General features: G+C 41.5%; 1 protein-coding gene across 3 annotated transcripts; it reads left to right on the top strand.

The window, feature by feature from the left end:
- Positions 1-30901: 30901 nt before the first annotated feature.
- FAM53A (family with sequence similarity 53 member A) lies at positions 30902-99885 on the top strand. 3 transcript variants are annotated; one of them, XM_084518829.1, is made up of 5 exons: positions 30902-30974; positions 51836-52080; positions 59343-59397; positions 61649-62451; positions 98689-99885. In XM_084518829.1, the coding sequence occupies exons 2-5, from the start codon at positions 52003-52005 to the stop codon at positions 99010-99012; spliced, it is 1260 nt and encodes a 419-aa protein (XP_084374955.1). In that variant the 5' UTR covers positions 30902-30974; positions 51836-52002; the 3' UTR covers positions 99013-99885. The 3 variants fall into 3 exon arrangements, with proteins under 3 accessions (XP_084374955.1, XP_084374957.1, XP_084374956.1); XM_084518831.1 differs by having other exon boundaries at positions 30913-30974; positions 61652-62451; XM_084518830.1 differs by lacking the exon at positions 30902-30974 and adding an exon at positions 32145-32193.
- Positions 99886-106002: the final 6117 nt, after the last annotated feature.

Raw genomic sequence — 106002 nt, 5'->3', positions numbered from 1 at the left:
GGAATTTCATGGAAAATGTAAAACTGCCCAGTTGATATGGAAAAGCTCCATGAAAAATGTGAAATTCCAGCGTTTCCAGCAAGGTTTTGCTGACAGCTCATGCATGGCGAATAGCCTGAAAGACATGCATGCAATTAAGGGACCCATCTAGCCGGGCTGCAGAGAACAAGGCAGGCGGGGGGGGATGTGGCCTTTGCTAGGGCCAGCTGGTGTCTGCTCCTGGGCTCTCCGAGGGCACCAGACCATTGAGAGAAGTGGGGCGAAAGGGGGGAAAAAAAAAAAAAAAAGAAAACACAAGCTTCAGAGAAAATGAACCAAGTCTATCGGAGAAAATCCCGAAGCTCCTAGGTAACACTTTCCCTCCCCACGCCTCCCCCTTTCTGGTGGCTGTCAGATGCAGCTCGGAGCCTGACAGAAGTGGCTGGGTTTTGCAGCCCCGGTGGTAATGATGCAAATATCAAGGGTGCAGAGATAGCGGGGAACTTAGCCAGGGAGCCAGGTGCTAGGTTATGAAGATGAGAATGGTTTGGAAGGGAGGGTATTTAAACATCACTCTGTAATCATGTCAGGCGTGTAACACCAGCGCTTGCTGGAGATGCTAGGGGTTGAGGAGAGACTTTTGCTCTGTATCTGGGTTGCTTTGTGACATTTCTGAATGGTTTAGCCCTTTATTGAACATGTTATTGAACAGGGAGGCTAAAACCAAAAAGAGAACTGCAAAACTTCTCCTGCCCCACTCCCCCTCCCTGTTCCCATTGCCATACAGCAGTGTAACGCTGCAGGTAGCGGGTTTCTTGTAGTGCCACATGCTCCTTTATCTGCGAACCTGCAGCCTGCTGACACCAGCCTGGCCTGTAGCACTCTTGTTTTGTGCCCTTACTGATTGAACCTGTACTAGCAGGAGCAGGTTGAACACTTCAAGCTAGGGACTGCAGGTTGGCAGAACAAGAACAAAGCGCTGAAGGAAAGGGAACTGCCCTACAGCGCGTTTGTCCTTAAAACATCCCCGAAAGCCGTGTGCTGCCATCATTCCTCCTGAGACGGGGCAGGCAGGGAGGTGTGGTACAGGCATGCTGAAGCTACCAGGGGTCTCCTCTCTTGGACAAGTTGTTCAGCACAGTACCACACCAAATCACCCAGATATGAAGCGATTTGGTCCCTTAGCCAGCTCTATGGCCCCAGTTTCTGATGTTGCCTTTAGCTGGGGTGTCTGCTCTGCGCTCCCTGCACTGTGGAGGCTGAGATTCAGTGGTGCACCCATCATGCACAACGTAAGTGAATGCACGGGCACCTAAAGGAATTGGGAAAAGACAATACCCTGACTTATTTTCCTCATTTAGGGGCCTTTGTGCAGTTTTATCCCAAAGCAGGTAGGGTTCATTCTTAACTTTTTTCCTTGCAGTGTTTAGGAAATACCTGCTGTATGCAATGTTTGGGAGAGAAGGTGGGAAGATGAGGGCACAAGAAAGGGTGAAAATGCAGCATCTGTTGATGTTGTGTATGAACGCAGAGCAGAGGTCCACCGTGCAGAGGGGAGAGAAGACTTCAGGAGAGGCTGGCTGTGGAAACACGAGTCCTACGCTGCTTCTGAAGCATATTTAATTAAGGTCAGTAAAACCACGCGGCCTCTGCAATATCACAGCAAAATAGGCTCGGATAGTTGCCCTCTCACAGCTGCACCATCAAAGGAGGTACATTTAAATGTTTTGTTTGGACCCTTCCCCCTTCCCCCTCCCTCCCCAAATCCGCGAGCACTCACTCCCACGCACAGGGAATATATAAACCCCTCGGCAAGAGCGTGAGGGTCCTGTCGCGTGAGCTTTGCCATTGCAAAGAGAGGAGGTAAGAAGCTTTCGCTGTACTCCAGGACACTTTCATCTCCATCCGAACAAAACTGTTTACTCATTGACTTAACCGACTTTTTCCAGAAAGGCTTGGGCATCCTGTGTGCGGTGCTTTGTTTGCCGAGCTCTGTTTGCTTTACAAGCAGCACAGGGAAAATGGAAGCCAAGGGGACCCCTTGTAAGACCCCGCTGGCTAAGACTGCAGTTCGGCATTTATCCTCGTCCTCCTTTTTTCAGTCATTTACTTCCACCCCTTCTGTATTTTAGCTCCGCTGCTGTTTGTGGTCTTTTAACGAGGGGATCTTGTGTGACCTGAGCATGACAATCAGCGACGTGAGAGGGCAGGGTCCAAAGGAGCAGAGCACTTTGTAACACTAGGACAGAAATTACAAGACATAGCAGGTATTGCTAGTAAAAAATAATAATTGTACAGGGTACGTGACAGCTATTTAAGGACAAGATGCTGGCTGCTGGAGAGGTCCTTGGGGAAGAAAGCAAATCCAGACTTACAGCCCCTTCTCCTTTGACAGCAGTTTCTCAATTAATGCGTTTGCCTTATGTTGTGGCTAGTTTGCAAGTGATATAATGTGGCATGTTTGCTAGGTTTGTATATTGCCTAGCGGGGTGTAGCATGCCTGTATTAGTGTCACGTTCCTCACATTTTGGGAGGTGATTTTTTTTTTTTTTATCACTGTGGGTATGTAGGGCTCTGGTTCACTGTAGAATTGGCTGAAATTCTAGGTATTGTCCAGGACTTGAGTGTTTTCACATATAAAAGCCTTTACTTAGAGCAAGGTGGTGGTTTATATGAGTCAGCTGGGCCATTATCAGGGTTTGGCTGGGGATTAGTGCTTTTATCAGCTGAATGTTTCATATTGATAAACAACTCGGTGCTAGTGTGTAGTGTTCTCATTTTGCCCATGGAAGACAAGCAGGCTTCAAAGGGCAAAATTCATTATTCCTAAAGAAAAATACATCTCCGTAGTTCAATGCTATTAATATTGCTTAAATATGTGGGGAAAAGGCAGAATGTTACCAACCAGGGCCAACTAGTGAGAACAGACGTGCTTCCCTTCATCGTTTACACATGCCTGACTGGAATAGCTCCACACAAGGCTAGTCTGGAGTAAAGGTTCTTTCATTCTGTAGACAAAAATAATTGTTCTCAGATAAAGTCTCTTATATCCTGGGACAGAGCCTAGATTCTTCTACAAAAAAAGGCGGTTTTGCTGTTGCAAATAGCAACGGCCCCAAATAGATCCGTCGAGAACCAGTTGCACCAGCCAAGCCCTCTTGCCTTGATTAGTGGGCAGAATGTGGGTGAAACGATAAGGAGCGCATGGCAAACTGCAAGTAAAAACGATGCTTTGTTCTCTCATTCAGATTCTGTAATTCACTTTGCTTTCTGCATACACACTGCCGTCTTTTCAGGGGAAAAAAATATTCTCCTCCCCCTAAAATGCTGGTGGTCACTCGACCATGGTGAATGTACTTGAATCTTGAGATTTATGATCCCAATCCTGTTATCTGCAGTGTCAGGATGATTATCCCAGCAGCCCTATGGGATCAACCTAAAAATTGTTGGGCAAGAAAATTATTTGTCAGGAATTACGGCAAGAAGATGATTTGTTCTGAATGTGAAACAGACGTAGTTATTTGCAGCTGCTCTGGCTGTCCCCCCCTCTTTCCCATGCTGTCCAAACGAGATGAGATACAGGTTCTTGCTTCTTCTGTCAGCATTTGTAGCCTGTTTATATTCTCACTTGTTTTCTTTATTTCACATCTGTGAATGTGCAATAACTGCACCACATGTTAAAGATGATTTAAATCCATTTTATCTTCTGTGTCCAAGGGTTTGCTCTCTTGTATTCGGGTGGCTGTATTTAACGGAGCAAACATAAAATACCGAGAGGTCTGTTGTGTGTAGAAATCTGAAGAAAAGTGTCTCTTCACCTTCAAAAGCTAACTACAGCCTGAGCTCTAATCTCTTTAACAAAACAAAAGACAAGCCCATTAACAACGATGCTACCAGTTTCAGTATAATTTCTTAAACCTCCTGTCAACTTTCTGCAACACTTGAAAGCAAATAGAAACTGGTGAAGTATGAAAACCGTGACATTTCTCTGGCAATAGAAGGATGACTTTTATACTTTTAAAAATAAATTAATTAAAAGATTTATTCTCTAAGCACCCTCAGCTCTGTCTAGACATCATACTTAGAAAACAATTTCAGCACTTGCATTAACTTGAACAGGTAGCTAGTTCAGTGGACTTTGGTGGCTGAAAGATATTCCTATATGAATGCTTTATAGACAACTTGCTTGTTAGAAGGTCTGTTGCAGTAAATGTAATTCTCTCACTGACTTTAGATGGCTGCCAGATTTGGTGTTTGGGAAGGCCACAAGGCATAATTTGTGATCAGTAAGTATCTCAAATTGTATTATATCAGGTTTTCTGCCTCGTCTGATTTCTCATTTCTCATCTGTAGCCAGGTGTTAATTGGGCTGGGCTTCTTCTGTAAGAGTTGCTACACATGGTTTTGGAACACAGAGCCTTCACCAGGCTCCCAGCTGGTCCGTCTGGGTGGCCAGATGTGAATTCTTGCATCTACAATTGTATTTTCATTGTCCATAGCACCTTCCACAAACAGCTAGGGGCAAGATTAGGGTGTCTGTGAGGCATCTCGCAGCAATTTTTGGAAAGCTCTGAGATCTATGGGAACTCGTTCCCTCATCCTTTGCAGTTGTATTGGCAAAGAAATATCATCTTCTTTTCACATTGCAGGACCACTTAGGGCTGTGTTGTGCTGAAGGCTGCAGCAACTTGACAATTGTTGACATAGGGCACAACCCAACAGAATTTAAACTCTGTTAGCTGCTCATGCATTCTTGCACTTTATTGAAACTTGTATCTGTCTCTAATTTATAATGGTATTTGTTCTGTGGAGTGGCAGGGAAAAAGTGAGTCAAATTCAACAGCTGAAACAAGTTCTAGTTAATACCAGGCATCACATAAGACTGGAAAAGACCTCAAGACAATGCTCTTACCCAAAGTAGGCTCAGCTTCACCCATCACATTCCTGCACGCGTTGCCAGACCTCTTTCTATCTCCAGATGCATCACTGGGACTCTGAAACCTCCCTAGGGAATCATTTCCAGTGTGTCCATATTTTCACTATTACAAAACTCTTCCTGAATGTGCTTTACCTTCTTGCAGTAGTTCAAAGCAATTACTTCTCATCCGGTCCACTGTTGGCACGGAACAGAGGTTATCCATCGGAAACACCTTATCATTGTAAAAACCTTATCATTTAGGAGTCATACTAAGACCACTAAGATCTGACAGATTCACAAAACAGATGACATTGTGCATAAGTATTCAACCTATTTATTAACCCATTTCTGGTTCTTTGCCCCTTGGAATCTCTGTTCTTTTCATGCCACAGCAATGATTTAGGTTCATACAAGAGTATTAAGTTTTGCAATGCTGCTGTGATTTAATGGCCATTTGTGATGCACCAGCTCCTCCCTGGTGCAACTCATCTTCAGGGTAAAGGAGCTAACACCACAGGTGGGGAATGTGTGGAAAATTAGAGTGATTAGCATCTTTGGGAGCATGTGAAGAGATAAATCTCAACTGAGGTTATTGTTGGGTTTATAAAAAATAATAACAGAAGTGTCTCAGAAGAGTAACAGAAGAGTTACAGAGGAGCACTCATGAAGGCAGCTCTCTCCTGGCATTTGTTGTCCTGAGGTAAAGGGGATCAAAGGGGACAAGTTAATGTTCTGACCCTCCTAACTTCAAAATATTTGCTCAGCATTATGGTTCTTTTACACCTGACAAAATGGTGGCAAGGAAAGAACCAGAAAAAGTAGTAGTATTTGGATAAAAAAGACACCTTATTTTAAAGAAAAATAAAGAAAAATAGTTTTGATGGAGTTCAAAATTCAATTTCCCTGCCATTGCATCCCATAAAAGGAAGAATTCACATGACAGTTTCTAATGTCGGTCATTATATCAGTGTGTATTAACATTTACCATCCCCTTATTGTACTGAAATGTTGATGGATTTATTTTGTAAATAATATGCATCAGATTTTAAAGCAGCACATATAATTGATGTAGCTCATTAAAGTTTATGAAACATGACATTCCTTTACTGCAATGAAGCTTGTTGGACTGACAAACCTCCTGCACTGAGATCCTAAGCCAAGGGCCAGGCTGATTTCTGTTACTCTCAATGAGTAAACGAAATTCCACAAGTATTTGGAAGTTTAATTCAGATCAAAGTCTGTTTTTTGTTGTTGTTGTTGTTGTTGTTGTTGTTGTTGTTTTTTTTCTGGTGGGCTTTAGGGTAGGACAGCCTACCATATCCTGACCGAACAAGAAAGTGTTAAATGGTACTCAAACCAACCATGTGTCTGGACAAATTGCATCTGGCCTCTGCTACTCCAGCTTGTGTGAGACGTTTTGAAGCCTTAAAAAAGTTGTTTTGCTTGAAGATTGGTACTTCTTTGTTAATGAGCAAATTTTGAGGCTCTTCTAAGACCCTGACCCTTATAAAGGGGAAAATACTTAAAAGATGCATGAAGTTTTGTAGAAGGGTACGAACTGTTTAACTGCTGCCAAAAATGAGGACCCTGTTTTCTCCTACTCTTCCCCTTCTCCTTTTATCTCCAGCCAGCCACATGGCCCTCCTACTTATTTCGTACAATCTCTTGTAGTTGTCAGACCCCTTTGTAAACAAAATCAACTGCTAGATCAGTCACTTGATTTAGCTCAGTGAAAGTCACAAAAAGCCAGAGCAAGTGCAAGAACGGAAAGGGACCAAGAGGCTGGGAGTGCATGGGAGATGCACTGAAGATCTTCAGATAGGGTGGAGCTGTGCCCGAAGGCAGAAGTTCTCTTATGGCAAGAGCAAATTTAACAGCTTGTCATGGTGAGAGAAAAGCTTGCTTTTCTTCCTTCTGCTTCCAGCTGTGCGTTCCCTTCCTCTCCCTTGGGCCAGCTCTGGCACACATTGAATCAACTTGTTAAGCAGGCAGAAAAGCACACAGGGAATAAAAGAGAGCCTGTATCTCCGAGGGACCTGAATTAGCTCTACAAAGGGTCAGTGGGAAGGAGGGGTGCTGAGAAAGGTGGAGGTCAAATCCTTGGTCTGTCCGAGCTGAAGGTGCTGTGGTGATAGGGACAAACCTCAAGAGCCTAGGCACAGGCCAAGGGATGTGGTTCCTGTGGGGACTATCACTTAGCAAAAGGCATCCCAAAATGGGAGGCACACCTACATGGGGATACCTCAGCCTGGGCTCCAACCTGCCAGGGGAAAGTGGCCTGTGCCACGGGTAAAAACCATGCAATGAAAGCACAATAGGGATATCTGTTGATATGAGAGGACAGGTGAAATCAAGGGAGGACACATCATCACTTTCCTCTGACCAAAGATGTAAGGAGCTGGTTAAGAACATGAAAATAACATGTAATAAGTGCCATGCTTCTGCTGGATGCTAGAAAAGAAGGTAAGAACCGAAGTGCACTCTGAGATTTCTCTGGTATGCTCTCCTAGCTTCCAGCTATCTGTGGCTTAAAGGCTTCTTAAGTTGGAGATTATGCTTTTGTGTTTCATGGCCCTTGGCATATTTTCCTCCTGCAAACTTATTTAACCGTGTCTTTGAATCCGTGAAAACTTTGGCATGATAATTTGAGATCCTTGGATGAAAAGAACCATCATAATATAAAAGCATCTAGCAGAAAACACCAGGTTTTCTCTAGTGTAATGAAAATTTCTTGTAAACAGAAGCTCTACATCTTTTTCCTAAGTATACATACATATACACATATATATTTATTTTTTGAAGCAAGACCAACAAAAGGTAAAAATATTCAATTACTGGTAAAAACAGTTTACCTTTTGCAAAACCATCCTTCTTTTTTTCTCTTTTTCTCCTTAAATAATGAGAACCTCGTTATATTTACACCGCCCCTACACATGCTAAGGTTTTTGCCCACATTAACACCGATTCTGTTTCTCTTCCTGCCTTGAATACTCACTGTGATGGAAATTCAGGGCTCATGACCACTGCTAAAGGTCCCTACGTGGTGGTGCAGTGCTGTTCTGAACATATTTCTCCGAGGTAGCTTTCAAGTGCCAGAACCAGCCAGCAGCCACCTACACTCAGACTCCCAGTGCCTACAACTGTGGGGAAAGCCAACTGATATTATCAACATCAGGAAACATTTTCACAGACTTCCCCAGCTTAGATGGGGCCCCTGGAGTCAAGACATCTCAGCAGGGCCCGCTCAGCAGGTAGATGGCTGCCAAGGAGCTTTCACTGCAGGCCTCTACTTTCCCACTTGCGCTTTCCTGGTGGAAAACTTTCTGTGTTACTTTGTGATTGGCACCATTTTGCAGACATTCAAGTTTCCTAATTTTCTATTTGCCTTCTGGATGACTGAACACCTGGGTAGTCCCAAAGGACAGATAGCCCCAACATTAGATTAAGTTGCTCAGGGCCTTGCCTGGTTTAGTGTTGAATATTCTACCACCTCTTTGGCCCTGTGTTTAACCACTGTCATTATGAAGTATTTCTTCTTAATATCCTTTTGAATTTCATAGAGGCAGCCTAGATTTCTTATCTCTCATCCTTTTAGTAGGCTCCTGTGAGAAGAGCTTGGCTTCACGTTCCCTATAATCCTCATGAGATCTCAACAAGAGGTGATGTGTCCCTTTTCAGCCACTGAAAGGAGGGCAGTACTGTCAAATAGAAATGCTCCAGTGCCATCAGTGCCATCCCTCTCTTCATTCCTTTTGGGATTTTTTTATTTGAAAAGTGACTTTGTTCAGGATTTTGGAGTGGAATTCATTGTCCTTCCTTCCTGTTTTTGTTGTTATTTTAGGGTTTGGTGTTTTTTTTTTTTTTTTTTTTTTTTTTTTTTTTTTTTTTTTTGGTTCCTACTGATACTAGTTTTTTTCAGGTGAGCTATGCTCCACCTTGTTCAGCCCCCATGCCGTGGTGTGGAAACGCTGCTTTGATTTTATTACCACCTACAGGGACACTGGCCATGAATCAAAGGCCTGGAACAGAGCCCCTGGGTTGGGTAAGACATATGAGGCCTGACCAACACACAGCAGTGCAAGAGGCACACTCATGGCAGCCACGCGTATGTTGAAGGTTCCTGGCCATTTTTGGGGGGATCCAGAGCTAGCTGAATGGCAGAATCTGAGGCCAGGATCCAGGGTGCTGACAAAAATCCCTGGTGAACCTTGATGGGGTGGCATAAGAGGCTTCCTCCCCGTAGTGCGGAAGGCTCTTGCTCATCCAGCAGCACCAGCAGAAAGGCCACATGCCCATTTTCCAACCAACCTCCTGCCAAACCTGGTGCTGCAGCTCCCACCCTGCCTTGGCACCCTGTGTGAAGGCAGAGGCCTGGTCTGTGAACCCAAGGAGGATACATGCTCCCTGCCAGCCCTCCTGCAGCTGTGCAAGCCGCCACAGCAGCATGGAGCAGGCAGCAGCGTTTTCAGCCGTGCAGTTTTACTGCTAGGCCGTTAGATCTGCCTCTGGTGCTGTTGTGCCCAGAGTGGATTTATCCAAGTGCCTCAAAGAATCCTCTCTAAAGCGTTTAAATAGAGACAGATTGCTTCTCCTCTGCAAGGAAGGAAAGCAAAGTCTTGCACCAGAGACAGCTGGGCTGGAGTGGAACGTGTTCAAGTCATAACTTGGTCCCTGCAGGCGCATGAGAAGCAGGGCTCTGCCGAGTGAGAACTCCCTGGTGTGATTTGCATTGCTCTTTTCCATATGTTCAGTAAAACCAGAGCAAACCTGTCCATGGGCGCTCCTTGCCTTGCTTTAGTTTCTCACCAGATTAAAGCAAGCCGATAGGAGCCTGGTTTTAATACACTGCAGGAACGTCCATTCCTCCGCTTGCTCCGGGGTTGGTATTAGTTTAATGAATTGGTTTGAATTAACATCTAGTTGAATTGGTGCAGCTCGTTCATGTAGATGAGGCCCGAGGCTACTAGATAAACAAGAGATGAGGTGAGAGGACCTTTAAGCTCTTCACAGCCCAACGGAAGCCTGTAGGAATGAATTGAGATCTATTTTTGTCTTTACCTTTTAAAAGGAGCCGTAAAATAGCTAGAACAACTTGTAGCAGAAAGATAGGGCCAGGGAGTGGGTGGAGAAGAATGCTGGGAGGTTACAAGAGCAACTTCTGGAGCTCGTACCTGGCAGTGCCTCGTCCCGAAGCCAGAGCAGCTGCCAGCAAGCTGCACATGTGCAGCACATGAAGGGGTGAAAAGAGGAAGCACAGGGGAAGGCTGCAGGGCTCGATCCCAATCCCATTTAAAGAATTTAAAGTCGGTGGCAAAGCTCCACCGACTCAGATTGGCCCTTGGCCCTGAATTCATTAGTTCCAAGGGTTTGCTTGTGCAATTGTTAATCTGTGCTGATGAACAATAATTGCTACAGGAAGGGAGAAGTGAAGAGGAGGCAGCGGCAGCAACACAAAAGCTGTAGAATCCGTCCTGACCCTGCCTGGACTCGGCGCTTCACTTCATGGTTTCGCTGTGTGCATTGCTGGAGGGAAGCATCCTCCTTGTGCCAATGCCACATCAAAGTGCAATGTGTGGTGCAAGATTCCAGCGACCCAGGGCAGCAGGCAGTAACAGATGGAGTTGCCTGTGAACCGAGCAGAAATGCGGGCCTGCAGCTGGACAAAGGCTCACCTTCCTTTTGGAGATGTTTGGGGAAATGCAAAAGCCAATCAGCCATACAGAGGGATTTAGGAAACTAAAAACTAAAAACTTTCACTGTACAGAGAAAATGGACGTGACAGTCATATGTGGATTTTACATGCCAGTGCTTCCCCATCAGTCCCAATTACAGACAGGAAAACTGCAGCAAAACAGAAATGACTTGCCCCATGTCACACGGGAGGTCAGAGGCATAGCAGGAACGGTTTCCCTTGCTGCAGTTCTGCCTTCTATTTCGTAAGACAAAAGTGACCTTCTGCTTCAAGCAATAAGTAAATATTTAACTAATACAGATACTTTATTTAATACCACGATATAAATCAAAAACTATTTTAACTTGCACCACAGCGCTTTTTTTTTTTCCCCTGCCAGGTTTAAGCAGCATGGTTCTGGGGCAGCTGGAGCGCTGTTGTTTTTTTTTCCTCACCATTAATGTTGCAATGGGCCATTTACAATGGCTCTTTCCAATACATCTGTTTTCAGGAATCCAATCATCTGGGAAGCATTTCAGATAACATTTAAAGATAGTTGAAGAAACTGAAGATGAAACATCAGTCGTCCATAGCCCTGTTAAATAATATCAGGATATAAGGGTGGTTGTTTTTTTTTTTTTTTAGAATTCTTTTGAGCTCTAGCCAGTTCTGCAATTGAAACTCTTCTTAAAAAAGGAAATCAAACAAGGCTGGTTATGAATACTCTGGGGAGGTTAATGCTGTCTCGTTTTGCTGCTCTCAGTGGCTCACATCCTTAATTTAAAGGAGATATAAATCTCATGTTTGTAAATGAACAGACATCTCCTGTGGTTGGGTTACACTGATCACCCTCGGTGTCTCGTTGTCCTGAAGTACCTGCAGCTTGCGGCTGTGTGGGGATGATCCACCAGACCAAACTCAGGGTGGACTCTGGTCTCCAGTTCAACATCCATGCCAAGCCATGGCGATGTCCTGACAACTGAGCTGGCTGTCTGGTGGGTCCGCAGGCAGGAGATGCTCTCTCACACACATGCCTCCTCCTTCCAGGTTCTTGGGCAAGCCCTGTATTAATTATTCTCATCAACAGATAATGCATCATGCAGCATTAAGATACGGCTTGATGTTTAAGCCATGGCTTCCCTTTGCTCTTCAGGGAATATTTTCCCAATTTTATTGGCAAATGACAGTAATTTTTTGCCATCAGAGTCAAAATATGCAAAACCTTCCGATGCCTCTGTTGTTTAATATAAAACTGTGCTTCCTTTCCTGTTATGTCTCCTGAGCTCTTAGTCAGCTGTCCAAGAAACTGTTGAAACCATCAGTCTTCTGGCTGACCTATCCAAACTACAAACACTTTTTTTTTTCCCCTTTGTCTTGTGTAACATGAATTAAAACTGAAATAGAACACAATTAAGGCATTTGAAAAAAATTATGCCAAAGACCAGTGGTTGCAGAAACGTCCCTCCCTCTGCTCAGCCCAGAGATCTTTTTGACTTGAATTTAACCATGCTTTGCCTTTTCACAGTACCTCCTTCTCACGATGCACAAGGCCCTGTGCAGGTGTTTGTTTCAGGGCTGATTCTTCCTTTCTGAGTTAAAAGCAGAATTTGAGAGCAGAGAGTAAAGTTCCTTACAGACTTGAAGTTTCCCTGATCCAACAAGCCGGGAAAGGGGCTTTGCCTTCCCTAGGCTTGATCAGATTATTTGTTTGAAAATACTCTGCCTCTTGTGCTATGATCAGAGCTTCCCCAGTCATATACTGGTCCCTTTAGCTGGGGCAAATGAAGCCTGAATTAAATAATCTGAATTAAGGCACAGACTGGTAGTGGTGGTGGCTATCCCTGACAGTAGCTTACCAAGATACATGCTAAATCCCTTGGTGGCTCTAAATGAAATGTATTACTTGGTGTGATAATGAAATCCTGTGGCCTGTGGTGTGATAATGGCCCCATGAAATCCTGTGGCCTGTGCCACTCAGGAGGTAAAGCTGGGTGGTTTTGGTAGCCCCAAGTCCCTGAAAAGGCAGTGGGTGTCTTAAATGCAAGGTCCTCTTTCTATTGTCCTAGTATTTCATACCCATAGGTTTAAATTACACCATTATTTTCTAGCTCATATTTCCCCCCTTTCATATACTAACATTTATACAAATTTCAAGGGAAATGTAGAGGGAGCTGTGCACAAAGACCCCCAAATTCAGTGTTAATGGTTATTTTGTTTTTGTTTTTGTTTTTGGGGCATTGAATTCAACAGTCCAGTATGGAAGAAGTGTAAGTGAGCTTCCTAGGCAGTTTCCCTTATGGAGAAGAGCTGTTAAGAGAAGAGAAGCCCTGTAAAATTATTTATTGGTATCTACACCTTGCTTCTCTGCAGGCTTTGGGCACAGAACTGGGGCCCCACCAACTTTTGGCTGGAAGCATTTCCAGCACTGGTTCTGTATCTTCTCCCTAAATAAAGTGATGTCCATATTGTCCATCCCTGCTAACCATGTCTTCAATGCTGTTGCTCAAAGTTTCTGACTGTATGACTTGCTCTTTGCCCCAAGGGAAGGAATAGGAGCCGGGCTGTCATTACCATGGGTCAGCTGTAGCCTGGTAACGTGTTAATGGTCTTTGTGCATCTCTAGCTGTGGTGGGAGGTAGCACAGGAGAACAGCTGTATTCCACTTCCAAATCTCCGTCCCATATGTGGAAGAGCTGGTGAGCTCCAATCTCTTATGAAAGCCTGAGACTGCATAACTTTTAGGTCTATGCTAATCTTGGGTATCTGGTGTGCTTGCTTCTGCATATCTTCCCTCCTCCAGCCAGCCAGACTTCACATCTGGAGGTGGGTTGGGAAGATTACCAAAATGCAAAGGCTTAAGGTTGCTCTAAACCAGAAAATGAAGCAGGCTGTCCCTTACTGGCTTCCCGTTTTCTCTGAAAAATATCCCATCCAAAGCTTGTTGGAAATAGGCAATTACTTTCAGTCTCTAATGTTATTCCTTATCCAGCCTTTATTTCGAAATTGGAACAAAAACATCAGCATTACTTTCATTTGCACCAATAATCTTAGAAAGCAACAGAAACACTGGGCAACATCTGTTGTTTTTTCAAAGTATGTTTTCAGACTTCAGGTTCTTCAGAGTAGCCACCCAGAGCAAGTTTTTCTCATGTTCTCTCTCACTCTCATTAAAAGGCATTGAAAACATAATTAATATATAACTAATGAAATAAAAAGTACATTTAAACACTGACTCCTTATTAAATCTACAACTTTCTGGATTGCTCAGGAGAGATCTTCTGACTAAAGGAAATGTACCTTCACAGTATGTACCACAGAGATGGCAATTAATATTGGACAACTATATAGAAGTGTATAAGTGTATGTGAGTTTTGAAAAGTAAGTTTTTACTTAGAAATTACTTAAAATCTTTAAAATCACTCTTTTTTTTTTTTTTTTTTTTTCCTTTTTTCTTCTTGTGGGGGTTATACACAGAGTAAATATATGAAAGGCCAAGATATTAAGAGGAACCTGGAGCCAGAGTTCAACACTTCACCTACAAGTGATCGGGTTCAGCCTGGCCCTGATGACTGATGCGGCTCAAAATATCAGACATCTCTTATGGTTTGCAGAAGGGGTCACACATCACCTCACAGAACAGGGCTCTCATTCTGTCATTTTTGCCTGCTTCCAAACAAGCTTAGTGGTTTCGGGCCGGTTTGTGAGGAGGAAAAATGCACGGGGCAAAAAGCCCTGCTGCTGAGGGCAGTTCTAGTCTTAGGGCCAGCTTCCTTGCAAGGCCCTGAGGAGGCCCTGAAAGGAGAAATGGAGTCTGAGTAAATCCTACTGCTGCAACAGTGTACGATTGTGCTGTCCTGTAACCCTTCTGACAGCCAGGCTTGGAGGTTTGTTACTTCCATCAGTGAGGCCATGGGCTCTGTCCCAGTAAATGAAGTCACAGGAGAATCCTGTGCTGAAATATCAGCAGGGCTGTTTGTCTGCTGCCATGCTGCTTCATGCCTCTGGCAACCCTGGCACATCACTGCCTTCGCCCAGCAACTGGCAGGAGCTTCATGGGCTCTGCCTTCAGAAATCATATTCTTGCCATCGAGGGCCCAGCTCCATTCATTCTTTGGGATTCAGTCCTAAGGGAGGTGGGAAGCCTGACCACCCACATCCAGCTTAGCACTGAAGCTTCTCAGCTTTGTGACAACAAGTGATGCAATGTGCTTAGAGCTGAACTAGCAAAAACAGAGTGTTCCTGTCCCAGAGCAGTCCTGCAGTAGGGATAAAGCTGGTTCCTGATCTCTGCTGCAGGCATAACCTGGGAGAGGAACAGGGTAGGTCAGGGAGGATTTAGTAGGGTTGGAGCTTGGGTGAGTTCTCCAAGACCATGGCATTGCCTCCAGGCAGCCTGACATAAAACCAGGTCTCTCCTGGTATGGTGATGGCTACCTACTAGTGAACTGTCATATCTGGGGAGGATGGGTGAGGAAGGAATGAAATTTTCCATTTTTTTCCCTGCCTGAATCTAGCAACATTAAGAACGAAGCCAGAGGTATGCTCCTCTTCCTTTTGTTCTCCAGCGTGCTGCCTTCATCTTTGTGCACCACTTTCAAACCTCAGCTAATTCATCAGAGGGTCATCTGCCTCTCTTTGCAGTCAAATATTTCGGGGGACAGCATTGCCTTCAGTCAAATGACAGCTCACTTTCAAGGTCCTCTGCAGTAGCTGGAAAATGCAAATCAAAATGTCAGAACCTATTGTTCCTGTGGCATCTTGCTTTGCATTGAAGTTTGTGTTTTCGCAGCTCTTTTTCCTTTGCACACTTTTATATTTCCGTATTTAGTTACAGCTGAGGGGCAAAATCAATGCTGTGCCCAACCCCATGCAAAGGAAGCTGCTGTGACAAGAGAAAGGTTATGCTCCATCTCTGGGTGGATGTATCACTGGGTGGCTGAATATCCCTTCTCACACAGTAAAATACATGATGCATTAGTGTATTAATGAAGCTCTGTCATTCTGGAATACAACTATAAAATATTTTTCATTATTTCCCATTCATCCTAGACTATTTTTCTGGCATCATTTATTCCCTGCGGTCTTTTAACCTCCCTGTTCTCAGTGCCTAAACAAACAGAGACCAAACCTTGCGTCGTGTTTTTCAGTGTTGCAGAGTTGGGGTTCATTAAACTCATGGCAGAATTCATGACTTTGCCCCTGGTAAGTCCTAGGAAGTGGAAATGTTTGCTTCCTTCGTGACGTTTATGTTAAATAAAAAAGGAATAGGTGATGTTTTCTGGCACAAAGAAAAGTGGCTACATGTACACTATATGGCACTAGGATCCCTTCTGGACCCACATGGTGGCCTTGTAGGCCTAAGACATTGTACTTTGAGGTTCAAAGTGTTCAAACCAACACAAGAGCTGAGCTGCATCCCATCAAGGTGGTGCAACAACATGAAAACTGATGGCGTGCACATTTGGTGAGACCTGGAGCGCAGCACAAGAAAGGGCCAGACATCCCCGAGGATGCAAAGCCTGCTGAGATAACACTGGAGAGCCACAGAGGGAGCCAGAGCTGGCTCTGGATTGTCCATGCTGCCTTTCAGGAGTGCCTGCTGTCCCCCAGGTCATGCTTGCCATCTCTGGGAGGGTACTTACGAACACAGGCCACAGCTATATGAGGAATGATACTGATAATTCAGTGGGGTGCACAATGAACAGTCCAGAGTTTGTGTCCGATTCAGCTCTGGATCTATTAGCAGTGCAGACATTGCCACTGGGATCAGTGGTGGTTGAATTTTGAGGTTTCCTGCAGAGTGCTGAGGGGCACACCAACAGCAGAGAGCCAACCCCTGGGACCTAAAACTCCTTTCCAAAGGGCCTCTGAATGTCCCTCCTGCCTGGCATTGCAGCACATCGAATCTAGGTCCCAAACTAAACAGACCTAATATATCTTCCATATATATATATCTCTACATCCCTCTACATGTTCGCGTGGGCTGACGCATCGGATATTTTCTGTGTTGTGGCTTTAGTTTTTTTTTTCATCGCATGTAACGTTTTTGCTAGCGCCATGGAATGACCCGGAGCATGTAACGAAACTGCTTGTCTCAGGTATTATGACATTTCTGTGGTCAGCTTGTGTTCAAAGAAAGGTCTGGTAGGGGGGATTTTTTTCCAGGGCTGCTAAATATCTCCAGCTGCCCTAAAAATTGCTGGGGAACAGCAGATCTGAGGATTGGGTCTCAAGAAATTATGGTAAAGCATTCTGCTGTGCAAGGGAAGAAAAAGGGAGGGGATGGGAAAAGTGAGATAAGGTTTGTCATTTAAACCTAAACACAGAATAGCCTCACCTTATATCTTTAAATCTGCATCAATTATAATGCCTTGTTCACTTGCAAATTTCACTTTAAGATAAAGAATCATGCCTGGTTTGTTTGCCATTCCTACCGCCAAAGACAAGCTTCACTTACTCCCCTTTTATTTTCAATGACTAAGACCGAAAGAGCTAAATTACATTTCCTCCCCCCTATGGAAACCTGATGAACCAGTGTGAACCTGCACCTGAGAACCCCCGGGAACGCCGCAGATTTGGCCACACAGATCGGACAGTTGGATGCTTAATTGCGTTCTGGGCACAAAGCCTGCTTGAATGTGCGTCTTTTATTAAATGTGTGGGAGGCCAGCACAAAAATTAGACCCCATTAAGGTGCCAGAAGGAGAAAAGTGGTGCAAAGGCTTTGCAGTGCCTGTCTCCACTGGAGAGTATCAAACTCCCCGTGCCAGAAGCCCGCTGAAAAATGTACACCCTGCGTGTCAACCTGGAACTCATAAGGCAGATGTAAGGATTTGCTCCGGGTGCTGGTGGAGACCTGCACGAAGAGTTTATTTATGGTGCTGACAATAGGGCTGGTGCCAGGAGCACAACCCAACAGCGTGCTGCAGAGCTAAGGGAAGGAGCCCCACGAGGATGTCAGGGCAGCTGGGGTGTGTTGGGAGCATGATGCTCTGCAAGGCTAATGCTAACCCCAATAAAAGGGTCTGGCCACAGATGGGGGGTGAAAACATTGATCAAAACGGGGAAATGGGGAAGAACAAGGACAAACTGGTGTAAAGGGATGAGTCCAAGAAGAGAGAATTTTCATTAGATAAAAGGGTCGTGATTTTTCCCTTTGCTACAAGATTAAGTTTGAAGTGAGACATTCACTCCCGTTTTAACTTTCCCAGGCTTTGCAAAGTAGATGATTGGGAGCCTTTTTCTGGATGGGGGCCTCGCTGCTATTCCATGCATCTTTGCATGAATTGCTGCGGATGGTGAAATCTGTGCCTCGCTTGAAGAGCGACTCAGAGCTGGTTATATTTAGTTATTTTATAGTTATATTTTGTAGCCACAACCCAGCTGGAGCCCAATAGCTAGCATACAATATATCTTATGGTGTTCACTTGGGATTTGTAACTTAGGTCGGTCCTCGGCCTCTAAATCAGAACGTGAGTGAAATGCATTGAATGATCCCATTAATATAAATAGCGCCGCAGTTTAAAGCAGGGTTGTGTGAAAGGACTTTTGATACACTGGCTACTGTCGCCCGCGAGTCAGCAGGTGGCATTATAGAACAATCGGAAATCACCAAACCTTCGCTGCTTCCCACTTTGCAGCCCCAGACCTGAGCCTACAGGGGAATGAGCATGAAACCCGCCTGTTCAAAACGCACGCAAAGGCACAATGAGCAGTTGCCAATTAGGGCCGTGGCTATTGTCTGCTAAAGGTCAAGTGTTGGCCTCGCTGAAATCTTTCAACGCTGGCTCCGGCGAGATTGGAATCGAATTTATTTTATGCGGCTGAAGACTTGCTTGGCCCTGCATGGGGCACCGCCAGCTTTTCCCCTTCCCCCGTATTCCCCAGGCCTTCCGTACGTGCTGGGAAGCCTCGAGGAGGGAGCAACCTGGCGTTTGGGGTTTTAATCTGTTCCCACCTCCCTCCCTGTAGGTACTGTGGAAGAACTGAGCTGTTGGCAGGGAGGTAGAAAAGGAGGTGGTTTGGCAGCTTGGGGAAGGGGAGGGTGTTTGGGACTCAGTTTGTTTTACCGTCTCCCAAGAGATTTCCTTTATAACTCTGGTGGTACATGTTTTTACAGCTTACTACTTTTAGTATCTGTCACTTGAAAAGAATAGATGGTCTAGATACAGGGAAAAAAAAAAAAAAAAAAAAAAAGAAGAAAAAAAAAACACATGCAAGCAGCAACACGTAACCAGCAAAAAGAAAACTTTCCCATGAAATACCCTAGTGATACAGATGTTGCCGGGTGCTTAACAAATCACAGGTTAGGGAAAAAACTCGAGACCTTCTGGCTAGCTCCTGGATCCAGAGGCTGCAGATGAGAGCGTTCAGGCTTCCTCGGGTCTGACGCCAGACGATCCATCAGCCTAATGACCATGCCAAGGCTCTGTACCTTCCAGCAGCTGCAGCTGGCAAGGATCTCTTCCCAGACTCTGAACCAGAAATAAGAAGTCCACGCTTGTCTACAGCTCTGGTGCTGTAATTGCTGCTGCACGGCAGTGTTGCCCGGTGGGGCCCGGCGCTGACGCAAGGGTTTCGACTTGCACAAAGGCAGCCACTGGAGGTGAATCCCCTCCTGCAGCTCCCAGGAGGAGTTACTGATGTTGTTCCTTGTGCCCTGCCACTTGGGGCCAGCACTTATGGAAGGGGACGGTGACTTTGGTTCCCAGTTAGTGGCCGCAGTGTCCAAAAGGGCTGTGGGTTGCAGTGTCCCCTTGGGAGTGCAAGCTCGGCCTTTAAACCCCTGCGCAAGGGCTAAGTCTCACAATTAGGATGAGCTCAGGGTGGTCCTGGAGAGCACTCAGTGTCCCTTTTACTGCTGGTGACACCAGCCACAGGCTGGCACTGGGCATTACCCATGCACAGAGGCGCTACGTGACAGGGAGATGGGCACTGGAACAGAGCCGGCCCGCGGCCCAGCTTAAACCCACGCTTTCCACATGCTAATAACCCCCCGGTTCGAGCTACCTGTACTCTGTGTGTGTGGTCTCGAAAACTTACCTCTCTACTTGAGAAGAAGAAGAAAAAAAATAGTTATAATATTTGCCCATTTGTTGCCATGGTAACAAAGGAGTGTGGGACAAAAGAAAGATATTCCAGTTGCCCCGGGCCTGTGAACAAACAGAATCGGAGGAGAGAGGTGGTGAGAATGTGCTGTTAGCTGTAACCAGAGAAGGCAGCAGTCAGCCACCATTACTGGGCTGCAAAGTGTTCTTAAAGCCCTCTTTTATGTCGTGCCATCGCAAAATGACATCCCCCTGAAAGCTGGATGACAAAGAACACCGACAGCTGGACTTTCGGTGCGCCAGGCCAGACTTGGCCCATAAATTAAGCCAGCTGAAAATCTAGCCTCGCTCCCTCAAGGTATTCGTTTTCCTAACTTCATCGATAACCTGGCACGAGCAGATCTGAGGCGAAATGTTATCTCGGTGCTGCCAGGACTTGCCGGGAGGCTGGAGGGGGAAGGCAGCGCTGCTGACTCCCAGAGATAACAGGTGGAATGCAACAGTTGCCGCCTTTGTCTGCCCCAACTTCTGCTCAAAGCCCTGCGATGCTGCCTGAGCCTTCGCCATCCCAGCAGCTTTCTCGCTGGCCTGGACAAATGCAGGCAAAGGAAATCATTTCACAACTTCCAGCTGCTGATATCACTGATAAAAACGCATCCAAAACGCCATAGCGCCCTTCCCCTGCGCATGCACGGTGATAAGGGGGCTCTTTGCTGCTTCCTCGGTACAGAGTGCAGGCGCAGAAATTAATTGTAATTGTTGGTTCTCATTCTGTACATGCACAACATTTGGCGTGAAAAGTGTCTGCCTCATCTGTAAATCCCTCTTCAATTATGTGGAAGTGATGGGTTTAATTTAAACCATGGCTGCTCCTAGCTAGCTTAAAAAGAAAAGAAAATAAAAATAGAGGCACCCAAATCGGTCATAGTAGCTTGGTCCTGTTTATGTTACGTATGCGTTTTTGGATTTGCTGCTGTACAGACAGAAACGTGAAGCCCATTGCTAAAGAATCCCAGTCTGCAAGGTCTCAAGATGCTATTAGATCCATATGTACCTGGCTCTTCTGAAAGATCATTTTCCTTGCCTCAACCTATATTTTTCTGCTTGCAAGAGCCCAGAGGATGATGCAACCTTCAGATCAAGTCCAAGCTCACAGCTGTAAGGATGCCTCGGCACAGTATTTTTAGAGGCAGCATTTTTACAGCTCTTACTAGGCAAAATGGGTTTTGGAAGAATGGAAAAGGCGGTGGGTTAAAAATGTGTCCAAATTAAATGCGGCCTTACTGATGTACTTTTAAATACAAAGCTTGTCAATATAAAGATCACAGGATCTGGCTTAAAGTCGTCAGAGATGGAAAAATACTTATCAGATAAGGCTCCGCAAGGGCAGCATATAGTCCCTCCTCAGAGAGGACTGGCTCTCATCTTTCATTGTTCTTTCTTCCATTAACTTGATCTTTGATCTCAGTTCCTGTTAGAAATAACTGTAAACAGCGATGATGTTCTAGGCCATTAACCAGATGTACAAGTAAGCGAGATCCCTGCCACTAACGGACCATCTGAAAAAAAAGACATACACAAGAGCGATGCTTAAGAATAATAACAATATTTTCCAGGAAAGAAGGCACAGCATTTTCATTTCCTGCAGGATCCATCTGTCATGTCTGAAGCGAATCAGGCTGCTGGAAATGTGGTTCACAACAGCCCTTTCAGAGTCATGGCCCAAGCATCTACAGCCATGCTGACATTTTATTTCAACAAGTGTTCAGCTCACCTGTATTAATAACGGGGTACAAGTTCCACCAGCAAGTTCTAGACTGAAAAGAAACTTGAATAGCTGATATTCCAGAAGTGGACCCTATAACAGGGTGTCATCCTGACTCTCGTTTAGCCTCAATCTATACAGAGTTTGAATCTTTAAGCTTCCAGCTCCGTACAGGTGATATGCTGGGGAACTCCTGGAGCATTGCTCGTGCTGTGAAAGGCTACATTCTCAGACGGAGGTGCCCTGGAAGTCCTTCTCCAAAAAGATCAGGCTGAGCTCAGGCTGATGGTGATCATATACAACTGCAAAGTGCATCTTTTGGTTCATAAAGTCTTCTACTGATCTGACCTCTAAATAAACTGCCCCATAGGCAGTATTCTTCTCTGAGGCAGGAACATCAGAAAAAAGCCCACTTTTAGCTTTTATAGTTTAGCAATTTTGTACAGCATGATAGGCAATGTATAAAGACATGTACAACAATCAGGTCAAATACTTAAATTGTACGTATCCATAATTTATAGGCTCTTGCTAACACATTATTTAGCCCCATTCACAATCCTGAGCATTTAAAAATTGAATGCAAAGCCCAACACTGGAAAAATGATGCAGAGATCTGTTTCAAATGTACTCCTAAGTACTGCTAGAGTGCTTTTATGAATAACAGACTGTAGCACTTCCTATTGTTTTATTTTTGTCCTGTTTTAGAGACTTAAGAGTGATGTCATAACAGGGCAAAACTTGTCATGGACACACATTAAAAGCCAAACACCAAGAGAAGACCTTTGATAACAGATATTTAGATGCATACATGGGTAATTCAATAAGGGGAGAAAATGCTGAATTAGAGACATTTTTAGAGTTACTTACACGCATGTCTCAGAAATTCTACCTCTGTTCAGAGAGGCACATACTGAACTGCAATCAAATTACTATGTCCAGCTCTGCAATTTCAATCATTCATCCAATTTATAGGGGTCTTTTTGTCTTGAATTAGGCAAAATGTGAGCCCAACAGGAAATTAAGCAACCAAGCAAAATCAGGAAATTCACTCAAGTGGCTTAGGCAGTGGAATGCCAATGCTATCTTCAAACTAAAACTCCAAAGAGAAGAGGTTGAACTGTAGTCAGATTTATTTTCAAAGTGGCTAATGTGCTTTTAATTTGTACAAGGTTGGTAACCAGGAAAAGAAATGGGCAGAGCCTTACATTGCTGTTGTGAGGTTTGCTTTTTTCTTTTTTCACATAAGGCCTTAGCATACAGACAGATATACATATAAATGCACGTACATATAAATAAAGTTGGTTTTAAAATGCACCGCTTGTAAAAAAAAAATAATAAAAATATTAAAACATCTATCTTAATTACAAAGTTTGAAACACTTGTTATAAATAAAGTACCTGCTGGCTTCAGAACATTAAAAATGAACTGAAACAGGAAATGTACACTCTAAAATTGCACTTCTTCTTCCTCAAAGAACATATTTGATGATTGCTCTCTTGGGGGAAGGGAAATTCTTTCAGCTGTTTGGAGTGACCTCTCTGCAGTTTGGATCTGCAGATACATATGTGGATTTTTTTTTTCTTTGGCAAGCAAAAATCATTGGCTTACAGAAAATACCCCCTTTCCCCTTCAAGTCCCTAAAGCAATTTCTTGAACCCAGAGTACCATCAGTAATTTATCTACCCAAAGTACCTCAGAAGTCTAGTGATGGTCCAGACCCCTGTTATGCTGGGCACTGTACAGCCCTGGCCTGAAGAATTGCCAAAATATAGATGAGCCAAGAGGAGAGAAGCAGGCAGTCCCCAGAGTTTAGGGAAAAGACTATGTGGTAAGTGTCTTCAGCCTGGTAAGCAGGACCTTCACCCTTCACACCCTTTGTGGGCTTTGTCAAGCTTCTGTAGATCTCAGAGCAAAGCTGGAGACTGTGAGGGGATGTGAGAGGAGATAAATATAACCTCGTGGTTAGAGGGAGTTTCTTCACAGCCTGAAGACTGGCACAGAAGAAAGCCAAGAAGCGTGCACCAGTAGGTTAATAAGGAGACAGAGGTTCAATGGCTGGTCCTTATTATGGATTCTAGTGGCCCTCATTGCACATACTGATATATTGCAATTTGTATATTGATATATTGCAATTTGAAATCACATACATTTTTTGAGTTGTGATTGTACATATGTATTGCTGCTTAGTTAGCAATGCATTGTGCTGGCTATCGATTTAAGCTAAATCGTGAGATGCTTCATTAGCTTCAAGAGGAAAACCAGGGAACCTCTGTGGTTTCTAGGTTTGGGGCTGGAGGTTCTCGACTGGTTCCTCCTGAATCTGGTATCTGTACTGGAGTCTTCCTGCTCTGTCCTTTCTGTGTGTAAGGCTTTGTGCATGGCCTTCACCACTCTTGTAACAATCCCGGTTCAGTGTTAAAATAATGGCTATAACCAAATCTCCTGTCTTTAGCAAATAGTATCGGAGATGAGGGAGAAATTATTACTCCTCCATTTTCCTTCTCCCAATCCACAGCCACCAGTACGTGTCATCTGTGCCCATCCATGCATATTTGTACTCACAGTAACACATTTAAAACCAGTTGGAAAACTTCATCTGAATTTGGTAAAGACTTAGAGGCCTCATGATTAAGGTTGTACACAATTTATGGAAGTGGCCAACTGAATAGAAGATACCCTACAAGTGTTCCCACGGAAGACAAAGCTACTTCATCAATTCCCACAGTAATAGACACAGAGAACACAGAAAAAAATAAAAAGCTTATGAGGCTTTGCACCTACCCCAGCTACAGAAAAAGATTGTCAGGACTTGTATCTTAGTCAGCCTTGAAATACATCCAAAAGACACCAGGTTTCATTAAAACAGACACATTTATTAGGTCAAGTATTATCTCCTCCCTTCTTCAGAGGCATCCTAGATGGCTCAGAACTCGAAACACAGAACAGATTAAGTAGGTGCTTTGAAGTAACAGGGAAACCCCTCTGTCTACAGGACTGATGGATGTATCTTGGTCCCTCATACAGGGTTCATTGGGGGTCAGGATGAGATTTCCCTCCCAGCCAGGGGAGCAGTAAGATGAAGATTCATTTGTCTTTTTTTATCCCCTTCCTCTACAGCCAACGGCCTGGCTGACCTCCTGAATCATTCAGGCCATCGTAAAAGCCTCAGGCAAAGGTGATCACTCTTGTTTTCTGCTTGTGAAACACAGGTTGGTCTCCTGAGAATTAAAATGCTTCAGTTTAATTGAAACCTTTGGGTTTAATATATGGGTTTATTTGCTAAATGTAAAGGTCTGAGGTGAGTAGAGGTCACACAAGGTGATCATATGGTGCAGTTCATTGTGTCTGGGGCAAAAGCTGCTTTTGCTTTAGTAAGATATATAGAGGTGGAACAGGCTATGTGAGGCTTTGAATGGAAAGACAGAGAACATGTGTTTGATATAACAAAACCGAAGACAGTGGGGAGTTAGAAGAAGGTTGGTGTGGCTAAAGGATGTGGCTAGACAACCACTGCTGAAGCATTTTGAATGGATATGAATGAGGTAAGGTTGTATCAGTCAAGTAAAAAAGTCAGAGAAAAGTAAAAGTTCTATTTGAGTCACAATGAGCTCAATTTGACAGTTACGTATTTGGGATGGGATTTCTGAGAGACAGGCTACAATTTTAGTTTGAGCAGAGGAGGCAGGTCTGGGTCTATGAGTAGAAACATAGCATTTGAATTGTCATCTGCAAGGGAAATTATCTGGAAATATAAGATTAAAAGAAAGCCCTTCAATACAAGAATATACCTGATGATTAGCATTCACGAATCTATGTGAAGAATTCATGTTTAAAATCTTGCGTATATATCACTCTGCTCAGCTAAACGCAGGTGAAAATTTATCCCCAAATCTCTAGTTTGATTTAGTGATTAAAATAGTTCCTTCTTTATATAACCACAGTAAATTTAGAAATGAGATGAAGTACAATTAATGTTTTGCAACCACTTTGTTTTCCAGTGAGGTTTCATGTTTGGAAGATCTTTGTTTCCTGGAAACAGGTAAAAGGTATTAAGGCCTGACACAATGCCACTGCCCGCTGTACATCCTCTACCACTCCTCAGCAGATTTTGAAGTAGAATAAAAGAAAATCCTATCTATTAAAGTATACACAATTCTTACACTAAATAAGTAGTTATCCAGGGTGTTAACACAGGACCAAGACTTTGTTACTTGTTGCCTTATTTTCTGGATAAGTAAGAACAGAAGCAAGGTAAGTACCAGAACAGTGCTCACTACTATCTCCTTCAAAACAACACAAACAGACAAAAAATAATGACAAAAAATCAACTCATTAAAATAATAAAATAGATAAAATGGCTCATACAGGTATTCTGTATTAAGGATGGAGAAACATATCATGTGATAAGTTGTGCTTTCAGTAACAATGCTTATTAATCACATTTATGTGCTAGTGATCTGTGTTCCCTGTGCCTTGTGTTGGAAATCACTAGAGAAGTATGCAAGACCTTTGTAAGCCCTGTCTTGACAGAAAAAAATGGGAATTTGAGAACAAGCAACCCTTATAGCTACAGCAGGATGTGAGTAACTAATGCACCTTCACCATCTCTTGCTTTGTTCAAAGAGAGACAAGGTGGGAAAAAGTTCTGGGCTGAGAAAAGGCTCAATCAGGAAGTGAATAAGACATTTTGTAAAGCAGGCAAGTGCAGGGAAGGTCTAGGAAGGAAGTGTCATGTATTGGTGCTCTGCAAAAAGAACAAGGCACTTGGAAATTTATGTAGGAGGGACTAGAAACTTGAGTAGGCAGAAGATGCTTTGGCTGAACTCTTAGCAATTTAGAGTTCTCATGAGTGGGACTGTTCCTAGGGGACTGCAGTGAAAAGCAGAACAATGCTGTATTGGCTCAGTACTTGGAGCTCGATTTGCCCTTTTTGAAATTTTGTGGCTAATTCAGACCCTGAAAAATGGAGTATATCCTGGCCAGATGGCTCAATTTAAGAAGAAGCAGGCAACTGTGTAGCTGGAATAGCAGGTAAGGGAGGTGAAAGGCTGGGTGTAGGAAAAGTCAGCTGTGTACAGGGGGCACGGGATGGAGTCACCCTTCCATGAAATCCAATAAAACTTGATCTGGTCATGATTAACTCAACATTTTCAAAATCCTTTTAAGAGTTCACAAAGAACATAATGTCTAGCCAACTTGTAGTGGTATATGAGACCCCTGATTCTAATATCCCAGGATGTCAGCTCTCTGCTTGTTTCAGATTTTGATGCTGAACACTCCCTTGCTTCTCAATTCCAGCTTATTTATTTAGCATTCTTACTGCTTTATCTCATTCGTAACGAGCCCTTGAACATAAATAAGGAAAAGTTCCTTATAGAGAAAACTGACCTGTTTGAACAGTCTGAGCAAGGTTAGCATTAAAACCACCAACTGATATATATAATTAGTGGCAGAACTTCCTCTTGTGCCCAGAACCTGTACACTCAGCTGTGAAACTGCTAAACAAAGAGAATGGAGAAGTGTAAAAAGCATCTTTGATGAGCATCAGCCATGCTGAAACATCCCCTTCAATCACACAGGATATCATAGCACACCTCAATACCTTTTGCTGTGTCTCCTGTACCTGCTGTACGTCAGACTCTGAAGTCAGTCCACTTCTTGTCTTTGCTCCCTTGAATGAGAAGGTCATGGACTGAGGGATGGAATCCACATTGCCCACTTGCAACTGCAAAGTGACCCTAAAGCAAAGGGGATCAGTGAAGGATTTGGAATGTTTCTGACAGGTCTTCATAAATTTGCCTTGAAAACAGAGGCCCCTCTTCCATTATACATAGTTTATGTAGAAACAGATGAATGACTAACCATGACTACTACAGGAAGAGAAATACCACGACTTGAGTAAATTTGCCTAAGACTTGCAATCAATATCCCAACTCAATTGTGTTGCTTCATTGTAAAAGGACCGCTGTATGTAGTAAATATACAACTTTTGTCTTAGTAATGCTGTGCTAAGTAAAAATTGATTAGTGTACAAAGTACCTTTCAACCAATTTGAAATAGGGCGTTGGAAACGTTCATCTTAACCTTACGAGCAGCTCTGAACGTTAGTGTCAGAACATTTTTGTGCTATCTTTAAAACAATAACTAGATCAAAGAGTTGCTAGGCTCCTTATCTACAGCTAGTAACAAAAAATAAAAAGAGAAAAAGAAAAATAAAAGAACTGAGCCGCATAGTCTCCTCCATTTCCCTTCTTCATACTAGGTGGTAATTTGCCTAGGTAGGTAACAGTTTACTACCACACACAGCGCGTTAAGGTCTACTTATTTTCACAGGAGAGGTAAAACCAACGTGCCACACATGTGTATCTACCATATTCTGACCAAGGAAGGAACAACTTTTCTTTCCCAAATAGCCGTGCCTAGGAGCTAGGTGTCTTGAGATGGGATTTAAGAACTGCTAATTCCTTTATGTAAATGTTAGTCCTATTTGTATATGTAGGTCACGATGGACCAAATTCAACCTCTTATTTGTGTGTGTGCTGAAGACTTGTATACACATACTTACTCAAGTATTTTGGGTTCCCCAGAATGCTATCTTAGAACAATCATGCCATGCATCTGCTCCCCTAGATGAAAACTTTCTCTCAAGAGTCATTTTGATGGGCTCATTACACCTATATTGGCCAGTGATGTATTGTAATGACATTTTTGTGTCACTACCTCTTTAGGTGGTTTTGTTGTTGTTGTTGTGTGGTTGTGGTTTTTAAATTTAGAAACCTGTCTACATTCATGTCTCACTGCTTTGTTGGAAACAGATGGCCCTTCCTAGAGACCACAGTTGAGTGAACAGACATCAACCACTTTAACATGTGGTAGCATGTTTGTAATTAGATATTTTGAAGTGCTAGACAATTACTATCAAACCTTGTCATGAGGGAAATTTAGGTCTGTGTTTACCAAAATCTGAATTATAACCTGGATCCCTGCCAGAGCTTTACTCCTGGGTATAAAAGAAGACTGTGGTTTAATACCAAAAGACATTGATTAAAGCTGCCACCTGCCCTGTCTCAGATAAGATCCTTCACTCCTATGTCCCTGATAGTCCCCTAGTCTTTGTTGACCCTTGTAGTTGTATGTGATTTGCCCATGAGGTAAATTTTGAGATTCAGCAAACTGATCAGAGGAAATACCACCTCTGTATCATGACCAGCTTAGGGCTCAGCCTCCCACCTGTTTTAGGACTACAGGGTTGAACAGGGTTGAAAGCAGCTCCACCCCAAAAGAACAGAGTATAAGCCGTTGTCGGAATGGAAAAAAAATCTGATAAAGTTAGAGAAAAGAATGGAGGGTGATAAAAGGAATCAGGGGAGAAATTACAGGGGAGCATTACAGGAGAAGACCTAAGAGTTATCTGCTCCATAAGGTAATTTAATTACTGTGAGGTTCTTACATTGGTTGGAAGTCTCTAGCCTGTGGAAGTTCAGAGCTCACTGCTGGGGGAATGCAGCTGTAAACCCTTTCACATGCCTCCCCCATGGCCACAGGGATGGTTGTAAGTAAACTGTTGCAATCAAGAAGCAGTTGAGCTTCAGAAGTATGAAGTTCCCTCTAGTTTTACATTACTTACAGCAGAAATAGTGCAGGAGGCTGGAGGAAAGAAATTGTGGCTTAACTCTAGCAACTATGAAAATGTTTAAACATGTAGGTAAGGGAAAATCAACTTTACATCAAAATCTCTCACCTCAGCTGTTAAACCCCAGTGAAAAACTTGGTTATAATGGTTGTGAAAGATAAAATTATGACGATTTTTAAAAACTAAACTGTTAATTCTAAGTTTGGATAAGGATTTAGCAATGAAATACTTCAGGGATAATTTGTTTTCAATGGGGAATTCTGTGTACAAAACTGATTACAGAATGGAGCCAAATCCCTGCCAAAGATACGGATAGGATGATGAAACAGATGAACTACAATTTCCCATGTACCAGAATTGACAACAAGGCCAGAAGCAAAATGAGCACAACCAGAAAGTATTTTAAGAACCAGGACTGAACGATGGGAAAAAAATCTGTGTACCTTTAATCACTTGCAAGATCTTTCTAAAGAGAGATAGGCGTTGATCTTCCAGAGAACTAGTACACTAAATTAAGTATTCAGTGTATAATTTGTGAAAGGTATTCTGGTAAACTATCTGAAACTATTTCATCTTTAGGTCTATCAAAATAAATATGCACACATTTTCAAGAAAATGGGTACTGTAGGGGTTACATGTGGTGTTAAAAATGTATGATAGTGACAAAAAACAAGCAGAAAAATGGTAATAATGTTTGAAGTAAGATTAGTTTTAAGGTATTAGTCTTCTAGGGTTAAAATTTGAAAGCCTGGAAGACAGCCAGGCTGAAATAAGGGTGTCCCAGTTACAGAGTTTTGATCTGGACTCTGCTTTGCTAAACTCAAGATACTTGCTGCTGCATGGTCTTGTAATTTATCGAAATCTTACAGGATAACGAGGTGAACGGGGAAACTTCTGTGTTAAAGGAAAGGTGTGGAAGCCAAGTGTAACATGCAAAAACCCAAGGACAGGTTGTGGAAAGCTGAAATAACAGATGCTTGTTAAAGGGATGCAAAGAGCTTGTTAATGGTTACCACACGCCCGTAACGCAGCGGCGTTAGGCCTGTAGGCAGCAGTAAATCGGGGCTGGGTTCCTCACAGCGCTGGGGATTATGAGGCACCGCACCGAGCAGGCCCTGCCCTGACAAGTGCTGCCCAAACACATTCCGCTGCCTCGCTGCGCCTGACTCACGGCTGCTTCTGAAAAAAACTCCCACAGGAATATATATATATATATTTTGAGAATAACGTGATTTATTTTATTTTATTTTTTATTTTTAGCCTCCATTTTGAGAGGCGGCAGAACATGGCACGCCTCCCGACCCCCCGCGGGACGCGCACCTGAGGCGCCCCAGCGGGCTGCCCGCCTGAGGGGGGCAGGCAGAGGGCGGTGTAGCCCCACGTTACGCGGCACCACCGCCGGGAAGGACCCGAAATAAAAGCGGGGGGAGCCTCGCGGTGCCCGGCCCGCTCCCTCCGTGCCCGCCCAGCCCCGGCTGCGCCCCCCCGGGGCCACCTCAAGAGCCGCCCCCCCTGCCCAGAGTCCGGCCCCGCCGCCATGACGGGGCCGGCGGTGCCCGCCCCGCCCCTCGACATTGCGCATGCGCAGAACGCCCCGCCAGGCTTCGCTGCGCCACGCGCGCCCTCCTTGCGGCTCCATCCGGGGCCGCGATGACGTAATGGGTCTCCCCCCCCTCAGCGGCTCAGCCAATGAGGGAAGGGAACCGCGCCGCCGCAACGCCTCCTGGGGGCTGTAGTCCGCGTGCGCACTCCCCGCCTCGCTCCGCAGCGCGGCCCCTGTGTGGGCGGGGCCGCCGCGCCTCGCCGCCCTATGGCAGGGCGGGTGAAAGGTCCGCGGGCGGGCGCGGCAACCAATGGGAGCGGGCGGGCGGCGGGAGGGGGCGGGGCCAGCTGTGTTTTGTTCAATTGCCATTGAGGAGCTCGGGCCAGAGGCGGAGGGGAGGCGGCGCGGTCGGGCGCAGGTACCGGCTGCAGGGGGGAACCGGAGAGGCGGCGGGGGGGGCCTGGGGGTGCAGCCCTTGGTGGCCGTTAACGGTCGCAGCCGGCCGTTAACGGCCATTGGGGTTAGCGCTGGGGGCTGCCTGGAGTTTGGTGGGGAAGGGGGCCGGGTGGCGAGGCCTCGGCTGCTTCATGGTGTTGGGGGGGGGGAAGGGGGGTAGAAAAGCCCAAAATTAAAAAGAAATAAATAAAATAATTAACAAATTATTTAATAGGGATAATGTGGGTGTGCAGGGCTTCTTCGTGGTGGGGGTGCGGACCCCCCCCCGGGTGTCCCCGCACCCCAACCATCACGGGTACCCCCCCCCCCCCAGCGCCACGATGCCTCGAAGATTTTAAAAAAATAACCTAATTCCTGAGATCTGCCGCTAAATCGCCGCTTTGTGCCATGCCAGCTCTTGCCCGGGCAGCAGCGCGGCTTTGTTCGGGCAGTTGGGCTCCAGCAACGGCCCCGTTGCCTGCACGGCCCGCAAGGAGGCCTGGATTTACCCGATTTGGGGGAAATTAGGGCTTTTATGGGGGGAGATCCCCCAAAAAGCAGAGGGGCTGGGTGGTGCAGGTGACCCCCGGCACCCCTTAGCATCGCCCTTGTGGTAGGGCTCTTGAGGCTGAGCCCTTTTCCCTGCAGGCAAACCACGCACCCTAAAGGCAGCCCCCACCGAAACCCCTCTGGGTGACAGCACCCCAACTTTTGGGGTCCTTTCACAAACCCAAATCAGCCCCGATAAGGCACCGACTTCCAACACCAAGGCCCGGGGATGAGCTGAGCCAGCTGGTCACGTCTATTTTCTGGTCCGCTGTGCTTACATTAAAATTAGAACAGTTATTGCAGCCCTCGCCTTGCCTCCGATGCGGGCTGCTAGAGAAATGTTTCCATCGCAGGCTTTTTTGGCAAGGAGCAGGAAGTTTCTGTATGTTGTGGCAAGCTGAAATATTTCTTCTGTGGGTTTTAATTGTGAATAGGCTGCGCGCTTCGAGACAGGGTTATGAAATCTGGAGGGCAGCGTTTCCTGAAAGGCAAAAAAAAAAAAAAAAAAAAAAAGAACTTTCCTATCGCGGTGCGTGACTTGAGATCTGCTGTTATTGGAGGTGCAGTGCTCATAATCAGGGCAGGAGAGATTGTGTCTGTACAGTTATGGGACTGCTGAGAACGCCTGGCAGACATCTCCAGGGAGGCAGGAGGTTGGTATGTATCGGGATCTAAAACACGTCCCAGGTAGTTTTGTGTGAGGTGGTTTCCATATGGTTAGCATTGAATTCCTAACTAAAAAAATCACTTTGCTACCCATTTATGCGGAATTTCTGGGAAATGCTCTCAGTCCAATATTTTTAATCTTCTCATTTGTGTTAGTAACTGCTCTTCATCGCATAGAACTGCAAGCTGGCTGTTAGACAAACTTAAAATACTGATATGCAGGATCCCCCAATGATATCCTGAGAGGATATCTTGTGCTGGGGCAATCTTTCTGTCCTCTAGCGGCCTGTACCTGCCAGTGTGTAACCCCTAGTTATTGTCTCTTAAGTGGAAGAATTAAAGCTGATTAAATCACTATATGGGGATATTTTACATTTGGGGTAGTTAAACTTCCCTATTTCCTCTTGAAAGCTGTGTTGTGCAGGCTGCTGTGATTAGGAAGGAGGAGGAGGCTGGAAGAAGAACTGTTTGTATTTGTAACATTTGAGTTAGCTTTTGGAGGCTTAGAGTATGGCATAAAACTAAATTTATGGAAATGTGGTGGGCAAATAAACTGAAAGCCTAACTTTATTGAGGGATCTTTCAATATATTGCATTAGCTGTTTTATTTTGGGTGGTTTTATTTCTCTGTGTAGGATTTATTCTTTTCCTATAGGAATTCCTTGGGAGTCTGGTAACCATTATTGTAGCTCCCTCTTTTAGTTCCTTGCCCTTTTTCCCTTCCCTCTTCTTTCTCCCCCTTCCTCTATTGCCTCCCCCCAATCTACATTCCTTTGTGCTAGCAGTGATGATGGCAGTTCTAGTCACCTCCTGTGGTTTGATAGATTATTCCCTTTAGAAACATGTGTACTTAAAACTTTCCAAACATGATTCTTTTTTTTTTTTTTTTTTTTTTGCCCCTACACTTCTTAGTTACTGGCTCTGAGTTTTTGTTTTAAGAATTTGTCCTTTCTGGTTTTGCTTTGAGCCTTCTTAAATAGCAGTAAGAAGCCTTATTAAACCTTTAAGGGAAAGTATTAGTATTTATGTTGTGGTTTTCATTTCTTCTTGCATAGTTTGGAGGTGGTAATATACACAGCAGTTTTGCCTCCTGGCAATAGTGAGTTTCCTTCTTGTCTGCAAGCATACAAGTTGAGCTTTTCTTAGGAAAAGTCTTTGCTTGTTTGAAACTTTATTTCTGTAAAATAAACTCGTTGGGCTATTTTTAGATTACATTCTTGAGATCTCTAGTTAATGTAAAAATTATCTTGGAGCTAAAATGCTCATAGGACCTAGTCTTTAGTCTTGTACAACCTACAGAAATTGAAAAAATTACATTTAAGTTCATATTTCGGTAGAAGACTTAAATTCCTGTTTGCTATAGGGATAGCTGCAACTCCTGTTATTCATATAACCTAGAATAAAAGCTTACTGGGAGGTGGCAACCCCAAAGCTGTGAGGGCTTTAGGAACACTCCTGAATGAGTGAATGGTAGGTAGCCTTCTCGTTAATTGCGGGGAGGAAATTCAAGGCTAGGAAATCAGCTACCTGGAGTCAGTGTAGTGTACTGCCTGATGGCTTCCTGGCAGGTAAGTTGTTTGAATCGATCGACTGCATGCCTGAGAGATGGCCATTGACAACTTCACTTTAGATGTGGCTAACGAGATCTGTGCCATCAGTGAAATACTGCAATCCAGTGAGGCAGTCTGTATAAAACCAGTCAATTTTCCAGAAAATGGCCTTCTTTAAGGAGTTTCAGTTGCTCTCAAAAGGGAGGTGGGGGCTATGTTTTTAACTCTAGACCTATTTTACATTTTTTTCTGTGATATGGCTGGGTAGTGCACTACTCTGCAAGCATAGAAAAATCTAAAATCAAGCTAACTGTTATCTCTTTAATATTGCCTTTTTTATTTTACTACGTGTGCTGTTTTTTTTGTTTCAGTCATTTTGGGAAAATGATGTCATCGACAAGCTGGCAAGAAACTCGTGACTTAATGCATTGTAGTGGGCAGAGATGCCTTCTGAAGGCCCTGCTTCTGCTAATTGACAGGCTGGGGTGAGGTAGTAGGCCAGGTTGTTGCTGCATGTGTGATCTGGGTTACGGCCGTTGGTTTACTGACAGCAATATTTCTTTATGCAAACGGTTGAAGATCATGCTTTAGAATGCATAAAGTCTTCAAGTTACTTTATATAAAGAAAAAGTACCGAATTATATAAAAAATATATCATTGGCTTTCTGCTGTTTGTACTTGGTTATATTTTATTGAAATGCAGGCCATCACTTAACGCTATGCTTGTTGATGCTAGCGGTAAGATCAAGGGTTCTGATTACCTAATGCTAGCATCGTTGCTCTGAATTTGGTATGACAGCACTGATTGAAGTTCCCATGAAAATTAACCTCTTGTATTTAAGTGCAGGGAAGAATACTTGCAGTGGTGCATCAGATTGCAGGCCTAGAGCTCTGGAGGCGCTCAGAGACCCTTGCCCGGTGCCAGCGATGGTAATTGCCCTTCAGCGTGTGTAGGTGTGTCTGCAGATGGAGCTAGGAGTGTGAAATCAAACAGTATTTTGCCTGGAGCTGTCATTAGAAGTGTCATTTGCAAAACTGTCTCTGTATAGGCAGAAACGTGTGTCGTTGTGGGAAAGGCATCTGAGATGGAAGAAAGCTGTTCCTGCATTTGCTGAGCTTTAAAATTGGAACCCAGCTGCTACAGGAAAGGGTTGATGAAATAACTGCAGCAGCACTGTCTATACCTTTACTTCTGTGCTGAGATCTGCGATGCAGGAAGGCAGAATCTGAATTCATTTTTTTCCTGAATAATCCTTGTTTCTCCTTAATAGCCCCCAGCTGGCCCAGGGAGCTGTCTTGCATTTCTTAATGCATTTAAGACTTACAGGTTTACGAAAGATAAGTTGTAATTTGGCAATTTCTATGTAAAAGCTAAAGTGAGTTATCTTTAAAAACAAACTAGCTCCTCTACCGTCCTAAGGAGACCTTGTACAACAAGGCTGTGGCTCCTTTCTACTGTCACCTCCCCTTGAGCCATGAGTAGGAATAATAGGAACTTCTGTTGGTGTTATATTAACTTCAGGTCTGTAATTTGCATCTCAAATAACACTGAACAGCTTTAATGCCTTTGAGGGGTTTGGGAGGTTTTTTTAATTTGTATGGTAAATGTGTTTTTTAACTTAATTGAGCAGTTCAAATTATTATTACAGCATGTTTAACTTTTCTCCGTGCAGCTTATGTTGAGGTAAATGGAACTAAATCCTTGATTTCAGTACTCTGTGCATATATTACTTTTTGCCTTAATTGTGGCTTTAGATTTCATAGTAGTAAAGTGTTCTTATCTTGCTCACATTTTGTATGGTTACTAGTGGATACTTTGTGATGTTTGGGTTCTTTATTCTACCCATCAAAGTTTGGATATAGGGCAAATTCTTTTAAAGGCCACTGCTTCCTTTCACTCCCCATTTTCCCACTGACAAATGCACTTGCCTTTCTTTGAGGTTTCTGTTGATTTGACCTATTTTGTTTTTAGAGGGATGAGAACTTCACGTATTTAAGGAAGAAGCAAAAAGCCCATATGTCATTTCTCGATCAAACCCTGTTGCAGTATTAACTCCTAGAGCCCAGAAGTCACGTGCAGGATGTGAAGAAGGCTGGTTTGTTTGCTTGGGGTCTGTGGTACGATGCAGAACATGATTCAAACCCAGAGTTGTGGAAATGTGCTTGAGGCCGGATGGCTCTGGATCTGCAGGGTGCTGGCTCTGGCAGCTCGGTGTTCCTTAGTCAACACAAAGACAGCCACTGAGGCTGCAGGTGATTTTCACATCATGGCATGAAGCAGCTTTGCTGTCATAACGTAGGAGACATCTGTTCTGTGTGCTGTTTGAGGGTGTGGTTTGTTTTGAAGGGATGTACTTAGGTACCTGGGATTGATGTGTATGCCTGTAGTTTTTTTGATAAACTGACATTTAGAATCTTAAAATCCTATTTTTTTTTTTTAAATGAAGCAGTAACCTTTTTGCTTATCCCAGGCTGATACTAGTGGCAAATGATCATTCATTGTCCAGTTTGGAATTGAGTATAGTGATGTGTAAGCATGCTCTAAGACTGCTGCTGTGCTCCACAGCATAATTTGATACGATATTTAGTGAGGAGGAGAGAGGAGTAACGAAAACATTGAATAACTACTGCCCTCATTGGCTAAAACATGGCATATATCTCTTCAAGTGGGGAGGGGAAAGAGCGTGGGTACCCAAAACTTGATCTTTGCATTTTTTGAAAAGGGGTTTGAAGTAAATCTTGATGAATTTGATACATGTTGGTATCTTGAGGGGTGCTAAACTGAAGTGCTGGGGCTTGCTCTAAGGGGCTGTTGAAAGGCAGAGCTGGTTAGAAGATACTGCTGTGAATTTTAAGGTTAGGCTGCTCACTTCTCAGTATGTGTGGTAGTCCACTTCAGCTTAGCTATGTGTCCTTGCATCTTCTATTAGCACTACATCCTGACCAGGGCTGTCTGTTCCAGTACTTGAATAAGAAATTTCTGAACTCTTGGGAGGGCAAGGTGGACCGTTGCTGCTCTCATGTTTCACAAAAATCTGTTCAGAAAAATGGCATTTAAGCAAATCAGACTAGTACCTGGAGAACTATTTGTACACTGGAACGATTACAGAGAAGAAAAAAACATGGTATTTTGTGTGTGTGCTTCCTAGGTGTCTTGTTTGTGCTTGAGCACTTGGTTCATTTTTTTTTTCCCCAGTTTCATCTTTTTCCAGCTTCACAGCTTTGATTTTTTTGCAGTTGAAATGTGAGCGTGTAACTTATTACAGGCACAGACTTCCTCTGACTGGCTGTAACTAATGTTCCCTGCATCAGCTCCATGTCTGCAGGATTTTGGATCTGTTTTTATTTTGGAGTGCTTGGTTTGCATGCAGCACTTTCCATAGGCAGGAAGCTGCAACCAGGCCTGAGGCTACAGCTGTAGTGGAAGGTGTGTGCGTGTGCTCTGTGAGGATGCCTTGTGACACCACATCAATGGAAGCTCGTACATCACCAAAATGCTAGTTCTAGGTTGTCAGCAGGGTAAGTACGCGTTGTCCTGGAGACATCTGATTTTGGATTCTGTTGGCCAGAGCAGAAAATACCAACAGGATACTTAATGTTGATGAAATTCTCATACTGCTGTGGGAGATAACTAGACTTGATTTATTTCTGCATGAGGAAGGTATAAGGCAGGTGTGACTCTTCTGTTGTACGCTGAACTTCACCTAGGCAAGCAAATGGTAAGTTAGAAATGTCTAATGGAATCTGTTTGAAAAATCAAGGCTGACTTCTAGCCCATTCAAAATAAACCCCATCTGTTGGATGATGAGCAAAGACAGTATTGTAGCTTGAAATTGATGCAGCCCTAAAAAGGGCTGAAAAGGATGTGGGCTGGTTGTGAGCCTACTGCCCTGTGACAGTATTATGCATCTAATGTGATTCAGAAGAGAAGTTGAGCTCAAGTTTCTCTCCAATTCAGCATTTTGCTGTCCTTGGCATTAAATCTCCTTTTGAATATGGAACTAGGCATCTCTGTCACTGCAGCTCAAGCTTATTGCCTAATACCCTGGGCATGAGGGACAGCTATTTTCCCTGTAGTAATTTTTTAAAAATATTTGAACTGTTTTTTGTTGTGTTCCTGTTTTCTTGTGTTTTGTCTTTGTGTCTTTGCCTTGTGATGCTGTTGACCTAAGTAAGGCCGGCTTCCCAAGAGGCCACGTTGTTTTCAGCTCTAATTACTCTTGTTCTTTTCTAAGCACCCAAGTTAGCTCACACTGGTCTTCAAGTGTGGTGCTCAAAGCCCAACTTTGTGCTCCAGCTGAGGCTTCCCTCTACTGAGTGGAGTAAAAAGACTTTCATAGGCCCTGCAGCTGGCATGCTTGTTGATGCATTACCATGCATTAGACTTCATTGCAGCAGCCCAACATGCTTTCAAGGTCAGCTTGTTGATCCAGCATAGCCAACAGCTTCCTTATGAGGAACTCACCTTACTGTTTGCTTGGTTAGTTGGGTAATGCTGCCTGAACATATCTTCCATAATTGTACCTGATACCTTCCACAACAGCTTCCCAATGTGTCAGTTGTGCAGAATTGTAATTGCCTTGCGGTTCTTCCTACCCTTCTCCTGTTGTCTCAAGCCCACTCTTTCTCATTTGTTGCTGGCAGTGAAATCAGTGACTTGGTCTCCTGCTTGATGTGTTCCCCCATGCACCGCTGTGCTCTCTGAGCGTGGCTATCCAACAAGGCTGCTCTCACTGTAAAGCCTTTACTTGCTTGCCAGCATCAGAACTCAAAGAACTGAAGTGTTCAACTAAGCCCCAATACAGGGATGTCACAGCACTTATATCAGGTTCCCTGCACCCCTTCCCCTGGGGATCTGCTGAAATCCAGGGGGCTGGAGACCAGTCACATGAATTTAACTTTATTTTGAAGGCACAACTGGGATGAGAGGAAGCTTCTGAAACTGATGTCCAAATTTTTATTTTTTTTAAAAAGTGATCTGTTGCTGTGTGGGCTCAAATCTACCACATACCAGCCTAATTCTGGTATCTTGCAAATAATTCCAGGTATTGTAGAGTCGCTCTGAAGTCATCTGTAGTTACGGTTGTTTTAAGCTTCCCATTATTTAGCTGAATTCCTCTTGCATCACAAGCTAGGCATTGAAGAATAAGCCCCACTACTTGGGGCTAACTTTTTAAGGTACTTTTCTTGGATTAAGCATTTGCTGACTTCTCTGTGGGGGTAACTTTCTCTTTAAAATCTTAGCTCTCATGACATCTCTCCTGCCTTGTTAAATCCTAACCTGATTGACATAGGGAATCTTGTACTTCATAGAGGAGGGCTTCTGTGAGTCTTGTCTCTGTTAGGGTTGTTTGACGCAGCTCTGGAAGTACTTCTCATTGTTCTTCCAGTCTCTGTAAGCCTTTGAAGTAATCTGCATCCCTGTTTCCAGCTACTTCATCAGCTTTGCCCTAATCGTTGCACTGTTTATGGTCTCTACATGTGCAGCAGTTTGTCCTCATCACCCGGATATAGTCAAGTACAATTAAAATTTTGATGTATTTGGTTACAAGGTGTAGTTATTTCTTGTTTTTTTACCATTGCATGCTCCAAGGATGGATGTCTGTCTCCTTAGATTATGCTACAGTCTTAAATTTAAGAGGAGGCTTAAAAAACCTGGTAATTATTCTCCAAAAATGTTTCATGTTTGTGTGTACAATACTAGCTAAGATCACTTCAGTGATCACTTCTAACCCCCAGTGTGCTGCCAGAAGTAAGGCGACATCTCTTGGAGTTCAGGGCTGAATGCAGTTTGGATGGTGAAATGTTTATTAAATATAGCTGAGGTAGTTAATAAATATTTGTATTTTGATTAAATAATATATAGGTTTTATGTTTAAAAATAAGGGTATTTTGTTTATTTGCATAACAGTAGCTTAAAATAAAATCACTACATTACCTCCTCAAACTGCTAATATAGAAACAGCTCTGTGCTGTTATCCCCAAACTTTTTTTTTTTGCTGTGGAGTAGTAGAACTGAGAAATATTCCCTCAAAAAGGTGGTGGTGTGCTGGGAATGGGGGTGTGTGTAAAATGGGGAATAACACCGTGCTTACATGCAGCATTTGTGCACTCACAGTAAGGAATATCCCTGTTCCTGTCCTCGGGTTAGTTGCCAGCGTGGGATTTACTTACTTGCTTGCTTCTAACACCTCCAGCTGAATTAATTGCTCCAAGCTCCTTAGTACTTGAGATACTTGGATTTTGTTGGGAGGATGCTTTTTTCAGGTTTACTTAGCTGGATGCATCCTGTTGTTGGTGATGCTGTTAGATAAGTTTCGCTGTGGAAACTGCAACTGAGGTTGGTGCAGTGGGAGCTGTGTGGGAAATGTGTTCAGAAAGCTTCTCCCAAGGTGGGGTAACACTGGGTTGTGTAAGGCTTTTCTGTATTAAGTGTAGGTGCTCAATTTCTTGTAGTGTATTCAGCAGCAGAATACCATTTATTCAGTCTAAGCTGAAGTCTTCTAGGGTGCACTGCAGATAGCCTTAATATAAACATATATACCAAAAAATGATTAATTTCACTGTTTTCTGATGTGGCAAGACATGCATAATTCTTCAGATGGAAGTGAGATTAAATTTAATATACCTTGTTTGACAAAGTCTTTATTGAATTAAAACTACATTAAGTGAACTGGATTAATTGCAAAGCAGCACTTGGGTTTCAAATGAACTGAATTGCAAACAATATTTGACCCTAATGATCTTGACTGCCCGTGAGCACAATTTCCAGCAGGATTTTATAACTTGGGAGAGAAGGCTGGGGGTGACTGAGGTCTTTTCTTCCCTCCTCCCCGTTTCTCAATCGAGCAGGATCAGATAAAAACCAAACCCATTTGTAAATTCTGAACTAACTGTTAAACTGAACAAACTGAAGTAAATGCTTCCTGCACCTGCAGAATAAGCTGCAGCTGTCAAAAGCTTGTTTATCACTGGCATACTCTTTGGGTCCAGGTGCTCAGCGGTTGACTTTGCTCTATCTCAGTGGTTTGGCATTTGAGAACTTCAGCAGAAAACGTTTTACTGCCTTATACAGACTATGGCATGTTTAACCTTTGCTGGAGTGAAGATGCCAGGATCTCAGATGTAATTTCAGAGGCTTATTTTAAAGTGTTTTTAGATAAAAGCACACTTTTATCAGTATTGAAAGACCTCATTTGAACGGCTGAGAGTTTTCAGGTGAAGAACTGAAAGTACAAGCTTGCATCTCTCTTGCTGTTGACTTCATCTGATAAAATCTTTACTGTTTTGTCCTTCAACTTGGTTACCAGAAGCTGATCTTGTCGGAACGCAGTCATCACTAAACCTAGTTGCCCAAGTGAGAGGGGGACATTTCCCTTCTAAACACTCCTGCTCCTGTCCTCTCTCGCAGTGCTGCCTGTGGATGTGTGCTTGACTTGCTAGTCAAGCTATTTACCAGCCACCATTTAAAGCTGCCAGACTTATGTCCTAATCAGTGAAGGCTGGAACAAAAGGCCCTTCCCCTACTTTCACTTCTTACTTGGCTTTTTTTGACACAAATAAAACTGAGTTATTGTGCCCTATACTATGTGAAGTACAACCCATAATTTATACGTACTGGTTGGCACCTTATGTGCACTAGCTTTCCATACAGGAATATGGTTTTGCGTTTGGGCTTGGTACCCTGCACTGAGTGAGTAAACATGATTTGGAGTCCTAGAGACTTCACAGAATCTACTTTGGCAAATGAATCTCTGCACAGACCTTGCTTGTAGAATGAGTGACTCATTTGTTAAACAGCTGATAGTGGTGAGGTAGTGCTCACTGAAGAGCCTGAGATTTTCCACCAAGCAGCAGGCTGTCTTTCAGTATTAAAAAGCAAAAGAAAAAAAACTAATTCAAGTTCTAAGGGTGTTAATTTTCAACTGTTTTTTTTTTTTTCTCTGACTTGGCATAGCTGTCTTCTCTTACATGGTGTAACTTCCTTTGTCACAGGAAACTCAATTCAAGTAATTATTACAAATGCATTTCCTAAGTACCTGCTGCAGTTGGGTACCTCTTCATTTGTGTCTTTGAGCCTGTAACAGCATTTTCTGATTGCAGCCTTCAATTGCACACTGAACAGCTGGATGCACGGACAAAGTTCCTTTGCTTTTGGAATGATCTGGTGAACTGGGAAAGCTCAAGCTGCATAGCTCAACTGAATTTGGTTTTATTGAATATCTTAATAAGCATGGCAGGAGCGATGTCCGTGATTACACGTCAAGCACCATCTGAACTCAACGTTGAAAGTGCATGCAATATCAATGTCTGTACTGCTTTCTTCTTTTTATTTCATCGCATGACTATAGTGAACTTTAATTTATGGTCTGCTCATGCTTTGAGCATTCGTGGACTGTTCCTGAAGGCTCATGTTGCAGAGCACTATATACACGTAGCATGGACCTACTCAGAGACATCAGTATTCAAAAACTTACAGGGATGTGCAAAACAGAAGTAGAAAACCACCAAATCAAGGCAAGAAATGCAGTTTAGCACAGTAAGCAGCACCAGCAATGCCAACTTCAAGCCAGCATTTAGTTTTGGTATCTGTAATGTGATGTCTGACACCTGTGTTACAAACTGCTTAAAAGCTAGGGACTATGTTGGGTTTTTCTGAGCTCTAATGGAAGAGGAAGCAAGATGGGTGTTACAAAACCTGGTCTTTCAGTGTGCTGCCTCCTGAAGCTCTTGAGGTGGTGTCTCTCTTGTCAGATTAATTAGTTTGAGTAAGAAGTTACAGATGGCCATGATGGAGAACAAGTTTGTGCCAGGAAAGGGGACTTGCTTTGTTATGCAGCATATCTCGTGTCTGCTCAGTGCATTTCCGTGCTCTTTCAAGATAAATGATACGCAAGTTAAAGTTAAGGTTTTCTGCTATAACTTGTGTGCAAGCTTGTAGAAGGCTTAGCTGTTGCTTATCTCTACCTGTAACTTGCTTTCTTCTCCTAGACTTTTGGGGTTTACATGAAAATGCAGTGTATTTGTCACAAACTGCTAAAATAAGGATACACATGTACTTGTGCTCACTTTGTGCAATTACAAAATGACCTTCTGGAGAGTTGTAATTTTGAGACAAAGACTGAAGCCTTCCTAAACTGGGTGTAGCACTCTGTGCGAGGGAAATCCTGTCCTAATTCTCCATATTACGAGTGGTGAGGCTGGGGAGAGTGCACTCCATGTTGTTGTAAGCACTGAGATGCGTGGATATTTACAGAACACTGCTAAGCACTTGAGTTCTAAATTTAGCAGTATCTTTAATTCACCAGCTGTACTATTTACTGGAAAATATTTGGACTACTGCAGGTTCCTTGTTTTTAACTTTCATGCTTGTATGCGGGCTAATGTTAGGGAGACTTCCCTGTGCGCAGATTATACAGCTCATTAGATCTCTGAAATGCCATGAAGTAGCATCTCAGCACAAATGTTTTTCACCTGGCCTGAGGCCTACAGCAAGAACATTTCACACTCAGGATCATAAAAACAAACTTACTAGTTGGGCTTTTTATTTTAAACAAATGAACCAGATGTCTGAAATGCTTCAGAATGAACCCGAAGGCAAGTAGGAGGAGGTTTAATAGCTGTTTGTTTTGGGAGCAGGGGATATGGGAGAGATCTGCATAATCCCTCAACACCAAGCCCATGGGGTCTGCTAATATATCTGATAATACACCTTACTACTGATTTTGGTCTTTCATGGGTGTGCAGCAAACTCTGTCGCTGCCATACAAGTTAGGGGTCAGTGCTATGTGTTCTTCAGTCCTGTTCTTAAAGCATATGCCTGTGTGACTCTTCTCATTTTAAGTGTAATCACTAAAAGAAGTAGGTGATACTATTACTTACCTTTATTTTTTCCCCTGCCTTTTCTCTAATCAGAGTGAAGCAAGTTCTGCAGTAGTAGGGCTGGTTCATCTTAATACTTTCCACAAGCCTTAGAGTGAAATAGTCTTCTATGTCTTGTGTAATCTCCATCACTTGCTTTAGTGGGAGCATGGTGGATTTAAGTTGGTGTGCGTATTTCTTCAAGCACTAAAACTGTATAAATTAATTGTAGTGAATCTCAGTTTTGTATCTTACTAGGTGCATTGTATGCTTGATCCATTGTTTTTTAAATAGAATAAACAGGATTCTTCTACAAACACTATGTGGAGAGGGAAATTAAGACCTGAGCTCGAAGCTTTCAGCAATGTTACAGACTGTAAGTAAAAGTAATGCTCTTTAAGTGGTGCTTGCCCACTAGGTTTTGATTTGAACTACTTAAACAGGCAATAATATCTAGTTTGAGCTAGCACGGTCTTAAACTGAATGTGCTAACAGTCATTATTTCATAATTATAGCTGGAGCAAAGGGCTTGGAGTTCATGTGTAAAAGCCTCAGTGGAGCAGGCTTCCTGTTCCTCAGCACTATATGGGACTGTGTCCGTGCTTTCTGCAGTCGTGCTGAGAAGGAGGAAAAAGTCAGGCTTGCACATCACAGGGAGGTGAGAGGTCATGGGCTAACGCTGATAGCAAATTCAAATGCAACTCCAAACATAGATATACATATCCTTTAGCAAAATGATACTTAAATCCTTTAGCAAAATTAATGGAAGCCTTGCCTGTATTTAAATAGGGGTACATTATTTTAGAAATAGAGAACATAAGTAACAGACCCATTTTGGTATGGGATCAGACACAAGGCACAGCTCATCTGTTCTCCTGTCTGACAAAGATACTTCAAAAGATGGGGGATAACATCACATCTGTGAGGTGAATGTTTGTCTTCCTCAAGTCTGAAAGACGGATTTAAATCTGGGAGACTGAGACTTCATACTGCTGTAAGCTGGCAATAATAAAAGCTTTAACCTTTGGCATTGGGTTGAGTTCTTCACCTTAGTTTTATGTGGTGATACATTACCATATGACCTGGAAAAAGTCTCTTGAGCTTACTTCACCCCTGCTTCCATTGTTTTGAGAAATACGTTTCATAACATCCCCCATCTTCGCCCTTCCTTCTCCTTTCTGGAAAGAGACTTTCTTCCTGATTTAAAAATAAACCCAAACCACCTGATAGTAACTTGAGAAACGAAGGGTAGTATTTCTTACAGACAACAGTTCATTTTGTAAAAGAGTAAAATATTCCATTTCTAAATCAAACTTTATGAAAACAGTTTTAGGCCTTTTTTCTATGTATTTCTTGTCCAAGCTGGACGGATCCTGCCTGTGAAGGAGAAAGTCTGTGCTGAAGTATCACCTTTAACCTCTCTCCAGCACATCATCTGGCTGTGAATTTTGCAAACTGGAAACCACCACCTTAAGCCAGGATATTCTTTTTAGTTTAATTCTGGTGCTTCTGCTTGCAGATTTTTCTCCATCTCACATGGGAGCCTTTGAACAAGGTCTGTTTTTTCAATCAGAAAACTCTGAGTACTTCTTGTTCCCTTTGAGTTCAGAGGATTTGCCAAAACATGTTGCATTTTAAGTAAGAGTCCAAAGGCTGAATTTGATGGTTTAGGCTTTGCTCCTTCCTCATAGGAACTCTCACATCTGAAGTGTGGGGTTTAGAGTATAAATAAATGTATGGGATGCGGTCTTATTTTAGTAACAGTTCGTATTTTTGTCAGAGCTGTCTCAGTGACCAGCTGGTGTTAGAAAGGTGATGCTTTAGGATCCAAATGCAGTGAAATTGTGGGCTTCGTTATGACTTTTTGCATTTGAGGCAAGTGGACCTAGTATTTATTTTTTTATCACTGGAGGCAATAACAATCCAAATCCTAGTTCTTCAGCCTTAGGATGCTAAAATACAGTCCTGTCTTGCATGTTAAGTGAGGTATGTTCTGTGGACTGTTTTGAGCTCCTTATATTGCTTATGCTTCCTGAGTGTGGAATATTTATGAAACCTGAGTCTAGTGTCCATCTTTTAATATAAAGGATGCCTTCTAGCATATTTTTCTTGTCCTTTTTTTTTTTTTGTGGTTTTCTGGTGGAGTTGTGGCAACCATAATCCAGGCTTGAACACCTCATAGTGTTGAGGCTTTCTTCTAATAAAAACTGACTTACAAAAGAATTGTATAGAGAAAGCTGAGAGATTCTGTAGCTCAAGAAGTATCTTTTTAGTCTTTAAAAAAAATCTCTGAATTGTAAATGTTGGAACTAACTTATTTGGCTTCGTTCTGAATTCTAGCATGTGTAGGGGGTAGTGTTGGTCCTTGCCTTTTTTTGTCACATTTGAACTCTTCAGGGAGCACTACTGTTTAAACAGGATTGCTAGACAGTTGTGTAATGATTTTTATAGATTACAAACTATGGTTATAAACCATACTCTTTACCCCCCTTTGGATCAGAAATGTAACTTTATCAATCTAACACTATTTTTCTACTTTTTGTAGAGTACCTCAGAAATCATCAGCACAACAGGGTGCTAGTTAACTGTATACAAAGAGAGGACCCCTTAAGCATAGCATACTAGAATAACCTGGAAATTGGGGTGCTCACCTCTAGTACCTGTCCCCCTGAAATGCTGATGAATAGTTTGATAGTTGCAGGAAGCTTTCTAATTAAAGCACTAATTTAGACTTGACTTGGAATTTTGGAAGGCTTCAAAATAACCACTGCAGATTAGTGCTAAAAAGAGCAAAAGTCCAAATTTTCCTGAAATGCGTGCTATCAAGAACCTTTCTGGGCTAAAAGTTGTTAATAATAGACTTATGTTACAAGGAATGCTTAGCCTCCCTGTGAACCTCTTAGCACTGTGGTAAATGTGTCATTTTAAAAGTAGACTGTGCTCTTTTCATTTGGAAGGCAGAACTTTGCATTGCAAGAAACCAGATATTATGTAGTTTCTTTCAGATGTCATAAAGTATCAGTTTAACACTTTCTAAAAAAAACTGGTCTTGTAGTTATGCTTGAAGCAAGACTAAGTTGGGATGGGACAGACAATGTTCTGTTAAAACTTGATTGTTTTTGCGTGATGTTACAATTCTGAAATGTTTCCTGGATGCTGTGGAAAGTGCCAGGAGGCAAAAATCACAGCATCTTTCATCTGGAGTCTAGTAGCAAAACCATCTAGATCTGGAGTTAGTACTGCTGGGGTGATTAGCTGCTTTGGCTTGCTGAAGCAGAGATAATATTTTAAAGGACCTACTTATCCGAATTGGAATTTTGACTCTAACTAATCCTTTTCTTTTGCTGGGAGCTGGCTAAGTATGTCTTTATGGGATTGCTGGTAATAAGGGCTCCATGTAGCTCTCTGAACAAAGAATAGGAAATAATATGAAGGAACAGAAAAAAGGTAATGACCTACACTCTCATTGGGCAGTATTAGTCCCATAGGCAGAACTGTGGAATTACAACCATCAAGAAACACCTACATTAGTGTTATGGGGAAATCATCTAAAATCTTGTGATCTTTTCTTTATCCAAGATGGAACTTCCAGAGACAGAGAAGAAATTGTTAGAAGTGTTTCAAACAAATGTAAATTTTCCCAGCAAGATGAGCTGTTGCTGGAACATTGTGTCCTGCAGGATGCAGAGGAGTAGGAGTGGGTTGGAAATGAGTCTGGCTGCCTTGTTCTCCTAGAGCCAAGAAGAGATTTTTTTGAATTGGCTTTATTTTCTTCAACAGGACTTTTCATCGCTTTGAAAGTAGGTTGTCAAATTGGATGAGCCTCTGGCATCCTCCAGTTGACTGTGGGGGAGAATCTGTATTTTTAGTATTTTTCCCAAAAAAGACCCTGGTGACATCACTGAGGAGATGCAGAATTTGTGGCATGCGCAGTTTTTTCTCTGCCCTTAATTTTGGCAGAGATGTTGCAAGGCATTACTACTTGTGCCTAAAATTTAAGAAATAAAACCTCAAAACCTCTTTTCTTCAATAGTACTATAGAAATAAAATAATAAAACCTCTCTTCTTTAGTACCGTACAATAACAAAGTGCATTCTTCTCAGACTTAAGAATATTTGTGTTGTACCACGGAACGTTAAGTCGGAGATAATGGTGATGCTGATTCCATCACAGCTCATTCTCAATCTCTGAGGAATGTTAGCTTTGGCTTGCTGTTATATTTGGAGTCTTTCTGTATCCCGTTCATTTTATTCCTCTCCATTAGTCTGTCTTTTAGCAATGAAAACAACTTCTCTACCTCCACCTCTCTCACCTCCCACCCCCTAGCTTAGGGCCATCCCAGTAAAATGAAGTCTTTTCCAGGACAGAGGGAGGCTAATGCCTTTTGTCATGCATATTTGTCTTGGATGGCTCAGCTTTCTCACTTCTTACCTAATCAGGCTCCATTAAAGGATGGTGTGCTAAGGAAAGGATGGCCGTAATCTTGTAGGACCTGATCCAATTTGGACCTCCAGGAGCTGCTATTATTACCTTGAGGCTTGGAGGGTCTCAGCAGCTGAGGCAGGCAAGTTCAGACACTACCTGTCTAGTGTTGGTGACGGCAGAGAGATGCATGTTTGGGTGTGCTTGTGGCTTGCATAGGAAGCAGGGCATGCAGTTGCAATGGCAGACAAAACTCGATTGTACTAAGAGCTGTGCTGTGAAGCAGCTGAAGAAATGCAAATGCAGCAGGATCCACGTTTCCCTAACAAGGATGGTCAAAGGGTTTTCCTATTACTGAAAATCCAATTAGTTTGAAGTGCCAAGCAGTTTGAGAGGGATTCAGCCTGATGAGTGTAAAGGGCATTATAAGGAGAGACTGGAAATGAAAGTTAGCTGCCTTTAAACGATTCTGAGAAGAGCATGGCTGGAAAAAGTACGTAAAATGAACAGCTTACTCTCTATGTGGGTACATTAAATACATACCACAGTAGAGGATTTTTAAACAAACAAGAAAGCTACCCAAAAATGCAAAAATACCATGATGAGCTTTCTGTAGCGTATGGAAGGTAGAAGGTATTCAGGGTCAAGGTCTTGTAAGACTTGAAAATACTGTAGTACAGATATATTAACGAAGCCTTAAAATAACAACACAGTGATGCTAGAGTGACCTGTAAAAGTCTCCTGTTTACTAATTAATAGCCAATATTAGCGAAAATAAGAGAAGCAATTCCTTGTGGAGCATCAGTAACTCAGCTCCAGGGAGCTAGGCCTTTGGCTGCTGAGGCTGCAGGGCAGGCCTCACATCGCTTTGTGCTTGGTTGGGCTGGTCAAAGGGGTATGAATTGGAAAACCAGGGCTAAAAGTGTTCAAACCTTGCTTTGGAAGGGGAGAGCTAATTCCTAGCTACAGGATAATCTGTTTGGCTCGGTGTGGAAAATGCTAATGTCATCTAGCTTTCCTATTATTCTCTCTGAACCCGTAGCTGGGCAGGAACCTCAGTCAGCAGTGTCAGCTTCCCACAGCATGCCCACACAGGCATTTGTGTCCAGTTCATGGCAAACCAGGCTGGGGAACTGATCCAGCTGGAAAACCTTCTTTACCAGAGAAGAGGAAGTGTGTTTTTTTTTTTTTTTATCCAGCTGTAAAAATGCCTTGATTTAGTTCTCTGTAGTAGCACAAAGACTTGTGCCATGCTGGGGGTGACAAATAGCCAGAGGAGGCAACGTGTTGGCAGTTGCGTAGCTGAGTGGTGGTGGCTAAGGCATGTCAAGGTATATCAAAGTGCAACCTAGAACAGCTTTCATCTATAAAATGTGGAATCGGCTTCCAAAGCATGCTTCTGATCTGAACTAAAATTCATAATCTTAGTTTGTGCTTAGTATTATATTAGTATAATTGATTAGTGTTACCTTTTCATTGAGAAATGAAATGCCCTGATGGGAGGAGCAGTAGAACCTCTTTGATGGAGCATGTCTCATTTTAACACAAAATGAAATACAACTGAGTCGTTAAAATGAGAAGCATTTTTGGGGTTCTTCATTTTGCTTGTGTTCCAGAAGAGAGCACAGCACCCCCAGAAAGGGCCTGAACAGTTGCAGCTCTGGAGTGTTACTTTCAGCATCTGGCAAGGTTTAAAAATGTGGATGGTAATTCAGTTTGAATCTGAAAGCGCTGTGCCTCCCCATTATCCTCTCATGCAACTGAATGTGTTGGCTTGTTAACTGAAGATTAATACTCCTGCATCTCTTTTCTTATTTTACTTGGTGTTATGCACACTTAATTTTCCAGTGAAATGTTTGAAGATTAGAAGAACTAGGCAAAATACAAATACATTATTATAGTTAACCGATCAAAACCTTGTTCCTACTCTGTTTTTGATAGCTTTATTGGATTTGCTTTCTTTCCTTTGTGGGGAAAAACTCAAAAGCTTGAAGCTTAGTAATTAAACACCTGCTGAACTTTTCAGCTGTTTCTTTATAGTAGCCTCTTAGCTGCAGAAATCCTAATCCTCAAAATGAATTTGACAGCCTTTGTGCCAGTTACTGAGTTCCTTGGTTTCAGTGTATATTCAGTCTGTATAAAGACAATTTTTGACCTCCAGTCAGCCTTTTTTCCACTTTTATTGGGGAATTTCTAGATCTAGTTGAAACTTGACCAGATTTAAAAGGGACATAGAAGTCCCTTTGCATTATAATACACTGTACCGTTTTGTTTGCACATTTGTCCTTCAACTTGCTTACCATTTCATGAATCACACTTTCCATGGCAGATGCTTACTTTGGAAAGGGTTCATGTAATTTTTACCACAGAACATGAACTTGTGCTTTTGATATTTGACTTGGTGTAATTTCAGAACAAGATGTGGTAAATAAAGACGTTTAGATGTAGAGCTTAGGCATATGGTTTAGTGGGGACTGCTAGCGTTAGGTCAGAGGTTGGACTCGATGATCTTGAGGTCTCTTCCAACCTAGAAAATTCTGTGATTCTGTGATTCTGTGAAATATTTCAAATCTTTGGGTGCTTTCCGGAAAGATAGGATATATTCAGTAAAAGTAGACCAATGGAGACTCCAGAAATCTGGGTAGCATGTATTGTAGATGAATGTTTGTAAGCATTGTGTCTTGTAGTAAATGAAGCTAGGCGTAAGTGAGGATGAAAGATGAACAGAAACTAAGATTTTCTGGGGATAGCTCTGAGGCTAATGGGAGACCAACACAACTGACAAGGTGAAATAATGTATGGCTAGCATATGAAATCATATTTGAGGACGTACTCAGAGGCAGCAGGCTTAAAAGATAATCTAACAGTATCATTAATACCACTAATATCTTAAAGTTTAAGATGGGTTTAACTTGGGTCATGGACTCAAGTGATTTTTTTCTCTTGCTACTACCAGTTATTTAATTAGTTATTAAGGAACAGTGTGGAAACAATGCAATATTTTACACAAACATTCATTTTAAATGATTTTCTAGTATTCTTCTACTATAGATCTTAAAATCTAGCAAAGGAAAACAAACTTCTCAAAGATTTATTGTGTTGTTTGAAGTTGGCAGTGTATGTGTATAGATTCCTTTAATTCCACGAAGATAAATTTGGTCATGGAACACTCAACCAGTTTGTCATGAGTTGGGTAAAGATGTTTTTGGTAATGCAGCAAGGTGATGTCACTGGAGAAACTGTGATTAATACTGGCAGAGACGTTGTTTGGAAAGCTACATAGGTTTGGAAGCTAATTTGAGGATGTTGAGGATAGGAAGAAGCAGCCAGTGAACTTAGCACTCATCATATAAATGACTGCTCATAGAACAAAGGTACCTAAGCTTTTGTCTGTGATGTTTTACATGTATGGTAATCCATCCTGCATTCTAACTTAAGATCTGATATTTGCTTAGATAGCAGTTACAAAGTCTTTATTTAAAATTACAGTCAATTTGTTAAAAGTAGCTGATGGTATGGAAAGTTGATGGAGCACTTGAGCTACCCACCGCTCTGCTTGTCTTTAAAAAGGGTTTAGTGATGAAACAAAATGGTATAAATGTCTGAACATACAGAACAGAATGGTAAGTATCTACATGTTTCATAGGCTGTGCTAGATAATACTTTAGTCGTAGCTTAAATGAGGGAAGAAAGTTTGTCGTCTTAGTCCAAACACAAGTTCTGTTATGACACCACCACTAATTGTGATGTAATCAATAACTCTTCTGACGTTTCTTTTTCTGCCTCAATTTTACAGAGAAGCAGACATGATACATTGACATCATTTGGAAATGAACCTTGGCAATAAAATGGAAGCATAAATCTCGACTGTTAACCAAAACAGAAATGGCTCACGAGTATTGAAACAAGACATTGAAAAACCTCTAACGCTTCCCTGTGAGCAGTGGAAAAGGAACAACTACAATGGTAACACTAATAACAGAAAAGTTGCAGAACCAGAGCTTGGATGATCTGACGTGTAAGACGTACAATATTAACCTGGTAAGGATGTATGAAAATAACATGTAAATATGAAATGCAAAGTAGTTCAAAGGTACATGTATCTCAAAACTGCACAACAAATTCAAGAGTGTAGATCAGTCAGAATTCAGCCACTTAAGTTAGGAATGCCTTGTGATGTGGATGAAAGTTTTAAAGGAAAAAATGAAATTTCAGTGTGTGATCCTTTCTGGAGAGATGCTTTCTTATTGTAATAATCATTTAATCTTAGTTTTGTTTATTTAAATGGCTGAAACCCTGTGTACTCAAAAGAACTATCAAAGCTTTTCATGAGTCTTTTTTCTCCAACAACACAAATACTAGTATTTGTTCAAGCTTTCTTCATTTTATGTAGGCAAATACAAGATATTTAACAACATTTAATCACAAAAATCAGTGACCACTGTGTAGGTAGCAATCAGCACTAGGCAAAAGGAGAACAGATCTGTTGAAAGCAGCTGAAGTGAAAGTCAGGTTGCTGACTACCAGCCTGACCTACACCAGTAGATCTCTGCTGTTGAAGGTGTCAGATGGCTGGTTTGCTCTGAGAAGTTATGTAATATTTACTGCTTGTTTCTGCTGACTTAATTTGTGGGTCTGCTATTCAAGCATAGCACTCAGACCATAAGGAATCTATTCTCTTTGAGTCTGATTTGTGAGATGAGAGAATCTATGCTCCAGAGGGAGTTTAAAGAAAAAAGTGCAAAGTAGTCTTCCCCTTAATCTTGTGTTTGTACCTGAGAACCATGAGATCATATTCTGCATGTAATGCAAAGCACTGTAGCACTGCACTAGCCTCACTAGCCTGCTTTCATGGACTTCAATTGCAGTTCTGCAGATCCAGCTCTAGGGTACTAATTGAACAACAACACAAGTACCTCTAATTCTTAATGTGAAGTGTTTAACTCCTTGTCTGTGTTAAAGAAAAGCACCCATGTTTTGTGTGCACGCATGTAAAAACTGACACAAAAGTAAGGATGTCTAATAGCATACATTAATCAAAGTATTTATTTTTAAAGCTTGAACAGCTCCACTAAGGGTTCTTCTGATAACTTGGTTTTAGTTTCTTCACCCTGATCTTCACCCTAAATATGTACCATTCTTGAAGGCATGTGTAAGGTCTTGAAAAGAGGGTAACTCTTAAAATAGAGATGCTTGCTCAGCTTGCATTCATTTCAGCTAGCATGATGAGGCACTTGAGATACAGTTTGTAGGGGAATTTGCTGTCTTCCCGAGCTGGCAATTTTGTGTTATTTCTAGCTAAATGCTAGGCCTAGATGTTGGCAAGTGATGGCCTGTATCCATGTGCTTGTCTCTAAAACTGTAGTGGCAGCTTGTAATTTCTAGCTGAAGTTCACACGGTGTTGAAAAAGAGCTACATTTCTACTGATGGTCACTGCAGGTTTTCCATCAGAGGCTTGGAAGGGCAGAGAAAGCTTTTATACCATATAGAGTCTATACAGGATTGTTGTCATGCTGTCACATGTTGTGACTTGGTTTTTATTCCTGTCCTTATCCCTATTTAAAATTAAAACAGGGAGAAAAGCAGGGAGAACGTCTAGAGTGGAATGGCAAATGGTATCTTGTCACTGACTTCATCCTTTCCCTTCCTCCTTCTTGTCCCCATTTTAAACCACCAAGGAATTGCTTTTCTAAATGCTGTATTCCTGGATGAAAATGCCCTCTGAGGCTCGGGATAGGTTCTATCTCTACACAATGGCAGCTTGAAAAAGTGTGGAAATTGCAAGGTGAGGTGTGAAAATGCAGGAGCACGTGTGAATGAAGTTGAACAACTAGGTTGCTCCCTACAAAAAAGGATTCATAGGAGCAAATGATGACTTCTTGAATAAAACCTGAACCGAAATATGGTCCAAGTGCACTTCTTTCCACTAGTAAAGGTTATTGTTAAATTTTAATGGGGGGAAGTTATAGTGTGTGTGTGGGGAGGTGAATCAGCTCTAGCACATTGTACTTTTTAGAAGAAACTACAGCATTAAGATGAATGTACTAATTGGAGTAGCAACTTAGAGCCATTCCTTAAATGGTCTTGCCTGCACCTTTCATTACGTGTACTGGCACAAAGTTCTGTGGGACACTGCAGTGAATCACCTCTTGAGCTGATTGAGGATTACGAGTAACCTCTCTTGGGTTAATGTTAACCCTTATCAGTTCTGTGCTCCCTTTCACAGTGTATCTGTACAAGTGCATATCTTGGCATAAGTAGAGAAAATAGCTGGGGAAAAGGGGAAACTGAAAACATCGGTTTAAGCTGACTTGAAATGACCCTGAAACTAAGTCTAGACTTAGGCTTGGGGGCCTACTTGAATTCTTTCAAGTTTCTGGTGGTCTCAAAGACCTTTCAGTACCCCTGGAAGACTTCATTTATTTTTTTTTTTTAATCGTAAACTCAGATAGGACAAGCTTCGAGAACAGCTTCTCTGCTGTGGGTGGAGTAGGTTACTCCACTGGGGGTAACTGATATGAAGTTGTTACAGCTTAGACTGTTAGAACTCAGCAATATAAAGAACCTGAAAATGATATTGTGGGGTGCTAAATACAAAGGAAGTCAGTATTAGTCTTGTGGAGGTGTGAAGGGGATTGTTTCATTGAACACATGCTCTGATTCACCCTGATCTGGGGGACTTCTAAGGCTCTGGCATGACTTTCTCTCTTCCTGTGCACTTTTGTGAGAACACAGAAAAGACTGTTATAGATTAGTTTTCATTATGAGTTAGGTCTTTGTAAGAGTGAAGAACTCTCCTAGCTGCATGAAGTATTTCACTAGTTCATGCAAAGAATAAAAAATTGCCTTTCCCTTGTATCCACCTGTATGAAAAACAAAACTTCTTGTATTCAGACAGAGGGAAAAATAGCAAAGTAATATAGTTCATAAGTTAATTATAAAAAACAAAATTGCTCTTTCCAAGCTGTTTGCTTTCTAGCTATCATTCTCTATAAAGATAACATCCCTGGAAGTGCTCAAGGTCAGGTTGGATGGGGCCATGGGCAACCTGATCTAGTGGGTGCCATTGGTGCCAATAGCAAGGGGTTGGAACTGGATGGGCTTTAAGGTCTCTTCTAACCCAAACCATTCTGTAGTTGTATGGTAACATGTGGGACATAACACACACAGTTGTGTAACCTGTACGTTGACCAAGTATCTTTCTTTACCTGTTGCCTGAGTATGTTGTAAAATACCAACTGTAGCTTCTCTTACTCCTCTGTTAACCAACATACTAATTTTCCCAGGCAGTATAACACATTTGATCAGTTCCTGCTCATTTATGTTGAACAGGCTTGTACTGCACCTGCCTTTGGTGTGTGTAGGGGGAAAAAGATGATTGCATTTCCTGCTGTAGAAGCAGGAAGGTGCTTTTGGGGCATTAGGTTGTCTTAAGCCTTTATCTGAAATAAGCATTGTAGCTGAAACAAAGTGGAGCAGTATCCATGGTTGGTTGGCCAACTCAACACTAAGATGCTCTGGAAACATGTTGTGGCTTTCACGACTTGACAGCATCGTGAAGTCAAACATTTCCAGACAAGCATTTGTGGAAGGAAGAAGCTCTACTGTAAATCCCCTTCTGTGCATGTGAATCTTTATTTTTAATTTTTATGAAGCTGATTTATCTTGAAAGACTTAAAATTAGGATAACTGCCTTGGATGGAAGGTCACTGGTGGAAAGATGTGAGGGCTGGGTCAAAGATGTGACTTGAATTCTTCTTCAAATGCTGATAACAGGTCAAATGCTTCTCCTATCTGGTCATATATGGAAGGTGTTCGGTAGAAATGGAAGTCTGATGTGTAGCCCTGTCACATCTGTGTGATGGTGGTTAAATTAGTACTTGAATAGTAAACTCTGGCTTTCCTGTGGCTTAGGAAGAATGCCAACAAATTGGAGGAGTTCCAAATGTACTCGGGAATTGCAGAAAATGTGTTTAAATGACTAATTTTAAGGTTATGAAGATCAAGCAGTAACTTTAAGGGTAGAACTGTCTGTAGAGGTCTTGATACAGGTGGTTGGAGTGCATGTAGAAGAATAGCCTGAATTACTTCTGTTGCAGTTCTTGCTAGCAAAGCACACTTTCATATTACTAATCTATTGTATCTATGTACCTCTTCCACTTAGTTCAATACTAGGGTGTTCTTTGGTTAAAATATTTAACTTAAAAAAAAACTGTCACGGAAGTCATACAATGCATTCCCATCTACTTTGAGCATAATCTCTCCAAACATAAGGGATTCTACTTCTAAAGAAGCACTTTGAGACCTACCTCCTTGCATGAAGTAATCAATTCCAGCCTCAAGTGAAGTTTGTGGATTCGTTGTTCTGTATCGATAAACTATCTTAATCTGCTTTGGGGGGATTTTGAGGTATCACTTTAAAAAAAAAAAAAAGTCAAAAAGCAATTGTTGGAAGATGAACATGCATAAGCTGAAGTCTATCAGGAAAATGACCTGGTTGAATAACTTAACCTTATTCTAAAGAAGCTGTCCTGTACATGGAACTTAATAGACTTCCCTATTGCTTTGTGACCTCTGCTTATCTCTTCTCCAGAATAATCATAAAAGAATAAAAAGACTCTTCATTCAGGAAGCTTCAAGTAGACCTTAACACACATGAGAGTGACTGGGGGAAGGTGGTGTGTATAGCCAATCCTGGAGAGCTGATAAACTGGTTCAGTGCCCCGTTGCAGTAAATCTAGTGAGAGGTCTGCCATGTTCTCTACAGATAAGAGGTTCCTAACTGCAATAAACAACTTATAGCCTTATGGGTTCTACTCAGGTGTGGACTCCCAGACATCATTAAAATACACTAGCAGATAACGCTTCCAAGTATTTTTAGTTTCAGCTCTCAAAAGCCAAGTATATATAAGGGAGATTCTTCACTTACAAGGGACTGACTAAAGGGAGAATTTCACTGCCTCAAGTTTGTACTGGAAATGATGCACCTTCTCCCTTCTCTGTGTACAGTGCCACATGGGACACTTAATGAGGCTTTTTGGTTTCAGTCTCTAAAGAATTGACACTTTTAGTAATTTAACAGGGTTCTGTGTAAACACTCGCATCACAGAACAAATTGTAGTTGCAACGCATCTTACAGAACTGAGGACTGACTTCCCTAGAAGCTGATGAGAAATAGCTCTAAGGATGGAGTTGTTGGCAATTAAAGAACATTGCAGCCATTCCCTGTACTACAGCTAGTCTGAGTGTATGTGATCCAATTTAGAAAGGATTTGATAAAAAATGCTTTTTTTCAACTGTCAGAGATGCAGCGGAGTAGTCTTTATTTGTTGGACAAGGCTTTTTAAGGTGTTTGGAGAGCAGCAAATAGATACCTGAAGAGGACCTTGTGAAAGATGTGTTTGGTTGAAAGTCTTTGTAAAAACTAAATAGCAATTTAATGACTGCCACACAGGACTGTCTTCAAGGTTCTTTTCTTTCTAAACATCCAAGATCTTAACCTTAATTGTTAAGGATTGTTTAAAAGACTGTGCACACAGGCTAAGTCATTCTTATTGTCCTTCTCTGTGTGGTTTGAGGTGCAGTAACTTTAAGACTTCTCAACATGGAATCTGGTCCCAAAAAGGGATTTTCCCTAGCTATAATCTGGTAGTTGAGTAGATTGATCTGGGAAAACTGGAGAGGGAGAAGTTTACTGAATAACCTCTTGTTGAAGTATCTGTAATTTGGCTTTGTCCTTCGGAGATGGCTGAAATGCAGCTATTACTGTTATCTCAGTGTGTTCTTGTTCTGCATGCTATCCTTGTAGCTGTTTAAATTGTTGTTAGCTTTATTAATGTTTGTACTATATAACTGGCAATGACAGTTAAGAAAGGCAAGATAGTAAAAGTGATAGCTCCTGCTGTCAAGTTCCCTACTTAAATCATCTGAGAAAGGCTAACCAGCTGCAAATCCAATGGAGTTCCAGATTTTTGCTATGTCCTTAAAGTATTTTTCTAAAATGGAGCATTTGTAGATGCAAGTGTTAAGTAAAAGTTCTGCAAAATAGCTTTTCATATATGCAACTGTTGACAAGAAATAAGATTAAAAATCTGATTGCTGTCTGTCCTTTCATCAGTTCTTTCATTCCCTACCTCTAAAACATAACCACCAAGGGAATATAGCTATAGCTTAGTGTCTGTATGTTATATGAGGAATTCAAGGATTTAAATACATCACTGGTATTCAATTTCTTCTTACATAGCAAGAAAGAAAAGCTTTGTAGCCCAAGGATGCTTGTTTAAAAATTAACTTTGTATGTGGAAAGGAAGTCTGTGGATAATACTATCATGTTCTTTGGCTATACACTAAAAATAAGGTTTTACATAAAATGTGTTGCTCTTTTAAGTAGTGTTCTACCCATCTCGAGTTGTTGGAGGGGAGTAAAGAATGGTCCTTGGGATCTGATGGGGACTGAAGTGCTCTAAATAAAATAGCTCTCTTTATAAGAGGCCAGAAAACAAGCTGCTTGCTTGAAAAATCTGGGGTCTCTAGGAGGCTTTTGTGTGATGATGTTTTCTAGGTGAAATTAGTTAAGAAGATGGAAAGCATTTTGCATATGAGCCTGTGTTACTGTACAGGTGCTACTGACTAAGCTTAATCTTAAATTCTGATGGTCTTTACACACAAATCTTGTTTTAAGTTATGGCTTTTACAAACCATCAGAAACTCAGCCTGCAAAAGATGAGTTTTGGACAGGAAAGATTCTTAAGGCTTTTATACCTTAAGAAATTAAGAAAACACTTTGAAACATCTTTCTGATTTTAAGAACACTTAAAATGCTAGTAAAGCCTGCTTTGAATAATGTTCATGGTGGGGACCCTTAGTAGTTTCAATCTTTAATTTAGATATATGTGTCCTTAGTTTAAGGTGAAGTATTTTGTAATTCATCCTTAAGATGGAACATGGAAACCCAGTTGTCAAATTGTAGTTTCATCTCCATTGAAATGAGAATTGAATCAGTGCTTTTTCATTGAGGGTGAATTATCTATCACTCTTATTTTTGAACCTTGTATACGTGGGCTAATGTTGTAACTCTCAAAACAGTTTGCTTAGGATATTTTCATAATGTATTCTGATTTCACTTAGATTTTACTTAGATCTGCTCTTCAGGAATTCCTTTAAGAGAACCAGCAAAACCCAGTCCTTTTAAGGAGGGTTGTTAGAGGCACATATAGGGAAACTGAAAACTGCATGCGTTTTCCTTGAGGTGTGTATGCTGACTCTTTCACACAGTTAAAACTCTTTTTCTGATTGATTTCAGTACTCATCTGAGAAGCTGAACAAAAGTGGCAGCTTGTTCCCTTTCGAAATCAACGGTAAGTTCTTCAGAAACCTTAGCTGTGTTTTACTGAGGTAATTGGTATAGCCAGCAGCCTTTCTTTTGTAAATAAGGTGAGGGGGATGGAGCATGCTGTTGTAGAGCCTGCTGGTTTAAGCTGGTCTCTGAACAATGCTGGGAATAGCTGGTTGTTAGTTTTGTACTTGTGATCTGCTTTGCATAGTAAAAGCCCTCATAACACGTTTTTGTTCAATATCTGCTATGGTGTACAGAAGCCCAGCAATGCTGTTATTCATGCGAAACATCCCTTCAGGCTTCTCTGCTGCAAGAAAACTCACCTCTTTACGCACCTTCTTGTGTGCTTTGCCACACAGAATATCTGTCTAGCATGATGCAAACCATAAGCTGAAGTCCAGTGCCTTGGGAGAAGTGTATCTAGCTCCCCCACCCACTCAGCACCCCTTTGGTCCTATTAAAATAAGAGTAAATTTTACCTAGCAAAACCAGAAATGCTATTACTGATATCTGAACTTCATACTGCCTTATAAAGGGATGGATTTGAAGCTTTGCATGTTCCGTCCTGTCTTTAAGCATGGACGATTTTTATTTGCTGCATGGGATTCCCCTTAAAATGTGACGCTTGGTTATGTGGTGTTCCAAAGGGAAATGGTACTTTATCTTAAAATACCACTTTTGGTGCCATGTAAATGATTAGAACACATGCGCAGCTTCTGACTTTTTACAGTAAACTTAAAACCAGCTTCCCAGCCTAGAAGAAAGCTTCCTAAGGACTTTTTCAAAAAAATCAGGCCAGTCCAAGCTAACAAATCATCCTACAGTAGATACAAGGAGTTTCAAACAGTATCTGGATCCCATTGTGTTGGCTATTTTACTTGCATTGAATTATGGATGGTCCCTGCCTTGAAGAGCTTACATGCTTAAGGCAAAGCACAGTATGTGGTTGTACCCATCTGAAAGAATGGAGAAGGAAGGACAGAGGAATTCTAATAAAACATGTTGTTTGAATAGGCCAGCTGTCTGCACAGTTAAATGATTTTGAGACAATAGGGTGTTCTTTAAATAAGATCCAAATAAACAGGATAATCCATGACATACTTTGGGCATGGAACATGTACAAGTATTTGGGTTTGCAGTTTTTAAAGCCACTCAGCGTATCTTTTATCTGTTGATTATTCTAAAAGTTGGTTTGGACAGCCAACTGTAAAAAAAAAATATATATATATATATTAATAAAATCTAATATTTCTAGGTTTTTAAAATAGGCCTAGCAAACCTGATATTTTAAATAATATTCTTTCTTTAGGCCTAGGATAAGTGAAACTTTCTTGGCTAATTGGTTTAAATTAGCAAATTTGCTAACCAAGCATGAAACGTTGCTAACTGGCCAACAGTTTTGCTGCTTTTCAATTTACAAATCCAAAGTCTGCTGCAGTTCTTCTTACACTTCATTGTATAATGTGGAGGAACAGCTGTAAAATGTGCCGAATGTTCTCAAAGAAATGCTTTACAAAAGAGTGAGAGGCTTCGCTGGCAGACTTCTTTTAACCCAGCACTGCCACTTCAGATGAGAAGCTGTGCACAGTGTTATGTCTGTATTCACAGTAAAACTTGCAGGAGGTTCTTAAGGGATCCTTGCTTTATTTTATGCATTGAAGAAAGATTTTTTTCCTGACACTTTGAGTATGAGCAAAAAAGGAAATACTCTGCAGTCTGAAATAACTTTATACTGTTTCTAATTTAAAGAAGAGCCGTTCACACTGTCGGATGTGAATGCTTGTCTCTTTGGAACAATTCTATTAGTAAGGTGTTCTTAATGGAAAAGCATTACAGCCAAATGAAGGACAGCAGTCTATGAACAAATTACCCTGCTCCTTTAAATACAAAAATAAAAATCCCTGATGGGGTTTCACAAGGCTCATTAATCCACTTTGGTTATGCTTTAGGTTCAATGCTGCAGGCTTTAGTTATGGTACATGGTGTGCACTAGGAACCAGGTTAGGAAATTAACTTACTTATTGAGGAAAAACAGTGCTTTAATCCTTCAATGTACAGCAAAAAGAATTAACAGGTATACTGGGTTAGTTCCTGAAATACTTTCTACCTTTGAAACAGTTTTGTAATTATATTCTGAAATTTGGATGAAGGCCTGGGTATTTGTGGCTTATGTTTCTAAACCTGAGTTTGAGTCACAGTTTTACGTAAACTATGCTTAAAATGAGTAGTCTTTTTCCTTCCCTTTTTCACCCATATCTTTCTCTTGCTTTTAGAAGACAGTCCTTGGAAAGCTTTAAATGGGGGTTGCCCAATCCAGACTGACCCAACGAGGAATTCGGCTTACCCTTTCCCTGTGTGCCCCTTCAGCACCGGCCCTGCCAGTAATGGTGGCCTGCAGTGGCAGCAGGAACCATCCAGTACGTCGATGGTGTCAGGATGGATAAGCGAATTAAACCTGAACGAAAACTCGGGTCAGCCCTTGGCCCCGCCGACGAAACGCCATTGTAGGTCCCTCTCGGAGCCAGATGAGCTGGCTCGCTGCCGCTCGCCCTGGAAACCCGGCAATTCCAAGGTTTGGACTCCCGTGTCAAAGAGACGGTGTAACAGCGGCGGCAGCGCTACCTTGCAGCGCTGCAACAGTCATGGAAGCGCAACCTTGCAGAGAAGCACAAGCATCAGCCTGCCCCAAAACATACTGTCGCTCAATAACGTCTTCACCATCACCAGCTTCAATACATCACCAGTACCCAGACCTTCCTCAGCCAGCAGCGGGTTTGTGGACAGCAGCGAGGGAAGCACGAGCTCGAGTACCCGCTGGAATTCCGGAGGGCCTTGTGACTTTAACCCAAGGCGCCGCCTCTCCCTCTCGCAGGAGCACATCACTGAGACAGGAAACCTCTTGCCTTCAGCCAACAGCACTCCCACCTCCACCCCTGAGCTCAGCCGGCGTCAGGGCTTGTTGAGATGCCGCTCTCAGCCTTGTGTCCTGAACGAAAAGAAAAGCCGGCTAAAGCGCAGACGGGAGGAGGATGTACGATGGAACAGGCCATCGTTAGACTTTTTTAAAATGACACGGGTGAGATTTTACTTTCCTCAGTGTGTGTGAAAGGAGATGTTGCAGAAAGGTTATCTGTAGATAAACCAGACTAATTTGTAGCTGTTCCATTTGCTTGTGTGTTAGTACTGATACACACTAACTTCAGCAGTACAGCAGGGTTCTTATATTTGCCAGTGCTGTGCCCAATAGTCAATTACTTAATCTTTCCTGAAGTCCAGTCTGCTCAATATAAAATATATGGAGCTATGAAAAAATATTTGAAGCAGAGGCCGAAGAAAAATGGCTTTTTTTTTTTAAGATGCAAGAAAGCCATGGGGAAAGTTAGGCCACAGTGTTCCCAGAGAACAGCGTACAATGGTGTGTTATCTTGGTGCAAATCCATTTGGTTAAGCCTCCCAGTATGGTGTGAGTAATTCTATTGACCTAAGTAAGAGCAACTAAAGACTGTATTAGAGAATTAACTTTAAGAAACTGCTGATAACCAGTCAGAAATGAAAACAGTGGTCTAATATATCAACTGTATATGCTCCAGTTCAATAGAGGAGTGTTTTACTGTAGTTACTTTTACATGAGGGGAGTAGAGCTCTGAGTAGAGATGCTGATTTAAAAAAACAACTTCAGTTTGTGCCTGTACTTGCAATACAAATACATGTGCACAACTCAATTTTCAAAGCTTGTGTCTACAGAGTTAAGAGGTGTAAAATTGAGTCATGTTATGGTCAAAGAACGTTTTGCACTTGAGTGTGTAGCTCCAACTGCCTTCAGTAGATACCATATGGGAGGCATTTGAGTAGTCCTCTTAAGAGAGCTGTTGCACTAGTGATGAGGAGACAGTTTGCAGAAGTAGCAATAAAAATGTAAGGAAGAGAAATAGTTCTTCACCAGTGTCTCTGCATTTGATGAACCGTGCTTTAAAGCAAAACAAACTAGCACTGGATCACTGAATAGAGTGGCTAAAATGTCTAAACTGTGGTACCTGGATATTAGTAGCCTTTACGTAAGAATGTCTGGGGAGAAGTACTAGTGAAATATTGAACTGTCTACTGTGGAGTGTTCACTGAAGTAGCAAATTTACTTCCACTTCACTTAGCTAAAAGTCTGCATGACAGCATCTGTCCTTCGCTTCTACCTCTGTAAAACAGTTTCCTTAATAGCTTAAAGGACTTTCTTCTTTGGTAAGCAATGCAGAATGAATAAACAAGAAGCTTGTTTGTTGGCAAGGTTGGTAACCAGTTCTGTTCCAGATATGCCTAGACAACGTTCTAGGTTTTGGTCAAGATGCAAGTGTGCTAGTTAGGTCTTATGTGTTTCTTTCTGTTAATCACCGTTGAGCTTAGGTTGATAATCTGCTCCAGAAATATTAGTGGATCTGCCTTTCAAGTTGCCTTTCTGCTCTAATGCAGATTCCTTTATTTAAACTGATTATAAAATTTAGAAATTGCTGCTCTCTAGGCTAGATGAGCTTGAAGAATGCAAGCAGTTATAGAGATATTCAGTGTTTCAAATGTTTTGTTTGTCCAGATGTTATGCTTTCTAAATCCATACGCTACTGTATCTGGAGAAGACCTGGTATAGTCCATGTCTATAGAAAGTTTTTTTTAGCTAATTAAGTTTGCTGCTGAGTTTAAGAGTACATGAGACTAATATTCATGCATTCTTGATCACTTTTTGCTGTCAGACCTATTTTGAAAGCTGTTTTCATGATAAGTTGAGTATTTTATGCAGCGAAGTTCACTCTGGTGTCAAGGCTCAACAGGGTTTTTCGTTGCTTCAGTAGAATTTCAGTAGAATCTTATAAAGATACTGCTATGTACCTAATCAAAAACACAAAGTATAGTTTTGAAAATGAATTATTTAAAATGAGCTAAACACTAATGAAAATACTTTTAGGAACTAGGCAAGTGCTGAACATATTTCAAGCAAAAATTGAATTAAGCTTTCAAGAATGTTCTAGAATAGCAGTTTACTGAATCTTACATTGTTATAAATTTATCTTTCATAGCTTGCGTTTTCCACACCCAAACTCTTGGCAAATGTATATGCTTTGAAACTTAAATTGTAGTCTTAAACATTTCTTCATAAACTTTAACAAAATTACTGTTGTGCAAATTATTATAAGCCAATACCACAGAAGACTTGCTATGAAGTGTCATATAAGGAGATGTAGATGTGTCCTACATCTGCATGTAGCTCAGTGAAGGACAGGACTACGGTAAGGAGAAGTTCAATAAGACCTCTTTCATGTATTTTGAGGGCTCCTTATTGTTTCCAAAAATACTACTTCTGTGATTTCAAATTCACTTCTAAGTCAGTTTATGAAATACCTACCTGAAAACAAGTGTTCGTAGGGATTTGTGCTCTATGCTTTATTGCAAATGTTTTGATATCCTCATATCTTTGTAAAAGCAGAACTTGTCAAACATTTACCCAAAAAACAGGTCAGTAATCAGGTAATTAGTATTCCTTGTGTGTAAGTCATAATTGACCCATGTTCTTGTAGATTTGAAGGTGCAGAGAAAAGAGTGCAGTACTGGATCCACAACTGTGAAGAATATTTTTTTGGGTCTGCAGCCATTTCTCCCAATGCTATTTGAGTCCTGAGAGGCTGGCATTAGAACACCTGCCAAAATTGCTCAAGGTTTCTGAGCTTGTAGTATTCTCAAATCAGTATGTATCATATCTAAATGACTTACCTAAAACTCAAGTAAGTTCTGTTGTTGGGGTGTGAAGTTCTTGAATAGCTGTGTGTTTAGGTGAAGCTTGACAAAATAAGTCTTTTTCTAGCTGAGGTCTAGCAAACATACTGGCTATCAAGCTGGATTGACTAAATGTACATGCTAGAAAAACCAAAATAAGCTAATTGTGGAAGCCAGGTTTGCTATTTCTAAGCTTAAATAGAGCTCCTAGGTGAGTAAACTCATTAGTCTGCTTCAGGCTTCTACACTTGTTAACGACTTTCTTCTGGTATTGCCTCTTTAACATTCAATTTTATGTTACCATTTAAAAAGGAAAGAACAGGTAGCTCCTAATAAACGGCTTTCTGCGTTCCTTAATATTTTCTAAGTACCTTCCCACTTTGCTGTACCCCCTCTGTTTTAGTTTATGCTCTTTTGGGAAAAGAATACCATGTCTTAAATTAAAAAAAAAAACCACTAATATTCAAGAAACAAAATGATCAGATGGGCTGATGACCAGCATTGTACAGCCCTGTTAAATTCTGGAAGGATCTTATTCTGGATTTAAAGCTGAAAATAAAAATCTGTACAACTTCAGGCTTACTAGAATATGAAGACAGCTGTAAAAACAAGCGGAAAAGACCCGTAAATGATGAAAACATCTATCACATTGTTTCAGTCCCTAAGGACTCAAAATGACAATTCAATTGGTGTGCTACAGTAGTTGTATGTATGGGTTGTGGAATAGTTGTACACTGTATATGTGCCTATTCAGCATTTGTTCACAACTGCCCAAATAAGAGGTTGGCTCTAGTGTTAGATATTTGGTCCTCTCTCTTTGCAGCAGGAATATGATCATCCTGATGCCTCAAGATGTCTGCATGGCAAACAGGAGCCTCTCTGGATGTTCATTCTTCTGCAGCTAATAGCCTCTATCACAGATGGTTGCAGAATAAGTGACGGTGGAGTTTAGACAGGTAACTGCAGTTGGAGAGAGAGAAACCTTTCTTTACTGGAAGGAAGAATTCTCCTCCAGAAAACTGAGCTTTTTTCAGATGTTCAGCTTTGTGTAGATGTACATCTGTTGATCCTTTTTAGCAACAATGGAAAGAGGTGTGAGAAAGAACAGCCAAGATGTTGCACATACTTTTCAATAAATAAACAAGTTTTCTTGTGATAGTGATGTTTTATTCTGTTTCAGATCAAACACAGCATAGTTTCAAGACTTTCTTTTGTTTAACATACTTGTGCACTTCTTCCCCCAACCCTTAGGCATGGAGTTGCTTTCTATCCCAAAAAAAACTATGCTTGGTATCATGCTTAAACCTTTTAAATGTGTTGTCTGAAGTGGTCTTTGGTTTGTTTAAATTTTTACTGGGATAAAGACAGCTGGCTTGTATTAAAGAGTAGTTTCAACAATTCAGTTGCATGGCATCTGATGCAGTAACACTGGATACCTTTTAAACTAGGCAGGGTTGGAGTTGCAGTGTCCTATGTACAGTCAAATGTTGCTGTTTTGCTTATTTGAAGGCTAGCTTTCTTGTAATATCTTCAGGCATAAATTGCAATTATTTTAACTGTGTTGAAATAACATGAAATAACTACTGGCAAATATGATTGAGGATAGCTTTTAAATTCTCAAATTAAGGTGTAGAGTTTTTTAGTCTCAACAAGCCTAATTTTTACAAGATTCCAGACATTAATGCCACTCCTTTATGTATATAAATCAGTCCAGGCCCGGTAAGAAAAGAGTACCAAGATATTCATATACTCTAACCTTTAACAAATAGTGTGGCATGTTGTGCTTTTAGTCGTGGTCAAAAATGTAAGCTGGAGATGGTGTTAGTGGTTTTTAGCCAAACTGCTGCCATACCTATTCAGTGCCCTTCTGTCCTCCTCCAAAGAGCAGTACTGATTTGGGAAGAGGAGGTGGTGGAGATGAGAAGAGAGAAGACAAAATAGAAAGCTTTAAGGGGTCTCTAAACAGTGAAAGACCTCGGGCTGAGGTTGTTTAGTATTTTCCTAGCATCAGGAGGCTTCTGAGTTCATAGAAATGCTTTGACGTGATCTGGATTTTATACTAGTGACTTTTCTAGGTACAGGGAAAGGCCCGAAGTGCCACGCCAGGTCAGACTAAATTCTGTGTAGCCTGGCATCCTGCCTGATGGATAACAGCTGCTTTGAGGCATGTGGGAACAATGAATGTGCAATGTGATACTTCCTCCAGCAAGAGGGCCTGGCTTCTGCCAGTGTGCATCCTGGGGGCTCCAAAATGTGCATCAGTGGTCCGGTCTGAGACCCACTGATAGATCCGTTGTCTGTCAGCAGTTTTGTTTTTAACCCTTTGTCTTGGATCTGCAATATTCCATAGCAGTTTTTTTTTTGTAAACTCTTGTTTATCCATCCTGTTCTCCAAATGCTTTAAGTGTTTTTTCTTGGAGTATAAAATCTTGAATCACTGAAACACTTGGATAACTTAATTCTTAAAAGTCAAAATTGAATTGCTTCTGCTTTATGGTTATTTATGGTTCTGCTTTATGCTTCATTTTTTGAGATATAATGACTTTGTGAATCTACAAAGCTGTGGTTTTCTTGTAGAAAACCTGGGGGATTTCTTGTAGAAGGTAGCACTGGAGTCGTAAAGATGTGTCAACTTTGTCTGAAACAGCAAGACCAGTATCACTTGTAGAGCAAAAGTATGAGGCTAAAGAGACTAGTTGATAGCAGTTTTGATACACTTTAGTGGTATCAATTCATCTGCCTGGCAATAGTTTGGTTTTCTGTTACCTTTTGAGGCCATTGTAATGGTCGTTAAGTGGACAGGTAGATGAATTAGCCAGGCTGTGGCCTCACACTAAACTTAAGCAAAGCTCTGAAGCATTCGCCTGGATTCTTTGAATTCTTGTTGTGTAGAAAATTTCCAGGTATGCGCTGTTAGGCATAGTTACAATAGCCTTGTTCACCTCAATTCATTTTTGTTGTAGTGTAATCTGTGTTCTCAAGCTGCACAAGTAGCTAGAAGTAGAATTCAAGTGTGGACATAAAAAGCAAAATACCACATGTGTGAATAGTGTAGTGAAGTAACTGCTAGCAGGGTATCCAGGGAGTCAAGCCTCAATTGGTTCAAGTAGGTTAAGTATTGGCTTATGAAGTTCATTCAGATTGCATTCTTTAAATAGTAAGCATGTTGCTTTAAATAAACCTCCCTTTGCTTATGTAAAGCTCATCTCTTATAGCCTCCTGTCAAAATAGGAACAAACAGGTTATTTAAGGTGGGTATATTTTCTACTTGTAGAAACAGTGAAGTCAGCAAAGGCTGTTCTCTGCCTGGCATGCTACATCCATATAGTGTGATTTAGGGGAGGTGTTTAATATGCTTGCAACTCATTTAAACTCTTGCAGTGCTCTTGTAATACTGTCTATCTAGTACAGCACTTCATGGTCTGAATATAGGTCTCATTTCTTCTACCTGCTGCCAGCACTTTGCAATTTGGTGGTTGTGTTGGAACATACCACTGCTTCTCAAACAAAATGGGTGGTGGATGTCCTTGCACTGTATGGCGTGTATCTTCTGACTTGAGGCAATCTGGAAGGCCTTGGCTCTTGGAGTATGTTTTATGGGAAATATAATACAAATGAGTTGTGTAGGAAGGGATTGGACTGGGGTTGGTTGGGATCAGCAGAGTGACAGCAAATCTAAGTCTGTAGTGTTAGCTAATTTGCCAGTATTTTCCCTTTTTATAAGATTAAGCTGTGAATAAAGCAGTTAAGCCAGGGACAGATTTTTGGTTCTTGTTTGAAAACTTCAAGGCACATCTAGGAATAAGCATTAACCTCATATTTGGGAGAAGAAAAACAGCTAATCCTGGCCTACCTTTGTTTTAAAAAATGGTTCTGGGGCCTTTTTTCTTTCCCCACTGTGGTAATAATTTCTATAAGTGATCATAAAACAAGGAAGCAAAAGATGATTGCTATTTCAAAGGCATGAAGTAATTTAAGCTCAAAAGTCAATGGTCTTGCTCAGAGGGAAGGAGTTAGGTGCCAAAGTTGTCCGGCTGAGTAAATCAGTAGTTGAAATCCAGGTTGTATAATTCTAGGTATAAACTTAATATATAGCTGAAAAGTAATATTCAGCAGCGGACCTCGAGGAAAACGTGTTTTTACTGTTTTTGTTCTATATACGATGTTGCCCAAAGTGCAGAGGACCAAGTACATCAACTTGTGCCAAGTTTAAATGTTTTTCTCTTTAACGGCAGCCTTGTGACTTGGAGGACCGATATCTGAATGGAAATGGATTCAATAAACTACTAGTAGGTTTTCTAAGCTTCAGTAGAGTGGAAGCAGACCACTGCTATGCCTGCAGGGTTTTGAATAAGGAAATGCAATTCAGCTTCTGCTAGAGCTTGGTCAAGGTATTATTCATTGTAAATGAACTTGGAAGCTAGAGAATGTATTGAATGGGCTACGAAGTTGTTCAGAGGGCTGGAGCACCTCTTCTATGAAAAAAGGCTAAGGGAGATGGGGACGTTCAGCCTGGAGAAGGCTCTGGGGTGACCTTATTGCAGCTTTTCAGTACTTAAAGGGAGCTTACAAAAAAGATGAAGAGAAGCCTTTTGCTTGGGCAGACAAAGATGGGACAAGGGGGAATGGTTTTAAACTAAAGGGAGAAATAGATCAGATGTTAAGAGGAAATTCTTCACTCTCTTCGCTCAGAGGGTGGTGAGGTACTGGAACAGATTGTCCAGAGTAGCCGTGGATGCCCCATCCCTGGAGATGTTCAAGGCCAGGTTGGACAAGGCCCTGGGCAACCTGATCTAATGGGAGGTGCCCCTGCCCACAGCAGGGGGATTAGAACTGGATGGTGTTTGAGGTCCCTTCCAACCCAAGCTGTTCTGTGATCCTGTGAATTACCAAGTTAGGGAAGACCACCTTTTGGGGGAGGAACAGGGTGTGCTGCTGTCCTGTAGCAGTTGAAACAAAAAACCTTCTTGAGGCAGCTTCAGTGATGGTCACAGCACCAGTCTCATTGGTGACAGCACAGATATTCTTGAGCTGTCTGCATTTATGACTGGATAACAGGTAAACTTGAAGTATTTTGATCTGGATTGTAGGCTGGATTAGCTCTTTCAAAGCTGAGCAGTACACTGCTGTGTAGTGTGATTACATGCTTCCTATGTCCTCAGATTAAATGGAAAATGTATGGTAGTTTGAGTTGATGTTCATGTGGGTGACTGTTTACATTTGGCTATCAATCCATCTTAATTTCCTGTTGATTCATGTTTACTTCTCTCAATATCTAATTCTGTCCACTGCAGCCTTTTAAATGCCTCCAGGGATGTGGTTTCCTTAGCAGATAGAGTCTTTTGTGGGAAGCCATGGCAGTTTCTCTATAAGCTATAAAACGTATTCAGGCTCACTTCAAATAGCAGCATGTATTTTTGAATCTCTTCCCCACTGTCATGATAACAAATACTATTTTATCAAAATAAAGCTTGAAGCTGCTTTATCCTCTGGCTAACAAAACGTATGAGAGCTCCTTTTGTCTCTATTTGAAAGCAGCTCCTGCAGGAGGAGGGCTAGCAGGCCCTAACTATGGCATCTAGAGAGTAGGAGTCAGTGTCCGTATATTCTTCTGCATTTTGTGAAAATGTTGGGTATGAATGCACTTCTTTTTGATGGAATGCCTCATGCGAGGTAAGGAGGAATGAATTTTTGCTGTGTGAAATAATAGTCAAGGACTGGGACTCCGCAGAGTCTTCTGAGGACTTGGGTAGGGCAGAGTGCTCTTGTAGACCTCTTTCCAATCAAATACTTAGGTTATTCCTCTCATTCTCTTAACTTAAAGCTGTTCAAAGTAATCCTGGAAAATAGGTTGATCATCGCTTTCCACAAAATACTAATTTTGAACATTTTCAGTCTTCCTAAGTCTTACTCTTCTTTGTGAAGTGTTACACAGATGGTGCTTCCTGTGTTGAAGTTTTTAGGTAAAAACAATAGCACTCAAACCCACGGTCTTCAAAACTTCAAGCCAAAAACCTGTGTTGCATCAAAGAAGAGGAAAGCCTGTATTGGTGTGATTTGGAGTGAAGACATGCATAACTAGTACCTGTTTTTAACTTCTTAAATTTAAGTGCTGTACCAGGTGAAATCCAAATGACTCCTGTGCAAAGAGCTGCATCTTCCACCAAGACTTGTGTAGCAGCCCTGTCTAGTCAAGACCTTTGTGCCATGACCAGCTTTGAAGGGAGGGAACAAATGCTGGGAGCTTTTGCTCTTGATGCAGAAGTGTAGGCTTAAGTGTGATTTTTAGTTCTTTACTGTGCTGTGATAAATTTTCATGGAAGTGAGAAAGGAGTCTAGGTTCCTAAAGTGAATGAAAGTTAAAAGTTTATATACCACTTTTTTCAGAGAGGATGAGAACATTATAAAAAACCTTTCTAAGTGTTGGCTGTAAGAACAGCAGATCAGGTTAACTTGAAAATGAATTTCGTAAGGCTTAGGGTAGCAGGCAGTGCTATGGTATGTAGCTGCTGAACTAGTGTGTGAGCTTTTGGTGTAAAACTTGAGGGGGCTTTATTCAGGTGTGGGTAACATGCAACTCAGCTGGGGATTTGACTGTCCCTGTCCTGTAGAATTAAACTAGCCTTTCTTTTGAACAGTCTTTGTGAACCTCTGTTTGCAATCAGTGTTGCTGCTTGTGTAAGGGTTTCCTGTCAGAACAATGGTAATTCGAGTGCAATTATTACAAAAGCAAGATATAGGAGAATAGGAGACCTTGTGAAGTGGTAGACTACAATATGATTGGATCCTCATTGTTTGATACTTGATGAGTCCAGTGAACTAAAGAGGGAAGCATGTCTTATATTAAAGGCTTTCATTTCTCTTATATTTTTACAAGGTAAAAAGTTTCTATTTGCTCTTAAATTTCTTGAACTTCCTGGTTTAGATAGCTATGCAGTCGAATACAGCTGAGCAGTGTGACCTTTTCCAAATACAAAATGGGGTGTTGAAACTGCAGTTCTTGTCAGCTTCCTCCAAATGCTCTTTGAATGTGGGCTGTAGCAGAGATGAGACATCTTCCCCACCTGCAGTTCAGTGAAATGCATATTGGGAACTTGAATTTGTTATTCCTTGCTCTGAATTACAGGTCCTCCTTCATTACTTACATTAGTTCATCTCTTGATTGGTCTTGTTGCTGAAATGAAGATATGTCAACTGTGAAACACTTTGTTCTTTTCATATCCACTGTTGCGTAATTCTGAGGTTGGGTTCTCAAAACACTTCAATTCTTATGTTGGTATTTCAGTGGTACACTTAAGCAAATGCCATTGTGCAAGTTGATTTGTTCACAACTGAAAAGCAGCTTTCATCTGAAGCCTTTTGCTGCAGATTCAACTTGACTGTGCTAGCAGACGAGCGGACATAGAGGTTTGGGGATGCTAAATAAAATGCTTGATAGGACTTCCCCTGTGCTTGAGTACTCCTAATTTGGGAATGGGTTTTGTGCCTCTCGGTTGCTGTATCATCCTTTTTTTAATAGCAGCAGCTTTAGTGGAACACTTCCTTTTCAGAGAGGATGATCTCTTTTTTCAGCAGGTGTTGGTGATAATGTCCTACCAGAAGTTGTGCTGCTTTGTGATTGTCTCTTAGCATATTGGTGTTGTACAGTGAAATCTGCACTGAAATTAAGATTTGCTTATAGAAACCACTTTATTTGTTTTTTTCCCTCCCATATTCCCCTCGCCACCCCTGTGGTTTGAGTTTTGTATGGGGACGACTCAGAGGAAGGGAAGCTGAATTCCTTTTCCTTGTTTCCCTTTTTAAAATACAATGGTGATTACAATGTCTGAAACAGACATTATATTTTGCTAGTAATGTTTTGTCTCAAAGCAAATGAGTCATCTTCTGACTGCCAGCCTTCAGAATATGACAGTCCTTAAGAACTTGCCATATGAGGAAGCAATAATGGAGTTGTGGGACTGCTCAAGTACAATAAATAAAATGTCCTGGTCCCACTAAGCTTCAGTATCTGACAGGGGTTTTACCATTCTGTGGAATGGTTTTAAAAAACATTTTAGTACCCAACTTACAAATTGATCTAATGTACCGAGTCTGAAGTGTCAGTTTTCTGATCGTGATAAAAAAGCAATGGGAATTGTTCTCACAGCACTACCTGTTTTTGTTTTTTCCCCATTTAGGACTTGTGAATTTACTCTCAGACAGTGGAAATCAAAGCTTAATGGTCAAAAAAAGCCATTATTACAGGTTAGGAGACAAGTGCCTGAACAACTCCATTGGTGTACATATGCCACTAGCTTAATACTTGATTTAGATGAGCAGGAAAAATATCCTTTCTATATTAAGGATTATTTTAAACTTCAAGTAAAGTCACCTAATCATTCTTGAGAGAATTAACTTTAGCTTAGTTTTAAAGTATTACAAATAATTACTTCAGCAAGCTAGGAGTCTCCAGTTGGCAGTAGTGGCCTTCTTTTGAGTAGCCTAGGGTGCTTAATCATCAGTGCTTGCTTCCTGTTTAAATGGGAGAGTCTTGCCCTTGGCACTTAATGACTCTGAACAAAATTGGTTGTCTGAATGTGTGCTATTTCAGTGCACCTGGTGCTGCTCTTGTGCAGCTGGTATAAAACTGGTAATGTTCCTTGATAGCTTTTATTATTGATGAAGATATTTTGGTACTGAAGCTGTTAATTTCAGTAGCTTTCCCAAGGAAGTGCCTTTCTGTGAATGAAGGCCTTTCAAACCAGATAGCATCTTTAACTTCTAGGCGTTCCGGAGCAGGAAGCTCTGCTGAAGAGAACCCTTAGGGTGCATCTGAGTCTTGTAGCATAGTCTCAGACCTATGGGAGCAAGCATTTGTTTCAATGACAGCCTTTAGGCAGGACCAGCATGTGCTGTCCCAGTGCCTTCAGATTATACCAGGCTTAAACTCCTCGCTTTTCTAATCCTGTTTTAATAAACAGGACCAGTTAATTTCAATTTGCTTTATTGTGGCTTCTGTATTAATACTTGAGGATTAATCTGAGTTTTGCCAGCCTGTTGGAGATGATGCAGGTGTTAAATTGGATGCTTTCACGTTTTGCTACCATGAACAAGAAAAATGACCTAGATAAGGTCATAGATAAGAGAGTGGGGAAGGCAGGGGGTTGCTGTCCATCCAGGGCTTCATTATAGAAATAATATAGCTTGGATAATCCAGATCTTGTTGTTCCCTCCATCATGAGTAAAAGCTCTTTTACTTATAGCTGTAATTGCTAATTAGCCAAGCCCTTAATTTAGTTAGAAGTAGTTTTTTAGGTTGAGCTGTATCAGACGATAAGTTTTTCAGTCTTGTACGTTAAATGCTCTTGCTGTCAAGCACAGATTTAAGTTCTGTACTGCAACATAACTGATGACTGTGCTCCAGACTGGAGTTGTACAGGTCATAAAGTTTGTTAAGAAGTGGCCTTGAGGTTTTCTAACCGCAGCAGAGCATTTGCTTGACCTAGTTATTTTCCAAAGGCACTACTGTTTTTCTTACCTCGAGTGCTGTTGCCTGTAGGGGTTAGTCTGATGGGTTGTGACATAGGGTCTGGAGAGCCTCTTGTCTTTGCCTCTGTTCCTGGTGAATTGGATGCTCTTGTCCTCAGCTGCATTCGTAAAATAAATAGTGTAGGTACTTGAACTTGGAAATGTTTTTAGGTAACAGGCCTTGAGCAAACAAACCTTTCTATGGGCACATAAAGCTCTTTCTTCTGCAATCAATCTTAAATGGTACAACCCTGAAGTATGCAACTGTTCTACTGGGAAGCAGCGTGCTTGTCAAATGGCAGTTAAGCATCCTTACAAAATAATGTCTGTTTGCTAGAATTTGGCAAGCCAGCATGATGTCTCATGACTTAATTCCACGTGCTCTGAACTTTTTTCCTCCCAAGTTTTGCCAGCTTCTTTCCCTGTTACTGGATCTGTGTGTGCCTACATGTGCTTATGAGGAAGCACAAGGAAGTTTTGGACTGTTAGCGCTGCTTGGAGGGAGCGTGGCAGAGCTGGATGTTGGAAGCAGGAGGAATTGGTTTTGGTTGTGAGATCAAGGCATGCTGCTTTCTATTTTTATTTTCACGTTGTGTGATTTGGTGTCAAAATCCTGCTTAGATTCCTTTTTAGAGAAGGGCCCAGAAAACTGACCGTGCTTCCTGGTGTTGAGCATGGCTAAATTCCCCCTCTGTTCTCATCATAAGTGTGAGTAGGTACCAGAGATGCAGTAGACTTGACTTTTTGGTCCTCCTCTGAGCAGTGTCGTGACCAACAGATTGCAGAATCTGTGGCTCCCACAGGAACACAGGAGCTTACTGAGCCACTTCTGTGTGACTGCAGAGGCTGCCTTATGCAAGCTACGGAAATACTCCCTGACTAGTGAGGTGTAGGACCTGGTAACCCTGAAGTTTGCAGGATGACTCAAGTGTGGCCGTTGCATGCTTGAGGACCAGGCCTGAGAGCATTAAGCATCTGTAAAGCCATGTGAACTCCTTCAATCTCCCCACCCACAATTGTCTTGGCTTAAATTTTATATTCGTCCCTTCCTGACCTTGTTTTTATTAAAAAAAAAAAAAAAAAAAAACTACAAAAACTCTAAAATATGATAATTTTTATAATTTTTTGGAACAATACCGGTTATGACACACTTATCTTTTAGTACAACTATTTACAGGATGACTGCTTCTCCATCTCTAACATTACTGCTTTAAATTGTAATCAACTTAACATGGTTCTGTGTTTTTTGTCTTAGTCCAAGGCCTGAAAATGACCTGTGGGGAGCCATGATTTTACCCTTGCAAACAGGTTATGTGGCACAGTCAGCAAGCAATGATTGTGGCAAAAGGGTACAAGAATTTCCCAAAATAACTTTCCCAACAGTTATGTTCTCAAGCAGAGCTTGGGGATAATGTTTTTCTTTACTACTGTCAGCAGTTTGACTGCCCTAAAGCAATGGGTGGAAAAAGCAGACTTTGATACTTCAGGAGAGGGTCCTGGGATTTCACAGAGGAGGGAAGAAAGGTCTTCCCCATCCTCTTCAGTTTATGCTCTCTGTGAATAAATCTCAATGTCTGTCTTTCCCAGTTATTTCCCCAAGCAGTGCTATTTGTGAAACTGTTTTTGGTGCAGCCTTTGGTTTAACGTCTTTCAAAGCATAAATGCCCATTTCTTCAGGTACAAGTCTGCTGATATATGCTAGATCATCTACCTTGGGAGTTTTCTGCACAGCTGCAAAATAACTTCATTCACTCTTGTCCTAAGTAGTATTGAAAGCAGTTGTCAGTCATACAAAGTAAAAATCAATAAATTGCCCAGTTCATTCCAACTAATAGTGGCAATTTTGGGGGTATTCCTCCATCCATGTTACAGCACTGCACTGTAACTTGTGGGAGTAGAAGGAATTGTGACCTAAATAGAAGAGATTCAAACTAGTATTACAACACGTTGCCTGCAAAACATAATGGGTGACAGGTTTGGGATGCTTTGAATTTCTCCCATGTTTACTAAAAAGACCTTTTTTGTTCTTCATATTTAATGGGAAATACTGCAAAATGTGCTGCTTGCCAATGTTAGCTGCTTTGCTCACTTTTTCCCCCCCTCTGTCTTTAAGGTCTTCCCTTACTATGAAATAGACCCTGTGTCATTTATTCCATGGGGATCACTTGATCTGTATCCATTTGGTATAAAGATCAAGTATAAATTTGTGATGAAAATGGTTTGCAATGCATAATAGTAGTGTTACCTTAAAGTTACAACAGGAATAACTGTACACTTTCCAAGCATGAATTTCAAGGATAGAAGTGAGGGTTACAGGAAAGGAAATGAAAAGGAATGGCAGGATGTTGAAATACTTTTTTTTTTTTCTTTAGCAGTCATATTTGTAATCTTGTAATCTCTAATCTAGCAACAAATCTCAATGGAAATGTTAGCAAACTATGCATGGTGTTAAATCCCTCAGTGTTAAAGCTGGAATTGATATGTAGAAAGGGAAGGAGATCAGTCACTGTTGTGATCCATACCTGCTTTGTTTTATTGTTCTCCTAATGAACAGGCATCTTGTATGCAGAATTAAGGTAGAGCTTGATACTCCTTTCCCTAACAAGTAAGGTAAGGGGTTTGAGTATCACTAAGCTAAGAATTTTTTAATGACTTCATCTGTTTTTTAACTTCTGTAACTTAAATTGTGAATGATAAAAGTCTGAAGAGGAGTAAGCAAGATAGCCTGTTCTGAGTTGAGCATGCATGAATGAATACTACTGATGCCTTTTCTACCCTTGTGTTTTCTATTCTTAACTTTCTAGTCTTAATATGCGTTTTCTGGTCCCCTTAGGAAGCTAATTGGTCAACTAAATGTACCACCTCCTAGTTATTTCACTTTTTTTCTTGTGCTCCGGACACGTGAAGCTTCACTTTAGGGAACTTGGGGCAGGTTCCTTTTATAGATGTTTCCATTCACTTTTTTTTTCCTCAAGGGAGATGAAGATCTTGCTGAAGAGTGCTAGCCTGTCACACAGGCTGTTTAAATGTTGCTTCCTTGTTATTCCACTGTATTTTAAATCCAGCTCTCAGCACACTTTATTTTGTAGGAGGCTGCTTTCACCCTTAACTGACCAACTTGCATTCAGAACACTTTCTGTGCTGTATTTAAATATGTTTTGAAATTTTGTGATAAGCTTGTTCTTGTGTAACACCCTCTCCCCCCAACCATGGTTTCTCTTCTGCAACATTCTTGGTTAGGATTGTATAGTGTAGCAACATCAGTCTCCAAAAAAGAGTTGTTACATAGCCAAACTCATTAAATCTTTTTTGTTGAAAGCGATTTCATAGGTTTCTAGGCCTCAACACATTGCAAAACACAAATGTATAAAGCAGAAGTAGACGTCTTTTTTCTTTAAGAACAGCATATGAGCACCAGCTAATATGGGCTATAGGTGAAACTGGGTTTTAACATTTATTCCCAACCCAGTTGACTTGTGTTAGAAAATAGATAAGATTTTAAGAGCAATTCCTTAAACTGATTCATGGTGAGTTATAGCAGTTGCCCTTACATGAATGTGATCTCTAGAGCTAGTTCCTTAGCTCTTCCTTTCCAGTTGATCCTTCTACTATATGCACATTTAGAGAAGTTAAATTGCTATTTGTCCTCTTTTTCCCATAGACTATGTAAAATGGGCTCTTTTCAAACAGCTGTGCCATGAACCTTTCCTACCTCAAATTCTACCCTTGAAACACTACAATTCTGCCTTGGGCCTGCTTTTGCTTTGTTCTCTCTCCTTTTATGGCTGGATTGTGTTGCTCTCTGTAGTTACTTGTGTTTTGTCCTGCTATGACCCTTCCAACTGATGAATTCCTCATAATGCAGCTTGATAGTATGACCTCGTGCTTTTCTATAAATGTGTCCATGATATCATTTCAATCTGGTTCTCGAGTATTCTAGCATTCCCTTATGTGGCTGATGCCACTCAGCATTATCTAGTGAGCTGTGTTAGCGTGATGTACTCTTTTGGGCAATTTTGTGCCTTTTAACCAGTCTTTGGATGCATTATCTGCGTAGCCACCATCATTGTGCAGTTATTTTGTGTGCTGGCTAGCTCTCATGTCTACTCAATGTTCTTAGTACTGTATATGTCTGGCAAAAGCAATATATGAGGTTTTAGCTGATTATTGAGGTAGATAGCATAAGAGCGGAGCAAACTTACTTACTTCAAGCATGGTACACGTGTTAATGCTTCCATTCACTGCATGGATGCGAAGGAGAATATTGAAGAAACAATTAAGATGCTCTGAACTTTCCTACCTACCTCTGCACAGTAAGCAATTGAGGTTCGATGCTTAGTTATGCTTAGTTTATTTTTTTGTAGGCAGCTCGACTTTGCCATTAGGGGGTTTTAACAGACTTTATTTTGACTTTTGATGCCAAGTGGTATGTCATAGTTCTTCAAAAACCACACTAATCCTTTTTTCTTTTGGGATAAGGCGTAACTTCCATGGCGAGTTGTGTCATGCAGTTGTTAATGGGCCCCCTTGGACCAAAGTCTGGTTGTTTAGCTGCCTTACCTATCTTGCTTATGGTAACGTGTATTAATCTGCTTTGATTATGTCTCTGTGGGTAAAAATATGCTCGAAGTTGCAACTAATTGCTGTGCTGAGGGTTGTGTGAGGCTCTAAGGGCTGAAGATGTGCCAGGAGTGTGGTTTTTCTCTGGAACCCTATTCTGATCTGGGTCTGGTGCTTTGAACGGCATACACAAGCATGTGGAGGAAAACTGAACTAGTGCTAGTAATTCAGATACGGTTTAGAGGCATTTTAAAACTGCTTCACGTCTCCACCCAAAAAACTTCCTGTGAGATCGGTACACACAGAGGAGATAAGGAGGTCCTAGGCTTTCGATGGAGCGGTGCAGTAAACTCGGCTTCTGTGGGGTTTTTGATGTTCAGAAAGACTTCTTGAATTCAGTGTGGTGTATAAACATATTACAGAAAACGACTTGTTTCTTACTTGTATCAGTAAGACTACTTCAGTGTAAATGACTGCTGTGGGTTTTTGATGGAAGAGCAAAATAGGCTTATAACAAATGCAGCTGCAGATGCAATGAGTTTTTATGTTGCTAAAATTATAAGGTTGGAGAGCTGTGTGTATGTGGAGGGGAATTTCCATTTTAAAATAAGAATGGCATAAGTTTGCAAAAGGCAATGGGAATTTCTCCATTATTTCAGAAGTATCTGGGAATAGAAAGTATTGAGAGTCTCTCTTAAGCTTGGGGGCTTTTTTTTGGTGGGGTTGGAGGGAGGAAAAAAAGATACTTGACAGCAATGTGCACTCCATTGTTAGGATTTCAAATGTTCCTGGAGTGCATGTGGGGATTTTCCAAAAATCAAGTAGTTGAATGAATGATTTTCTTACTGTACACTTTCACATAGTGTACAATTTCAAAGACAAGATTAGTGATTTTCTTAAATTCAAGAAATTCAAGAACTCTTTATGGCAGAAGTCAGTATTGTCATTTCCGGACAAGTCAATCTAAATCACATGTAGTAAATGAGACTGCAATTCTTCTGAATGTTGCTAGTTGCTTCATTTCTAGGCTTTTAGAATCCTCTCTTTCTGTGCGAGCAAAGGGCCAAAAAATAATGTATATCATAATGCTTTTCCCTAGGTCCTGGAGTCTTTGGGTTTTGTGGTTCCTGAACAATGCTCTAGTCTGATTTGTGTTTGTGCAACTGAAGGAGCCAGTTCTGAACTTGCTCTTCAGTGCATGAGATCACAGGCATTCATTTGGATGAAAAAGCTTGTATTTGGGCAACACAGGATTAAGTGAGGACTCATACCTGTTGTTTTGGTACTGGTGGGTGTTGCATTTTTATGGGTGATGAGCTGTTGTCACGGATATAGCTTCTCTGCTCTGTTCCCAGGATGTAGGTTCCACACTGTAGGTTTTTTGCGGTTGCTTTGCCACGTGAACACATCTGCTATGCTGTGTACCTGACTTCAGGAAAATGCTTTGATCAGGCATCAGCTGTCTGGTTTAAATGTACAATTAAATAGTTCAAGTAAATATTTGCGTTAACTAGCAAATAAGGTGATACCTTGGAGATGAGGTCCTGTTGTCATAGCAAAGGCATGAAGAACAAAATGGAGCTCCTGGAAAGCTGTTCTGAACTCTAGCCCAGTGCCAAGTTGTCTGAGATGAAATACAATTTGCAGGTAGAAAAAGTCAATAAGTAATAGATACATTTCCTTTTGTATTAAGATTTGTTTTACTAGGTGAAAAGATGTGACTTGCTGACTGTTTATTGACAAATCTGTAGTAACAAAATTAATACTTCTGACTTTAAACTGTGAAACTTGGAAGGCCTTATTTCCTAGACCAAGTTTTGGCTTGTTCCAACTGCATGCTAAGCAACTACCACTGGGGTTAATGTGGCAAGCTTGTCAACTTTAAGTGCCTGAGTACTGAAGTGCTCAAATTATATATAGAAACTGATAAAGAGATCTAAACTAAGACCTGATTTCAACATTTTGTTACACTTAACTAAACCTTTTAGAGCTAATGTTCTTGCCAATTCACTTAAATCATTTTGCATCAAAAATTTTCTTCTGAGCATTACAAAGAGGAATGATGTGAGAAGGAAAACCTGCAGAATACTTCAGAAGCTGGGGAAGGGTATTTCTTTTTTTTTTTTTTTTGCAACTTTTTGGTAGTTGTCTTCTTGTCTTCTTTGCTGGAACTATTGCTTCCACCTGCATGAACGCTGGTCAACTCACAATCATAACATCCTGGGTTGGAAGGGAGCCATAGGGATCATAGAGTTCAATACCTATACTTGTGTTCAGTTGCATTGTGCTTAACTATTGCAAGGTACACAGGACAATTTGATAAAGGATACCTTGAGACTTTCAAATGGCTTTTCCTTGTAGGAGGGCAACACCCTCAAGTTTGATTTTAGAAAGAGCTCCAATGTTCCTTCACACAAACAACTCCAGGGTATTGTCAAAGGAAACTTGGTCTTCAAAAATGTCCTTTTTCCAGAAGGATACTGTGAGTTTGACAACTATTTTAAGTGGGCAAGTTTTAGCAAGGCCTTGATATACAAATTAGTTGAGGCTTGCCTGTGTAGCACAGTTACCAAGTAGGGAAGGCTGTGAATTTTTAAGTCTAATGACTTGTAAAGTAGCTTTGAATGCACACGTCTCTTAGTGCTTAGTGCCTTTTTCCCATTTGACTGCCATGACCACTTCTTTAAGTGCCAACACTTGGTAATGGCCATTTTCCTTTTAAAATTTGAGAAGTACCAATATCTTTATATCACAGGGGTTGCAAAAAGGGGCATTCTTAGTTGCATCAGTAGGTTTGAATGTGAAGCACCTCTAGCACAAAGGTTGGTGTGTTTCATGATGCAGTGAGATAAAATGTTGAGTAAATCTTTGAGGACTGTTGAAAATAGGTAACTTAGGTAACTTTCAGTTTCGGTGGTACATCATTGCTCTAGGTGGTGTTACTTACATGCTCTAGGTGGTGGTATCTATAGTTTGCCTTGACTGGAAATATTGCAGTGTTGAAACTTTCCACGTAGTTTTCTTACATTGGCTATTGTGCAAGAAAATGTTTATAGTTTAGGATGGCTTTCTGAGTGTTTGTTTCTCTATGATAAAATTATAAAAAAAAAGTCTAGAAAAACTTGGAAGTGTTCATTGCCTCTGAAATACTGCTTTATATAATCTAATATGCACTCATTTCTCAAACTAGATCCTACAGCTGTGAACCTCCCAACTACATCAATTAATAAGACTTTGGGACCAACCGTTCTTAACAGAGCAGTGTTGTAATTGGATGTGTGTATTTCTAGACTTGGGAAGCCTGAATCCTCTTGTAAGGCATGGAAGGACATAATGTTAGGAAATGTGGAAGGATGAACTAAGGAGGTTTTTCCTCTTATTTATTGATGTAGATTGATTGGAGATTTTGTAATGTGGGTGGTAGAGAAAATGCTGTCTCTGAAACCTGCCTGCCCCTAGCTGTAGGGGAGAGGAAGCTTAATGTGTTCAGGTTGTCATCAGTTGCCTTTATCAGCTCAGAAGATTTGCTTGTAGTTTATTTCCAGAAGCTTCTAGTTTATCTCCGTAAGGCCCTGATGTTCTTACATGGGATTCAGAGTAATGGAGCCACTGCCTGCTGTACACCTTGGCATAAGGGGAATGAGGAATGGTAGATCTCACTTCAGTAGATACTTGGCTACCCATCAGTACTGGTGCACAACTCAGTGTCCCCTTGCCTGGATGCTGGAGCACTTCACAGAAACTTGCTTGTGGTTGTTATTCTTTTCTCTCCCTTCTTCCATCATCATTACCTAGGTAGAATGTAGATAGGGGCATCCAGCACCATGCTCATGAACAGTTGTAGCTTCCAACCTGCTAAAGAGGCTGCTTCCAACTTCCTAAAGAAGCAGGTGAAGCTCTGCAGAAGTTCTCTTCTGGAAAAAGCTCTTGCAGATTCCAGGTATTCTTCAGGCTAAGTTGTTGATACAGTACAAAGCTTCCTCTTAGTCGTTGAGTTATATTTTAACCGTCTCAGCTTTCAGTTCTGTTTTTACATTGATCAGTATGCACTTTGGCTGTCTTGTAAACTAAAGCATGTTAACTGTAAGTAACTGAAGAACTTTGCAATCTTTGCAGTATTTGAACAGGAATACTGTTGCATAAATTTAGCTGGAGGAGTAAAAATTCTGAACTTAGGTGATGTTGTGCAACTGACTTTGTGTTAAAACTTGTCCTTTCAGAAGGAGGTACATTATAAGGATGTTTAGATGTAAGTAGTAGGTTAAAATAGTAGGTTAAAAATAAGTGATAGGAACTAGTTTTACAATTGATGAGTAGTATGAAAGACCTTAAATAAGATCATACAGAGCATATGACAGGTGCCTTGTGGCTTAACTGTCATGTCCTATTTTGTAGAGTTTCAAGGTTACTTTTAACTGCTATGGTGTTTGGAGTGGCAGATCTCACATGTGCTTGAAGCATAGTCAACACAGAGCCTCACTGGTGACTCTTCCTTGCTGAACAACCATAAAATCAAACCAGCAGCAGACATTCCTGATGTTCTGAGTCTTTAAAAACCTTCATGTGTTTTTTTCTTCTTTCCTTCCTTTCAGCTTTTAAGTAGAGTTTACTTTTCCATGGAAGCTTGCCACAGCAGGCTTTTTTGAGAACGTCCTCAATCATATTCTTTTTCTGGGTACTTTCCTGAACCAAAATATGGGCTTCAAGATTTCAGTGATTTGTATAGTGCTGGAAGTGCTCAGTGCGTGGTGTTCACTGTGTTAAACATTTTAAAATATATATTACTTGGATAGGGTAGCCCTTGTAACTTCTGCATATGTTGTTACAGAACCAGAAATTGCTTAAAGTTTTAAAATTTCTAGGCTTTTAAAAATTGCATATCCCAGAGCAAAAACCTTGTTTTTTTAGGCCTTGCGAGGCTCACGTAGTTGGCATAGGAGGATGTGTTTTCAGGGCATGCAAGCCCTCAGTTGGACTGGTAAATTGATCTTAAGCTTGTTAAATTTAATACCTAGTACGTGTGCGGTATATTAGGTCAAGTGAGTAGGAATGGATTAATGGGATTTAATACGATACAGAAATGCTTAACTTTGCAGTGGAATGTTTAACTTCCAGATTCACCTCATATTATAACTAAAGAATATGTATGCTTTCTGTTTAAAAAAATACTACCTTCTACTTTTCATATTTTCAAATAACTGAATTTGTTATGCTCCTCTCACAGGGAGAGGAGACACCACCTGTAGAGTTCAAACAACTGTGAAGAAGTAAAAAAAAAAAATAAATAAATAAATAAATAAAAATCAATCTTCTCTGTTACTGAGCCCAAGCTACTTTAACTACTAAAAGTATAGACCATAGGTAGTTATGTAGCAATTAATGATCTGAAGTGACTTGACTCAACTAGAAAACTTAATTGATCCCCATCCTTTGAGGAACTCTTAAATTGTTCTTTGAGTTCCAAACTACTTGGTTGCTGCCTTATCCCTGGAGAAAAAAGTTTTCCCAATTCAGGTTAGCTTCTTCACTGTGTTATTTGAGGAGGAGTTTTCTTCCCGGATGAGTGGTCAGCAGAAAGAATTCAATTTTAAAATTAGGCAGAACTGAACTCTTCAAGCCAACAGGGTACCTAGATGTGAAGTATAATGATTTCGCTGCATCTTTTAGTGAGGCAGGTTGATTGTAAACCAATTTTAATAAACTTTAAGGTAGGTTTCAAGGTAGATTTAGATCTAGTAAGAATCTTGCACTCTCAAATGTTTGGGGAGGGGGAGTAATCTTTTATGTAAATAAAATACTTGCAATACCTGAGCTATGCACCCACTTCTTAAATCTTAACTAAAGACTCTGAATCCCACCTTCAGCTTGAGTGAAGTATACACACAGACTTGTCCAAGGGGCCTCCAAACATTTGTAATGGGCATAAATCAGCATGCTATTGAAAAATAAACTAGTTGTAGGACATGGGAAGCTACTAGAAACTCTCAAGGAGACTTGCATGCATACTGTTTTCCTAGCAGAAGTATTTTGTCAAGGGACTGCAACTAGAAGTTGCATTAATTTGTTCAGTGTTAAGTAATCTTTTAGGCTAGATTTGAAACTAAGTTAGGAAGAACATATCAAGAGATAGTGCTTGGTGGCTGTTTAAAGAGCATTATACACATTATGTAACTTCTGTACCTTTTTTCCTGTATGCTCAGCAGTTGGAGTCCTTGACATGGAAGCATGTTGCTGAATGGTGATCATAGTGAAGACTGAAGTAATACTGTTCAAAATGCAAGTGGGATAACAAGCTTGAAGCTCTTTTTTTTTTTTCTTTTTTTTAAAAAAAGCATACTTCTATAAAATCCTTTAAGTCTTGTTTTTTGGCTAATACTAATTTGGTGGATTTGGAACATTTCTAAAATGGGGTTGAATTCAGACTTTACTCACAGATTAATAGCTCCTTAACCAGGATAAACTGCAAATCTCCTAGTGGCTTCCGATATATTCCAAGATGTGGTCTGGTATGGTGGTAACCAGTTGTAGATCACCTGAATATAAGCTTGCTATGTAAGGATATTGTCTGAGAAAGGGTTTCATTGTGGGAGCTGTGGATCACAACTGCTTAGACCCCTTCCTTCTGGGCACCAGGGTGGAGAAGAGAATTCCCTGGGTGGACTAGGACATAAAACGGAGTTTGTGTAGAATTTTCTGACTTGACACTGTTCTTTTTACTGGCGTTGGGCCACCTCTCAAGTATGGACTTGAGAGTTAATCGCAAAGTCCTTTCTGATAACTGTTTTTTAAGGGCAGATAAATTTCCTTTCCATTGGCCATCTGGCTTGTAAGGGAGGGGTGGATGGGCAGTTTCTAACAAGCCCTGTTCTGGCTTTTTTCTATCGTATTTACCATTTGCTTTCTGAGAGTCTGAGTTAGAGGCTCTGTCATGTCTTACTGCGTAATCATATGAAACACGTGCATGCTAGCTAATAAGGTATAAACTCTGTAAAAGTAGTGCTGTACATCCTACCTTCCAAATGTGGGTGAAGTGCACGGTTATATAAAACATAGACACTGAGTGCAAACAAGTGAGTGTCCTTGCCCACATTAAAGTTGAATGCTTTGGTACTATGCTTGCAGCAAGCTGCATTTTGAAGACTTCCAGATCCTTCGACTACATTCCTGGTTCATCACCAGCATTAATTTGTTCTCATGTTGTAACATCTTTGCAGGTTATGCAACAGCCTTAGGGAATTGAACTACAAGTTGCGAGCTTAGTTTTTACTCTCAAACATACTTGGCAATAGCTCTAAAATTTACTGCGACAGTTACTGTATGTGTTGGCTTTTGTCCATGTGCTTTATATGGCCACTGAAAGTACTGCAGACTTTGATTCTTTGCTTTGAACAGTTTTTATTGAACTCCTCGCAGTCGAGGCAGGCTGTCCTTTGAGATGTGTCCTGTCAAAATGGCTCAGGCCTGGAGCTCTGCCCCTGGAGAGGCCCAGGCTGCTCCTGGAACACGGTGGGCAGCTGCCACCGGGCTTTGTCCAGCAGACGGGACATGCTGGTCACTGCTGGGGTGTGTGGAGATCCTTCTCACCAGTACCACACCTCAGCATCCTGGCAGGGGCCTACTCTGGATCACGTACCCATACAGGCCTTCTGTCAGGCAGCTTGTGGTACTTGCTGCTGCAAGTGCTGAGCCCCATTTTATCTGATGAAATGAAGTAGTAGGGTGGAAGGAAGCATCCCAAGGGCTACCAGTCGGACAGTACTGTTTTTACTTTCACACTCAAACTGTCACATAATGTCAGTGTTGAACTGAATGCTCAGAAGGTGTTTCAGAGTCCATAGAACTTCATTGGAACCCACTAAAATAGCCATGCATTTGTCCATTATGTGTGTGTGGAATTTAGTTTTGACCTGTGTGTTACATGCTGGGGCTTATCCTTGCTTTTGCATCTCTTCTATTTATTAGAAATGCCAGACTTGTGCTGCAAGCCCTAGTAAACCAGCTTGTAACCCTTACTGCCCTTTACAAAGGGTAAGGACTACATGAGCTCATATTTTAATGAGACTTCTGCCTTGCTCTACAGTAAAATTTCTTAATCTGACTTAATAGCGAAGCTTTCAAATACTTGGGCTACTGTTTAAGCTAACAAACAAACTTTGTTGAGGCAGGAGGGCGAGATGAATGCGTTGCTTCTATCAAGTGTGTTTCTGAGAACTTAATCAGTATGCAAGGATCCAAAGCCTTGCTTCACTCAGAATTCGAGGAACCAGCAACCCCTCCACTCCGTCCCTCTTGTCATGCTGCAGAGGCCGCCGGTGTCGCGTCCCCCACTCAGCAGAATATAAATGTGAGTTTGAAGAGTTAATTTGAGGTCTGGGGGAGCTTTTGACTGGGTGGCAGCTGCAGCTTCAAACACCTCATCTAACAGAGGCAAGGTGCTGGCAGCAGCTGCTTACACTTCTCCTTTCCTTCTCTAACAGTGGCCTGGCTGAATGTACTTGTGACAAAATATCTGTGGGTTTAATGAGGGTGAAACTTGGCAACTATGGCCCAGAAAAGCAAGCAGTGCTGGGAGTGTGAACGTTTTTCAGATGGCTTAATGCAGTTAATGATCAGTTGTTCCTTTCTAGATAGTAGTGTCCTTTCTCTGAAAAGCATTTCCCCTTGCATAAAAAAAAAAAGCTCAGTTTTGTAACTGAAGACAGCGTGTACTGTTGCATCAGCTTGACACTTCTTAGTCAGCAAATTTTACTTCCAAAATCATGATTAGGAGGTTCGCTGCACAACAGATATTCAGTGTGATCCTTACTTGTGCTTTGGTGTAGGTTTTGTTTGTGGATCCTTTTAAATGGGTAAGGAGGAGGGAACTGGGGAAAAGTATGCTCTTGCCTAAACAAGGGAGCAAACTAGAAAAACAGATGGTGCTAAAAATAGTTTATTACCAGAGACTAAATATGGCTCAGTGACTTTTTCCTTATAAATAATGCAGCTATAAATCCTGCTAGATATCAATAAGTATTGAATTAACTCCAAACTGCTGAGTGTTACAGAACCCTTTGGCAGCTTTCCAAGCGTGGTGTTGCCCTTCATTCATAGGATCAACATTTAATTTCTTAACGGGGAAACCTGAAGAATTCATCCTCTTTGAATGGAAAACATAGACACAGGGAGCTTGAATGAGTAGCTACAGGCAAAGGCATCCCGTTGCAATGGAAGGGGAGCCGTGCTTGATGAGTTCCTGCTAGGTCACAGCCAGGATGAATCTCCTCCTTTCTTTTCCACAATGCATGAACAATCAAAGGCTCGTTTTTTATCTATTGTTGCCATGGAGGGCATCCATTTAAAGTTCAAATTCCAGCAGGCTTGGGAAGAAGGGAAAGAGCCGTAGGAGTAGGCTGGGCTGGGAGATGATAGTCAAGCATCACGCGAGCTGAAGACAAGCCAGCACTTTGTCCTGTGACAGGAGAGCCCAGGCTGGGGGTACTTGGTTTTGAATGGGTGCTTGGAGGTTTTTTTTGGAGTAGTGAATGAAATGCTGCAGAGGTAGCAGGCGCGGAGAGCATCTGGCGTCTTGCTTTCTTTGCGCCGGCAGAGTGGGTCACAATGTGAAATTAGGCCTGAAACGGCGTTTAATGAAGTGAGCCCTTGCGCTGGAGGTTCCCTGTGCTCTGACAGCGAGGCACTATAAGCCTTGAGGATAGCAAAGGGAGGGAAATCTCATTAAGGATAAAGGTTTTTTCCCACTCTTTTGTAACTGACGTTCTGTAACAAATGCCTGAAAAATAAGCTGTTCAGAGCCCAGAGCTGTTCAGGGCTGTGTTGCTTTTCATCAGATGTGCAACTGGCTTTGCATGTTTACAGGGCTTCTTGAGCCATACGCTAATAAGAGGAGGAGGCAGCTTAATATCTGCAGTGGATTTACTTTTCCTTTCTGGCAAGTTCCCGTATGTGCAAGTAAGTGTTCATTGTTGAAAGAGCTAATGAGTACCAGACCAGCTGCATTTGACATTATGAGCAAAGGGGCCATCTATTAACTCACAAGCTAGGTTTCAGCCAGCTGTGGGTATTTTCGTTTTTAATTATTACTCAGCCTGTCATAAAATTGGATTATGCTAAAATTATTGGTGATGTTGTTTGGAATACAATACAATATTGAGTTAAGAGCTGTGGTTCGATATCGTATATAGGGTACCTACAGTTAATGTGCCTGAGCTGCACCAGAGGGTTTAAAGAGGTGAGAGCACTTTTCTCAGGTTTTACCATCTGGATTTTGGCAGGTGGCAGGGGATTAGGTTTGTTTCTTGCTCTAAATTGCAAGAGATGGTGGCTATCAGAGTTTAGTAGTGTTTTATCATTAATACTGTGACTTTTCCCCATCTGGAGGTGGGGGGAAATCCCAATGTTACTGTTTAACTTACACTCAGAGGTATAATTTACTTTCTAGTAACTCAAGGTAATTCTGGGAAAGGGGGTCCTCTTAATGTTCAGTATTTTTTTGTGATATGGTAATCAGAAACAAATTAGTGTATCTTTATAATGAAAGATTTTGTAACAAAATAATTCCTTTCATTCTGAAACTAGGCTTTGGACTTTCATATACTGAATATTAACTGTTGTGAAACTTGATGGTAAGGCAGATGTGCTTCCCTTGCTCTCGACAGTCACTTTTTGACTTGGTGCACCATCTTCTGAAAGACTTTAAACAAATTGTTTGACCTGAGGTTTTTCTCTACGGAGGTTCAAAATCACTTTGGAAAGTCTTAAGTTTAACTGTCATCTTGTCTTTCATTACTCTTGCATTACATCAATCAGTTCATGCTGTACATATATACTGATATGTAGTTGTGGTATAAGCGGAGCAGTTCTCCCACGCATGTGGAAGATGAACCGATTTGAGTTTGTCTATATCAACTAGTGATGCCAGTTCGTTCTCCTGTTGGAGTTTTAAGATAGGAAATATACTGACTTATGCTCTCTTTTTCAGGTATATGTGGACTGAAAAGAGTTTTTACAGTATTAAATGTAAATTTCTATTGGAATGCAGTTGTAAACAGATGCCTTCTGAGCAAGTGATCTGGGAGGTGATTGCTTGGTGTTAGCTGCAGCTAGTTGATCCATTCAGATACTTGAAAGTACACATTTCTATACATGCTGATGATGACACATGCTTCTGCAATGAAACTTAAGTACCACCAGAAATTGAGTTTTAAATAAGATTTCTGACCAGTTTCCTGATTTCAGTTTTCACTGTAGTAGAGACGATGTGACTGAAACTTAAGGCTGTTACAGTATGCTAAGGAGTTTAGAAGTTATGGTAGTCTAAATAATTTCCAATCTCTTAAAGCAAAGTGTGAGGAACACTTGAACATGTAGCTTTTTCATGCAAATGCTGATTATATTAGAAAATAGAGAGAGAAACTGAAGTTGGCCATACTGTAAGAAGCTGAGCTCAGTTTTAGTGTTACCACAATGTTTCAATACTGAATATTGACTTTCTTGCATGCAAGTTGCTTAGGCTTTGCTTGTCTTCTGATTTGGTACAATGTATTTTAAAACACATTTTATTGTTTTTCAGTGCAGCTGAAGGATAAATACCATATACATGGTTTTCTGACTTGACTTAAAAAAAAAAAAAAAAAACAAAAAAACAAAGCAAACGAAACCACAAATGCACACTATTGAGCATCCAGTGCTGAAGTGTTGTGCTTCCAGATTTGTCTCAGTCCAATAAATGGACTTGTCCAAACTGGATGTATCTTTAACTAAGCCCAAGTTTTAGCACAAGTTGACTCAGTATTAAAAACCTGTAATGGATTTGCCACTCGTGCGGGTCAAGAAGTATTCTTGACATCATTTCAAAAACGCTCAAAATGGTCCAAAATCAGATGCTAAGCAAAAAAAAACAACAATATATGTATTAGAGATTGAAGGTGAACAGTGCTAATTGTGTTCTTTCTAAACAAACGAGTTGTGTTCAATTTACCTTGTCTCTGGAAGTAATTAGTGGTCAGAGTCCACCTACAGTTTGAATTAATGCTCCTGCAAGAATTTATTGTGAAATTGTGGTGTTTGCATTGAGTTGAACAAAAGATTCCTAATGGCACTTGTACTTTGTCTGCACGCATGTATACCCACGTGTGCCTGCATGCAGTTGCTTAACGAGATCTCAAGGCTTTGTTTTGGATGAGTATTTCTGTAGTGGAAAATTGATCGGAGGAAGGGGGAACTGTTCCCAAGCTGAGACTGTTTGCCTTTTTCTCCCACCCCCCTTCCCTGGCAGAAGTGAGCTTTATGGCCCAATTACAGAATCCCTTAAAATGCTAGTTATGATGGAGTGCCAGCATAACCCAATAATATAGGTGAGGCTGACATCTGTCAGTAACTAATGAGGGCAGCCTTAGAATGAGGGTTGGGAGTTTACCTCTCAAATTTTTTATAAATTTGACCCATCGTATCAACTTAAATATTTGACTTGAGGATGAAAAATGAATGCAGTGGAACACAGAGAAGGTGGTGCGTGGATGTACTCAAAATCGGTGCATGTGTGATTCAGTTGTGAAAGTAATTATTTGCAGCTCATAGCAGAGTCATGCAGGAATAAGACCTTGGCTGAGGTGCTCAGGAATAGAAGTTCTCTATAAAAATAGATGACACACAAATGGCAGGAAATGAAGCCAATATGGTCATGTTTTGAAGCCACGAGGGTCAAATCCTGTCCTGTGTTACACTGGTGCATAATCAGTCCACTTAAACCCTGTTACTTGAGAACACTTGGGCACTGCAAAGAGAATTTCAAAATGTGACCGAGCAGTTGTACTTCCACAAAGCAGCACTTGCTCTTCTTGTTAGGATGCATCTAGTGAGAAACCTGGATGCCCAGTAAAACCCCTGGTTTTGCTGGGAATTGCTTATTTCAGAGCTGATGGTAGCTGTGCAAGTCTTAATTCCTCTGCCAGAGGGCCAGTTCTTTGGCTGCCATGAGTGATCTTCTGTTTTTCAGGTCCTGAATGCTGCAATACTGCAAGCAATTATTCTGTTAGGCAGTGTACTTGTTCCAAATGTTGGTATGTCCCTGGCCACTACAGCACTGAGATGTATTGATTGCTGTCTGTCTGAAGAGATGTGTGTCTAGCTCATGCTAATGATGTGCATGCTTCCTTTTTCCCAGTTTAAATTTCAGAAAACTAAATGCATCTGTGTATTAATTGAACATTATTGCTAATAATGTGAAAGAATGACTTTGTAGAGATTTAGTTTTAATAACAAAGATGGTAACGTGCATTATAAATTACTTCTTGTTTCCAGAGCTCGTATTTCTTTTCTGAAAGGTAGAAGTTTCTGAACTGGAAAAGGTGGAACAACCTTGGCAAAACATGAATCACCTCCGATTGGGAGAGCACGTGGTCCCATTGTTTCCCTCTGTGCCAGTTTACGACCAAACCAGATGTGTTCATCCTCATAGGAACACACAAACACTGCAGCTGTTCGTTCATCACGCCACCACTCACTAATGTACTTGAAGCAAACTTGCCAGCCTGAAGCCTCCTGTTTGTGCAGCTCAAGCACTTTTTAGCCCAGTTCCACATTGTCCAGCTCTTTGGCTCATCTGTGTAGTGGATAAATCCCCTGTGCATATTAGAGATGTACTTAAGGTCAAAAAGGGAGCAGGAAAATAACTAGCCAAAGTGCAAAGACAGTCTTTGGTGCTGCAGGAGACCCCAGGCTGCAGCTGCTGCCTCTGCAAGAGGAGAGCTAGAACCCTTTTCTCTGCCTGCTCTCCCTGCTGCTTCAGTAGCCTTTTGAGTCTTGCCTGTGGTGGGGCTTTTCCCTTTGAGGGAAACCTCTGTTCTAATGCATCAGTGCATTTCAGATGAACACTGCTGTATCTAGCAGTTGTCTTGTTTGGCTTAATTTCTTTTCTCCCTGGCCAAAGTCTTGCACTGTATTATTCAGCTGAACAAAGCAAATGTTGTCATGTTTTACTTTGTCTGACACTATATTGATTATTGGCCAATTTATAGGAGTTAAACCCACTGTATGAACCTCTTCTGTTAGCTAATGGAATAATTCATAGCATCTGTAGGTATTCTTACTGGTCTGGTACTAAGAGCAGTTGAAACTTTTTTTACTTAATTACAAGCAGGTGAAATAGGTAGGCCTGATGGTTGTAGAATGTACTCCCCCATTCCCATAATAAAAGACAGCATGATTTATACTTACTGAAACAGCAAAGGCAAAAGGTTGCAGTTGACAAATCCACAGACTTGGAAAATGTAAGATGCCAACATCTTAATTAAAATTCCATACTGTAAACTTTTAAAAATGCAGTTTAATGTTGGCCTGGGTTCTACATAAGGGGAAAATTACTATATATGTTGACCCACTTCATGCTAATATTGCCATTGAATCATTTTCTTGACTGTATTACATTACATATTGTATCAACTCACTTAGCTTCTAATTTGTCTTTAAAATAGTAAAAATAATAAATGTTGACCTCTGTGTTGACTGGTGCTGGACTTGTGGAAACTGCAAAACCTTTCTACCTGAGTTCCTTTCAGTGTCTATTAGCTCTGCTAACCTGTCCCTATCAGACCTAAATTTAATTTGGATAAAGATGATGTAAAATGGCAGTAGTGTTTTAAATCCAGTGTAGGGAAAACACCTTCAGACTGACATACTCAAACTATTCTTTAATCTGCTTAAATGGCTTAGCTTGTCACTTAATGATGAAACTTAATTGAGCACAGGTGCTTCCTCCCCTGGCTTCCCAGTCTGTCCATTTTGTAGACCTTTAACTACCCCAGTAGTTTCAAGTCAGTTCTTTCATGTGATGAATAGCCTCGTATCCTTGTGTATGTGAGTGTAATTAGACAAACTCAGCATTTCGGAAAAATATTTCTATTTCATTGGGACATATTTCTTCAACTAATAGTACAAAATAAAAAGGCCAAATTAAATCACAAGTTCTTACAGCTCATAAACAAACTTTACAAGGATACTGTGGCACAATTTAGAATAAGCATTAAAAAAAAATCTAGGCCAATAAATAGATCAGCTTTCATGGTAGACTACACCAGAAAGCAGAATGTTTAAATCTAGAACAGTCTGGCTAGTGGAAGATGAAAGCCTATTACTTCATGATCCTGTTTAGCATCTGATGTGAAATGAGTTGATGTCAGTTTACTTCCCTTCCTGGGCACTTACATCTAAAAAATTAAAATTACCTTTTGAAGATACAGCAGAGACAAAGTACTGAACAACTTTCATATTGCTGCGTGTCAGCTTGTATTGATTCTTAGCTAGGTCCTTTACTTTTGCAAAGAGGACTTACCTTCTTTGTCTACAAACAGCTCAATTTTTTTACACTTCTGTTTTGAACAGGGATTTTTTTTTCCTCAGTCACCTTAGTTCAGTCCATACAAGTTAAAAACAAACTTTAGCCTCTTAACATTATCTGTGAACAAAATGCTCAGAGCTAGGAGGTTTATTCTACAGTAGGGTTTGTTTGTTACATAAACTGCACTTTTTACTATTTCATTTAATGTTACTTAGAAGGTGCGGATGTTAGGACAGATTTCTTAATCTACAAAATCCGATGGTTTGCAATAAACACTGTACATGTCTCCACCCTGAGAGATACTAATACAGTTAATTGGATGCATGAACTGAAAATACAAGTAATTAGATGCATGACCTGAAAATGCCTTTTATAGGAAAGGACACCTCTGTTCATGTCTGTTTGTGATGGGAGGTGATGTCAGGTGAGGTATGTTTAGGAGGCATCTTTCAGCAGGATTCCATGTAGTGTTTAGTACCGCTCTGTTGTGACAGTTTGCATAATTTAAAGTTATGCAGTCTCCAACTTAGCTTTGTAAATCAAATGTCTTCTCTTAAATGTAGTTGGACTTCGTTATTGCTGAGGCTAAGCTGTAACCTTGTTGGGGATAGGGGACTGAGATGCTAATGTGTCATGCTACATGTGGTGCTTCTGAGTTGCTAACAGTGGAGGCCTTGGATTTTGAGCCGGTCTGACCAAGCTGTAGGAGAAGCAAGTCCAGGAAGTGAAATAAGTCTTAAAGCAGCATCTCCACATTGTTCAGTCATAGGCAGGAGTCTCCGGATGGGACAGAAGGTGAGCCAGGTAGCTCCTTAATGTGATGAATTCCCTTTCTTCCTAAACCTGCAGCTTCAGGGAGCTGCTATTGCTGTTGAGATGCCTGCTGAGAGGCAACAGGGTGGGCTCAGGGTTTCTGGGTTTCCTTTGCTCTCCTCTTGGTGCCAGCTGCTGCAGCTGCACCTCCTGGGAGCAGCTGTGTCCTGCACCCCATTCAATCCGAGGGGGGAACGGGTGGGCTTGGGGTGTGAGGGGGGCGTGGGGAAGAAGCATGAGAACTGCTGCTCCTATTATGCCCTAGGTCTTAATGCCTGCAAATGACTTGGTTTTCCCTTGACTGCTGTAGCGAATGCTCTAGTTTTGTTAGTAAAACAAAACCCAACCTTTTTATTGCTTTTTATATTTGGAAAGTGATGTATTATCACTTTCTGAACTTGAGGTTTAGTAAAGAGTACAGACATTAGCTTCCTTTCAGGCTACTCTGGGCCTTTCTTGTTTGCTTTGTATGGCAAGGGTCTAGAGAGATTTCTTTTATTTCCCTCCCCGTCATTGTTTTTGGTACAAAGTTTTATTCTTAATATTCAGACATTTTATCGCCTCCCTTCTTTTAAAACCGAGTTTCTTTTTTTCCCCCCATTGCACAAAAGAATACTTTTAGCTGATTGAGTTCTATCCATTGCCAACTGCGGACTCTTTTGTCTTGTTAGCCCAGCATCCTTTATAGAAGGAGGACCATTGAGCAAGTCCTCGCTGGCTCCCCGCAGAGCACAATTGTGCATGAAAGGTGTGGTACTGTACCAGCGTAACATGTCAAGCTGCAGCTCAGAGGGCTTGAATGCATTGAGACTTCTACCTTTTTGCTTTGTGAAAGGAGCGGGATTGTGCTGCGAGATAATAAATCCACCTATTTTTAGTTCGGTGCGGTTGTGACAAGTGGGTGAACAAAGACCCAGTTGAATGCACTTGCTGTTGTGTTGAAACCAGCTAAAAGTTCCCATTCAAGTGGTTTCAGCACAGTGCAGCTAACAGGCAATTTTCCATTTATGTACACAAACCTTCTAGAAAGACAGCTGTGTGGTTGGATTAATTTCTAGCAGTAAATTGAATAAAAGATATTTTGAAGGGGGACTCGGGAATTCCTTTCTAAAACACTGAAAGCAGATCTTTGAAAGCTCTCCTTTATTTGATGCCTTTCCTTCCTGATGTCTACTGTAAGATTTAAAGGACTAGAAATACTGTCCCCTATGCGGAGATGCACAACAGGAAATGTATTCTCTTTTTCAGAGCAATGAGATAAGATTAGAATATCCTTTAACACTTTCTACTTCAAAATATGCTGGTTTGCTTTTAAGTAAATATGAGAAATTCACACCTCTTAGTCATAAAAAGGAGCTCAAATGTTTGTGCTTGCATAAGCTGCAAGTGAGCTATGTCAAAATGTGTTCTGAAAACAGCAATGTGTGTTATACCAAAGCTGTTTTTTGGTATATAAAACAGGGGAGGGGAACATGGCTGTATAAAGCTTTTTGCTTATGCAAGGTTATCAATTTTGTTACATCTGAAATAGGATGTGGGTTTTGATGAAGGCTAACACTTCAGTGAATTCCTCCTGGTGGAACTGTGATCAGTCTTCTTTTTTTTCCCCCCTGAAGGTTGATCTTTGGATGCAGTTCCTGGAATTGCATAAACCAACTCCTAAATGAAGTCTTGTTTCTGTCTGCCCAGGCACACTGCTATCCCTCAGATCCTTCTGGCCTTAAACCTAACTAGAGATCTACTACAAATTATAAGGTAGCAGAGCCCTTTGAGCAAGAGTGGTGTACCATATAGGCATAACAAACCTCTGGGCAGTAGCGAAGAGCGTAACACTGAAGTGTTTGCATTTGGTGCAGCCTTGGGGAATACTGCTGCAGTGCCCCAGCTATGGAGAGGCTCCAGTGATGGTGAACCACCTCCCTTACAAGTCCTGTTCGTTCCTCAGCCTGGCTGGACTGTGAATTCCAGAACTCAAGTGTGTGTTGCTTTTCACTGTTACCCGAGTTTTCCCTCAAATAATTTTTCTATGTAGACTGAATGTAGGGATATATTGATAGTCATATACAGGCAAGGCAGGCCAATGTCTGTAGATTTCCTCTGAGTTCATGAATTTTTGTTTAAAAGCCACTGAACAGATCTGGTAAGCTGCTCATATGGCTGCTAATGTGCACTGGTGGAGTAGAAAAATTTTCCAGTGCTCTGGAAAAGCATCTGGTTCATAACACATCATGAGTGTTGTAGTGTTCCTATTTCATACAAATATATTAACAAATATAAAATACTTAAGAAATGACAAACTGAGGGGGGAAGTTGAAAATGGGTGTGAACAGTTGATTTTGTTCCCTGTGGATCTGGCTGTAATAAATAATCACCGTGTGCATGCAAGACTGGAGGCGCTTAACCAGTACAATATCGAGAGCCCCCACAACGTGATTCTCCAGGTTCTTACTGCTTTAGAAAGAAGCCCTTTGTGGCTATTTCGGCTCACTGTGCGCATTCAAGAGACAGAATTCAGAAGTTTTGCACAGACTAAAATCCAGCTTCTGCTTTCTGTATGGCCTTGCTGTTAATTGCAGCTTTTGGATTCTCATCAAGCATCCATTTCAGTTGCGTGAGGAGCTCAGGCACTTTATTCCTGTATCTGAGGGGCAGAGATAGCGCACTGAGGTTTTCTCTTTTAAGTCAAGGTGAGCACCCCCTTTGTTTTTTAATATACTCATTTAAACGGCTCTCAAATTCCTGAGCTTGTCTTACTTCTGGGTACCACTTGAACAAACTAAGCTGTCTCTGGAGCAAGATGTTTCCAGCAGGAGCTTGGCTTTCCCCTGTTTTGAGGTTACCGAAATGTGCCAGCTGCCTTGTTGCAGGCTCTTGTGTCACCGAGGTGAGGCCAGGGAGCTCGTTATCTGCACATTTGGGAACTTTGAAAAATTAATTGTTGGCTAGGCTGCGGTGCGACTGTTTGACCTAAATGCTTATGTTACCAACTGGTATGCTCTGGGTTTGCTGGGGAGTTAATATATCAGATCGGATGCTTGTTGATCCTTATTTAGTTGAGTAAAGGTAGGTTTTTGGTCTTTTCTTAGAAAGAAGGGGACTGCTAATTTTTGTCACTAACTTGAATCTACATTGGCAAAACATCTGTGCAAAACCAGACTGTTTATTAAGTAAATGCCTTTCTTCCTTTTTTCTTCATTCTCCACGTTGTTTCCAGTGTAATTTTAAACACGTATGCCTTTCTAAACTTGTGTACATACCCTTAACCCATTCAAGAACTTAGAGAATTTATTCTGCTCCTCCTGTGCAATCATTGCTAACTTACTCATGTTTTTTCACTTGCAGACTTTAAAAAATTCCAAAAGTCTTTGCTCCCTTGATTATGAAGATGACGATGATGACACACAAATGAAGACAATTGTGTCATCCCCATGTGACTCAAATGATCTTATGAACATCATCACCCCTGGTTCCAGTCCGATGAAAGAACAGCTGGATGAAGTAAGGCATCATGGGTCATGCCAAGGTAGCTTCAAAACAAGGGATTATAAGAAAGCAGCTGCAGTGTGTGAAAGCGATGAGGACACAAGTGATTGTGAGAGCACTGAAGAGGGCATCTTTCCTCTAGACTGTGGGGACTTGGACCTAGAGCAGATTGAAAACAACTGAGACTCAAAGTTGTGTGCTAGAATCAGAGTTGTTCTAAATTAAAATGATAGAGGATTACCTTTGCCATGCATAATCCATGTCCCTGAATCTCTGTATTGCCTATCTTGGGCCTGTGTTAGAAATGTTTCAGGTGGGGGAAAAACGTAAACCATTGTTACCTGTTTAGTCTATTGATCAATATGTGGATGACAACAACAACAACAACAAAAAAGTAGGAGGTTAAATGTTATTTTGAACATTAAGGAATAATTTTGATTATAAAATTTCCTAACAGATATTTTGCATTTTTATGGCTTTTACAGTTCTGGAGAAAAAGCATCTCTATTTTGAAATGAATTTTCAGAAGGGCATTCTATAAAACTAAATCTGTCTACAGTGATTCTGGTGCGGGTATATGTTGCTTTTGTTAAAGAGCTTAATGTGAAAAGTGAATTACATAATGAAATTGGTAATAAACCTTCAGACAGAACTCTTAAATACCTGGTTGACAACTGGTCCAAAACACTTAACTGCCATCTTTGACAGCGTCTGGTTAAAAAAAAAGTTCATAACATGTACAAATGTTCTTTTCATACATTCAGGACTTTTTGATCAAAATATGGTAGTAACCTTAAAGGTTAACATTTTCCATGATTTTACTACTTGAATTGTTTTCTAGCCTGAAGCAATGCTAATTTAGGTGGGATAAAACTGCAAGTAGCTGCCCACCTACTTGGTCATTATGTTTTCTGTGGTTCAAAAGAATGTACAACAAGAGCACTTGAACTTTTAGACAGGGACTTTGTAATGATCAATTCCCCAGGAGGTGATCCCTTCAGCAATACTAGAAGGAAAATAGTCCTTGAATTAAATAAAATGACATTTTGCTTTGCACTTGTGTCTGTTGATGAATTTTACTTGAGGAAAATCTATAATCTGGGGCATATTCTGCAATGTGGTGTTTATGTGCAGAGCTGGGTGGAGGACAGACTTCTGGTCATCTGAAAAGGAAGTGAAGTCAAGTTAGTCTGGGGAGCTGGGGAATAATTCATGCTGGATCCCAGAAGTGTCTCAGTGATTACATACACCATAATTATCTCTAATGTAATATTGTATTCATTGCAGGCTATTGCAACACATACTTACTCCGTTAGTTCAGATGGAATAGGGATTTTCCTGGTCAAGGAGTAAATTAATTTCAAAATGGAGTTTTTAAATTGGATAGAAATGGAGAGGCTTAGATTATGGCATTTCAGTGCATCATGTTGGTCTGCTTAAATGAGCCAGCTCCCTATGGTAACTTGTACCATAAAACCAAAATACAGCAATGTTCCAAGTCACCTAACAGCATGATTATATGAGAAAAGAATATCTTGAGGCTGAGCAAGGTGTGACCCAGGCTCCAGCCTTGTGATTAGGTCAGCCTTTGGTCATAAAAAGAATTGGTCTGTGATTACTGAACCAGCTTATATAACTTACTATCTATACAGAGTTTTAAAAGCTTGGATAACCAGTAAAAACTCTAAATGTTTTTATCGCCCTTATGACTCCTACTGTATCTACCACGAAGAGCAGCAGTGGTCTGTGATACCGATGCTGGTATGCATGCATACGGAGGTGCAAGAACACTGAAAAGACTTGTTAGGTTCTTGATGTGTTAATATACATTGCGTGGGAGATGGTGAAGCTGCAGCAGCACAAAGTCATCCTCCTTTTTCTAGCAGTGTAAATAAAAGAGATGGTACAAGAGCAAAGCTTTCATTTCCTTCAGAAGCTCCTGTTAAATGTGCATCACACACAGGTATTTGCTCCTCTGTAGCAGAGATCATGCAGGTGGTGCTATATATACATGCACAAGCTATTAGGAACAACTATATGCAACTGAAAATCACTGGTTTTGCACTCTAAAGATTAGGTTTCAAGAAGTGCTGAATGAGGTACAGCTGTTCTTCCTTGTGGATAGGTGGGAGATGCACTGCAGTGTGGTGGTGATCTGTCATCATGGGTAATGGGACTACCAAGCTCCTGCTGAGGCTGCAATTACTAGTTGCAGAGCTACACTTCTTTGTATTTTTCTTAATTGAGCAATAGAGGTAAGTAAAATTGAATCAGCTTTAAAGTAGGATTGTAGTGAAGGCCAATTGTACAACTGGGATCACTTAAAAGCCAATTTGCCTGCTTGAATGGTTAAAACTGTAATGGCATGGAATGAGAAAACTAGCGTGGCAATCCGTTTGGCTCTTCCTCCAAGGAAGACAAGCTCTCCTGGAAGAAGTAAAAGAAGAAAATACTTCAAAGGGCATGAATAAAAGGAGGTAAGATGTACTTTGTCAAGGGAGAGCGGGGGGAAAAAGCTTTAGCAGGAACTGCAGCTGTTACGAAGACAGTGATAAAGCAAAGCCAAGAATAGAGCAGATAATATTCTAGCTCTGAATTATGAGATCTCAAATTCACTTCTCCAGCCTCAAAGGCAGGGCTCTGCAGTTCCCTTCTGTAGGTGCATTGTTTTCACTCAACACAAAGCCACATTCCTACCCCCATACTTGGGTCGGAAGGGGTTTCCCAAGTTAAAGTACAGATGTGTTTGCTTATGGTAACACAGGGCTCCAGTCCCATGGCAGCCAGCTGTTAAAACTCTAAATAGCCCTTTCATAGACGCAGACAGAAAGGAGTGGTTTTAGATACTGAAGAACAAGTTTTGTGAAAGTAGGAAGTAGTAATTATCTAGTTCAGGCTCTTATTAGTTGGTGACAGGAAAATAAGTAGTTGAACAGCTGTGCAGGAACACAGAAAATGAAGAAGTTGGCTGAAAGGAATCTGTGCACTTCGTCTCTAGCCCCTAATGTAATCCCACATGAGAACCAAGAGTAAAAGGAATTACTGGTTAGAAGTTATTTCAGCTGGGGCAGGCTTTGGCCTTGCATCATACGCAAGATATCAAGACCTGCTCCAAAAGAAATTAATGGATGGTGAATTTGGCACCTCTCTTGCACTAGATTACAGGATAAAACCGAGGGGCTGTTTTGGGCAACTAAAGAAGGCAGTTTGCAAAAAGGGAAAACATGGTTTCAGAGATTGAATTGTATTTGGTAGTGGCTGAGCTAGGCTGAGAGCAGCTTGGGTCTGGGAGTGGTTTCCTTCCATCTCGCAGCCGGTGTCAGAACAGCAGACTTCTGCACAGGCTGTGGGAGTTACTCTAGGTCACTTATCTCTCATTTTTATTAGTAACCGGGCTAACAAAGTAGCATGCTTGTTAAATTTGCAGTCAACAGGAAGCTGGACAGATGTGAGAGATAAGATAGCATTAGAATTCAAAATAGTCTTGGCAACTTGCAGAAATGGTTGCAACAGGGAGGAGATAGGGAAAGACAAGATCCTTTTCAGCAAGGCACTAAATTTAGATGGGGTTGAACGACTGCACAAATCCAGTGTTGGGCCAACTCGTTAGTTCTTCCGATAAGGGAGCTGGGAGTTGGCCTTGCCAGTAGGAGAAAGGCGAGCTTCAGGCTAAGGTTCACAAACGGCGATGCGTTTGGCAAGGCTCACGAGGTGCAGGTGCTCCTGGGAAGCACGGGATTTAGTCCACGACTCGAGATACTGCGCTTAGGAGTGCAGAGTCCAGTCGAGAGGGGCACAGCTGATATGTTGGAGATAGGTTGGAACGTGGGAAAATGCATTCGAGGAAGCACTGAAAGAATCGAGCTTGAAATCTTGCGGTAGGCCGGGCTTAAATTGCAGCTAGGGTGAGTGATACTTTCTCCTGAGGCCTAACGCAACAACCAAGGACTAGAAGTTGCAAGGTAAATAACTGCTGGAGGAAGACGTGAGGATAACATCAAGGAAAGCACCCTGGAGCAGAAACAGGAGCTCCAGGAGTTCAGCTATAACACAGGAGTTCAGCTATAACATGTGACATGTAGATCCTATCCAGAGTTGCCATTTGCCAGAAAATAGGCCCCTGTTTTGTAAGCTTGGCCTAAATCGTCGTTGTGAAACACCTACATCTGTACCTGACCATATCCGAGTCCATTTTGGCAGGGTGGAGTCTGCTGACTTCACCTGCAGCTGGAAAATAAAGGTAAAGGTGCTGACTGAGCTGTTGGGGCAACAACAGGCCAGGCCCTGCTGAACCTCTGACAACACAACTTTGACCAAAAGTCCTTGGTGGTGAGTGGCAGATCTCCTCGAAACAGTTTCTTGATCTCATTTTGCATACTGTACTGTGTTCAGTTTTAAAAAGTACCCAAGTGTGTGTAAATCTTGCTGTGCTTGCACACTGGGCTTTCAAAGCAGTCTCTGTTCCCTCACTGGAGATCATCCAGGGCAGCTTGGATTACCTGGGACGTTTCCTTCAAGCTCATGTCTTGTGCTTAAACGAGACAAATGGGTTGGGTATGTGGCACACATAGGACCTGGCGCAGGAGCTGTGGGCTCTTCCACCACATATCCACGTGCCTTTTCCTTCACCAGCATCAAATAGCCAGGGGCTGGGACCCTGCCCCTGGGGCTACTTATCCTCGGACCCTCTGGTGGAGCTCGTCAGTTGTTTAACACACACAAAATATGGTTTCAGAGGAGCGTTGCTACCATATGCTTAGCAGCCCATTCTGGTGTTTTCAAAGCGAGTTTTGACATCGGTTGTTTTGGAGTTTGTGTGTAATTAACATCATCCAAGCTACTGCTCCCACCGCCATCTGGTCAGCACAGCAATCACTGGTATGCTGAAACCTGGTATTTACTAGGGGAAAATGAGGGTGCTTTCACTATCTGCAGCACTGTTTAATGTGGGATTTTTGCTGCTGCAGAGTAACTTAGGGCTCTGTGCCGTGAGTGATTTGAGCTGGAGGAGCACGAACTCTAGAGATGAGTTGAAAACTTCCTTAAAGCAGCATTTCATTTTTGACCCTATTAAAACAAAACCCAAACCACAAAATTAAATGTTTTATGACATCTCAGTTCAGACAAGGAAATGCAGTGCCCTGATTCAGGTAAGCCTTCCTGATGTTGGCTGACGATGGGAATTTAAAGTGAGGGCTGTGCTGCTGGGTACTGCAAACTTGTGTCCAACTTGCCAAAACAGATGTGGCCGAACTCCTCCCTGCAGTAGTGGGGAAGAAGAAAATACCCCCAGAACACCCAGCTGTGGGCTGGGGAGACATCCAACTGTCCAAGCTGCCTTTCTTCTTCATCTTTGCTCTTGAACTTGCTTTGTTTTGCCACCACTGTACGTCAGGTGAGGTTTCTGACATTTTTGGAAGCATCAGAGCTGCAGCTCATGGCTAGGCAGCTATGGCAATACCTCGCTTGGATTTTTTTTTTGCAGCTCATGAGGCTGTAGTTCAGGATACAATGGCCTGATTTTGGTGCGTGACCCTGCTTCACTCTCCCAGTGGCTTTTTCCATGCACAGAAATGAGATATCTTCATGGTACAGAACACGTGGGTACGTGAACAGAGACTCTTGCATAACGCAGAGGTGCATGAGAGTGAATTGCAGCTCTGCAGGCAGCTTTACATCTGCTGTTTGCCAATTCTAGGACTTGGCAATTTTCATCTCCTTTCGTGCCTAGGTAGCATGGATTTTACTTTTGTGTATGTGGCTATTACAAGATCTACTTCTGTTCTTCCTCTCCGGGTTATACCAATCCCCACACCCTCATCGAACTATTCTATCCCCCATGCAAATGTGCTGCTGATTTACGTCCATCATCCCCTCTCATTTTGGAAATTCAGTTCCAGAGCAGCACAGATGCAGTTTTCAGAGGGTTGAGTTGCTGAAGTCTCAAACTTAGCAGAAGAGTTTACAAACTGATGTTTTCAGCTCTTAATGCAAGGTCAAAATTAGTTTAAATTTTACAGGAATTACAAATGCTCATTAGCGACACCAGCTTTGTGACAATCACAGCAACCTTGGCAAAATTAAGTCCCTATAGATGCTCAGACTTCTTAGTAGGATGACTATGAAGAGGTGGTGGTGGTATGTTTGTTTTTTAAGCAAAGCACAGTATCCTTATCTTCCTATGAAGAATGCTGAACCACTTCAGCACACATAGATATATATATTTAACAAATGGAAGAAATCAGCCCAAAGCAAGTACCTGACATGGAAAAAATTCAGCCTCAATACCTTTAGGCCATTGAAAACAAGTCTAAAAACAGGGTCTTTTAGTGGAAAAATGTTGGGCTAATATTCTTAGAGCTCTTCTCTGTCATCTAGGGCAGGGTGAGAGTGTCCCACTTGTCTGCCTGATGCCTGTGTTCTGATTTCAGGTGTTTTATTGGAGTGTGTCTAGGACATGAGAAAATGGGGACAGATGCAAGAGGGGAAAACGTGGAAATCAGCAGAAATAAAGAGAAATCTGAACAGAAAAAAAATCCAATATAGATATTTTAAACCAGAAAGTTTGTGGCACGCTGTCAGAACTTCAGCAAGTGCAAGTTGTCCTCCTGTTTGTTGTTGTTCCTGAGTTTTTTTTTGATCTGAAACATGTTACTTGTAAAGGAAGGCATTTCTATCAGCCTACCTTAGTGAGGGCTAATGGGAACAGCTGTGATAATCTTTGTATCCTGTTTGCCAAGAAGAGTTTCCTAAAATTATTTGCTCTTTGAGAAAGGAACGCGCTTTTAAGCCATAAGCAGGAAAGGCCTGGGGATGCAAGTCTTGTTTGTGCATACACAAAGCTGTCTAGACCTTGAACTCTGTAAGGCTTGTACCTTTCTTGCATAGTGAGAGCTGTTAAGAATGGTGGCAGTGACCCTGGTGCCTCTCAGAGGGGAATTGAGCCACACTTACATGTTGTTTTTTTTTTCCTGGCTGATTTGTCTGATGCTGTGTTTTCACATACTCAGAGCATTCAGAGCTGCACCTGTTCCAAATTCGCTTGCAGGTGGTGGCAGCAAGCCTCAATTTTACACATTCAGGTTAACTCCTCTGGGCCGAAGGGTTGTTCCCTGCTGGATCTGATTGCACTTTCTTCACCCAAGCAATTGCAGACCTAACGTCATGAGCAAA

This window comes from Aythya ferina, assembly GCF_964211825.1.
Source record: "Aythya ferina genome assembly, chromosome: 4".
Lineage (NCBI taxonomy): Eukaryota > Metazoa > Chordata > Aves > Anseriformes > Anatidae > Aythya > Aythya ferina.
Note: the sequence above shows the minus strand (reverse complement) of the source record. Positions and strands in the feature narration are given on the sequence as shown.

Bases quoted from the DNA above. Each gene is read 5' to 3' on its own strand.
- FAM53A (XM_084518829.1), top strand. From the start codon at position 52,003: ATGGTAACACTAATAACAGAAAAGTTGCAGAACCAGAGCTTGGATGAT. The intron at 59,398-61,648 runs GTAAGTTCTTCA...TCTTGCTTTTAG, and splicing joins GTTCCCTTTCGAAATCAACG to AAGACAGTCCTTGGAAAGCT. The intron at 62,452-98,688 runs GTGAGATTTTAC...TTTCACTTGCAG, and splicing joins ACTTTTTTAAAATGACACGG to ACTTTAAAAAATTCCAAAAG.